This window comes from Mixophyes fleayi, chromosome 2, assembly GCF_038048845.1.
Source record: "Mixophyes fleayi isolate aMixFle1 chromosome 2, aMixFle1.hap1, whole genome shotgun sequence".
NCBI lineage: Eukaryota > Metazoa > Chordata > Amphibia > Anura > Limnodynastidae > Mixophyes > Mixophyes fleayi.
Genome location: NC_134403.1, coordinates 100,300,108 through 100,444,286, shown reverse-complemented (window position 1 = coordinate 100,444,286; position 144,179 = coordinate 100,300,108). Strand labels below are relative to the sequence as shown.

The 144,179-nt window shown below is 39.7% G+C and overlaps 1 pseudogene; it reads right to left on the bottom strand.

The window, feature by feature from the left end:
• Positions 1–29,282: 29,282 nt before the first annotated feature.
• LOC142139839 (calcium-activated chloride channel regulator 1-like) lies at positions 29,283–114,505 on the bottom strand (annotated as a pseudogene).
• Between the last annotated feature and the right edge of the window lie 29,674 nt (positions 114,506–144,179).

The following is a 144,179-nucleotide window of genomic DNA, read 5'->3' as shown; positions in this document are numbered from 1 at the left end:
CAAGAGTTACATGTCAGTGACCCCCACAACCCCACACATTTTGAGCAATTTACAACTGTCAAAGCCCTGAAATATAGAGTGCACTATATGGAGAACATAATGCAGCCATGACCTGCATCTGTTAGATATGTTAAAGGTCAAGTCAGGCTGAGAATCATGGCTCAAGGTCCACTCTAAGGGTTTCTCCATAAAAGCCTACTTAAAATCAGGTTAGTTAGCCCCATTCAACAGTCCAGTTTAGTATTGATTTTGATTCTCTGATGAATTGAGCACACTCAGTGCAATCCGTGTTGACCAAGAAGCCTAGGAGGATAGGTGCTCAAAGCTTCTGACTTTTGGCTTACTGTTATGTCAAAAAAAAGTTGCAAATGATTTTACTTTCAAAATACTGAACATGGCTATCAAATCTTAGGATAGTTAGAGTATCTTGATGACCATATCTAGATTTCTGAACAGTTCAGCAGCTTAGCCTAATTTGCATTTTTTTATTATTTTTGTTATTTTTATATTTTTATTGGTTCTGTAACACTGCTTACTATTGTTACATCAGCAGTTGTAATGTCATTAGCACCATTTGATGGACAAACAAATACTCAGATATTACATTGCAATCTCTCATATTGCCATACTTTTCATTAGTGTCCCTAAATACACAGATGTAGAAATACACAGGCAATCCATTGTGATATGTTTTTAGCACTGACTGCTGCAAAATACATTTTTGCTCTGTCAATCAGTAGTTAGTCTGTCTTCCCTCTCCTATTAAAGTCTTTTTTCATTGTGAAGTCACTGGTGACAGACTGGAAAAGCGCTAATGTTAATAGAATTCAATTATTCCCTTGCTGTCACACTAAAGTGCAGGTAAAAATGCTCCTCTACTATAACTAGTGACTGATTACGCTATGAAGACGCTGAGACCCCCCCTTCACTGCAATAAATGATTGTGCTCTGTAAACTCTGGTACTTTATCTGCTGGAAAAGTGCTATCATTTTAAACGTCCATCTGACACCACCCATACGCACAAATTCTGAGTCACTTGATTTGCCCGCTGTTCCTCATAACTGTGAAACCTTTAAGAGAAACTCATGAGCCCGGACAGTATGAAACAAGCTGCTAATTTGTACCTTTGAACCTGTGTGACCGTTAATGCTTTTGTAGCATTTTTCAGCAATTTTTGCACTTGAGCCAAAAATCCACCATATGGCAGCAGACAGAATTTATTCATGCATCATTAGCTGTGAAGTGCACTTCATAATTGCCCACTTTCCCGGAATGTCCGGGAGACTCCTGAATCCTGAGTAGATCTCCCGGACTCCCGGGAGAGCAGACAAATGTTCCTACATGCTGCCTGTCAGCTGTCGAAATGACGCGATTCGCTGTGAATTTGGCCCCGCCCCATGACAAAATGTCACGTTGGACTCGGGGGCTTGGCCAAAATTACATGATTTGCTGTGACCCACCCCCTCCCGGAGGACAAGTATGGCATGTTAGCAAGTATGATGCACTTAGATAATGAAACAACTATCTCACTGAAAGCAGAAACCTAGAAATCTGTGTGACTGAAGAGCAAACTTGCACCCTCTCCTAGAATGACTCAGAGGCTCTCAAATTCTAAGTAGCTGTCCTCATCTCTTCGGGGAGAGCAGGACACCCTCCTGCATCCTATTCACTTCCTAGTGAAGTAGGCAGAGAAGGACCTGTGTGACTTGGTTTGCAAAATTTTGGGCCTGCAATGCGCAAATAGCATTGCATTGCAGCACGGTGGCTTAGTGGTTAGCACCTCGACCTCTCGGCACTGGGGTCATGAGCTTGATTCCCGATCATGGCCTTATCTGTGTGGAGTTTGCATGTTCTCCCAGCATGTGTGTGGGTTCTGGGGTTTCCGCCGGGCACTTCGGTTTCCTCCCACAATCCAAAAACATACTAGTAGGTTAATTGGCTGTTATCAAATTGACCCTAGTGCGTGTGTGTGTGTTAAAGAATTTAGACTGTAAGCTCTATTGGGGCAGGGACTGATGTGAGTTCTTTGTACAGTTCTGCGGAATTAGTGGTACTATGTAAATAGCTGATGATGATAGGAACACAGCATTGAGCCTCGACCTGAAATGACATGATTCACAGCATCACCCCACCCCATTTTTGCCAATTGTGAAAATTAAAACATTCCAAAAATGTGCATTCCTTGAGGTTTATTGGAATATTTTATTTCTCAAAGCAAAATCTAATTTTTGCACGTGTGTGCAGAAGCAGGTGCATTACTGCGGGTCAAATATGTCTGCCCAGCTCCATCCATCACAAAGTGCATAATAAGGTAACAGCTTAAATATTTTGATCAAAATGTAAACTAATACCTCATACTTTAATTTTGCTAGGGACAAAGTAAGTGTGAGACTGGGTTTCAGTATGTTTTAATGGATAAACAAATATAGTGGTAAATTATAGGTACAGCAGACAGCTAAATTTTAAGTTAGAAAAAATCATTGGAAAACATCTAACAAGAGTTATTTACAGTGAACTATTAGAAGAGGCTCAGACAAAAATGGCTTTATTACTTATGTTCCTTTTGTCTGCCTAATGGCAGGGGAAGTCCTTGTTCCAGACATGCTCTTTGTGCAGCCACATAGGCAATTTAGTAATTGGCTGGCAAATGGTACCTGGCAGTCTACTACTCCACACTAAATAGCGTGTAATCTCTGTTTCCAAGCAAGGGACTTCATTGGTTTAGGGGCTTCCATTTGTTATAAAGATTGCAGTCAGTACACGTCACAGCAAAAGCAAATGACTGAACATTTTTTTTTTAATACTTAGTAAAAAGACTATTGCTGTGTGTGATCAAATGTCTTCTCTTTTACAGCATGTTACAATATTTTGACCACACTGGGCACTTTGCTAGTATTCAAAAGCTTTGTTTTTAGTACAGTAGACACTTTTAGAACTGTGAAAATTGTAGGAATCAATGAAATATGGAATGTTTCTAGATAAAACATAATATTTGTTGACACAGTGGAAGTTTTATTTATTGACTGATTTTCAAGTTGTCTAAACTTTGGGAGACTATATTGAAGCTGCATACAACGAAAAAGTTTATCTGGATTAAAATGACATCTATGTCCTATCAGTAAGCAGTTTAATTTCACTTTACATTTCTATAAAAGTTCAATAAGGTTTATGGGCATAGATTATTTTGCACAAATGTCAGAATACTGATGCTGCACTTCAGCTATTTACCCTTGCTCAGTAGCGGAGAATGTATCTGGAGACCACCGGAAACTAGAGCCAGAAGGAAACCCCATGGTGCCATTAGGATGATACTGATTTGAGACCCCCATCTTCCTATTGGTCCATACCAACATTTACTTTTCTATACACATTGTTCACTATACACATATCACACCAATATCACACACTTAACCCACATTGATCATTATGCTCAGATCACACAGATATCACACACCTACTTTTTGTTTTTAAAAAATAAATGCATTTATGCAGTGGGTGGCAGGTGGGCCCCCTAAGACCCAATGGACCATAGGTGGCAGCCTGCACCACATAATGGATAATATGGCCCCGACCAACTCCAGACCACTGGGCTGTTCTCTAGCCTATTGTGTGGTCCCAATACTGATTATGTGGATAAATATTTTGACAGGCAAATATCTGAATAAAGGCTATTTTTTTTTTTTTTTAAATAACCAATAGCAAGTTTTATGAAAATTTGTAAGTAATTAATTATATAATAAACTGTAATAAAATATAAAAGGTGCTTAATTTTTATTAGTAGTGTCTTGTAAAGCACTCTCATCAGAACAAAAATATAATTAATCTGAATATGTGGATTATTAAAATGTGCCAAAATTGCCATATTAAATGCTCTGATAATTAAGTTATATATAATCTATATAAAGTAATAAAACTTTGTCCAAAGTGTTTATTTTATCATAAGATAAGTAGGCTTTAGGGAGAATTTCAAGTTACGCTCCTTAAGGTCGACACAAATAAGATAATAAGATAATAAACGTCTGGGTAATACAATTTCTATGGTAGCCTTTTGATATTCTTAGTCCTGGAATGCTGTTCACCTGCTACAGCAAGAAGATTCCTCTGTCAAATTCCTGCATGCAGCATTTTGATAATGATTTTTTTCTGGTGCGACAGTTAATACAGTCTACATGCACATTAGAGTTATGCTCTCTAATCACAGCATCACTTCAAAATGTTATAGTTGCCAAGTCAAAAAATCACCTGTGTGACTTGTTTTTTTTTGAGTATGATACTGGGTAACTTAGAACAACCAAATATGTTTCAGCCTTGTTAGGCCTTTGTAGTGCAGAAGAGGTTGTTCCACTTGACATTTGAAGCACTATACAGACATCTACATTCAACATGGCATTACCCAGAAGTCTCTTCTTATTTGCATGAAAATTGTGGACTGTTGCTATGCTGGTTGTGAAATAACGCAGTGCGATTATTGGATTCATGCAAATATCATAGAGGATCACGCGCGATCCATCGTTCCATCTGCATAAATATAATTGTCAAGGTAATCTTAAATGACACCAAGTAGAATGTAAATCAGGGATAACTGAAGACGACATTGTCTGGGTTAAACAATTGGTGTACGCATGGCTAATGTTATCAAAACTCTCCGGTATAGTCAACCAGGTTACTGTAATACTAGTATCTCTAGTTTAAACTCATAGGCTTCTTCTCCACAAGGAGCCAACATTCCCTATTCACCATTAGGGAGGACCCTTAGGGTTATGTCTTATCATTGACCCACCTGTCATGAACTGGCTACCGCCCATAGTTTGCCCACCATTAGCTCCACCACCATAGGAATATTGAAGGGGTTATAACCTGTGTTTTCACTGTTTTGAGGGTGTTCGTGGATTGATGACTAGTAACTGCAACTTGTGTATGCTGTGCCTGCAAAGAATTACGTCTGTCTATTATAAATCACCAATATGAATGACAGGTCACATACATGTTCAACATCATTTACTATTTACTTAGTGCATTTGACTAGTTTTGGAGAACCATTTTGCTATTGTTCTTAAACTCCTGTTTGAATCTGTATTCCCAGTTCTGAAGTGGTTTGGCATAGAACAATCTATAGACAATCAGATCATCATAAAGTTTACAACAACACAGAGTATTTGAGGAGATGAGTTTGCTAATCATGTAGGAAAAAATTACATGTTCACTCATGTCATCATATTAGTGAGCACATACAGGGCTTCATCTGACTGGGGTAGTGTCATTATGCGAGGAGGGAATAGAGGTAAGCAGGAAACCACAAACCAAGTATTACATGGTGGAAGGTGACGGGTCCTCTAACAGGAAATAGCTCCTATCAACTGCAGCAAGACTGTGGTGTCAAACTCACTTCTACAGTGCATCCGGAAAGTATTCACAGCGCTTAATTTTTTCCACATTTTGTTATGTTACAGCCTTATTCCAAAAAATAAATAAATTCCCTTTTTCCCTCAAAATTCTACACACAATACCCCATAATGACAACGTGAAAAAAGTTTTTTTGATATTTATGCAAATTTATTAAAAAAAAATAAATAGGAAATTACATGTACATAACTATTCACAGCCTTTGCTCAATACTTCGTTGATACACCTTTGGCAGCAATTGCAGAGTCAAGTCTTTTTGAATATGATGCCAAAAGCTTGACACACCTATATTTAGGCAGTTTCACCCATTCCTCTTCGCAGCACCTTTCAATCTCCATCAGCTTGGATGGGAAGCATTGGTCAACAGCCATTTTCAGATCTCTCCAGAGATGTTCAATCGGATTCAAGTCTGGGCTCTGGCTAGGCCATTCAAGGACATTCACAGAGTTGTCCTGAAGCCACTCCTTCCGGGATTGAAAAAGTGAAGATGTTGCCTACGGCAACCAATCAGATTCTGGCTGTCATTTTGTAGAATATACTAAATAATTGACAGCTAGAATCTGATTGGTTGCTATAGGCAACATCTCCACTTTTTCAAACCCGCAGTTTAGTAAATCTAGCCTCTGTACTTGTTTCAAACTCTGTAATGGATGGATACATACATAAACAAACCCATGTTTAAACATGTAATGCTATTTGAACCTCTACTGCTTGGAAAATCGAGTTTGAGCTATATGATGGCATGGTCAGATATACCTATCGGTTCAATACTGGTTTCAATTATTTTTTGTGAGAGACTATCTGTTTTCAATAAATAATCAATGTGAGATAAAGATCAGTGGGCAGCTAATAGGCAAGTAAAATCCATTCCAAGAGTGTCTAGCTCTCCATATGTCTACATGGTGCAGCTTTTTAGCAAACATTGTTTATACCTAATTTAATTTTGAAGCATGTAAAGGTTTTCTTTTCATATAGTGGGAAGCCACTAAGTTAAAATCCACTCCTATTATCAAAGAAGTGTCTGTGTATGAATATAATTTGGCCAATAAGCTTTGGAAGAAAGATTTAGTGTACTTGTTAGGGGCATAAAGGTTTCATAAAGTATATTTGTTGTCTTCTATGGTGTTGTCAAGGATGTTATATCTTTTATCCAGATCTGCAATATTAGAATGAACAACTGTGTTAAACCCCTTTAGTATCAGGATTGCAAAACCCCTGCCTTTATAGTTCAATGATGCTGAAGCCAACATTAATAGCTTCTGCATATTCAACTTTCCTACAGTATTTCTGCATCAATATAATGAGTTTCTTGTAGAAATGTGAGATCAGCCCCCATCATATTTAAATGTTAAGTGTTTTACAATGTGCAGGGAAAACAATATGCTTCATTTTTAATTTTTTTGCTAATTTGGTTGTTTGTTTTGTTTTTGTTTTTAGTTTAATTTTTTAACTGTTTTTTGTTTATTTTTGGTTGTTTGTAATATTCTGTGTTGTCTTTTTTCTTTGTTTTTGTTTGTCTGTCTAGTTTTTAATGTGTGGAAGTAGCATCTAGTGGTAAGAGATATGGGTACTAGACAAGTGGAGGAGAAATAGCATATATAACAGAACACTCTTACCCTTCCAGTTTTCCCCTTTCAAAACCCACCGAGCTACCATTCTAACTCTAGTGATGGAGGGCATGGATGGCACCAGCTTCGTCTCTTCTGCACGTTGAACAGTGTTATAAAATCGATATCTAGAAGCAACAAAGAATGGGGAAAAAATCATGGTAACAAAACATCAAACAAAAGGAAAAGGGAAAGTGAGATCTGAGTGCATAGAAGCACATACTTTGACTCCCAGATATATATGTAGAATTAAAAATAAGAATAAAGAGGGCCACAGCAGGAAATTCTCATATAAATAAGATAGGGAAATGTGGACGTAGTGGGTAGTTGTGGTCTGGATTGATCCCTAATCGGTTTATACTCCATTGACAGCAATTCCAAATTCTGCAAGTGTTTTTTCAGAGACATTGTGTGTTTTTTTGTGGACTCTTAGAGCCAAGGATTTTTTGCTCTTTTTGGTTTTTTTTCTCTATTCAGACTATTTTACAGTTTATTCTATGGTATGCATTGATACACCACCTTTATTTTTGTCATATCCAGCCATTGTATGTGATGTGTTTTATTTACTCTGCAGTAATATTCACCCCTTTTCTTCATTAACACTTCGCGAGCGCAGTTGGAACATATTTATTTGTACTGTATCTACAAGGAGGGATTCCTTGGTTCCCCCGCTGCTGCGAGTGTGTCACCTAGTCTGATATTGAGCGCATATGTATATCTATTGTAGTGGGTAGTTGTACAATTTTATCAAAAGTCTATCAATGAAGCAAAATCAGAGATTTATCTATATGGTGACAAACCATCAAATCACCAGAGCAACAAGGCCGGTGCAGTTTTTTGGCTCCATAGTCAAAGTTTTAAACTATCGCCTTTCCCCCACCACACACACACACACACACACACACACACACACACACACACTCACACACCAAATACCCAGTTCCGAGATCCTCACAAACTTGACTTTAAAAACAAAAAAAAAAGATAAGCCTTACCTCCTCCAGCAGTCCAGATGCAGTGATGTTTGATGCAGAATGCTGTTCAGACTCCCATGGGGGATGGGGGAGGGGGAATCAATCGCCCCATCCATGCATCTGAAGCTGTGCGGCGGCTGTGGAAGGTAAGCTCAGCGGCCACCACATAGCATTATACAATGGGTCTGACATCAGTGGCGCCCCCCAAGAACCCAGCACCCTAGGCAGCTGTCTATAGCTGCGTAATGGTAGCACCAGGCCTGCAGAGCAACCAAACAATGTTCAATAGATGGATAGTGTCAAGAATAGGTGTAACAGGCAGAAGACTCTGAAGTGGTCAGCTAGTAACTAGGATACAAGAAAGATTACTCAAAAGCGTATAAGAAATCCATAGAGGTTTGTCTACAAAAGCAGAAATATTTGTCTCAGATCTGACAAGAAATAGTATAATCAACTGAGGAGAATGCTCATCAATGGATCAGACATGACATAGAGAAATGGCAGATATAGCCATAGGATTCATCGCAGAGGTCGTTTCCAGCTCTTCATGTAGAATTGCAGATGCATCTGCGGCCGAGTTGAACTCTTTTTAGTCATTGCGATCAAATACAGGGATATGGCTGGGTACAGTAAGGCAAACTTTTTGTCCATCTTTTAGTAACTTGTCACATATTTGCAAAAAAGTGTTTTCTCGCCCTTTTTACCTCTGCAGAATATCCTGAAATATACAGTTTCTTCCATTCCCTGGCTAAGTTATCATGCTTTTTCAAAGCTGACCAAATTGCTGTTTTGTGAATAAAATTTAAGCATTTTGTTATCACAACTCGTGGCCTATATTCCGGGTAGTCTCTCAGAGGGCCCAGTGGATGAGCATGTTCTATCACTAGATCGTTACAGTCATCCTATATATGTAGCATTTCTGGCAGCAAGGGATTCAGGCATCGCCACAATGCTCAAATTATTACACCAAGATCTAATATCAAGATTTATTTTGCATTTGTACCTTATGAATTGTAGAGGTATATGTTTTAAGGAATGCCACATCTTGCAACACCTCCCCAAGTCTATTTTATTCCCTTAACGGCGTCTTCAAGCTTGCCATCATAAGCTTCGTGAGAGGTCCCATGGTCTCTTGGATGGCCTTGACAAGTTCCTCATATGATACAGGGGGATTAGAGTGGATTTGCTCTACATACGGACCTGATGCTTGAGGTGGTCATGTTGTGGTCACCAGCCTTCTTATCTGTCGTGGCTCTTTGTTGTTTTGCCAGCATCGGGAGGCAAGAAATCTCTCCATCCGGCAAGGGGAGAGTTGTTGTGTCTGACTGAGGTGCTGTCCTCACTGCTATGTGACTATAATACATTAGTCCCGCTGTGGCCACAACTGAGCAGTCTTTTCGGCGGCTGCTCACATGTCAGCCCTTTTACTAATTTTAAGACTCTTGAGATTTTGTAAACACACACTTATTCTTGCTGATGAAACTTTGCATTATCTTAAATAAAGAGATTAAGAGATTATTAAAACAGGGATCTCCTCATTGTAATCTAATGGAAAGTTTTTTAAATTTGTAATCCATATGACATGTTCTTTATTTAGAATCTATGGAAATAATTCTTATAATCCATAGGAAACATTTGGTATTTGTAATCCAATGGGATATGTTATTTATTTGGAATTCTTCTCTCAAAATCCAATGATCTTGTTCTTCTTATAATTCACTTGTAGACGTCCGTATTTGAAATCCACAGGATTTCGCCTCTCATAAAACAAGGATACTGTTCTTCTTGTAATCCAATGGAAATGTTCTTTATTTATAATCCACAGAAAATATAAAAAAAGGACAATGGTCAACACAAACTGCGTTTTGCAGAATGACTGTGCGCTGAATTAACTGGAACTCCCATTAGCCACTAAGCCAATCACAAGTCATTTACCATGCTAACTGCTATGTGATGGTGAGATGAGTCCCAGGAACTCCCCTGCTTTGATCACCCATCAATAGAGTTTAACCACTAATGCATGTATACAAAATGTAGAGATGACTTAACTTTTGCAAGTGTGGTGACATGCTTTCAGTGTACTCTACCAAGTGAAGCAGGGTGCACAAAAATACACTGTAGCACAAATAAAGGCAGATGCATGGAGAATTTAATTGTGCACAAACTCCTGTTGGTGCTCCATCAAATGCTACAGTACTAAAACATCACTGATTTTTGCTTGCACCTCATAGAGATATGAGCAAAAATTGGTGATTATTTGCTTGACAATAATATCCAACGGTACGTGCAGATCCACATCATGCAAGGCTCTGAGGGGGGCTTCCTGCTCATTTAAATACCCCCCTTAGAATTAAATAAGTTTAATTTTACATACATTGCATGCTTTAAAAATGTAGCATTAAACGCCAGTGGCTAACAAGTCTTAGATACTATAGAGAATCTAACAATGAAAATGTTGCACCCAAACAACTGTAATGAGAGACTGCTGCATGAGAGTTAAGTAAATAATAAGCTAATCTTAGGAAATAGTTTTTTAGGCATAGAGACAGATGAAAACAGCGATTTGGTTTCACTGTAAAATACTGTAAGTGTTCTACTTTTTATCCTATTCATTGTAAAATATTGTATGGATATAATAATATATATATAATAATTTCCTGCTAACCTTTTCAAGGTACAAGATTCAAATCTCTACTGTGGCATTGACTAATAATTACAATGCTATTGGTGACATTAAATGACCCAACAAATTACTATTGTCATATAGTCAAAAGTTTTAAAAAGTGCTCTCCCACTCGATTGCTTCTTTCAAACAGATGAACAATGTCACTTTATTGGATTTTTCAATTAGTATCTCTTTCTGTCTTTCTTTATTTTTGCATTCTTTGTATTTCTTAAATACCATTGGTTGCATAAAATTGCACAAGAAAAACATGCAGCATGTGAACTCGGCTGGATATTTCTTTCTTTTCTACTAGTGATTTTTATTCCTATTCAAAATATAATGACAGTGTTCAGTGTCAGTAAAATACAATGATTGTGTCACTCATTCTACAGATCTCTAAATATTCTTCACTGTGTATGCTATTTGGTTGCTGTAATGCCTCCTCTGGAACACTATGTATAATTCTAAAACTTTTGCTGACAGTTGTCATAACTTTTAAAGAGTGAACATACATTTACCCTCTTTCTTCATCATTATTCATAAAAGACCGAAATATTACAGTGAACCTCCATCATAAACCTCGCCTGGTACAAAATGTTCTAATCCTGACTTTATTTTGGTATTGTTGCAACCAAAGCTGATTTTTTTTTAGTTTTGTGAGAGAGGTGATTTTATTTTCTTCTTTTTTTACATCAATAACTTCATTCACTCCATGTTGCTGCACTTGGATATTATGTGAGAATTTCAATATTTTAAGACAGGATTGGGTGAATTTGGTCATGTTAGAGGCTCAAATGGTGCTTTCAATAAAATATCTGAGCCACACACATCTTAAGATCCGTGCAGGTTTGCATTAGTAGCATATGCGCCTGGTTTACGCCAAACACGTCACACTTGCATCCCAATTGTGCCCAGTTTTTATTCATTTGTTTAATCTGCCATAAACACATTTGCATAAAATAAGCTTGATCAATTCCTTGAATACAGCAGAAAAGAATCCTTGTCAGAAAAAAATCAGCAGTTCACTAGTGTTGGAGAGCATCATCATCATCATCATCATCATCATCATCATGATCATCATCATCATCATCATCATGATCATCATTCACTATTTACACTTGCCCTATACCTCTCACAAATATTGTTTTTTTAAGGCGTACTTATGTCTTTTTCCCAGTCTATATGCATTCGCAATTGCTCATACACAACCTTACAATACTTGGTCTAGAAAGCCCTTGTCCCTCCTCTCCAAGTACAGGCTGGCATAAGTGGCAGAATAATGCAAATCTACCTGGGCACATATGCATGCGCCCACTTTCTGGGCATGCACAGAATAATTTCACTGCACAAACTGGACACTGGTGGGGTGTGCATCATCCCTATAGTGTGCAAGTAGGGTTAATTTAACTATGCTGAGTTGCTGACAATCTCCCCTGGCCATTTGCTCTTTAATAAGAGACTGATAGGCCTGTATCCTGCTACATAGCAGGGGGCTTCACATACAGCCAGACTTGATGTCTCTAGCAAGATAAACTCAGCTTATCAAAGAGCACAAGTGTTAGCTCTGGAATCAAATCTTGGTGGAGGCATTATTGGACAATTCATAGTAAGTGTGAGGTATAATAAAAGGAGTATTTGAATCATTCTTAGCAGACTATGTGCTTTTGTTCTGATTAACCCTTTGTCACACACGTCACATGCTCAGGTGAGTGCTGTAAGTGACAGGACCTATTTATTAAAGGATGAGAATAGCTTTTGCAAGCAAAAATGTGTGTGAAAGGGCTTGTTTTTAAATTCCCTATTTGTTAAGGGGGTTACTTCCATGCTTTAGTCTATATATCAAGTAAAATAACACTTATAGCTGCACATTTTAATAAATAGTCTTCTATGTTATAAACTGGCAAATAAAATGACGTATTAAAAGGTACAGGATACATGCGTGCCAGTGTTCAGTACAATTATTGATGGTCACAAAAAGATAAATAATATTGTGTTCGTCAATAAAAACATTTTATCTTTCAATAAAAAATAGATTTTTAAAAAGATGCAATTTTAGTCAGTTACACATTACGGGCCTGAGTAACTTTGCACCTTGGCAAACCATGTTGCATTGGAGGGGTTGGTAAGTTTAAAATGTGGGGAAACTTTTATAGTTGGGGTAAAGTATATCCTAGATGAACTTTAAATTTTAGTGTAAAAATAAAGCTATCACTTCCAGTCCTAAATAAACCATCTCTTGACCCATCCTCTCTCCAACTACCTCCCTACTTCACTTCTACCATATGTTTCCAAACTTCTTGAGCAAACGTTTTTCAATCACCTAACCTCACATTCTCTCTTCTCACTCTCTTTATGAATCTCCCTGATTGAGCTCCCCCCCAAATTTCCAATGCAACTTCAATAACAAAATTGGTCAATGATCAACTTGCAGCAAAGTTTATGGGTCATACTAGTGGGTTAATTGGCTGCTATCAAAAATTTACCCTAGTCTGTGTGTGTGTGTGTGTCTGTGTGTGTGTGTGTGTGTGTGTGTGTGTGTGTGTGTGTGTGTGTGTGTATGTGTGTGTGTGTGTGTGTGTGTGTGTGTGTGTGTGTGTATGTTAGGAAATTTAGACTGCAAGCTCCAATGGGGCAGAGACTGATGTGAGTGATTTCTCTGTACAGTGTTGCGGAATCAGTGGCGCTATATAAATAAATGTTGATGATGATGATGACGATACTCATCTTTCTGGACCTCTCTGCTGCTTTCGACTATACTCCTGCATACCCTTCACTCCATTAGCCTTTGTGACACAGTGGTTTCCTGGTTCATTTGTTATTTCAAACTGATCCTTTAGTGTCTCTACCTTGCACATTGTCCTCTCCACTGCCACTATCCGTTGGGGTCCCACAATGCTTTGCTACTGGCCCTCTGCTTTTCATACTGTACACCGCTTCTCATGGTAAAATAATTTCTTCATTCTTCATCTAGTATAACCAGTACAATCTAACTGATTTAAAGTAGGAATAGTCAATATAATAAGTACTATTTAATTACAACGAGAGGTGATTTGGGTCATTATGCGGCAATTTGGAGTTGCGCAATATATGCATTTACTCCTTATTTATTTATTTTGCGCATTTGTTTTTTATTTTTAAGAAGTTTTATTTTTATATTTGCTGTATCTCTTATAATTTAAAAATATATTTCTGTTAAATAAAAAATAAAATTGAAAGTTTGACTCAAAATTGTGTTGTATTTATTATTTGAAACATAATTTAGACAACATGACAGGAAACATTTTTTAATATATATAGGGTAAATATTTATGTTATGGAGTGTGAGATACACAAAACATAATCATGTATTTACAGTGAGTGCTTTTTATTGATAAATGTGTAACTTGCAATTCATTAGAACACTGTAAATATTCATGGTGTGAAATTATTATTGATAGCCCAGGAGGGTACTTTTTTCACCCAAGTTCCCAAAAAAGTGTAAAAGCACAGTCTTCAGACCCTCCTCTAAAGAAAAATGGGCTTCTTTCCCCAGACCCCCTCCACCCCTTTGGTTTTTCCAGAGCATCTTCCTTGGCTAGCATATCTTTTGCCTCCCTCCCTGAAACCTCCACTGTCATCCAGAAATGGATGACAGTGGATGACAGCTACTTGGACCACACCACCAACCCTAGATCTTGGGCCACAGGACCTATAAGGGCCGCCACACTCCATGAATCCATGAAAGCAAATTAAAATAAGTGCAAGTGACAAACAGGTGAGGAAAACAAATTGAATCAATTAAATAAACACTGACTGTAAAATGGTCCACGCCAGTCGGCTGGAATTATAAAAATGTTCCTGTCAGCCAAAAAGTCAGGGGATAGGGAGAGAATATAGCTAAAAAGTGTGATTTGTGCACAGGACTCTCCTTTCAAGTACCGCTCCTTAAGTGGCTTCAGGCACCCACGGGTACTACTCCAGGGGCACTACATCCCGGGCTTTCAAGCTACCAGCCTTAGGGACCTTAACCATCTAGAATCGTCATTCATGTTACGGTTACGCCATTTGAAGTGAGTTCATGGAAAGCTCTTCGGAAAATCAGAAACTTATGCTAAATAAATAACAGCAAGCAGTCCACCATCAGCTACCTCCCTTATCTCATCTAGATCCCAGCACCTGCAATCTACACCCCCAACACCTTTATCATCCTTACAAGTTATGGGAGTTAGTCCTGCATCCAAGTTGCTAAGGCTAGATGACTCCTTCACTAACCATGATTCCTTTGAAGAATTATTGAGTAATAGTCTGGCTGCTGCTGCTACTGCTGGGGGTGGATCTTCAATCCAGAAGAAGACTACTAGTATTTTACAACAATTGACTGTTAAACAATCCTTTGCAAGAGGAAGAAAGTAAGAAAGCTGTCACCCAGTCGCAAAGCGGATCACAGATGCAATGGCGACTAGACTAGTATCACACTGGAGATTAAATATCATGAGCGCTCCTAAAATCTGCTTCCCAATATGTACACACTTGAAGAGGGTTACATAGTTGATGAGGTTGAAAAAAGACACCAGTCCATCAAGTTCAACCTATTTTGGATCTCCTGCGATCCTGCACTTATATTTGAAATTAATCCAGAGTAGGCAACCGCCCATCTGTTTCAATTTTGAAAATCCCCCCAGACTCAATATTGCAATCCAATTTTTACCCTATATCCACTACTATCCTTTATTTTAAATTAACGGTCGTATCCCTGGATACACCTTTCCGCTAAAAATTTGTCTAACCCTTTCTTAAACATATCTATTGAGTCTGCCATCACAACCTTCCCTGGCAATGAATTCCATATCTTGACTGCTCTTACTGTAAAGAACCCCTTCCTTTGCTGGTTGTGAAATTTCCTCTCCTCTAACCTTAGGAGATGACCACGTGTCCTGTGTATGGTCCTTGGGGTAAAAAGTTCCCATGAAAGCTCTCTGTATTGACCCCTAATGTATTTGTACATAGTAATCATATCTCCCCTTAGACACCTCTTTTCTAAAGTAAACATGCCTAAACTGGCTAACCTTTCCTCATAACTTAATGACTCCATACCCTTTATCAATTTTGTCGCCCTTCTCTGAACCTTTTCTAGTTCCAAATTATCTTTTTTATAGAGTGGTGCCCAGAACTGTACTGCATATTCAAGATGAGGTCTTACCAACGATTTATACAGTGGCAAAATTACACTATCTTCCCTTGCATCTATGCCCCTTTTTATGCATGCCAATACTTTGTTTGCCCTTGCAGCTGCTGCTTGACATTGAGCACTATTGCTAAGTCTACTGTCTACGAGCACTCCCAAATCCTTTTCCATTATAGATTCTCCCAAATTAATTCCATTTAATTTATAGATTGCGTTCTTGTTTTTGATCCCTGAATGCATAACCTTACATTTATCTGTGTTAAACCTCATATTCCATTTAGCCGCCCAATCCTCCACTTTATTTAAGTCCCTCTGTAGAGAAGCTACATCTTGCTCTGATTTTATTACCTTACAGAGTTTAGTGTCATCTGCAAAAATAGAAACTTTACTCTCTAAACCATCACCAAGGTCATTAATAAATATATTAAAAAGGAGTGGTCCCAGCACGGAACCTTGAGGTACTCCACTTAAGACCTTTGACCAATTAGAAAATATTCCATTTATCACAACTCTCTGTTCCCTACTCTCTAACCAGTTTTCGATCCAAGTACAAATTTTGATTTCTAGACCCAGTTCCCTTATTTTGTAAACCAACCTCTTGTGTGGCACTGTATCAAAGGCCTTTGCAAAATCTAAGTAGACCACATCTACTGTCCTGCCCTGGTCTAAGTTCCCACTAACTTCCTCGTAGAAACTAATTACATTAGTTTGACATGACCTATCCCTCACAAATCCATGTTGATTCCCACTAATAATTTTATTGCGTAGCAAGTAATCCTGAATACTGTCCCTTAAAATACCTTCCAGTAGTTTCCCCACTATTGATGTCAGGCTTACAGGTCTATAATTCTCTGGTTGTGATCTCGTCCCCTTTTTAAACAACGGCACCACATCTATTCGCCAATCCCTTGGTACTGAGCCTGATGAGATTGAATCTCTGAAAATTAAGAATAGCGGTCTAGCTATTTCCGAGTTTAACTCCATAAGGACCCTTGGGTGTATGCCATCTGGACCTGGAGCTTTATTTATCTTAATATTCTTCAGTCGCCTTTGGACTTCTTCCTCTGACAACCAAGTATTAATTAATGGCATGGTTTCATTTCCATTTTTATGTATTACTCCTGCCATTTGTTCCTCTCTGGTAAATACTGAAGAAAAGAACGTGTTTAATATCTCTGCTTTTTCCTTAGTATCATTTATCAATTCACCCATCTCACTTCTTAGGGGTCCTATATTATCTTTTTTACTCCTTTTGCCATTTATATACTTAAAAAACTTTTTGGGGTTCACTCTCTTCTCATTCAACCAAAGTAAAAAACACATCAATGGCGTACATACATTAGGCGCCAATCTTTAAATACACCAGAGTTGAGGCATTTTTCTTCAATACACCGAATACCAGCAGTCTTATTCTTTCTTACTAGAACTCAGAAAAAATGTAATATAGTGTAGTATGTCCTATCCAATTTCAGACATTTTCTAAGTTCATAAGTTAGAAGGATTCCATATAGACACCATGTGATTTGCAATAAGAAAACACCAACAAAGCAGGATCTGTGTTTCTTCTGTCACACCTTGACCCCACAGGACATATGCTTACAGTGTTTCCAATCAATATGGGCCTTCAGATCAACATCAGATCATATCTCCTCCTTACTTCACTGAGAATCCGTCTTTACCTCCATTTGAGATACAAAAATAGCAGACAGGAGAGATCTAGGAGTATATTTACTAAACTGCGGGTTTGAAAAAGTGGAGATGTTGCCTATAGCAACCAATCAGATTCTAGCTGTCATTTTGTAGAATGCACTAAATAAATGAAAGCTAGAATCTGATTGGTTGCTATAGGCAACATCTCCACTTTTTTAAAAACATCTCCACTTTTTTTAAATAGTAAATCTAGCCCCTAGTGTATTACTTTTTTACTTTTTACTCAAATACTGAATAATTAAAAACAATGAATCACTCATAAAATTAAAATAAAATCAATCCACAATCAAATAAAACTAGGACTCGTACCAGATTTTCACAGAAAACAGGAATAGATATTTAAGTCCAGATCTGTTATAAATCAAGTAAGGTCCCCGCTGCTGCCAACGCGTTTCAACTCTTCCCGAGTCTTTATCAAGGCTAGTGTAATCATGCAGATAGCATCCTGCAGACTTTATATCCTGTTTCCAAATGAAAATGAGGCTTGGACGCCTCATATTTTCAGTGGTATGGCTCTCTCCATTTCCCATATCGCCGAACCGGAAGTGATGCAATGACCCACTTCCTGTATTCGTGTGCATCAAAGAGGACGGATAAAGTTTTAAAAATACAAATTCCCATACATATTCCATCTTACAAACATTATACAAAAAAATATATATGATTATGCTATACATTCATCTATCCTTTTATGCGTCCATTACAAATATTTAGTTTCCATTTCCTCCGTTAGTCGATTCTCCAACACACCCACATAAAACAAGTAGGATATACTAGTATACTAGTATTAGATCAGCGTCCAATATCCACTATTAAGGCAACTGATGTTAGACAATTACCGTATTTTTCACTCCATAAGACGCACTTTTTCCCCCCAAAAAAGGGGGGAAAAAAGTGTGTGCATCTTATGGAGCGAATGCTACATTGCACACCACCTGAGAATTCTCTGTTTTCCTGATCAGTGTGCGGCCGTGTGTCTTAGCCGCCTAAACCGGAAGTTCGGCTATTCGGCATGCCTGCGTTCCAAAATAGAGGAAGTGTGGAGTCCATCATTTCCACATATCCCTGATGAAGCCCGCCTGAACGCGGGGGAAACGCTTTGGAAAATCTGACCATATCCACGATCCATCTATTGTTGACCAGCTTGCCCGCACATCGTAGCTGGTTCATTTGTATTCCACATCCCCTGAAGAAATCTGGGAAACAAGTTGTGGCACGCCCACTTCCGTGACGTCATACAGGATATCCGGTCTATGCGTTCCACTGCGGAACGTACGCCAGGCTCTCTGTCTCCATGCTTATACCCGTTAGAATCTCAAGTCTACATCAGGCCTCACAAGCTCCACCGCTAGCCATCTGTCGCTACACCGTCTACAGCTGCGATCATTTCCAGATCACACCATTAGCCACCAGGTATCTTAGGTTTCCATCTGGCCATTTGTGGTTGTTGCATCAATATTGTCTTTTTTATCGCCTTGTTTATTAATTTTGTTCCAATTAAATCAATTGTTTATTTTTATATAATGTCTCTCAATATTCATGCCACACAATATTCTTATATTCAGCATTATGGCAATCATTTCAATGATTAGTTAGCTCTAGGCAATTGAGCGCAATACAGCTGTTATATATTGTATATTTGTACATGCAACTCCGATTCTGTGCCACTGCAGCGCTGTAGTGTATTGTCAACTCCCTAACTGTGAGTCTAAAGACTGTCTCCCCTTCTGAGGTGTTTTTTCCGGCAGTGCCCGCTGTTGTGGTATATTACCGATATCCATCTATAAGTGTGTATGAGATTTGGTTCAGAATATTTGTTCCCCTGTTTTCCTCCACTAAAAACTAGGTGCGTCTTATGGTCAGGTGCGTCTTATGGAGTGAAAAATACGGTACTTGAAGTCTTGTGTCCCCGTTACCAAATTTCATCACGACACCATTTTACTAGAAAAGCTATTTCTCACCTCTACCTGAAGGTTCGTAAAAATGTAATTATTGGGCTACAAAATGCCATTCTACCCGCTCTAAACTTAACCACAGATATGGGGACAAGTGGAACTGGGCAAACTAAAGATTTGTTTGGGTTTGTGATTTGCCTTCACCAGCAGGAACAGCAGTAGCATTTTTCAGAAGTAGGCTACTCTGTGTATCATCTGCATCACTAAGAGGCATATTATTATTATAATTATCATAAATTTGTAAGGCACCACAGTGCTCCACAGCGCCGTGCAGTAGGGAAGACAAGGACATACATAAAACAGTAGGGAAAACAAGACATACATAAAACAAGAACAGACAAGGCAGACAAAATGAATGGAGACATGAAAACAAAGGGAATGGAGGACCTGCTCATTAGAGAGCTTAAATTTAAAAGGGAAGAGGGCACAGATCAAACAAGAGGAGCAAGTATGGCTGAGAGTGGAGATAGTTATGAGGGTGCCTTAGTGTGAATAGTGTTATTGAGGATAAGGTCACCTCTAAAAAAGAGATGGGTTTTCAAAGAGCATCTAAAGATTTGAAGGCTGTGGTGAAGTCTGATTGAGCGTGATAGGGAATTCCATAAGTGTGGAGCAGCACGGGAGAAGTCTTGAAGGCTGAGTGAGAGGTGGTTATCAGACAAGAGACAAGGCGCAGATCAGAGGTAATACCGCTGACAACATTTTTTAAAAACTAAGGGATGTCATTGCAACATGGCTTATCCTGCTTGGACTTTCCTGAGAATATGTGATTTCTGATAAAGCCACTGAAGGAGGCATGAAGAGGTTAATACTAAAATGTAACTCCCTGTTATCTGAACACCATTTCCTTTGTTTCCTGTTGCAACTGTAGTTTCTAACTAAGCTTAGGCTAAATATGGTGTTTATTCAAGAAACAGGAACTTAGAACTATGCATTTACAAGAAATGACTGTATAGGCATGCATTTACTGGAAATAGTATCTGATATATTGATTCTATTGGCTTAGAAGAGGGCTGCTCACTCTCACTACCGTTTGTCCTAATGTATATATATTTTTCTGTAACCTATTAAAAGTAGAGCTTTTTACAACTTGATACATACATTTCCTGTTTGTGTCATGTGTAACTCTCTGGCCTGGCCTAATTACTTCTCCTTGGGTGATTTATTCCAGAATACGTGTGAACAAGAAGTTAATAGGACTTTAATAAAGTCCAGTGGTAGGACACCAGCAATATTGTTAGATCATTACAGCAGGGTAATTCTTTCACATTTCCTGTTTTGCTCACACAATCAAATTGGTGGTACAGAACTTTTAAAAAATTACAATGACATGCAAGTGATGTTGTCTGTGTCTCGAAATATTTAGGATCATTTTCGAAATTTTGCAACAGCATAAAGGAGAATGCAGCATCTGAAAGAAGAATAGAATTTGAGGGGGGATGTACTTTGGTCCAGCGAAGTAGTCACCTGTGAAGAGAGTGCAGGCACGGTTAGCTTGAGTCAAGTGATTGCCCTAATTAGACTTTTTGAGAAGCAGCTGGAGAAATTGAAGGAGGAAATTAAACAAAGCAAATCCGCTAACTATATTGTAATTTATAGATTAAGTACTTAATTCGGTTTCCAGAATCCAAGAGTTATCAACATCTTGTAATGACGTTTCCTCCTTCAGTTTCTCTGGCAACTGCTTCTAGGAAAGACTAAGCTTTCCCAAGACATCCAGTGGTGATGCAGATGAGTCAGCACGACATTTTGGCTGGTCTAAAAGAATTGCCCAAACATTGTGACAGCTCTGCCATAAAATGAGCTATAAATTCCATAAGGAAGGTCATTATCGGCAATTACATCAAAGTACACAGTCTTCTGTGATGGTGTATTCCAGCGGGGATGAATTAGTATTGTTTGAGGAAGATGTACATAATGATGAGGGTGAATATGAATGCAATGTAGATTGCAGGTGCTGAAATCTGGATAAGAGAAGGGAGCTACCTGATGCTTTCTAATATTTTGGGCAGAATGGCATCTTGGCAATTTTATGTTTTTCTACAATAAACTTTCACCTTTTCAGAGAGGTTTATTTTCTTTAAAAAGGTACACGCTTTTTATTTACATTTTTATTTCCCTGACTTAACCACTATGCACTTGAACATAGGCACATGAGGTAGAGGTATTAGTATCATCATGACTGAGACTGGAGAGTGACAACAACAATGCCACCCCTCCTGTTTCTGTATGAGCTATGGCACAGTAGAATGTCACTGGAGACTTTTAAGAACACTGACAGCCCTATTATTACAATTTCTGTTTCAGCACTGAACCCTGCCACCTCTCCTGTTTCTGAGTGAGCTATGGTACAATAAAATGTAACTGCACATTTATACCAAGCCAGCCAGCTCTATAATTTCTATTTCAGCAATGCCAATTAGCAATGGAGCAATGGAGCTCTTCTCTTTGTGTGTAAACTATATAACACCATTCAATTTGACTGCAAATTCAGAAGAAAAGCCTGCTAGACCTCGTATTTGTATTTCAGCAATGAGTCTTAGCAATGGAGCACTACTCTTTGTGTGTAACCTATATAACACCATTCAATTTGACTGCAAAAGTCAGAAGAAAAGCCTGCAAGGCCTAGTATTTGTATTTCAGCAATGACGTGAATGTCACTGTAGACTTTCTTGAAACTGCTACCCACTCTTCTTTCAATTCTACTTGGCTGACCAACTGCTCTGCACAGTGTGCTACCCCTTCTGTGTCTCTCTTTCAAATGGCTCTAGATCGCTGTGGAGGATGGCATTTATAGATTTCAAAACATCCGAGATCTGTGATCCGACGACGTAACAATGACATTTTGCCTCGTTTTCGATTCCGGAAAAAGCGCAAAAGTAACGAGTCGACTCGGTTTGGAACTCGGATCCCCTAAGTTCGAGTGTGTTTGGTTCTCGAGGAACTGAGCCTGTGCATCTCTACTTACAATCAAGAGGGGAGGAACTAAACAAACAAGGGTAACACAGAGGGTTGAGTCAGTGTGAAAGGGTGAATGAGCTTGCGTTAGGATTAAAACAAGTTGTCTTTAATAAATAAATGGGTTTTGAGCAGTGGCGATCAGTATAGGTGAAGTCTTGAAGGCAAAAGGCAAGTTCTAAAGACAGGTACAAATGTAGGGACACTGAGGATGCTAGTGCAGAGGCAAGGTCAAAACAGGTACAAGTAAAGGGGCACTGCTGATCCTGGTGCAGACTGCAGAGGCAAGGTCCCAATGCAGGGATAAATGTCGGGACATAGAGGATCTTGCTGTAAAGTGCAGAAGCAAGTTTCATTTGTTTTTACTATTTTGTCTTGGTGTCAGTGTTTTTTTAAATATTTTTTGCAGTTTTACAAACAATAGCATACCTAGGCAGGTTAGGACTGTCAGTGGTTGCTGGGATCAGTAATTGCACAGAAAAAATGCTGAAACCTATCTTTTAACTATTTACTAATCCAAATAGCCACTAGGTGTTGGGAAGAGCTTCCAAACTCCAGTCCCTTGCTGAACAGGCTAGGGCTGTGTGACATTATAACAGAGGAATTCCATGCTGCATTTTATGATGTAACCAGACATTCCTATTAAAGCCTAATGCTGGTTGTGGCTTTTGCAGAGGTCCCTGTGCTGCTCATCCCATTGCAATTTCCACAACTAGTCCTGTTCGTGAGTGTTTGTGCTGGTATCACATTGTTTTTTATTTTATTTAAAAACTTTTTTTAACTACAAGGGTCCTCGTTTTTTGAACATTTGTAAATGACCTCTAATGCTTTAATTTCTTGACTATGAAAACCTAATTTTCTTGCATGAAATCACATGGTGGTGATCCAAGGCTGAAACTGGAATTATCACCATGAAAATAAAAGTTAAGTTCTCTTCCACTGTCATAGCAGCAATAATGTTATCTTCATCCTCAATGTTATGTGACTGTTGGACAGACACATAAAACAGTGTTGTTATATGTAAATATTCAGTTTCCCTAATGATATATCCTTTTAGTGTAAGTGACTATTATAACAAGAACACATAAGAAGAGAAATGATTCTCTACCAAGTATTGTGAAAGGGTTCATTATCAGCAATAATCAGACTTACTTAACAGATATCTACACCGATCAGCTACAACATTAAAACCGCTGACAAGTAAAGTGAATAAAATTGATCAACTTGTTGCAATGACACCAATCAAGGGGTGGGATATATCATGCAGCAAGTGAACAGCCAGTTCTTGAAGTTTATGTGTTTAAATAGGAAAAATAGGCAAGAATAAGAATGTAAGTGACAAGTGCCAAATTGTGATGTCTAGACGACTGGGTCAGGACATTTACAAAATGGCAGATTTTGTGGGGTGTTCCTGTTATGCAGTGGTTAGTACCTACCAAAGCAGTATAAGGAAGGATAACTGGTGAACTGGCGACAGGGTCATGCTCCCCCACGGCTCATTGATGCGTGTGGGGAACGAAGGCTAGCCTGTCTGGTCCAATCCCACAGAAGAGCTACTTGAGGCACAAATTGCTGACATTTTTAAGGCTGACTATGATAGAAAGGTCAATATGGATCACACAACACAGAGCAAATCATTTAACCCTTATTAAGTATATATAAGTTTCTTATTTATGTAATATTTCAAATAGCAGATTAAGGGGATGCACTCACACATTGCAGTTAAATATATTTCTATGATAGAAAGGTGGGGGAACACACAATTCATCGCAGCTTGCTACGTATGGGGCTGCGTAGCCATAGACCAGTCAGAGTGCCTATGCTGACTCCTGTCCTCCACACAAAGCGCCAACAAAAGGCACGTGAGCAGCAGAACTGGGCAATGGAGCAATGGAAGAAAGTATACTTGTCTGATGAATCATGTTTAATTTTACATCATGTGGATGGCCGAGTGCATGTGTGTTGTTTACCTGGGGAACAGATGGCACCAAGATGCATTATGGGAAGAAGGCAAGCTGGTGGAGGCAGTGTGATGCTCTGGGCAAAGTTCTGCTAGGAAACCTTGGGTCCTGTCATTCATGTGGATGTTACTTTGACACGGACCACCTGCTTAACCAATGCTGCAGACCAGCACCCCTTCATGGTAGTGGTATTCCCTGATAGCAGTGGCTTCTTCTGTAGGATAGTGCACTATGCCACACTGCAAAAATTGTTCATGAATGGTTTGAGGAACATGACAAAGAGTTCAAGGTGTTGGCCTCCAAATTCCCCAGATCTCAATCTGATTATGCATCTGTAGGATGTGCTGGAAAAGAAAGTCAGAGCCATGGAAGCCCCACCTCACAGCTTAAAGGATCTGCTGCTAACGTCTTGGTGCTAGATACCACAGGACACCTTCAGAGGTTTTGTGGAGTCCATGCCTCAATGGGTCACAGCAGTTTTGGTGGCACGAGGGGAATCTACACAATATAAGGTAGGTGGTTTTAATGTTGTGGCTGATCAGTGTACATATATGAATTGTAAATGTTTATTACACTGATACTGATTAAATTATTTATTTAAAATTGGCCATTATATAGATTTATATTCTTTTTAAGACTGTAGCGTAAATTTTAATTTGTGCAAATACTTAACTGCAAGGATAAACAAATAAATGAAATATATACTATTTATGCAAAACATATGTGGACTGTTTGTTATGAAAATTATATTTATGTATAGGTATATTTCTTAACTATTCAAAGTGTGAGAAAAGTAAAATACATCACCCTTATTACATTTTGTTTTTCTTCAACTGTATCATGGACAGAAGTGACTTGACAGCATTGCACTGAGGGCAGATGGAGAAAAGATTGAAAATTGATTCATCCTTCACTGGTTGATGAGGTTGTAGCAATCCTGGCTCTCATGACACCAGTTCTCACTTGCACTCATTAAACTCTCGTGTTCTGATTGGACAAAATACAGTCAATTGGCAGTTGATCATCCAATTGCTGCTCTTGTGTATGAAGACAGCTGCACTGTTACAAAGATCACACAGGGTTGTCAGTGCTTAATAAGTTACACACATCTCAGTGCTTTCACCTAGCACAATCTTTCTTTGGTACCTGTTACTCACAAACTGTGCTTGTTACAAGGGCAAAAGACTAAGATACCATTATATAATACTATTAAAAGTACTAAGCATATAAATAAATAAATAACTAAATAAATAAATAGAGAGCGTGAAGTTCCTATATAGAATGGGGCCCTTTTCTCATTTATACAATCAAAACGTCTAACCTAGACAGAGGACAGAACAAAGAACATGCTCTTGCAGTATAAATAATAATGCTACACAAGTGCACATACTTACTTGTCTTACTTACTTTGAAAACACCCTCATAAAACGAATCTGTGTACCTACAATTGCGTTTTTTGAGGACACTCAGGAAAATGTGCAAGGCGGAAAATGTCATATAAAAGTTCAGCTACTAAAACTTCTACATTAATTTTAATTGTTATGATTTTCACCTAAAATAATGGCCAGGTCAGTTTAATAATTAATTTACGTGTTAATCATGAGAGTGAGATTACATTGGAACTGTTTTTATTACTGGTGTTACTTTTGTATGCTCAATATTCGCCTAGAAATGCACTTTCCTACAATGTAAGGTGGAAATACTTCTAAAAGTACAGGGAACAGGTTGGGTTTAAGTTGTTTTCAGGGAGAAAATGGTTAATGCTCATTTAAATTATCTCCTCAATCATCTTCCAGGAAATGTCCCGAGCAAACCCCTCCGATATAAAGTACAAATTTTGCAGATGCCATCATGTTGACTCATAAAGCCATAGCTTACTTGTAAAGATTGGAGGCTATGAGCATAAGTAGAAGCATGATGTCGCAAAACAACATTTTATTGTGCTTTTGCAGCTTTGCATGTTCATAAATTATCCTTAATGTCTGCCAGAGAGAGCCAAAATGTATACAGATTTAAATTGCTTTAAATGCAATTTTGTAGTAACCAAAATATGATCGCTACAGTAAATTTTCTTATCGAACCTAAACTATACAAACGGCATCCTGTTATTATATGCCTAGTACAACTGAATCAAAGTTTTACTAAATAATATTTAATAGACATTTTTCAGGTACATTTCAATGGGCTCTTACACCTTATTTTATTTAGTCCTCAAACTGTTCACAAGACAGCTTGTTGCATTTGAAAGAGAAACCTGTAGCCAATTATATCATTAAAATTTTCATAGCCGCAGATGGTTGTACTGGTCCTTTCCATTCATGAATTTTTATTAGTGAGAAGAAGGCTGCATATTCTAAGGGCAGTGTCATGATATGATGAAGGGAATAGAGGCAAGCAGGAAGATTCTAATCTGAACCTCTCCTCATCTCATTGTAACTTGTGCTTCCCATCTGTGCACTAGTATTTTTTAAAAGCATGTACATTAACTACTTTACCTTTCATCCTCTCCTAATCTAAACCTCATCTTATCTCATTGTAATGTGCCGCACAGGTGGCCGCGTCACATGACACGTGATGCGCCGTGTCATCAATGACGCGGCCGCATCACGTGTCATGTGATGCGGCCGACTGTGCGGCGTGCGCCCCCCCGGGCTGGCATCTGCCAGCCCGCGCCTGCTTCTGGGATACCAACCATCTGCAAACAAGTGTCCATTAACCTCTGCATGAGGCCCAATATGTACACATGCTACACATGTCCTGTTTGCACACTACATCATTTTATGAAAGTGATACATATGTTATATTTTGCTTTTTAAAACTCTGTGCATCTAGAACAGCTCCTCATTTACTTCAAAAGCTCAGATTTTATTCAGGGATTAATTGCTGGATATACCATCAACCGGTTACACAGTAAGTTGGATTGGAGAAGTAACTCCAGGGTATAAAATGACACAGACTTTTCATTTTAATATGATTAAAATGTTTTGTTCATGGATTGACAGTATTATTTTACAAGCATGTACCCACAGGCATTTTAGTTTGTTTTTAGTGCAGCCTTTGATATTGTTAGTAGATTTGTGGTCTGGATATGCAGAATGTCTCTAGGGCTTTATTTAAAGTATTGCGGCATGGGGATACATTTTTCATGGAGAAATATTTTTTATAACTCAAAAGTACATTGACTTTAGCTGTTCTTCACAAGTCTGTTTTGTGGGCTATTTTACACCACACAAGTATTTTTAGTTAATTTTAGTGTTACAAATATAGATTGCATGTGTCTGCATTTTCCCCCATCTCATAGAATAATGTGCGCTGACCCCCGTATTTTGGAATGGGTTTTTAGTTTTCATTCTAAAATATCTTCATGGCTAGGTTTTGCTACAGGTTTTGCCCCAAAATCATAAAAGGTTTTAGTTTTGGATCTGGATCTAATTTAAAACTGTGGAAAAATAAGTAAAATTAAGTGATTTTGAGTTGTTTTTGCTCCTATTTTACAATTTATAGTATTAATTCATTCGTTTCCAGTCTATTTTCGAATGATTTCTTTACAATTGTCCAGATATTCAACAATTTTGACCAATGTCTGCCGCGATGAGGCTGACTAGAATTAGGGCAGTGGCACAAATACATGGTAAAGACATCGCTTTTCAGCAAATATCACAGCTGAAGTGCTGTTGGAGGGTGCAAAATGAGTCCTATAAACATATGAAATTAGACTCAATCTCTGCCAACTCTGAGCTGGTGCAAAAAAACATTTATCTTATTTTATTAATCTTGCTATGCAAATTGAAATCTCATTTTGCACTGGTTCACAAAACTAGACATAGTTTTAGATAACGGTGGTCATCTTCCTCAATGGTGACAAATGACAATGTTATCATCACCCTTATCATCCTCATCAAAGATGTCTGCATCCATTAGAATTTCATTTTAAAACGGAAGATACACCAAGTAGGTAACTGGTAGGTATCATGTGTGACACAATGGAGAAGGTCAGCAGCAACACATTGGAGAAGCACAGCAGCAAATACATAGGGGAAGGACAGCAGCAATACATTGGGGAAGGACAGCAGCAATACATTGGTGAAGGACAGCAGCAATACATTGGGGAAGGACAGCAGCAAATACATAGTGGAAGGACAGCACCGATACATTGGAGAGGGACGAGGGACAGCAGAAATACATTGGAGAGGGACAGCAGCAATACATAGGGGAAGGACAGCAGCAATACATTGGAGAGGGACAGCAGAAATACATTGGAGAGGGACAGCAACAAATACATAGGGGAAGGACAGCAGCAAATACATTGGTGAAGGACAGCAGCAATACATTGGGGAAGGACAGCAGCAAATACATAGTGGAAGGACAGCACCGATACATTGGAGAGGGACGAGGGACAGCAGAAATACATTGGAGAGGGACAGCAGCAATACATAGGGGAAGGACAGCAGCAATACATTGGAGAGGGACAGCAGAAATACATTGGAGAGGGACAGCAACAAATACATAGGGGAAGGACAGCAGCAAATACATTGGAGAGGGCCAGCAGCAATACCTTGGAGAAGTACAGCAACGGCTGTATCAGAGCACATTAGACAGACCGCATCGGCATCAGTAGATCTTTTTTAACAGATAACTCAATGTTAAATGGTGGAAGATGACAGTGTCCTTGGGGCCACCCACCAGGGTATAAAACATACCTGTGTTTGACAGATATGTGTTTGACAGTTATTAAAATTACTGTTAGTACGGTAATTTTAACACAGATTTCTGCTCGTGGCTCAGGGAGATGCAAGCAAAAATCATTGTTGAAATTACCATACTAACGGTAATAATGTGCATCAATTACCGTATCAACGGTAATGATGTGCACCCCGCGTTATTCTAAAGAGCAGTGCTGGGAATTAAATCTTCCACTTTGTCTCCTGATTGAGTGCTACATAAGCTGCATTCCCAATTTCCTCTCTCTGCTTTGCCTGGAATCATTAAACTAAATAACTAATCAAACTGCCCCACATCCCAAAAAAGAAAGTGTCATCGCCCACAGTATTGTTGATGGTCATTATGCTAGTCAGGCATTGATTTTGTTTAATAGTAGTTGCAGTATCTTTAATCTGATTGGACTGTTGTATAACATCTATGCTGCTGGATTTTATCCTGCTGATGGAATTAATCAAATCATTTCAATCAACTTTATCTAAAGTTGTAACCCATTTGTTATGCTAGATAACTGTTGCAGTCCTTTATCTGTACTATTTCCTAGAGCGAGAGTGGGAATAATCAGTCCATAGGCCATTACTTCATTAAAACAACTTCTAATACTAGCATCCTCTCTATCTGTCAAAAATACAATTTCTGTGCCATATGTGCTTCCATCAACAACTTTGTGTACCTCAAATCCTTTGCGAACTCCAGCACATATGTTTGTACCACCAGAAGCTACCATTGGTGGACACTTTTTGAGCGTTTCACATTGTAAGCTGTCAACTATCTTAACTAGATTGGTCATAATTGTTACATATCTGCAGAAAGTGCCAATTCCAACATGGGATCCAGATTCAAAGATTTGCATGAATTAAGCTTCAGAGACCTGGTATATGCAGGACATAACGTCTTACCCACTCATGCCTCCTGAAAGGTGACTACTCTGTCTATACTTCAGCAGGATGCTATAAGGTGGAGTAATATTGGTGTCAGGTTGAGGACTTCTCATGTGCTTTGCTTATTGCATCATCTGTTTTATTGGTTCAGAGCTTCTTTGAGTGGCTCTGTTGCAGAATGCATACACAGGTTCCAGTGCCTGTCCACACTTAGTGGATTCATGCATATTGGATAAATGTGGATAACATTTACAGCTTTCCTCAAAGAGGCCAGTGTCAAAGTAATTTTCACAATCTGTTTTTTCACATTTTAATCGTATACAAACATCAATTTTATTGCCACCACTTTGCCTTGTTTACTGAGGTACAACAGAATATCATTATTATATTCTTCTCAGGAGAGCTCAATCATGGACACATGCTTATACTATGCGTCCAAGTAGTCACAACACTTTGCCATTTAATGTGAAATTAAGTGTAAATTATATAGATTTTCCCTGATCCCCACAGTCAAAGTATATGGGAAATTGCAAAGTATATGGGAAATATCTGACAATTAAAGGATCAGTTATGATAACATCAGCCTTGTCATATGACCCTGTTTTTGCACTTTCGAATGTGTTGTTGCTTGACCAGGTATCGGGAACTAGAATGTTTGCAGTTAATAAAAACTCTGTTTACTGTAGGCTGCAGCAGAAGACAGCAACGGAATAATAATGTGAAGTGGTCACATTTTCATAAAGTTGCATAACAGAATAATGTTTGGCCAAAAAAATAGAGATCAGCAAATAAATTCAACCTATCGTGAAATTTAGCCAAATATCAGAATTAATTTGCAATTCTTGATTCTGCAACAATCCATCAAAGAAATAACACTCACTGGAGAATCTGGCAACCTCATCCCCATTTACAAAACAGCGGTACCCTGCAATAGCCCTGCGGAATTAAACGGGACCAACACCTTCCTTTCCTCTCATAGACCTCAGTGCTTGACTACACAGGATCAGCACTGTACAGTAAATGAGCAAATCTCATAAGTAATAAATCATTTAAAAAAACAAGCAGCATGCCCCACCCAAATCCTCAACCAGTCCCAGTGCTAGACTATCTATGTTGGTTATAACAGTGAACCAAGGGTATGGTCAGCACACGGCAGGTGACTCTATGGAGGGACATGCAAAAAATAGTTTGCACCATCACAGAGGTTACCAGCCCCATGCTGAAAAGCACTGGATCACTTCTCGGCCCATCTGGGCTGCAGGCAGGGCCACACAGAGCAATGTTGTGCCCCAATACAGCAACTTTCTGCCCTCCTTTCTCCACTCATAGTAGGAAAAGTTATGTGTATTGCCGTACCACAGTGGTGTTGTCAAAGAGGGCGTGGTCACATAGGGATAGGGGTTTGCCCAACATGGGGTGTGGCTGTGCCTCTTTAGCCATCATCAACAACATTTATTTATATAGCGCCAGTAAATTTCGTAGCGCTTTAGACATGACATTTTATGTATTAAAATGGTGTTTCTCTCACTGACCTTTTATTGCAGTTTTCACAACCTCATACTGGATTCTTGTATGGATCCTGGCATGTTGGGACCTGTTTGGAAAATGTATAGGTGCATGAATAATGGAAAGCAGAGCAATAAGTGTCCACATAAAATATAGAGAATAAGGAAAGCACCCTTGTGGCCACCAAACAATACATAAAGCACCCTTGTGACTGCCACAAAATACAGAGGGTCCGCCATACAATCATACAATACAAAGGGTAACCTTGTGACCACCATCTCAAGTATTTAAAGCCAAATCCAGAAACAACTCCGTCAATAGATCAGGAAATCAGATTACAAAAGAATTTGACATGTTGCAGGTATATTACTTTTTGTAAAGAAAGTATCTGACTTTCAACAGGGATCTCAGTAGAATGAGGCATTGGATTTTTTTTTTCTAGCCTTTTTTATTTTTTTAACTGGATTTCTAGCCCTATCAAACCACATTTAAATGGGCAGATTAAGAAAACCTTTAAACTTACAAGCAAGTAAGACAATTTTATCACCATAGTGAAATACAGAAATACAGCTGATAGCACTGTATGCAGCTAATTACAACTAAAATAGATTCTATCCTTCACATCCCACAATGCCATATGTATACACACACAATGCAATATTCCTACATGCACAATACTGTATACATACATATATATATACACACACATACCGTGTCATGTACACACAAGCAAACTACTATATGTATATATATATATATATATATATATATATATATATATATATGCACTCACATACAATGTTATATATTGTCATTATATATATTGTCATTTATACATACATACATACACAATGCCTTATGAATGCACATATGCATAATGCCGTACACATACATACACACACACACACACACACAAGGCCATATACATACACAATGCCATATACACACAGTGCCATTTGCACAAACACACAGTGACATATGCACACACACAATGCCATATACACACACAGTGCCATATATACTTACCAGGGGCAGGCATGCATTTTTCCCAGAGGCCGGTCCCATAGTGGGCTACCTTGGGCTGGGTCGATGGGCCCTCTGCATTTTTTTTCTTTAAGATGTTCTTAATAGGCTGCTGAGATGAGTCTTGCCCAGGTTAAAATTTGCCAGTCCTCCCCTGATAATCACACACACACACAATTTCATATACAGGCCACAATACTAGGCATATAACTCCCCCACTCCGGTCCCTTGTACTTACCTGCTGACATCCGTTCTCTGCAGAGGCTAATAGCACTGCGGCCACAATCTACAATGACAGGCAGCCTGGCAGCAGTCTAAATTGTTGCTTGGCTGCCTGTCTCTATTAGATTAATGACCGGGTCGGTCCGATTACCCAGAACCCTCCGCCGATTAACTCTGTCCCCTCCCATCGAGTGAATGTAAAAAAAAAAAGTTAAAGAAGAAAAAACAATAGGGGTGGTGGTGTGCAGTGCGGGCCGGGGACCCCTGGCATGCCTGGGCTCCCATTAATAAGTACCCCCACCCTCACGGCATCCCTGCTGTAGTGGCTAGGCTTCTTATCAATATTGGGACCCCTGGAATGGCAACTTTGCCAGCCTACTAATCTCAGTATAATTGTCTGGAGTCGCTGCTTATTCTGCCAAAAAAGTACACAAAAAACTTGCACACAATTACAAGTTACTGGAAATGCTTTATTTATCCAGAATATTGACAGAATAATAACTATGCCAGCAGCACTTATGTTCAGGAACTGTCCATGTAGATCTGTCTGAGGATGCAACACAACATCTAGAACAGCCAGAGGCCAGGCTAATTTCTATGCCCTCTGGGAGCAAAAAGATCAGTGACCTGTCTTCCTACTGCCTCTGAAGAGCACAGCAGTGTCTTTGTCAGATAAAACAATGCACATTTGTTTCTTTTTCCCTGAAACTGAATTGACAAATGCCAAAATAATTCTCTGTTCATTTATATATCTGTATATTAATTGCAAACAGAAAGACTGAGCTAGTTTTTTCAAATATTAACTTATTAGGAATAATCTTAATGAACTCATTTTAATATTGGCAATAACTAAAAAAGGAGGAATATGATTATTGGTCAACCAAGCAGGTTAAATAACATGCCTCAGACAGTTCTAAAGTAATCAAATCCTGACAAGCAGTAAATTGTCAATTGCATACTAATTTACTTGCCTCTAACTGTGTCCATTTTATGTTATTAATTATGGCTAGAAAAATATAATCTTCCACTTCCAGTAATGTTAATAAAACCAATAAAATATCAGACATGGGGGTATATTTACTAAACTGCAGGTTTTGCATTTTGCAGAATGCACTAAATAAATGAAAAGCTAGAATCTGATTGGTTGCTATAGGCAACATCTCCACTTTTTCAATCCCGCAGTTTAGTAAATATGCCCCCTGAAATTTTGGCTCATAATACGTTTCACTGAACATTTTTTAAATGTAGTGCAAGCCTATGTGTTTCATATTATTATGATTGTTTATTTATATATATAGCACCAATCATATTATGTATCGCTGCTCAGATAATGTGTTATCAGTACTTGCCCTTTTGGGGCTAACAGTCTAAATTTCCTATCACAAACAAGTGTTCAGTTTGTCAGAAGCCAATTAACCTGGATACAACAGGATATTTATGGACAATTGGAGGAAACTAGAGCAGGCAAAGTAAAACCTATGTAAACAGAAGAGAATATGGAATTTCCACACAAATAGGGTCCTGGGGGTAAATGTATCAAGCTGAGTGTTTTCCAGCAGGTTTGAAAAACCAATCAGATTAGCTATCATTTATTTAGTACATTCTGCAAAATGACAGCTAGAATCTGATTGGTTGCTATAGGCAACATCTTCACTTTTCAAACCCACCGGAAAACACTCAACTTGATATATTTACCCCCTGGTCGGAATTGAACCCATGACCCAAGAATGTCAGCAAGCAATGCTAACTAATCCGCAAAGTGTTGGCCCATTGAATGGTATTAGTGTATTTCAGGTGAGGAGATTCATGTGTTTTGGGCATAGGACTTAAATAAGGAGTTCATCTCTGGATTAAACTGTGGTAGTCTATTAATATGGGTAGTCATAACAGCACACTAAGCAGTGTAGCAGATATCTATATGACCATTTCAGCTGACAGTACACACATGGGGCTAGATTTACTAAGCTGCGGGTTTGAAAAAGTGGGGATGTTGCCTATAGCAACCAATCAGATTCTAGCTGTCATTTTGTAGAAGGTACTAAATAAATGAAAGCAAGAATCTGATTGGTTGCTATAGGCAACGTCCCAAATTTTTCAAACCCACAGCTTAGTAAATCTAGCCCATGCTCTTTGTATACCTTAAAGGAATAATAACCTCAAATTATATTTAATTATCTGTACTTTGTTCAAGGGAATTCATGGATTCCTCATTTGGCTGTTTTGATAATCCTAGTATTCCAGGTTTTATTATAAATTCAATATGAATGGGCTGTCTCTCAGCCACCAGCAATGCCCAATGTACTGTGCAGGGGCACTGATACTGAGCATGCTGTTATACCCAATAGATGTTTCCTAGCAGCTGATTGATATTTGAAACTATCAATCAATAACAGAAAGCTGTCGCTGGGAATGAATGGCTCCCAACACAATTCAAGGAGCCTTATCCAACCTGATCAGACTATAAGGGACAACCCCTGCTATGGGGGTTTGGAGACAGTGACAGTCATATTACTTACATTAAATGTGCCGACACTTATCCTGACGACAGGATAAATACTGACATATTCCTTTTGTCGACAATCTTAAAATGTGAACACTGTGACTGTCGACAATTAGTAATGTCATCAGTAAGTAATGCCGACAGTTACTATGTCAACATTAAACAAGCAATGCCTTTAATGTTGTGATCCCATAGAATTAAAAAACTGCTCCCCCCTATCCCTCCTATCCCAAAACACATTAAAACCTGTGCTGGCAATTCAGATGCTGACCCTGCACAAAGGGTTATAAGATTCTTTTTTAAAAAAAAAAAAAAGTGTGCCCCCCTCTTCCTAAATCGGATTAATCCTAGTGCTGCCGGCCTAGTGCTGGTAGTAGCAAAATCGAGGGGACAAAAAACATGGAGTTACCCCAATTTTATGATAACCAGCTCTAGGTTTAGCCAGCCGGGGATGGTGGTACAGATGCCAGACTGGTCAGCGCGGGGCTGGATTAACTAGGGAGTTGGGGTCCACAAAAAAAGTATGGGCCTCTTCCCTAGGGACTAGGGTTCTTCACACATACCTGGGTAGTGGGTGTGGGGTAATAAAAGTGAGTTTAATAGAAAATACACCATTTTGTGTGGGTATAGCCTAATACTGCCCATTCTGGCATCTAAGGAAGTACATAGGTCAATGTCAAAGGCATACTAATGAACCAGAATAATTTAATGTATCAGCATTCCCATAAACAATTATAGAATGAAGCATCGGAGGCATGACATTAAGGGCATCTACTACAATCAGAAAGGCCTATGGTGCATCTGTGGTGTGGTATTAAAAATGTTACAAAACATTTGTTTATATATACTAGATGAAAGTGTAGTAGTAAAATATAAGAATGTCTATCTATAGAAATATAAGGGAAAATAGTTACCCAATAAGATAATCCCGATAGCATTTTAGCAAAGTCAAAAGAACCCCTTCAAAAGTCTATAATGAATCAAAACAACATTCCTTACAAAAAGGGGTTATTAACAAATCAAGGTCCTTGCTCCAATCTACAGGAGACAGAAATCCCAAAACCATGTTAACATAATGTCTGGCTTGAAAAATCGCAAACCTATGAGTATAGATGACATTTCTCCAATATCTGATCATTTGACAGAGATGTCTGTGAGGAAGCATTGACCAATGACTTGATCCAAGTAATCCACCTACAATGCCAATAAATAAAAGCATAAGAGGCATGTCCATCTTGAAAATTAAAGTTGTTTAAGAAAGGCAGATACAACGAGTGATGACTATTAAGCTCAAACTTATAGCGAATGAAGTGCCAAGACTTCCATACCAACATTAAGAGAAGGTTATCTAAAATTTCCTGTCTATGCATATGAAGGAAAGTGGTAAAGTGCATGTCCAACAGAAACAACTGTTTTAAAGCAAAATCAACGTATTAAGTATTACCTGCATGCATTCAATCTCTAAAATATGGGAGAGTACCTGTATGACTATACAATCTCAGATTAGGAAAATTGATACCCCTGTCTAATTTATTCTACTGAAGCTTAAACAATCCTATTCTGGACCGTTTACCCTTCCAAATATAATTCCTAAATTCTTTATCAAGAAATGTTTCACCTTTAACTGATATTAGGATAGGCAACATTTGTAACGGATATAAAATCTTAGGAAATACTATCATCTTGATTCAATTTCCAAGGTCTAGATAGGAGGGTAATATTTTTTTCAGCTAGCCATTTTGTTGACAACTTGCTTGACCGCTCTTCTCATATTTAAACTATACAGATCCTGTTTAAATTTTGCCAATTGGATACCAAATATGTAAGATGTATTGGCTCAAGACAAAGCATATTTTTTTACTACAGGGAGTAAATGTATCAAGCTGTGATTTTTTTCATTGTTTAAAAACCAGGGGGTGATAACCCGCAATTTTAGTCCCCAAGTCAGCAGATGTATTAAGCTGTGATTTTTACTCTGATCTTCAAAATCGCTTGTCATCTCTAGCGATTTGCGTTACTTTAGTGGGCCATGGTTGACAACGACATTTGCTCAGAGTATGAAGAGTCGCTGGAGCCACTTGATCATGGGCAGTTACTAGGTTTGGTGAAAATGAGGTATTGCCTTGTCAGGGTAGGAGATTGTAGAAATTGGAGAGAGAAGGTGTTGGAGAGAGGGGAGGGTAAAGAACTGGGGGACTGGAATAATCAACACTGGTCTTGTTATAAGCTAAAAAAAAATTCAAGAAGTTATTTAGTCAAAGCACATAGATCTAAATTGGTCACTGAAAGGTTAGAAATATAATCTTCAAATGCATGTTATACAGCATGGAGCAAAAAAACATATTAAGATTTTTTTTTTCTCTTCTTTTGTTTTGAGCTGGATAAGCAATTATGTGGCCTCTCATTATGGCCTTTCCCAGAAGAAATTCGAAGCCTCCCTATGCTCTATCATTAGCAAGTACCATCCATTTACTATTTATATATTTACTAAACTCTTCCGAATGGATAAAATATGCAGGAAATCGCCAAATTCAATGTGAAACATGTGGCTGAAGAAAATAAATTTGAACTGAAAAAGGAGCATGATCAGATATTACAGTACTATGGACTTGAGAAAGTGTTACCCATGAATAAATGTAGTTAGCAACTAAAACATAATCAAGCCATGACAAAGTATTGTTCACTTGAGAGTGCAATGAATAAGACTTATCTAAAAGGTTTTGCAACCACCAAGGATCACATAAAGTGTATTGTGTTCTCAGTGAATATAAGCTGTCCCATGAAGGACCCATCAGAGTGGGGGAGGGATCAGATTTATCCTCACTCTCATTTTCTTCCTTTGAAGTCCACACTATCCGTCTATTTTATTCTCTCCACATTCGTGTTGCTATGATTTATCGCCCCCAGATCGAGTTTCCCAATTCTTTGACTACTTTTGACCTGCCTACTCTCATGCTAGGTGATTTCAACATTCTCATTGAAAATCTCACTGTCACTTCTACGACTAAACTGCTTTCACTAACTTCCACCTTTGGACTCTTCCAGTGGACCTCAACTCCCACCCACTGTGATGGACATTCCCTTGACAATGTCTTCTTCCAGTACTGCTCCATCTCTAGTTTCACTAATTTAGCATTCACACTCTCACAACCACTATGTCCTTTCCTACAGCCTTACCAGACCTCATGGCCTTTCCCCTATACCCAAATCCACATTGACACAACAACACCTAAATACTCTTAACCCAATCTACTTCTCATCTTCACTAAAACAACTATGTCCTCCTACATCTGCATTGTCTTGCACTAATCAGTCCCCCTCTTTCTACAACAAAACTCTTTCTTCAGCCCTAGACAATGCAGCTACAGCTACCAGATAAGTCTCCGACAATCCAAATCCCAACCATGGCAAACCAAACAGACCTGCTAATTGCAAAAGTGCTCCCACACTGCAGAGCACCACTGGAAAAAATCTCGTTCCTATCCTGATTACTATAAATTCATCCTTTCATCTTATAGCACTGCCCTTTCAATTGTCAAACAAACATTCTTCAACTCTCTCATATTCACCCAGTCTTCTAATCCACGTTATCTCTTTGCCACCTTCAACTTACTTCTCTACCCACCTGCACCTCCTTCTCCTCCTTCTCTCACAGCTCATGATTTTGCCACCTACTTCAAAGACAAAATCGACACTATTCAACAGAATATTTCCTCCCTCATCAATATTCACAAACTCTACCCCACACTACCTACCTTCACCTACATTCCCCAATCCAAACTTAACTCATTCTCTCCAGTAATTGAAGACAAAGGGCCTGATCCATTAAGGAACTTAAATTAAGAAGTTTCTTATTTAAGTCTCCTGGACAAAACCATGTTACAATGCAAGGGGTGAAAATTAGTTTTTTGTTTTGCACATAAGTTAAATACTGACTGTTTTTTCATGTAGCACACAAATACTTGATAGCTTATTTGTACACTGAAATTTAAAGTTGATATTTGTGTGCTACATGAAAAAACAGTCAGTATTTAACTTATGTGCAAAACAGAAAACTAATTTTCACCCCTTGCATTGTAATATGGTTTTGTCCTGGAGACTTAAATAAGAAACTTCTTAATTTAAGTTCCTTAATGAATCAGGCCCCAAGTCTCTACACTCATCATCTCACCCTACAACGCCTCAACCCAACTTCTCCGCTTCCTCTCATCCACTGCATGCCCACCTCTAACTCACCTCTTCCACCTCTCTTTCTCCACTGGCACATTTCCATCCTCCTTTAAACATGCGCTTATCTCATCAATTCTTAAGGATCTATCTCTCAATTCAACTTGAGCAGCTGGACATTAGTATCATAGCATCTTATTAACAGGCTTGCTTTGCTAGGGTTTCAATAGCAGCCAACGTTTGTCAACATATATACCTGTTTGCTGCCAGGGTCTAACTCACAGCTCATCACTGCTTTTGGTGGTCATCAGAGTTGTGTCACTTGTTTTGCAAAATACCCCTGGGATATGTGGAAAATAGCAGTAATGATGCACTAGCTGGTTAATAGCTCCTTAAATCTGAAGTTTAGTAAGAAGGCAATGTATAGTTTACATAGGAGATTAATAGAATTAAATGTTGCACAGTCATTTTCTCAGGAGAAAAATCATGAAGCTGTAGTATTGCATATATTTTGCAAACAATTGTATCCAAATTGTGATGGCTTATTCATATAACTAACCATCTGTCTGGAACTAATAATCCAAGCCAGAGAATGCAAAATACAGCAAAAACAGAGCTGGCAAAAGCATAACCAGGACACAGCCAAGCAAACTGGGAAAAAGCAGAGCATTAACAAGCTGATAAACAAACTGATAATAAAATACTAAAACAAAACAAGAAATAAATGGCAGACACAATAATTTGCTGGCTGGGTTTCAGTATGCAAAATACGCCCGTAAATACTGTTTGCTGTATACAGAATGCACTGTTAAAATAATATACAGTCATGGGCAAAAGTTTTGAGAATGACACAAATACTATTTTTCACAACGTCTGCTGCCTCAGTTTTTATGATGGCAATTTGCATATACTCCAGAATGTCATGAAAAATGATCAAATGAATTGCAATTAATTTCAAAGTCCCTCTTTGCCATGACATTGAACTTTATCCCAAAAAGAACATTTCCACTGAATTTCAGCCCTGTCACAAAATGACCAACTGACATCAGGGGGTAAATGTATCAAGCTGAGAGTTTCCCGGTGGGTTTGAAAAACCAATCAGATTCTAACTATCATTTATTTAGTACATTCTACAAACTGATTGCTAGAATCTGATTGGTTGTTATAGGCAACATCTCCACTTTTCAAACCCGCCAGAAAACTCTCAGCTTGATACATTTACCCCCAGGTCAGTGATTCTCTTATTAACACATTTGAGAGTGTTGATGAGGACAAGGCTGGAGATCACTCTGTCATGCTGATTGAGTTAGCAGACAGGAAGCTTTAAAAGGAGGGTGGTGCTTAAAATCATTGCTCTTTCTATGGTAACTATGGTTTTCTGCATGGAAACATGTGCAGTCATCATTGCTTTGCACAAAAAGGGCTTCACAGTCGAGGATATTTCTGCTAGTAAAATTGCAGCTAAATCGACCATTTTTATCAGATCATCAAGAACTTCAAGGAGAGAGGTTCAATAGTTATGAAGAAGGCTTCAGGCGCCCAAGAATGTTCTGTATGCGCCAGGACCATATCCTAAAGTTGATTCAGCTGCGAGATCGAGCACCACCACTGTGAGCTTGCTCAGGAATGGCAGCAGACATGTGTGAGTGCATCTGCACGCACTGTGAGGCAAAGACATTTGGAGGATGGCTTAATGTCAAGAAGGCCAGCAAAGAAGTCACTTCTCTCCAGGAAAAACATCAGGGACATACTGATATTCTGCAAAAGGTACAGGGATTGGACTGCTGAGGACTGGGGTAAAGTCATTTTCTCTGATGAATCCCCTTGCAGATTGTTTGGGGCCTCTGGAAAAACGCTTGTCCGGAGAAGAAAAGGTGAACGCTACCATCATTCCTGTGTCATGTCAACAGTAAAGCATCCTGAGACCGTTCATGTGTGGGGTTGCTTCTCAGCCAAGGTAGTAGGCTCACTCAGAATTTTGCCAAAGAACACAGCCATAAAAAAAGAATGGTACCAAAACATCCTCCAAGAGCAACTTCTCCCAACTATCAGAAACAGTTTGTTGATGAACAATGCCTTTTCCAGCATGATGGAGCACCTTGCCATAAGGCAAAAGTGATAACTAAGTGTCTCGGGGATCAAAACATCAAAATTTTGGGTCCATGGCCAGGAAACTCCCCAGACCTTAATTCCATCGAGAACTTGTGGTCAATCCTCAAGAGGCGGGTGGTCAAACAAAAACCCACAAATTCTGACAAACTCCAAGCATTGGTTAGGCAAAAATGGACTGCCATTATTCAGTATGAGGCCCAGAAGTTGATTGACAGCATGCCAGGGCAAACTACAGAGGTCTTCAAAAAGAAGGGTCAACATTGACTCTTTGCATAAATTGAATATAATTGTCAATTAAAGCCTTTGACACTTATGAAATGCTTGTAATTTTACTTCAGTATACCATAGCATCATCTGACAAAAAGGTCTAAAAACACTGAAGCAGCAAACTTTGTGAAAACCAATACTTGTGTCATTCTCAATACCTTTGGCCAGGACTGTATTGTATTTCGCTAGACACATAAATTATAATCCACATATTTAAGTCACATATTGTTAGTAGGTTAGATACATTAAATAAATAAAACCACTTTTACTATGCTTTGTGTCAAATATTCAACTGTGTTAGGGTTCCCAAGTCCTTGAATATATCATGATTTATAATGGAATGCGAAGTTCCTATAATTCTGATGTATCTAGATTGAAATAATAAATTGACTTCAGTCCCCTGGAGTTGCTTTACTATATTTATTTTTCTTAAATTCAGGAAGAGGCATCCTTCTATGTAATTAACAGATTTTATCTGGTATTGTTTTATTACTGTTTGTTCCCAATTGTAAAGCGCTTCAGAATCTTCTGCGCTATATAAATAAATGTTGATGTTGTTGATGAAAGGTATTAAAACCCCAGCTACAATACAATAGCTATCACTATTAGCTGGTGAATTTGAAGGCATTGTGGTGTATATGGCCGAAGAGGACATAGCAGGATTGGATATGAGAATTATGTGAAGGACTTACATCCTTTGCTGGAACTATCTCTTTGGCCAGTTATGTTATGCTGCTGAGCGGTGCTTTATAAATAAACTATGATGATGATGAGTGCCCTCTCCATCATAGTAGTAGATTGTCAGAGGTTTCCATGGCAATAAATTTTTTGACATAGCCGAGTGTTTTAACCTGCTTTAAGTGTGAGAAATTAGACAATAGAAGTCATTTAAAAATGTGCATTGTGCCTTTAAGTTTGCTTCAAATATAATGTAGAAGGCTTAAGAAAAATAAAGAGTATATGATATGATCCTAGAGATGTAGGTGCTTAAGAGTAGAAGGTAAAAGGCTCCCAATGCCAATTATTTTGTCTTAGATAAGAGTATGGGCCTCTTAGAATTTATGCTACTATACAATGGCAGAATTATATCCCCAATTATTTTAGACATATGATGGCAGATGTATTTTTTTGCATGCTTCCAAAGTACTATGAGAATGTGTAACTTTGATTATAATAAACAGAACAGCTACTTGTAACACCAAGAGAGTGTTGTGTGTGTTCTCTGCAGCCGGCTGTGAAAGGGGTGAAGGATTCCACTGTTTGTGTAATGGACTTGGCTTCAATCCACTGGTAGCACTCTGGATTTGGTGTTCTGGTCCGCTGTTCCAAAAACATTACACTTGTAAAATGATTTATTAACAGCTTTACATATCATTTAATATTAGTCTTAACTAAGGTTGGTAGGTTCCATAAATTATATAAATATAAACCTAATTAGAAAATTTGTTAGTGAAAACCATTGTTGGCTAATGTACTGATATGCTTATGTATTTCCTCTAGAAGGTGATGGATGCAGTGCTTTCCCTGCTACTGGATGATACCCTCATGAAATTCTGGTTGTGCTTCAGGTTCTCTATATATTGCAAAAGTCCCTGTCTTCTGTCACTGAATGGCATGTCAGCCTTCTGACTTCACGGAAATCAAATACTGGATTAAGGCTCAAAGTGCTTTGTCCTTCCTCATATTCTTTACTACTTCTCTAAGGGCCACACTTATAGAATGTGGGTAAGTCATTTTTGTGAGTGAAACACACATTTATGCACTGCGCATATGCACCAAGGACCCCTACGCATATGTCTCTATGTAAATCCAGACGCATTTTACTCTAATGACTGCTTACACTTGCAGAGTTAGCACGGGATAGGGATGGAACGGGAAAGAATAGACCAAATACAGTAAAGGTATGTTCATGTAATTGCAACTAAATCAAAGGTGGACAGAGCAGCAGATATGCCTGTTAGCCCTGGTGTAAGCCATGTTTATGATTAGCAGTGACCTTTACCGTGTAGAAGAAAAATAAATATATTTTTTTAAAGCATAAAATGTCTTTAGTTGCCCTTTGCTCTGCTTTATTCCTCCCATCCAGTTACTCTTCCAGTTCTATCCCCTCCACCATTGAAATATTGCAAGAATACACCCTTTTCTTGCAACCAAAACTCATATGCATGCCCCATATGCATGTTCTTTTCTCACCAGATTGTAAGCTACTGCATGAGCAGGACCCTCTCTGTCCTTTGTGTTCAAAACTACAATTAATATATCTGCCTTTTTGTCATTGTCTTATATATGTTGTATTTTAACTACTGTCTGGTGTTGCTGGTGTTACTACTAATGCAATGTGGCCCACTCCTTGGCTCACACCAGAAGAAGATACACAGTAACTAATGCACACTAAAACAGGGGCGAATGCAGGTTTCCCCCCCCTCCTCCGAAAAAAATTAAATAGAGCTTCAGCTCCATTTCGGCGAGTCTGAATTCTACAGCAGCCGCGGCGCTTTCAAGAAGCATCTGTGGCAGTGCTGTATTATACTACAATACAGCACTGCCACAGACGCTTCTTTGACAGCTCTGCGGCTGCTGTACAGTACCGTTGGTTCGCGGAGAACCAGAAACCCCCCCTGCGTGCACCACTGTAAAGGAGTTACTGACAATGTGAGAGGAAAAGGGGCTGGAGAGGAAGTGTATTTACTCTCCTTCTCCTGTTCATCACATAACAATGATTGCATGAACTAGTGCAGGAGACTTGCGTCACCTAAGTAAAACTAAACTATATGGGAGGGCTGCCTATTCTAAACTATGAGGAGGACTGCCTATTCTAACCTATTGGGGGGTTGCCTATTCAAAGCTATGGGGGCTTCCTATTCTAAACTATAGGGGGGCTGCCTATTCTAAACTGTAGGGGGTGGGGGGGCTGCCTGTTCTAAACTATAGGGGGCTGTCTATACTAAAGTATAAAGGGGCTGCCTATACTAAACTCTAGTGGGAGAATGCCTATATTAAACTATAGTGGGGAATTCTGATATTAAACTATAGGGGGGCTTCCTATATTAAAATCTAGAAGGGGCCTGCCTATATTAAACTATAGGGAGGGCTGTATATACGAAGCTAAATTGAATGAGAGGGGGCTGCTATACAAAACTATAGGGAGGGTGAGGGGGGCTGCTATAAAAAACTATAGGAAGTGAGAGGAGGGCTGCTATACAAAATTATAGGGAGTGAGAGGGGGGCTGTCATACATAAATATAGGGAAGGGGCTGCCTATACCAAACTATAGGGAGGGGGGCCTGTTATAATGTGTGAGGGAAAAGAGGTGAATATTGCTGTAATATGTGAGGGAGTTGGGGGGTCATAATATATTGTGTGATATGAGGGAAGAAAGGGGGACTGTCTTAGTGGGAAGTAGACTATTAATATAATGGTGGAGTTTAGGGGGAGCTAATTATTTAATGGCTGCTATTTTATTTGTAGGATGATGGTTGGGCCTATTAAATTAAGATGGGGTGACATGACCTTTAATTTAATGCAGGGGTGGTTTGGGGCTATTAATTGAATGTGGGGTGAGTTTAGGGAGGAGTGCTATTTATTAAATGTGAATATTAATTATTTAATACCTGGGGTGGTTGTGGGAAATGGTAATATCAACGTAAATGGTATTAATGTATTGCTGGGGCTGTTTGGAGGGAGGGAAATAGGTTTATTTATTAAGTGGGAATACTATTACTTTTATGTGAGGGCTGGTTGGAGGGAAATAGATCTATTTATCAAATGTGAGTAATATTATTTTAATGTTGGGACTAGAGGGAGGTCTAATTATCAAATGTGGGTGCTACTGATTTAATGCCGGAGCTGGTTGGAGTTTTCTAAATTTCATTTACCTTTTTTTTTTTTTAAATAGGGCCTCCAACATTCCAGGATCCAGACAAGCAGCAAATGATTTAAGGAAATCAGTAGCCACAGGTGGTGAAAGTGACAAGAACAGGTAGGAGAGATCAGGACAGCTTGCCAACTGTCCAGAATCTGGTGGGTATACCTATTTTAAAAGATGCCTTTAGCAATATCTGGAGCTCTTGCAACATTTCATAAACTCATGGAGTATTTTGTGGTGGGATATACTTATTTGGGTAGTTACTATTGCCTACTAGTTCTGTAACAAGTTATGAAAGACAGTCTACTCCACAGGGAAAACACCAGGAAGACTTAATTTGAGATTACATGTTATTTATCAATTGAAAGATTGACTTATGTGCCCTCCACTATGATCATGGACATCTAGACTTGGACAAAACACTGGGCCTTATCTCTGAATGACTTATCTGTCCCAGAAGGGAGCATGAAATCAAACAATATTTTCACATCTGTGGGAGGTGCATTCTGATTAAGACTTAACCCTCAAGTCAATTCTTCTCATCAACAATACCAGCAGATAGTATGAATCATTTTAGTAATCATAAGTAATAAGTAATGTGCTCATAGTCACAAACCACTACCCATTATATGTACAAACCTTATCCTCCAAAGACAAAAGAGTTTCGATTGAAGCTAGGGTTCTATGGGAAATATTATTTGTGAACTATAGCCTTCTAACTTTAATCCACTTCAACCAAGGAATATAAATTGAAAGCCGATTGATTTGAGAACTGTGTAAAGTCTGTGGAATGTGGAAGCCTTACATCAATCTCTATAATCCAGAGGGAGACCAACAGCTTGAGATGCTCAATCACACTTACGCAAAATGCTGACCACAAAGAGGGTAGAAGAGTGAGCTCCACAAATAGAATCCTAAGAACTAGCTTACAGTACATGATATGAAGAAACAGCAGCAACTGTCTTGTGATCAATTGAGGGACTAAGTGAGACAACGTGTGAGATGCCAGCTAATACCAATACTTTCTGCAGTTCCACTTATAATATCAAAGGCCTACAGAGCTGTATGTTAGCTCAACTTGACGTGAACTAAACAAGGTCTAATATATACTATGTGTGTGTGTGTGTGTGTGTGTGTGTGTGTATATATGTGTATATATATATATATATATATATATATATATATATATATATATAGGAGAACTCCAGTCCATCTCACTCAATATGCAATGTGATATGTATGATATATATATATATATATATATATATTTGTATTTATATTAGAGCTAGCTATACATACTCTGTGTGAACTTCAGTTTTAAGTACATACCATTTGCTATTACTATGTCATTACATTTTCCTATGTCTCATCCACCCTTTCCATTCACTGTGTCCCCCATTAAACAAACCATCTTGGTTTATTCCTCATACAATCTGTGCTCTTACATTGCATTGTGAGTGAGATGGACAGGATTTCTAGGTGGATCACTGATAGGTTGATCCAAACCTGTTTCACTGATGAGAGATATTCTGAAGAGAAAATGCTTACTGTAAGTGGGTCTACACTCACCTGTGCAGTACCCTTCCAGGATTTAAATGTAACTTTTGAGTTTTTAAATATTTGTATTATTTTGGTCAAAGTGTACCCATAAATGTGCTTCCCCACAAAGGGGGAAAAGTGGGTTAGGTCCTGTCAGTTGACTGTCATTGTAAATGTTCAGCTGATTGCATAAAACTGCCAGTCATTATTCTGATGTAGTCCTCACTCTCAGTGGTTATAGCAGATATAGCAGATAAATAAAATGATCTTCTTTGTTACCAGTTTACATTCTTGACAGCATGAAGCAAGACATTGCATGAAACTGATGAAAAATATACTGGACACCAAGGGTTTATACTGTCTTATTTGCCAAGTATTTCCACTGTAAGTGTCATGTCATTGACTTTGTTGATAACAATGTTACCTGTATTTGCCTCTGTGGAATAAATGACCTACAAACCATTTTCATCTACAGCAAAATCAATATCCTGCCAAGATATAGCAGCATAGGAGAAATGTTTGTTAAACACAGAATTTGGGAGGTTGGTAATTCTATCATGTTTGCACAAAACTGATATAGCATTTTGAACAGGAATCTATTATATGCCATGTGATCATGCCAAAGCTGTTACTGCAGATTTATGTTTCTGAAACACTGCTACATGATTACTGTAAATAGCCATGCCCTCACCTACTGCTGTTCCTATTTTCATATTATTCACGCTAGTTGAAGCTTACACTCTGATGGAGAAATTCTATGTTGCTCTGGGATTATTAATTAAAGAGGGTTAATTCAATAGTAGCAATCCATAAGGCTCAAACCTAAGGCAATAGAAGTCTAGGTGGTGCAAGGGAATGGGAAGTCATTACTAATATCAAGACCATATGTGTTAGTAATAACTACCTCAATTGTGACAATTAATATTGCACTACCATATTGAATAATGTTTCCAGTAGGGTTTATTTCTATACAGGAGGAATGAGCCAATGTAAGAGTGCCAGTGCACTATAGCAATAATTGGGAGTGTGTGAACAACAGGCCTGAGGGTAATAATAAATATTCAGACCTTAATATCCATATTTTGGAGTAATGACCAGTGTTTGTCCATCTTGAAGTCTTTTCCTTCCCTTATATGTGTTGCATGCAGGGGCTAGTTATAATAAGATTGTTAATTGGATACCTGGTGCCCATATATCCGACGGAGCTCTTAGTTGTTCCAATAATATTCCATGATGTGATGTGGATAATGGCTTTCATTTTCAAAAGTGTCAGTGTCACAATTGTCAGCATGTGGAGAGCCATTGCAGCCAAAGAAGACATTGATAGCTTAGGCTTGAATGAAGAAGGGATAGAGTCATTACTGCACCATCATCTATTGCAAATCTGACAGTGCATGGAGGATTGTGCACAATTGAAAGAAAATGCCACCTGTAGCTGCCATCAGTGCAATTGATGCAAGCATAAAACTCACAAATAATAATATGCATATGATCATACAGATCATACAGGAGGTCATTTACAAACTGCATATTTGCCAAGGTGCCTTGATTTCTGACAAAACACATAGCTTTACTGAGTAAGTTGACGGCTTTTGTTAAAATGCAAAATTTTGAAGGCTGACAGGTGGAGTTGGGCAGAATCCAAAGTAGCATTGGAGCTCCTACGTTTCCAGAGTAGTGCAAAAAACAGATTCCATTTTGTGGAGCAAATATATTGAAACATAATAAAGAGGTGGATTGGGCACAATTTAAGGAGAGTTCCTTGCTGTGAAAATGGGCCATGTTCACTTCACAAAAGACCTTGGAATTTTACGACAGTTTAGGACTGGCAGCCTTTGCGTCTAGTCCTATTTTTTTAAAATACCAATGCCAATGAACACAACTGCATGCATCTCATGTAGCGGATAAATGTTGGCTATGTACAGGCCCGGCGCTCCCATTAGGCAAGGTTAGGCACTTGCCTAGGGCGCCGGGCTCTGGAGGGCGCCTGGAGGGCGCCACAGAATTCTAAAATACTTTAAAACTGTGCGGCGATCGCTGACCATACCTGTCACGGCCGCTGCACAGCATTCAGATGGACGGGGAGGGGGGGAAGAGGCTATTTTGTCACCACCGCCGCCTCCCTGCTCCGTCTCCTCCCCTCCACTTACTAGTGTCAGTGAGTGGAGGGGAGGAGACGGAGCAGAGAGGCGGCGGTGGTGAGACAAGGTAAAGAGAGGAGGGCAAAGGGAGGAGGGCGGCGATTTTTGCGGGGGGGGCGGCGATTTTTGCGGGGGGGGGCGCCACTTTTTTAAAAATGGATAGGGCGCCGTGGACCATAGCACCGGCCCTGGCACAATACAGTAGCACCGTTCCGAAGGCATGCCAACGCATTCCTGTGTTTATCTACAGTATTTGTATTTTAGCCAAATTATTTGCACCAGCTACAGGGCAGGTGTAAGTGCTGTCTGATTGTAATGACTGTCACTGCATAGACTTTGTTGTAAAAACTACACATGTGCGTGCCACTAGCTAGCACAGGACATGTGTATGTAAGGAAGATAGACTATAAGGGGGATATTCAATTAGGTTTTAATTAGGTTTCAATTAGGTTTCTGGTCCGGTAATACGGTACCGCAATTACGTGGATTTTCCTTCGCAACCCTATGGGGTGCACACGAAAATCCACGCTATTGCGGTACTGTGGATTGACTTTGCGGCCCGTTCCAATGCATTCCCGCGGACCGGATCCCTAATTGAATATGCCCCCAAACGTGCATTGTATGAATATTGCACATTAAGAACATACTGATTTATGTATTTACTATTAAAAAAAAAATAAACAAATGTTTTTATTAATGATTAAGCGTTGTTAATTTATTTAGTATTTTTTTATGCATGCTCTCTGATGTGCCTTTATATTGCACATATGCATGTGGGTGGCCTGCAGTCAGTTCTGTTTGTCTACATACTATGAGTACAGTTTAGCCAGAGTGTAAAAATTCTGCTTGGTTTAACCTCACTTATAGCTGAAATAAATCATGACAGAAATAATTTTTTTGCACTGTACAAGTTTATGCTTCATAAATGAGGCCCAGTGTGCTCCGCTGTTAGTCAATAATTGTACAAAAGTTTGACTTTAACATAGCTTAAATACCAGGTGGCAGTCCAACCAGTTCAAATGCATAGGCAAACCGAGAGGGGGGGTTTACTAGTGCCCAGAAACCCCCTCCAAGCCTGGGGCACTGTATAATTGAGGTGGCTGGACCATGCCCCCACTTCACACGGCTCTGCTTGAAAAGGGAGAGCTGCGTGCACCTAACAGTAGTGCACGCAGCATTGCCCATGTATATTATGGGGATAGGAAGAGTCCGAGAGCAGCCAAGCACTGTCTAAAATTATAGCTACGCCCCCATGCATGCTGGTCGCACACACTGGCGGCGTGGTGTGGAAACCCCCCTCTACAAATCCTGCGTTTGCCCCTGAAATGTATTCTTCTGCATGTTACTTCTTAGATGATATAAGCAATATATTAAATTTTTCATTAAACAATTTGCGAGCATGGGACCAAAGAAAGTATTGAATATCAGTTTATAAAACAAAATAAACAATCAGACAGCAGGCATTTGACACAAATGTGGGGGCAGGAAAAATGTGAGGCATGGGCTAACAAAGCAGAAGCATAAGGGAGGGAAATAAAGATGGCAATTATCTTATTTTATTGGGCCCCCTAGTAAGACCTAAGGATAAATTAACTAACCTTCTAAAAAGAAAAAGTGCAGGTGTTGCCCATGACAACCAATCCCATTCCAGCTAGAGTTTTCAAGAATGTACGATATAAATGATGACCTTTCCTTTTTAGGAGGTTTAGTACATCTAACCCCTAGTGAGGAATGCATCAAATTGAGTTTTTTGTAATTGTAATGCTTATTTTTTTGTGTGATTTTTTAAAATCCGCAGAATGCAACCAATAAGTTTTAGTACAACTACAATATTTCTCATTGAGGATTCAAAACTCTGAGCAAACTAAATCACAACACTTTTGCACACATCTTCTTTTGAGTGATCTGATAACTTGTGACTTAGCAAGAAAAACGTTACTTACTACAAGTGATTTATATAGGACCCCCACGGTACACAGGGCATTTCCAGTGTTTGACACTAGAAAATAATTTCTTAGTAATAATATTCCTGATGCAGTTTGATTATATGGAGTATAAACCGTTTTACAGTATTTAGCATGCATTAAGACGGATGGGGAGACTTGTATGATCTGAATATCTTTTAGTTATATTAGTGTCTCAGCTTTCTGTTTGATAACTATAGAAGCTCTAGACATATAACATATGATTAAAATACAGTTGATCCACGTTGTTTTCTTTATTTCTTCTATTCCCCTCTCCACTTTGTATTCCACTTCCTCCTCCCTTTTCTCTTCACTATCTACTAAAGCTGACGAAAGAGATGCTCACCAGCTGGGCTGTATGCATTTTCCTCACTGCTGTGCTCTTGACATTCCTTCAAACGAATCTTCAGAGCAACAATTTCTCAGCGGATTGCAAGGACATTGTTCTTATCTAGACTTTCTAGCTGATGTACCATCAGACTCATATTTCTAATCTGCACAAGAAAGAATAAGAATTTATGCAGGAGAAAATTACTTTCCAAATATATCTTTTTGAATACAGGGCCCTTTTTTAAGGACAGAAATGGAAATCTACTTCAGGATAAGCTAGAAATATAAATTTAAATATAAATGCATTTCTGAGAAGAATGGGTTAATATCTGGTATTAAAGCACAGATCCCTGCACTGAGAGTATCTGCTCTGTAAATAATGGGTCACAAGATGCACTTACAGCTGCTCCCATTGAAAATTGTTTCTCAGAGTTCTTTTCTCTGTGCACTGATCCACCCGACTGATATTTTACTTCTTATAATGCTGTTCAGGTGCTGAAATGACATTGAAATGAAATGCAGAGCAATGGCCAGTTTATTAGTAAAGTGAACAGTACTTTTTTTAAAAATAAGAAATTATCAAGATATAAAAATGTAAGTTTAGGAGGTCAATTAGCGGGATTTTTACAGAAATCTCTGCTAATTTGATGAGCGGAGATTTTACCGTAGCAACTGTAAAAATGCACAGTCGTGATGTTCTGAGGAACCCCCCCTAAATATATGTAATGGATCTTCAGGCCTATGACTTTATTTTGATTCTTTAGATATTGTTTTGTATATTTAAATAGATGAACGGATAAGTTGATATCACCATTTGAAATTATGGATCCAAGTTACTTGCACATTGCATTTGCATACTGTCATTTTGATGAATGGGATTTTAGTTTTGGGTGCATTAACATATGTTTTGTTTTGCACTGTTGCGTTTGTCTACAATAGGTATTAAATGTGCCTATAGTGAGCTACTGTAGTGACCCCTTTTTGACCCCATGGTGAATATAGTAAACTGTCGAAGTCGTATAATTGGATGAACAAAAGTATATTGGTTAATATTGTTTTATCGTGCGATTGCACTCAGTATTCCACGCTACACTGGGCATGGCGCTATCACGCGGTAAAATACGCACGCACCCACTCGCACTATAACATTTAGTTATTTATATATTTCATATTTATTAAGGTTCCAATCCACATTAATTTATTAGTAAAATGTATTTGATTGTATATTTATTCATATATAATACTGTAGTAAAGGTTTTTATGGTTCAGGTGTTTTAAAAGATAAAGAGTTTGGTCTCATGTTAAAGCTTATTTCACCAGCATTAACCCGGTGTGGACGGCATAGCGATTGCATCTAGCGATCGCAAGATACAAACAATATGAGATTAATGCTCTTAAATACTTTTGTGTGGGTCAGTTTGAACTGGTCATTCAGAGTCAAATCATGGGAACAATAGGGTGGGAGATGTTCCCCTCATCCTTTGTAAGGATCAAATGAACTGACCTATAACTTGCAAGGAACTGGAATGCCATTAACCCCCGGACCAATGAAGACCTTACTAAGTGTTAGCTGGACAAGTATATACAAGCACGCTGGTTTTTGTTATCTCTCTCTGAACGTAGCTACATGTGAGCATGGCTGTGTTCCATGGACCTCGGTGAAGCTATATAAGGAAAATGTAATGTATTCGGTGTTTTCATACTTTCCTGCTATAATGTAACATCTTTAATAGGTATCATGTATCAGCTATATTGTACTGTATTGTACTTATTTATTGAACTGCTAAACAAATTGTTTTTGCTAAATAAATTGCTTGTGCTTCGGAAACACAATACAATCGCTTGGGCAATGCTTATTTGAAAACGATAGAATTACTTTAATAAAACACTTTGTGACCCCAGCCTGTACACATATCATGAGGCAAACATGCCACTATTGTTCTGAATTAGAGTTGGACATAAGACAAGAAAAACCATATGCATAAGTAACTTGCTCCTAGTGGAATTAATTAATTCAAATGACCTAGATAGGTCAATACAGGTTCAGCCAATCAGAGTGGTTTTCCCATGTCACAGTCAATATGATGTTTGCTTTGATTGGATAAGCGCACATTGACCCCTTTATTCATACTCATAGCCGTTATGCTTGGTGTTGCTTACATCTTATATGGTTTTTATTTTCTTTCCCTAAAGGCTACTTCAGGAAGAATATGTCCTTTGCATTTAGGTTTGCAATAAAAATATAAGTAAGGGGTTAAGTGTATTTTTATTTTATTTAAATGTTAATAAGTGTTTGTTTGCTTTTTTCGACTAGTTGCTGTTTTGGAGCTACATGTTTCAGTGGTCTTTGGCTGTCAGGGTATACTGATGCTCGTAGTTTCTCAAGGGTCAGCATTCCAAAGCAGTCAACGGCTGCCAGGGTTTGCTGGGACATTTTTCATCATAATTTATTTATATAGCGTCACTAATTCCACAGCGTGTACAGAGAACTCATTCACATCCGTCTCTGCCCCATTGGAGCTTACATTCTAAATCCCCTAACATACACAGACTGAGAGAGACTAAGGGCAATTTTAATAGCAGTCAATTAACCTACCAGTATGTTTTTGGAGTGTAGGAGGAAACCGGAGCACCCAGGGGAAACCCACGCAAACACGGGGAGAACATACAAACTCCACACAGATAAGGCCATGGTCAGGAATCAAACTCATGACCCCAGTGTTGTGAGGCAGAAGTGCTAACCACTTAGCAACTGTGCTATAAACAACAGCATTTAATCTGTTTTTCAATTTTAACTATTACCCTGGCATCCTTTGAAAATCAATCAGATTATTATGCAGCTAGAATTAGGACTCCTAATCAGTGGTTGAAGTGGGCTGGCATATGGTGGCATACTGTCACTTATCTTTGCCCTTCATTGTAAAACTATCAAATGCCAATCACTTCCATTTTCCATATCACCAATTCTAAATTTCCATTTTAACCATTGCCCCTGAATATTCTGGAGTTCCAAGATGGAAAAAAATAATGGGAAAAGGTTCCTAACATTTGTTTTTAATATATTACTTAAAAATTAGTATATCTCAAAATGTAAAAAACAAAAGAGAAAGAGAACTGTCTTGTTTGCTCATGTCTTGCTTTCATACCCATTTTGCCATCCATGTTACTGAACCATACCCAGGAATGCTACTCTGGTCTGTTACTTTGAAGGGTGGTTTAGGTTGCCATGTGAGTGTTCTTTCCTCATCCAAGATCACACTGTGGCACGACTTTTCAGGGAAGCAGAGCTAGGTCCATGTTCTCTTCCTTTCCCATCTAGTGTTTCCCATTCCCCTGCATCAATCACTAACAGTTTCCTCATCATCATTGTTCTAGGTCTATACTAGAATATAATTGTATCTTTGAATCCTTCCTAACTTAGCCACCATCACAAGGCCCACCCAGGGCCATCTTAACAACATTATGGGCCCCTGGAAAAAGCAGTGCACTGGGCCCCTACCTACACAACTACTCACAGGAATAAATATGTAAATTATCGATAAAATTAAGTTTATATTGATTGTTACCTGTAATAAAAAAGTCAGTGTTTAAACATTAACAAAATATGCTATACTACAGAGATTAATCCATGTAAAAAAAATTTACAATATCTTGCCAAGTGAAAAAGAAAATATCCAACAATGCTAAAATGTTCACAATAATCACCAAATCAGTACAACTCTTACCTTGCTGCTGTATCCAGTTTCAAAGAGCTACATATAATCTCTTTGCAGCACTTCACAATCGCTGTGGCGGGAACTGTTGAAATCAGGATAAAAAAAAAAAGTCAAAATGGCCAACATACCCATAACACCACGCCACATGCCATCAAACCTAAATAAATGCCCATCAGATCTCTGCATATGCCCCTTACATCCACATCAGCTGCTTTTGTCCCCCTTCATGTCTCTCCTACTTCACACACTGTGCCCTCCATTATGCTCCTGTTTGTACCACTTCATCAAGCTTCTGGTCTGCCCCAGTATCAGACACTGTGCCCTCCATTATTTTTCTATTTGTCCCCTTCACTTACCTTTCTATTGCCTTCTACTCTTTTTTTTTTCTGTTTTCTTTCTTCCTCGCTTACTTGTCCGTGGCTCCTCCATGCTGCGCTCCTCACTGAAAATGCCGTCACGCCCGACATTTAGTGTGAGCACAGCATGGAGGAGGAAAACAGGGAGGGAGCCGGATCGCCACAGCGTGATCGCAAAAATGTAAGTTTTTTTTTTTTCGCAGAGGTTACCTGCCTATAGGGCCCCCTTGCCTGAGGCAGTTGCCCAGTGTGCCCAATGAGAAAAAAGGTCCTGGGCCCACCCTAACCACAGAATCTCTTCCCAGTGTACTTGTTCTGGATGTACTCAAACACTACCATCCAATTTTCATCTGTTCCTATTGTGTCATTACAGGTCATTACTGTCAAAGCACAAACCTTGAAAAATTATTTTCTCATTGTGATACATTAGCCTATCCTGGTACAAAAATAAAGGGTTAAATTAGCTATGACCACTCGATGGAGCAAAAAGGTTATACTGGCATATAAGGATATACTAAATCTGCATTCTAGAATGTGATATCAACATTCACTTGTCTTTCACTCCCTAATAACTTAGGGAGTTAAAGAAGCCTGCAATTTAAAAAAAAAACAGTCCAGCACAGCTTTCAAATCCACATATAGGGCTAGGCAACCAAGCAGTATAAACTTTTTTCTGTAATTTCCACAGGGTGTAGCTCCTCCATCTGGCTTAAATTGTTTGAAAACCTACCAAGTTTCATTTATTTACAATTCAGACTATCCTCAAGTATGCATTTTCATTAATATCTCCAAACAGGACATTTCTATTACTTTTGAAGCCTACATAGTTCCCCTGAACCTTACTCACCATTGGAACCATTGTGACTGATTCATTCTGCTTTGCAGGACCTATCACAAAGGTTTATAAGCTTTTGAATATGTCCTTCCTGAGAAATGTTTGTCTGAGGTGAGGAAGGAGCAGACATGTAGGTGTTACTTGACTCTGTCTAGTCAGAGGAAATTCGACAATATCTTTCAGGAAAATATGTGTAACTTATAATTTAGGTGGCACATACCTTGTCTCCAAGTCCCTCTAATTATACTATATTATCAGTGTGCACAGACATGCACTTTTGACATGTCTTGTGGTTATGTTCTAAGGTAAGTGGTGTAGGTAGATGTCTCAATGACCACTACCTCTGGAGCACACTTGGGTAATTCAGCTCTGCTTCAGTCTCTCTCACCTTAGACTGATAAAGGGAAATTAGCAGACAAGTATCCCCACACATAACAACAGTTCTTGTAGTACAGATGCAGCAAGAGTAACACTATACAGTTACAAGATCTATAAAAATCTCTCTTCATGAAAATAAAGGGCCTGATTTACATATTCCGACTTCACACTCCAGCACAGTTTACTTTGTTACATTGGGCAGCACAATTCTTGATACAAGAGCTGACATCCTTACTTAGTTAGACTATCACTTGTAAAGAACTACAGAATTTGTTGGTGCCATATAAATAAATGTTGATGATGATGATAATGATGATGTTACTTATTTTCTCACGTTTCTCTTCCCCAACCCAGCTTTCTCCCTTGGACTGTGTATTAGTTTGACTTTTCCATCCTCAGCTACACTCTGGACCCTGACACATACAGTCTTGGGCATCATTGATGTCTCTGAAATCAACACCCATGTTCACATAAGTGAACTCAGTCAGCACAGGGTAACAACCTACTACCCTAGCAGTAATCTCGAATTCACATTTACGAATCGTTGGCTTCATTTTTTACATTATGAAGTCTCCCTAACAAAACTCAGTTACACTCATGCATCGGCAGCATTTCAAAAGCCCAAACAGCAGCTAAATTCTCTCAGCATCAATCAAAAGATTAGAGGTGAAGATGTAAAATATTCAAACTGGCATGACTCAACACTTAATAAGCAATTTTGCATCTCAAACATGGGCTTAAAAGTTTTTCCTGGCACCCTGTTAAGAACTTACCTGATCCCCGTTCCGCTGCGCTGTCAGCGTGGTCTGACAGCGGTATCTGATCCGTGCAGCGCTTCTCCTGATGGCGCCGCCGCACTTCCGGGTTCTTCCTGCTGCCGATCATGTGACTCCTGGGCGGGGAATTCAAACTCCTATATCTTCTCTGCTCTGACACGCTGCCTGTGTCAGAGCAATGTGTTTCCTGTTTCTGGCTACAGTTCCTGTGTTCCTGACTCAAGTGAACCTGCTCCCTGTGTATCCCTCTATTCCTCCTACTCCTGTGTACCTACCTGGCTGTGACCTGACTATTCTTTGGCTTATCCCTGGCCCCACGAACTGGACTATCTCCTGTGTACCGACCCGGCTGTGTTACCATGGAACAGGGACCAGAGCTCATTGTAGCAACTAAGAGCTAGTGTAGCAAGTGATAATTAAGACCACTGTCTGGGGCTAATGTATGTGATACAATGCTATATGTTAAACATTATGGTAATTATGCAAATATATATCATATATGGCTGTAAAGGATATATTGCATTATGTGGGACATATGGGCATTATAATGGCATATGAGGCTATATGTTAAAATGATAATGTTATATGGTGGCATTATGGGGCTATGAGGTTAGGATGTACTGTAATTGATAGACCATTTGGCTTTATATAATTTACAGTCAGGTCTGGTACACAGCAAATACTTTCTTACTATACTGCATTGGCATTGCCTTAGTGTGCCTACAATTAATTCACTGTTGTGCTGTATTATTAGTATTACTATTTGATAGTTAATAGACACTTTCTCACCAAACTATGCATGTCATGTATATCTTTTTTCACCATATTGTATTTTTCCTATAACATTATGCAACTTTAATGGCTAAATAAATCATCAACAGATTTTTTGGAAAATAAAAAACATGCATTTTATGAATATTTAAATGAGGATCTGACTCAAGTTATAGAGAGGAGCATCCCCACTGAAACTGGAAGCAATTGACATTACTAGATCTAATTTATTTATTTATTTTAAATATTTAGTATTAAATATCCAAATGTAGATTTGCACAAAATTTGAAATAGGCCCTCAAAACATATGCATAAGAATTCTGTTGCAAAAAGTGATGTTTTCGTGTATATGGAGTTGTACCGGTCTCAGGATATATCTAACTGAAAGCACAGCAGTATTTCTACCTCAGGCATACATCAGTCATATAATTATATTGTTATGCAAATGATGAGAGTAGAAATGCTGCTCAACGGTGTTGGTAGTAAATGCAAAAGTCGCATTACTCTATTCATGCACAATACAATGTAAGGAAATGTCATATATACGAAAAGAGGAGACCAGGCAGATAGACCTCTTGCAAAAAAACTAAGAGATACACAAACTCACAATCACATCTCCTCTATTAAGACTCCCTCCAGCGACCCCTATGTATGACCCTAAATGTATAGCGCACACCTTTAGAGACTTTTACACTTCCCTCTATAATCTATCACCTTACTTCTCCGACCCCACTGTTTTACAATCTAAAATTAAGGATTTCTTGTCTCCCCTTGATCTGCAAATGCCTTACTCCGCGCAATATGACTACCTTAATAAATCTTTCACGACTGAAGAAATCGCCAAAACTATCAAAGAACTTAAAAAGGACAAGCCTTCGATTTGACCTATAATTCCAACAGACACAGCACTCCCACCATGCTCATATCTTTAGGTGAGGTAAATGTGTTTGACAGGGTGGGGTGGCCCTACATGTGCAGATTCTTGCAGCTATGCGCATGGGTGGCCCTTTCCTTAGAGGTGTTGTCTCCCTATATTTAAATCCCATTGCCTCCTTCCTGGCTAATGGTCTCCAATCTCCTCCCTTTACAATACATAACCGTACTCATCAGGGTTGTCCGCTCTTCCCTCTCATATTTGCATTATCGATCAACTCTGTAGCCTGTAAAATACAAATTAACCCCAATATCTCTGGATGCCGCGTTGGCGCCTCTGAACAAATATTATCCCTCAGTATGCGGTTGAAATTCTTCTGTCCATTACGAACCTCTCATATATCTTTACCAAACTCACTAAACAACATCACTCTCTTCGGTGCTCTCTCCATCTACAAGATCAACCGAGGTAAATCAGAAATTCTGAACCTCAATGTCCCACCCCCGCTCTTCTATCATGCCTCAAATCTTTAGACGGCAGTCACACAAACTAAAATATCTGGGGATTTATCTTACTCACTCCTATGATCAACTGTACACTCCAAACATCTCCCTTTACTGGCTGCCAAGTGAAGGCAGATCTTTTAAAATGGAACAAACTTACGATCTCCTGGAGGGGCAGGATAAACTCCCTGAAAATGAATGTTTCTTCCTCCCAGTGGTAGAGCTACCATTGGTGCGGCAGATGCAGTGCACTGGGGCCCATGGAGATAATGAGGCCCACTGCCTGGCAGATGCAGAGAGTCGGAGGCCCTAGTTCTCTCCTCCCCGCCTCCGTGCACCGGGGCCCACAACTCGCTAGTTCCGCCTCTACTTCTTCCCCTCCTATATCTTTTCCAGACTCTCCCCCTTAAAGTACCCTCCAACTCCTTTAAACTTTTGCAACAAATGACTACCAAGTTCATCTGGTCTGCAAAGAAACCTAGAATTTGCATGTGCATACTCCATAATTCAGGAAGGTGGGCTTGGAGTTCCCAACTTCCTCAAATATTATTGAGCACTGCATGGATTTATATTCAGTTACTTGGCCAATGGGATATTTTAAAGATGTCCTAATTTATCCACTTTTGGAAAGAAGGTAGAGATTTAATTTTATCCAACTTCCATGCTGGATTTTTATTTGCTTTCCTTCTGGATTCAAGGTGTCTCAAATTATAAATAATAATAAGTTGATAAAACAAGTCTGTTCCGCAGCCCCTTGCCTCAAGACTGAAAACGCCTGACTACGTGACATTTCTTCTTTGAACGACAGAATATGGTCTGTTCACGCAATGAAATATATGATGAATATGTTTCAAGTCACATTATCCACTCTGAATTGTTTGATAACCCTATTAGCTTTTTCAGTTCTTTCTACATCATCATAGACAAATGTTAGTTTGGCAAGCAAAGTTTAGTTTTGGAACCCTTTCCCTCTCCCCACATACCTTTCCTTCTTTTCTTTGCATATGTTTTATATTAGTTAGAAGTGTAAGCTCTCAGCGGGTTTTTTGGATTACAATTAATAACTGTTCATGTTATGTTTACCTGTTTTTGTATTATTGATATTAACATTTGTTTATTTTAGAAATTCTCATTTTGTTAAGTGTTAGAGTCATATCTGTATTAAGTCATCTGTTTTGTATTTGCCAGCTGTTTATGTTTTGAGGTCTGCCATGTACCTATGTTTGTCTCTGTTTTAGATTGTCCAAATAAAACAATTCTTACAAACCAAAATAAACTTTACATAATTCATGATTCATGTTGTTTAAACATTACAGATAAATAGCATATAATTCAGTTTTATGTTATGTTAAAATCTCTGATACAACAAAGCAAGAAAACATGCTTGCAGAATAGGGTGCAAATTAAGTGGGTCAGCATAGTAAGGAAATAGAGGGGAAACTGAATAAATCAGAAAAGGACACTGATTCATGCATGAAACACCGAGGACATTTCAGAAAAGTCAGAATAGGCAAGTAAATTTGCCGCGAGCTGTCTATGCCTAAATGAGCAGTGCTTACTGTAAATCGTAGATAAACCAACCTGACACAGAGTTTGGCAGCCTGACAGGGGTAATATCATCCTTGGACAGTTGCCTCTCAAAGTTCAATGGACACTATTTAGCAAAAAATTTCTTTTTTTGTTCTCCTTTCTTGCTGCTTGGTCTAAGCTCTCTCTGTCCCCAGACATTAGTTTCAATTATCTCCCGCTGTCTTGTTCTATTTAAATATTCATTAAAGTGCCTTGGTAGCCATGCTAATAGTGAGGCATCTAAAGACAGTGGTGTGTCCCCTATGAGTGCAAAGTTTAGAAATGTTACAGTTATGTTCCTTTTGTATGTACTGCATTTCTTTTTGTGGACTCATTAGGGTGATGGTCTCATCAATTTAAATTGTAGACATTGAAAGTAATTAATATAATACATGGGAAAATAGTTTGCATTTCAACAACCCACGTCACAGTGTAACCATCAAGTTTAGAAAAGTCATGTTCATTATTACAATTATAGCTATACAAGCATGATTAAACCTAAGAACACCAATATATATATATGTATGTATATATATATATATATATATATATATATATATACACATAATTATGTCTATCAAAATGAGCTTTAAATAACTCTTTTGTAGCCCTGTACGTAAAAGGTGGACAAGTACTTACAAAACATCCAGAGTTACTATATGGTGATATGAGAGTCTTATTTTTTAATTTATCTTAGTGGCATTTTACCTGACCCTCATGATGGAATGATGGGATGATGGGAATGATGGGAATTTGAGAGAAAATACTGTAGGCATAGGGACCAGTGTCAGGACTTCCTTTAGAGCTGTAAAGAAAACCTTGCTGAGAAATGTCTCAAATCCTGTTTTTATTTTTTTTTATTTTTTATGGTATTTGATTCCACTATCTAAGCACATATTCATATACAGATTTTGTTGCACACTTGTTATCAGAGATGAGCAAATAGATGGCTTGGATTGATACAATTGTGGCAGTTTTATGGGTCACAAACTATTTCATAAATCCTCAAAATTTCTGGTAAAGTTCATCTTAAAGCTATTAAAAATGCAGGAAAAATATCAAATGTCACCAATCTGTTCCTTTACCTGAATAATAATAATAATAATAATAATAATAATAATAAGCATCATCATCATCATCATAATAATAATAATAATAATAATAATAATAATAATAATATAAAGGTTAATAATAAATATTATACCTGGGCAAATATATACAAACAAGTTAACCCGTGCATAATACTCATGCATTCTAGTCAAATCAAGCTACTTAAGGTGTTAAAAAGGTTCTTGTCATGCATTTGGGCCATAGCCCAGGCCTCAACCACCAACCACTCCCCACTGTCACCCCCGGCAACCACCAACCACTCCCAACTGTCACTTCTCCCTCAAGTAATATATATATATATTTTTTAAATCTTTATAAACACTTTTAACAATTAACAAATTAAATTAACAAATTAAAAACATCTTAGTATACCAAATTTCAGCCCTTTCTGAATTTTTTTTTCCAGACACACTAAGAATTTAGTAGGTCAGTGTATAACTCCGCCCAGCAGGTGGCGCTGCAGCTTGGTTTTATTTTTTCCACACACACACACAGACAGACTAACACACGCCACTAGACATTTATATTATAGATTGGTATATTAGCTTTTTTCCTCACCGCACATGCAATGCAAGAAAATAATGTCTGTGTTGTGTGTTCTAAAAACCTTCCTGAATTTGTGCTCTAAGCATATTGTTTGGTGTAAATAGTATCATCTGCACCACTCCCTCCATTCTCACTCTCACAGCAATAGAGAATACAAGGATTTCATGTTACACCATTCCTTCTCATAATTGGTATCAATCCAGTGTATTATATGTATCCAATGTACTGACTCAATGATTCAAGCATGGGGAACCCCACTGCCAAGTGTGGGCTTAATCCCAAATTCAGTTCCTCAGATAAATTTTTTCGGCATTTGTACTCCAAATGGATCCTGAGAAGGTGTCTTCTAAATAACAATGGCCTTAATTCATGGGCCTAAAAGCAACAAAAAAAAAATGTTCTTGTTCTTTAACAAGCCTTTTCTAATGTCCTGCTAATTAACAATGCAAATGTTATCTAAGCATTTTCCGTGAAGCTTCTGTTTCTGTCATTGGAGTTAACAACTTTCTCCAGCACAGTACTACCCATGGACTTGGCTGTCAAACTTACATTGGAGGAGAGAAATCATCTGTTAGACAGAACTTCTCATCCAGTTATCATTATCCGGGATCACACAAATCTCTTAAAGCTTCAATTAATTCAGATGGTGAATTCTAGACAGGCACACTGAGCACTTCTCTTTTCCTGATTTGATTTTATTCTCAACTATCATCCTATAAAAAACAAGGTTTATGCTTTCTTGATCAATTGACCAACAGAACCAAGATGATTCTCAAGAACCTTCCCATGGCATTGATCCTTCTTGCACTGTAACAAATGCATGAACCTTTTTTCTAAATTCCTACAGTAAAAAACATGTAGCCAAAGATTGTAAGCTTGCAAGCCGGGCCCTCTTACCTCTCTGTCTGTCTGTATTACCCAGTATTGTTTTATATCTGTGTTTGTTCCCAGCTGTAGAGTTCTAAGGAATTTGCTGGCGCTATATAGATAAATGATGATGATGATGATATGTAGCCATTTATCTTTTTTCAGAGCTACTTTCTTGGGTTCATGATTCTAAGATTGTAGAGAGGCCATTGAGGACCAATTCAAAAATAGATTTTACAGATTTTGTTTTTGCTTGCCCTGATTTTTAATAAAGTTATTTAATTACCTGCTAAACCTCTTCTACCATTTCACATTGCAGAAAAATCATTCACTCATATTTCTCTATATCTGCATTATCAGGTTTTACTATGACATGAAGAGTTGATCTGTTCTCCAAGAAGTCCCACTACATCACTCTTAAATGTATATCCTCTGCATCATTTCTTATAACACTATTAAGATTTTTTTTCTCCACATAGGCTCACATAGGTCAGATAATTAAATATGGTTCAATATTTTGGATAGTCTTTTTCAAGAGGTGATAATTTAATAAAACTTTTCCTTTGTGTATTTCTTATTTGGGCAGAATTTGCTTGTAACAAGTATGCTCAAAATGCATACATTTTCAGTACCCATCGTAAACTTCTACAACCAACCTCTTTGCATTCTAGAGTTTCTGTTGTTGACACCATTATTACTCCAAAATATGTGAACTGATATTGTAATGCTCTTCATAAGTTATTTGTCAATGGAGATGGTAGACCAGTACCTCTTTTATGTCCAGGAGACCAGGTGTGGCTTTCTACCAAGCACATTGTATATAACGTTCCAGCATTCAAGTTTTTGACCCAACATAAATTACTTTAAACATTTTAGTCCTTTTTCTTTCAGGCTCGTATTCCTTGTCTTCATGTATTAAATGCCTTCAATGTCTCACTTCTGAAGCAGTTTGGAATAAATCATTTTCCTTTTAAGAATCGTCTTCCCACATACCAGGTAAAACAGGAACTTTATTTCCAAATCACTTGTGGAATATGATTCTATTTGGTAATTTGCAAAGGTTACAGTCCTGAAGATAGATCCAGAGTCAAAGATTCTAAGGTGCTTCTCCTCTTCTTATTAAGAATTCCCCCCTTATGTCTGACAGGGGGTGCCTGGAGGTCACTAGTAAAAGGGGATTTTCTTTAACATACAGCTCCTGCTCTCTCTAATCTGATGCCTAACATGTCGCCTTAGCCTCATGTACCTGTGTGTCCAAGCCCTCTACCCCAAGACACACTCTCTGATTCTTAGAGGAGCTGATCTAAGCACATATTGTAACATCAGGCATGTATATTTCTTGCTCTGTAAATTTAAGGCACTCCAGTCCTTAGTGTCTGTACCTACGCTACCCCTTATCAATTGGCTCTTTAACTGACTATGTTTGCTTGTTAGCTGACTATAATACCGTGCTGCCTACCTAGACCCCTGGCCTGTCCTGACCATGTTCTATATCAGTGTTGGCTAACCTGTGACACTCCAAGTGTTGTGAAACTACAAGTCCCAGCATACCCTTCCAGCAATAAGCTGCTATATATTGGCAAAGCATGCTGGGACTTGTAGTTTTACAACACCTGGAGTGTCACAGGTTAGCCAACACTGTTCTATATCCTGAACACAGTATTGCTTGTCCTTTCCCTAGTCAACTCCTGCCTAATCTGGCTAGCCTGATACAGTGTCTTTGATTAAGCTTAAAGACTAGATACATCCTATGCATAAAAAATGTTTTCTTCTTAAGCTTTTTTTAGATTTATTTAGCTCTAATCAGTCTCTTTTACATACATATTTACACACTCTCTGCAATGTAAATATTGAAACTATTTATTTTAGTGATCATTTAGTACAACAAGAGTAAGTAGTTATGGTTTTAATGAAATAAAATTACTAGGGGAAGTAAGCAAGTAAGTGTTTTCATCACAATTGTAAAGTGCTGCAGAGTATATTGGCACTATATAATAAATGTTAATAAATAAATTATTATGGTAGATAAGCTAGTAATCTAAAGCATGGCTCCCTCTTCTGTACTGAATGAGTTAATTAAATCATTTCCGTGTTGGTGAAAGGTATGAGGCCACTGATGCTTAGAATCTTAGAACGTCTGCTTTCTGAGAGGGACTCATCCCATTGACATGTGACAGGCCAGCATTTCACAGATGCAATCACCCCTGACTAGTTTGTTTGCAACTTGATCTAACTGGAGTGAAAGAAAAAAATGGATATAATGAAGGTTTCCAGTTGGTAAAGCTGAGACAGAATGAGAAGTAATGACTTACTTTAATTCTATAATTGAACATCAAGGATTTGCTTAAATAAACAGCTTTATGATACTATAATTACTTTTATGATCGGAATTCTCTGAGGTTAAATGAATACTAAACACTATCAATGTTTGTGGGTTATAAACTTGGTGGACTGTATACAACCATCAACATAATGCTTTCATGGGACACACAGTTTGCAAATTCTGATAAAATCTATTAGAGCTGATAGCAGCAATAACTGCTTGGATAATGGCTGATCGTGCACCACTACACATCAAATGTCTAAATAGATTTTATCTGAATTGTTTTCAATTTTTTTCCTAATTTGTAAAATTAGATTTTCAAAGCATTAAGAGCTGGGACATATCAACCATATTGACCCTAGCGTATTGATGTGATGGGAATAGCGGGACATGGTCACGTACAGTGCACAAATCCTCATTTAGGGTGCTTTTATTCACAATTACTTATTAACATTCAACATTTAATTGTATAATACACATTTAATAGTTAATATATTACATGCAATATTGTCTCTCAAACTAAAATCTCATATAAGATTAATCTAAGACAAAAAGGTTAATTTCTATTTGTATAAAAGTTCTGACCTGTAGTGCAAATGTAATGTGAGATCATTTGCCTACTTTTGCTCAAATACATCGATCTTTACAGGTAAGCATATGGTTTGTGAGCCTTGATAGCTCTTGCAGGAGTGCAAAAAGTTGTATTACTGATAGCAGGAGTTGGGTGGATCAAAGGCTTTCCTTGCTTAATGTGAAATAGCCTGGCAGACTAACATTGCGCTTGGAAAACTGATATATGTGGACATCCGAGAGATACACTGAACCTGCTGTGAACCAATAAAGGAACTGCTATTCTATATGTAAATAAAAAAATGCTATATGGCAGCCATGTGAATCTGTTTCCTTCTATTGTAAATAAATGTTATAAACATTCTAAAAAAAAAGTGTATACACCCCCCTCTCACTAAACCTACTACTAGCACTATGGCTCATAGCTTAGGTTGGTATGAGCAAAACAAAAAAGTGTGGGGTCCCTCAAAAATGCCGATGCCAGCACTAGCTTATGACAGGGAGAGCTGGTGCTGTTTTAACATCAGAGCATGGGAAAGCCGCACTGCAATAAATACAAGTGAAAGGCAGCTCATGGCCATTCTTGTCACAATCTTTACTGCGCTGTAAGAAAAGGTTATATTTTTGAAGCCTTGATTGCCAACCGGGACAGAAAAGGACCCTGTCCTGCACACCAGGAATTAGGTGAGCAATGAATTAGTGAAAGAGGGTTTGTTTAGAGAGTATTTCATTCTAATAAAATTGCTTTTTAGGTGATGTATGTGTCTTTTTTTAAGAACCGTTTTATATGGTACAATACATGTCCCAGCAATCAATGGATGCCAAAGTATGCTGGTGCTTATAGTTCCAGGATGCTCTGGAAGCCAAAGTATGCTGGTGCTTATAGTTCTAGCATGCTCTGGAAGCCAAAGGTATGCTGGAACTTGTATTACTGCAAGTGCCTGAATACCCTTGCACTTTAAGGCTGCAAAGTATTGCTGAGACCTGTAATTTACAATTGAAAAATGCCTAAAACTACTTTTTAGTAATTGCTGGTATCTGCATTTTCAGAGGATGCCACGCTTTTCACCATCCCGATTTTGCCTATCTAAGTGAAGATAGGCTTAAGTATACGTTTAAGTCTACATTCAGACTTGAATGAACGCTTTTTTTCACATACATGCACAGTGCACAAAAGAGCTTCAAAATAGCACTTGCGACCAAATCTACATCAGGCTTAAAATGCAGGAGTCTCAGTCACGCGTATTTGCAAATATATGATAAGCCACCCGCCATATCAAGGCACTCTTAATAGAGTGGCCCTAACGCTAAACAATAAAGGGGATTTCAATTAGCCGCAATGTTCTCAGGAACGTCGCAGCTTTGCAGTTTTACTGTTACTATGGTAAAATTATATGCTCAGACAAATGAGCGGATATTTTTAGTAAAAATATACGCGCGAATGTCCGTGAGTCACTTTGCACTGAATTTAATTCCCCCTAAGAGTCCCTATGTTTGGACACATATAATTATATGTATTTAAATTGAGAGGTAACTAGCAGCTACCAGAATGTCAATAGAAGGACCAACAGTCCCTGTCAGCTACTGATGGTATACAGACTTTAGAAATTGAAGAAACATCGGAAGCCTAACAAAGTTACATTTCACATGGCTCTGGCGCCAAACATGAAATCATGCATGGAATAACTTTTTACTCATTCTAATGGGAATGATATTCAGAAGCGTTATTACACACATCTTCTGATTTTGAAGCTCTCCCACAACTGGTAAAAAGTCCATGGTAGTGCTCATGTGGTTGCCAAGGGAAAAATATGCATGCAGCCCTGAGCCTTCATAGCATATTGGGGTCATAGCAGGGTCCCCGGGGCCCTAGTGAATTTGTAACTACTGCTACCCTCATTGCTACGCCACTGGAGCTTGAACTTAATGTTCTATCAAATTTACCATCTGAAAAAGAAAGTGTCATTTCTTATTTTTATATTAAAAGCAGGATTTGATAGAGGTTACAATTTTATATTTATAGGTATGTGTGTACATATGTGAACATACAGAAAATATTACTTAAAACAATAAATTGTGCAGGCTGGCAAAAGTGAAATATATTTTATTATCTTAATAAATAGAACCAATCAAACATGTTTTTTAAACTACAATAGCTTACTGTGAACTTGCCAGTTTCCTTTCACTGTGATTAATATTTTCTAGCAACCAATGAATCTATTTCCTTCACTCCATTCTCACTTGGTTTAATTGTTCTTTGTTCGTCAGGATTGAGCTGAATTAAATCACAAACCTTTTAGCTTTGTATCTACTTTGCCAAAAAGGCGGTAGCCGAAAAGTAGCCAAAGCGTTGTTGCTGCTCAAGCATTATATCTGCCAAAATAAATGAATATACACAAAACAACCAAGTCACATAATAGCTGTAACCATTTGAAATATTATATCATAGAATACCAAAAATCAAAATGATGTTTTTTCCCATGTTTGTTCAACAAATTGAGTAACTGTAATAATAAATACACAAGTACAAGTACTGCCACTGGCCTCCTATCGCTTTCGCCATCTCAGTCAGAGTGTTCCCACTGGGAAAAAAAAATGCATTATTATTATATAAATAAAACAACTTTTCTTTAGCAAAACAAATTTATTTTTTAATTTTTTTACTGTTTTTTGTTTGTTTTAACTTCACATCCAGCTTCCAGTTCCACTGCGTATGTGTGAATCAGCAATGCCAGGTCACACATTCACACAGGTACCCTGCACTGGCTGGAGAAGCAGTAAGGGTTCTCCTAACGCTGTCAGTCAGTATCTCCAGGAAGCTGAGCATCTCTCAGCCACACCAGCAAAATGTTATTCATTTGTGTGATAGAAGATTTCCTTTCACTGTGAGAAACAGCAATAGAAAATCTTTCATATCACCCAACCTTGTTAAATAGACCCTAAATCTAAATCAAAGTCTATGGTTTGCGATGTACTACCCTAACTGAGCATTAGGAAGTCTATCTAAGTATAGGGAGCTATCTGAGTATATTTAAAAAAAAATGAAAGCACAAAAGAAACACATAATAAAAGCAGCCATGATGTCAGCTCATTTTCATAATTAATTTAAAACATAAATAAAGCGAAGCCAAGCACTATTATAGGAGAAGATCAGTGGTCAATGTGTTGTGGTATAGGGTGGTTTGCCATACCGCCACTTCTTCTACTGCTTCGATGGTAAAACTATGAAATTCCATTCACTTACATTTTCCATACTGCCGCTTCTAGATTTCCACTTCGACCCTGGAAAACAGTGTAAAAGTTGAAAATTTTTAAAGGTGGTTGTCTAAAACTAGTAGTAGGTTGATCTACTCATAAAAGTAGGTGCAGATTCATGGACTGGGAAGTGACATGCATCTCAAAATGTGCTTGCAAATAGGTGCATTTGCAGAAGTAATAAAGCTAAGTGGATTTGAAATTTCTAAACGAGCCTCACTGACTCAAGTATCATTGGCAAACAAGATATTTTTTTTTTACTTTAGCTGCAAGGATGCTTTTAGCTGTCTATTTTCTCTACATATGAACAGATCTTAACATTTTAAAATGCCACAAAGACCCATGCGTATGGTAGTAGCTTTGCAGAGTTATCATGCTCTTGCTTCTTCTATTATTTAATTGTTTTTCTTATGTATACCTGTTATTTTAATTACTGGTAATCTGGATCAAGGAGCACTGTCTACGCCAGGTGGAATTTGTGCAGAAAGGGCATTGTAAAATTGGCCTGGGGTGCAATACAAATATACAGACCAGCATTTTAAGCTATTTTATTTATGTGACTATGTTGCATGGATTATTATGGTCTCAACATTCATGCTCAAAGTTGTTATATGCAAAATAAAAATTTTGAAAATAATAAATTATACAAGACATTTATCCTAATGGTTTCCCCAGAGATAACATTAACTAATACTCTTTGCAGTTATCACATTGCAGATAAACAAGGTAAGCTGAGCAGACACTTCAATGCAGGGGCCATTCTTCCAAGGATACTAGGAGTGGCAGCACGGCTGCAGAGTGGCACCTCGGGACCAGGTACAGCTACATCTTGGGGACCATCCTAAGCTCTGCATGAACAGCCAGTGCTGCACATACAGACTCCCCCTAGGCTGCCTGCACCAATATAAATCTACCACCATCATCACTATCGGTCGGCCTCCCACTTTTGGCACCTTGGGTGGCAGAGATAAGGGTTTTACTTAACCTCCCGACCCACAATTAATTCCAGCAAAGTACAGGGTGACAGGACTATTTCCAGAAATCAATTTCCCAGCAGCACGTTGATTGACAACATGGGTAGAGTTAGGACAAAAAAGAGAAATAAAGTCATTGTTTCATTTCTGCCCTTACTCCACTCACCATCAACTGATTCTGAAACTCAGCCAACTCCGATGTATGATGTCGACAAATTAATTTGCAAATCACTCCCAACTAATCCAAAATGTAGTCGAGAAGTGCAGAATGTTAACTCTCCAAAATGTGGAAATGCTATAAAAATGAATCAACAATGGATAACCCTTAAATTTATCCCTCTGCTTAAGATTGAAAAGAACTGTGCTATGTAAAAATGCTGTACCATGATTGGTATAAATTTATATTAATTTGGTGCAAAGTAGAAACTAAATTTCATCAAATATTAATAGCATACAATTTTTTAAGCACAGCCATCTCAACATATGTTAATTGGAGGGCAGCTATGACATACAAAACTGCCAAGTTGTGGTGCAAGATGCTCTTTGGTGAGGTCACACAACTTTCTTTGCTCTGGTGTGCCTTGTGATTTTAAGATGCTGAAGATTGAATCAACTGATCAGAAGAATTAGACAGAGTGAGTGTATTCTTTGCTGAATATGGATCTGTGTTAGGCTGCTGGCCTGATCACCAAACCACAGAACTAGATGACGGAGGTTTTCACCTATAGCAGCCGCCTTTCCCTTAGAGCTTGATGCGCTCACCGGTACTCAGATGCCCCCAGGACTTAGCTCCAGATGTAGTGTGGGTTGGTAATGCAGGACTACAGCGGCAGGCCAGGAGACTGTCAGAAAGCAGCGGATAGTCAAAACGGTAGCCAAGGTCAAGGGTCACAGGCAAGCAGGGTAGCCAACAAACACGCCAGAGGTCGGGGTCACAGGCAAGGTAGCAGAATCCAAGGTACAGGCCAAAAGGGTCAGGTCACGAGCAAACAGGCAAAGTCCAAAATCCAAGCAGGGGTCATACACAGCAAATAGAACAGAGTATCCACAGGACAGGGTACAGCAAACAGGAGCAGGTTAGCAAGACTGGGTCAGAAACAGTATAACCCGCAGGGAGGCTAAGCCCTCCCTGCCTTAAATACTGAATGTGGCCAATCAGAGCCTAGCTCTGAAAATCACCCCCAGCCTTTGCCTAATACATTTAGGAGGAATTAATTAGCCTACAGACTAGTAACAGAGTTGCGCACCCGCCCGGCTGCCCTCCTTTGCCGGAACGTGGCGCTACAGCAATTGGCGTCCGACCGTTGCCTTGGCAACGGCCGGGCTGGACCCGGAAGTGACGCCCCGGTCGTCAAGAAGACTCGTAACAATCTGTACGAAAATGATATTTCATTAAAGATTTAATTAAATAAATACAATGTTAAGGACATTCCATGATTTGCAGAAGGGAGCATTGCCAATCCACTGCAACAATGATTGAATTTTGAAAACAGGGTGAGGCAACTCGTGAAGTAACTCGCAAATCACTGATTCACCAGTTTAAATGGCAATTTGTGGGATTCAGCACAATTCACTAAGTTTGTGTTCAAATTCAGGGAAATCAGCACAAATGCAATTTACGGCAGTTGCATACATCTCATCTCATGATGACAGTCACCACGGTGTCAATGCAGTGAATGTAGTAATGGGTGAATGAGAGGCTTGTGCTTCTTTCTGACAATTATTACAGCGTATACCCAGTGACAGGCACCTCCTCATCAACAACATTTATTTATATAGCGCCAGCGAATTTTCGCAGTGCTTTACAACTGGGGGCAAACACAGTAATAAACAATACTGGGTAATACAGACAAAGAAGCGAGAAGGCCCTGCTCGCAAGCTTACAATCTATGGGATACAGAGGGAAGTACAGGAGACAATGCACAAGGACTAATGCACTATGCAAAATACTCTGAATAGACAATTTCATGGCCCATTACATGGATGTTAGTGTGCTTAGATTGCAAAAGCAGGTGCAACACAATAACATGCTCTAATTTGCAATGTGTCATATATTTATAAATCTGGTTATAAATTATCTCTAATGCGTCTGTGATTTATCAGTTAAAGGGTAGTGTAAGAAAAGAATTACCTGTTTCTGCCACATGGTGGTGCATATACTCCTTAATACAAGAAAGTCTTTCACATCAACTATATATTGTTAATATTGGAACATAAAGCTTAGGAGACTGGATAATTTCAAAACTGAATATCACAGCTCCCAATATCATTCAAACACATCTCACCATTAAAGAATGCATCACATTCCCTGGCCAGAATCACAATCCAATGCTGTCTATTTGCAATAACAATGAAATACTAATCCAAAAATGGATGTTTTGTTTTGTGATTGTCTTGTATATAAAGACACTTCCAGACATTCAGCCGGCAGGACTGGAGATACAAACAAAAATGTAGAGCTTATTAAATAGAGCACAAAATGTCCCCATTCTAGCATCATACAGCGGAAGCACTGAATGAAGGGATGCCCTAAATGTCAAATTTAAAATGGAACTAGCTAATAAAATGTACTTTTTCATTGCAGGCCACACCAAACTGCTTGCAGATATAGGTACAAGTACTTCTCATTTGTGTTTGTTGGTTGTATTATACCTGTATGAAATTTCAGAGAACAGTGACAAATCAGGACATTATTTACAAATATCTAGATTATTGCAGCTCTGGGTTTACTTCAATAAGCATGCAGCAAGCAGTGTACCAACTGTTGTAGGGCTGAGCTGTTTGATATTGCCTATATTTATTATTTTTAATCCTTCGTCAGTGCCTCCAGTGTCATTATCACAATTAAACATATGTTGTCCTCGGCATATATTTGAGTTTGCATATAGGTAAACCTGCACAGATCCATTATATGGTTCATCAGAGCATTTCGGACTTAAATAGACTTAAAATACATTTTCAAAAATGGAAAATTAAGCTTTAAATAGTACTAAGTTGATGTAACAGCAATAATGTTGTTGCCTCCTCCTGCAAATTAACATGTTCATACATCTGGATGAAAATAGATTAAATATAAATGTATCAGAGTACTGAATGTTCAATGCAAACATTTATGTGCCCTTCACATTTTTTGACGTAAACAGTAAAACCATACAGAGAAAATTGTTCAGACATATTCACCTGTCACTAAGGAAAAATAGAGGTCAGTAAAAATCAGACTCCCTCCTGACACCACAATAATACACAGAGAAGTATCACACCAATGACAGTAAGACTGGATACAGATGTGAATCCTTTAAATCCCTTTCCTGTAGATTTACCGGTAGTTACTATTTCCAGTTCTGGACACAATTTGACATATAATGATATGTCATTACAAATAATAGCAGTCAGCAAATGTATAATGTAAGTGTTACAATAAAATTACAATCAAGGGCTGACTAGCAACTTTTGGCCTGGGGGGTAAACACAAACAAGTGTCACAGTCTCTTCTACCAGCGAGCCGCAATGGAAAAATTGTATTGATGTGGTTTGCCTAATGTACGTGTGGTTTTAAATAGGCAATGGAATGAATGAAAAATTGTTATGTCAAAGAAATATAAACAATTACAATATTTACCAACCCCATCTAATTACTATTCAATGCAGAGACTATTCTAGTGACATTTATGCCATAGAGAGCACTTTGCAACCAAAATGCAACGTAGAGAGCATTCTAGTGGCGGATATACAATACAGAAAGCATTTTAGTTACCTACACTACATAGACATCTGCAGAAACAATATACATATAACATTCTAGTGATCTTAATACAATACATAAGGCATCATAATAAACAATATACAATACAGACAACATTCTAGTGACTTTTATACAATACCATACCTTCCAACAATCCTCCTGACTTTGGCAGCCTGCAAAGGGGGCCGGGCTTAACAAATAAATGAGTGGCGTTTTTATCAAATTTTCAAGTTTGTTGGTGGGGTTTGGGTGGACCGTGGGCATGGCTTACTTTGTCCCACTTTCTAAATGTTGAGAGGTATGCAATATAGAGAGCGTGTTCAAGACTGCCACTAAGTCAACATTTCAGCGACCTCTATACAATACAGAGTGCATTTCTGCCAAAAAAACATTGCATATTAGTGGTTACTGTTAACTAAAATACAAACCCTCAATTTTCTGGTGATTTACAATACAGGCCCCCAAGTCTCGGTTGGTTTTACAATGCAGGCTCCCTGAAGCTTTTGCGGTGATACTGTACAGACTATCCCAAATCTATGGGGGATTTAATATACAGACCCCAGACTGATTGTGTATATATTATACAAACCTAGGTGCTATGGGCTAGGAAGTGAGGGATGCCCGGAAATGCCCAGTCATTGACCACTCTTTTTCTATATATGTGCAGGAGCCATTGCACAGTGAAAGCCCTAAAGGATGGAAACACATCTCTGGGCCTACCATTTTTTCTAGGGAGCAATGCCCTACACAGACCTCAGATCTCTTAAGGCGTCCCACTTTTCCCCAATTTCTGTTTGTGACAAACTCAGGCTCCATATCTTTGGTGGTTATCCAAATTTATAAGTTACTCACCTGCAATTCAATGCTGTCTTCGGGGATGCTGCACAACAATTTTGGCTCTGCTTTGAAGCTATCATACCCAGTAGACAGCTTCCTGTGGTCTGATTGGTTGATAGTTCCAGCTATTTACCAAACAGCCTGGAAGAACCTCCTGATAGCCTATTGAAGAATGGCCAGTGCCATCTACCAATCAGCTTGCTAAACAACTGTCTACTGGTTATGACATCATGTCCAGTAACAGACGGCTGGAGCTGGCAGATTGGGTCTCTTCCCAGAGAACAGAAATGGTGGAGCATAAACAATTTTGGAATGCGGAGAGGAAATAACAGGAGATGGTTCAGTAAGCTGACGTGGTCTACGGACAGGACAGTCCTGCAAGAAATGTGCATTGCTGGCACAGTAGAGACACAACTTGTATGTTATCCTGCGCCGCCGTTCCTCTTCGGTCAGATGGGGGCGTGGACCACCTGTGCACTGGGAATTTGTTACCCCATAGTTCATAGAAAGCAGCAAATTTGTAGAAGTACTTTTAAGAGGTGCTGTTTGCACAGGTTCATCAGCAGAGAAGGTGGATTGAGGCAGCTCAGCAGCTTCTGAATTAAGAGAGGCAGAATCTGACAGTTTCCTGAGTGGGTCCACAAGTAAAGAGGAAAATCTAGCAAGCTGAGAACGTAGCAATATAATGTCCATCTGTAAAGTTTGTAGCAGTGGCAATTCCATGATTGGTGAAACAGACATGTTGCAAAAAACAAATGAAAACTTGATTGCAGAAAAAAGGTCCCAGAATAAAACAAAACTTTCACCTGACTCCAAAGCTGTTTTGTAGGCTGGTTATACTGTCACGGTTACAACAGGAGTACAGCTAGGAGTCACGGATATGGTGAAAACACTCTGTTTATTTGCAGAAAAGTATAAACAGCAGGTAATCAAGAGCAGTAGTAAATACCAGGTGCAAGCTGATGCAGGAAATAATAAGAATGTTCAGAAACCAGCAGGTAAACAGCTAATGCAGGGAAGCAGGATGTATGAACAGGTTCCAAGCAGGCATGAACCAGAGGAGCAAGGCAGGAGGAAGAATCCACAGGTTGCAACAAGGATATGACATCACAGGATGGGACAACAATAACCAGCCCTGTGTGCTGGGAGTAACAGGTATATAAAGGGAAAAAGAGACCACACCCAGGTGCATGGAATAATTGGAGAACAGAAAGGTTAACCCTTAAAGCACAATAAATGCACAATAGCAGCACCTCTGGACATCAGAGGTACTGCTGAAAACACATAAAAAGAACAAATACAAATAATAAAGTCCAAAAGGTAGGAGCTGCCAGGCTGATCGTGACTCTCTGTATTTTAAAATCTATGTTGGGACCCCCAGGGGCCAGGGTTTTCAACTCATAGATCCATCTGGTCTCAACTGTGTTGATAGTCTTCGTGAAATCTCCTCCCTTCCAATTCTTTTGTACTTTTTTAATTGCCATCAACTGTAAGGATGATGGGTCTTTGTTGTGTTTATACTTGTAGTGTTGGGATACACTATGGGTGTCTAGCCCTTTTTTTTTATATTATGTGTTCCCTATTCAAGTTTTTAGGGGTCTGGTCATTCGACCCATGTACTGGAGATTACACAGACATTGTAAGATGTAGATTATATTCCTAGTGTCGTAAGTGAGAGTGTCCCTGATTTTATATCTCTATCCTGTTTGGATGGAAGTAAACTCATTAATAGGTTTGGTGCTTTTATGTCTGGTGGATGAACAACCTGAACATCGGCCGCAGTGGCAGAAACCAGTAGGGTTCTTTGTCATTGTGAGGACTAACTGGACCTTAAGTCTAGGGGGCATATTTGCTAAACGACGGGTTTGAAAAAGTGGAGATGTTGCCTATAGCAACTAGATTCTAGCTGTCATTTTGTAGAATGTACTAAATTAATGATAGCTAGATTCTGATTGGTTGCTATAGGCAACATCTCCACTTTTTCAAACATGCAGTTTAGTAAATATACCCCTAGATTTCAGTTTCATCTGATTTTTTTTACCAACTTCTTTCTTAGAGCAGGTGGATTTCTAAAAATAATACTGGGTTGTGTGGGTAAAATTGTCTTGAGATCCTCATCCTGTAACAGGATCTCCCAAATTTTCTTGACAATTTTTATAATTTCTTTTGCTGACTGGTTGTATTTGGTTATGAAGTAGGTGTTAGTTCCTATCTCTACATCAGTCGGTTTATTCCTATAATTCAGAAGATCTTGCCTCTTCATATGTTCGACTTTTGTATAGACTAGCTCCAAGGCATGCTTGTTGTAATATTTTTGCTCAAATTGGGATTTAAGATATTTAGCTTGTACTTTGTAGTTGCTGATATCTGAGCAGTTCCTTCAGACTTTTTTAAACTTGCCTGTCGGAATACTGACAAGCCATTGACGGGAGTGATTACTTGTGTCCAAGATGTAGCTGTTAACATCTACCTGTTTGTAATATGTCTTAGTTTCCAGTCTATTGTCCTGTATATATATATATATATATATATAGAAAAATCCAGGAATTTAATTTCAGTTTTACTATATTTTGGAATGAATTTTAATTGATAGGGATTTTTATTTATGTGGGTTATGAAATTGAGGAGGGATTGTTCATCTCCTTTCCAGATGAGAAATAAATCATCTATATATCTGCGCCAGAGGACCAGGTTCGCTCCAAAGCCATGGTTGGACCATATCGCTTCATATTCCACTTGCTCATGATAAGATTGGTGTAGCTTGGAGTGAACCTAGTCCCCATGGCAGTACCACTAATCTGCAAGTAAAATTGTTCCTGAAACTAGAAAAAATTATGTTTCAGCATGAAATTTATACCTTCAAGAATTAATTCAATTTGTTCTAGATTGATGTTCCGATCATGAGTGAGATGATATTTGATGCTGGCTAGTCCTTGTGAAGTGTCGATCACCTTATACAGCGACGTAATGTCGTTTGTGACTAGCCTGTAATCAGAATGCCAGGTGACATTCTATAGAATTTGTAGTACTTGCTTTGCAACCTGAAAATGGGCTGTCTGCTATTTCACATATTTTTGAAGTTAATGGTCCAGATACTGTGATAGATTTGTTGTTAGTGAGTTAATCCCGGAAATTATGGGGCGGTCGTGAGGGTTCTGTAAATGTTTGTGTATCTTCGGTATATAGTAAAAAACCAGAATCACTGGATGTTTGACATGGAGGAATTCATACTCTTTCTTAGTGAAAATGCACTTTTGGCAACCATTTATATCATTCTAATCAGCAATTCCTGATATTTGCTTTAGGGATCTGATTTTAATGCTCGGTATGTATCTGAATCTCCTAATAGTTTTAGTGCTTCAGCATTATATTGACTTTGGTCAAGAATCACAACCCCCCTTCTCTGCAGGCTTAATCACAAGGTTGTCATTATTTTGCAGATCCTGAAGTGCATCACTTTCTTTTCATGTGAGATTTAATTTTGTTGGTTTTTGGAGAGTGGCAAAAAAAAAACCCAGAACAGGTAAATATTACTTTGTAACACTTCAGTTGTCGTATGCAGTTTCTGAGGAAAAGGGGAGGGGTAGATTAATCCCCCAAGCATTTGCTAAACTGGTCAATTGTAACATAACACCTGCGTGTTGTTTAATGTATACAGATGTTTTGGCAATTGTAAACCAAATACTTGTATATAGTCTCATTTGTTTATATTTACCAAATCCTATCTGTCCCACTCATTCAAACTGTTCTATAATACTGTATGGAGGAATCACTTTGACCAATAGGCAATCAGGACAGTGTTTTTACGGAATGTATCAATTGTCAATCAAATTGAGGACATATAATCTGATACGATTGGGAACTATACACTCCTCATTGAGAAAGTCACAACAGTGACAAAACGCGTTTCGGTAACTCCCCTCACAAATTACTAGAACAGGACCATCCTACAGGAAGTGATACATGCATTCCATGCGTCTCTTATCACAGCACGTCAAAGGATCAAAAGTCTGCTACTATCAAGAAGACGGACAACATTGCTCCGAATAGCAAGGAATAGGAAGGACTACAGAACAGCAAGTATTGTGGGACATACCATATACTTATGTGACAACATCTTTTCGGATTTGTCAGGCATTTGTACTTTGGACTCATTTGGATGTGTTCATCGATAATCTGCTTTGAACTCCATAGTTACAATTTCTTACTAGCACTGACTTATGTCAGGTTTTTTTATGCACGCTACACACCCCCTATACTGAAAACTTCATTTACATAGGTAGTCTCACATATTATTGCAGATACACAGTACGGATCTTTAGTGCTAGATCAACCTTATTCAAACGTGCCTATTTCTATGATAGGTCTGGACAGTGATCAGATGAATTGCAATTAATTTGAAAGTCTCTCTTTGCCATGACAATGAAGTTTATCCCAAAAACAACATTTCCACTGCATTTCAGCCTGCCACAAAAGGACCAGCTGACATCAGGTCATTGATTCTCTCGTTAACATAGGTGAGAGTGTTGATGAGTACAAGGCTGGAAATCACTCTGTCATACTGATTGAGTTAGAATAAAAAACTGGAAGCTTTCAAAGAATGGTGGTGCTTGAAATCATTGTTTTTTCCTCTGTTAACCATGGTTACCTGCAAAGAAACATGTGCAGTCATCATTGCTTTGCACAAAAAGGGTTTTACAGGCAAGGATATTGCTGCTAGTAAGATTGCACCTAAATCAATCATTTATTGGATCATCATGAACTTCAAGGAGAAAGGTTTAAAAGTTGTGAAGAAGACTTCAGGGCACCCAAGAACCTCCAGCAAAAGCACCAGGACGTCTGCTAAAGTTGATTCAGCTGCGGGATTGGGGCACCAATACTGCAGAGCTTGCTCAGGAATGGCAGCAGTCAACTGTTTGTGCATCTGCATGCACAGTGAGGTGAAGACTTTTGGAGGATGGCCTGGTGTCAAGAAGCCCAGCAAAGATGCCACTTCTCTCCAGGAAAAATATCAGGGACAGACTGATATTCTGCAAAAGGCACAGGGATTGGACTGCTGAGAACCTGGGTAAAATAATTTTCTCAAATGAATAACCTTTCAGATTGTTTTGGATGTCTGGAAAAACTCGTGACCAGAGAAGGAAAGGTGAGCACAACCATCAGTCCTGTGTCATGCCAAAAGTAAAGTATCCTGAGACCATTCATTTGTGAGGTTGCTTCTCAGCCAAGGGAGTGGGCTCACTCACAATTTTTTTCCTAAGAACACAGCCATGAATAAAGAATGGTACCAAAACATCCTCCAAGAGCAACTACTCCCAACCATCCAAGAGCAGTTTGCAAGGATCACAACATCGAAATTTTGGGTCCATGGCCAGGAAACTCCCCAGACCTTAATCCCATTGAGAACTTGTGGTCAATCCTCAAGAGACAGGTGGGCAAACAAAAACCTACAAATTCTGACAAACTCCAAGCATTGATAAGGCAAGAATGGGTGGCCATCAGTCACTATGTGGCTCAGAAGTTGATTGACAGCATGCCATGGAGTATTGCAGAGGTCTTCAAAAAGAACGGTCAACACTGCAAATATTGACTCATTGCATAAACTTAATGTAATTGTCAATAAAAGCCGCTGACACTTATGAAATGCTTGTAATTTTACTTGAGTATACCATAGCAACATCTGACAAAAAGTTTAAAGACACTGAAGCAGCAAACTTTGAGAAAACCAATACTTGTGCCATTCTCAAAACTTTTGGCCAGGACTGTATTATTACTAATAAAAACATCATCGCCAATTTGAATATAGTAGTCATCCATTTTTTTTATAATGAATTACTTATTATGCTTTTATTGTATTAATGTAGCATATATTTATGTACTCCAAAGAACCCCACCCCCTTCCATTGCCCCCTTAATCTTGCCATGTTCTCTTCAGACCCCCCATCCCCACCTTCTCTCCAGCAATAACTCCTGATCTCTCCACCCCCTCTCCCCCTGTTAATTCCAGCTCCCTCTCCCCCAGTGCTCTCCAGCTCCCTTCTCCACCTATAATCTCCAGTCCTTTCTCCCCCAATTTTCTCTCTAGCCCTTACAGTAATTTAATTACCTTAGGGCTCCTTAGCTTCTCTTCTTAGCTCTGCCTCTTCTTCCTGCTTTTCCTTGCTGTGTCTTCTTCCTGTTTCTTCTTGCTCTGCCATCTTCCTGTTCTGTCATCTTTTTGCTCTGTGTTCGTCCTGCTTCTTCTTGTTTCCAGTCTGGCTCCTCTATACAGCGTCTTGACATTTTCTTTGCATGAACCTAGCGCCTTCCTCATTTTGTCGGCTCCCTGTCACTGAGAAATTGCAGCCCTGAAGTGCATGCGATGGGGCTTAATGCTTATCTGGGGAGCTGCATATAGCTGGTAGGGATTGTGCCTCCTCAACCTTGCCTCTCGGGCCAATCTCACCACCCTTGTTGCAACCCTGCTGCCAACTACCCACATTCCTGTCAAATCTCTCTTATTTCCTATTTCCTGCATTTGAGCCTGATTTGTAGACTTTTATGAATAAATTTCTCTACTGGTTCTCAAAAGTGTTTCTTTAAGGGCAATTTATAAAGCTGCATAAATGCAGGCATACACCAAAAATGTTTTTGCATCATTAGTTGTGCTTGTTTACATAGTAAAAAAATGAGCTGTCAAGATGGCAGTGACTGTGGGGGATGACGAAGTTTGCTACAGACTCATGGGAGGATCTAGGCAGATCTAGATTTTACTAGCCTAATATGGTAAAATAAAGAACTCCTCATATTACACCCATATGCAAGAATTGGGTTTTGTAATGGAGGACTAGATATTTAAATGGGCTTCATGGGTTGACATTGTTCAATGTGGAAGTGGCTCCTGATTTTACATATGACCATATAGCTTCATTTCCTGGTAAAAAGATCTGCCTTTTATATATTCTTGGCTCTGACTTTTTGCAGGAAAATCCATTTAGAAGCGTAATTTAACTAGGGAAATAAAAATTCTGAAATGTATGAATGTGATATTTTAAATAAAGACAATCCCCATGTCACCTTAGTCCTATAATTTATTGAAAACATGAATGAGGCTCAATCAATCAGGAGTTTAAGAGAAAATGTACCTAAACATAACTGTGCATACCAAATATATTACATGTATTACCAGTTTTAAGTATGCGTAAGGTGACAGCCAGAAGTAGAGACCCTGCACTCCTATCACTGACACCTCAGTTCGGTCTGTGCCTGGTGATGGGACTACAGATATTCAGGACAGGGAAGTAGCCCACCCAAATATTCTACACACTGATGTACTGGTGATAGCCTACACCAAGAGAGAGAGGCGAAACAGAAAGATGATACTAACCAAATAATCACCGCCTCCTCTTGATGGTCGTCTGAATTCCAAGGATTAGTGCCTAGAAAATGGGGAGACACTAGACAACCCACCAACAAGGCTGTCTACGCTAAAATTTACCTCCCACACTAGTGCTAGCTGCAACAACAACAAACCAGCAGTGTCGTGGTCCTAACAAAAGTTCTATTTGACCAGATGCGCAACTTTAGTTGTAGTGTACTGCACTAACTCAAACCCCACAGTTCAAAAACACCAATCACAAAAGACAGTCGACAGGGAACAATAGATACAAATAGCCTGTCTTTATTGGGGGCATGATTTGACTGAATCCTATAGGGAAAAATATTTCAAAAGACTATAATACAGTAAAGTGACCACCACACAATACAATGGGGACAGACCGGATGCGGTCTCAAAATGACAGGGTACATTCTGTTACCAGGCCTAATTGCAATCTCATCTCCACAGTCCTAGTGCCTTAAATTCATGCCCACAAGCTATTCCTGTAATTTACTTGGCTACAGGGTAATTCTTTATTTAAATGGTGCCACAAGCTACACTTGAAATTATCTTGGACCACAGACTAAGCCTGACTTGAAACTAATGCACCCTAAAGAAAATACAATGAACCTAAACAATCCTAATTAGCCAGGGCCTTATGTCCACTGCTACTGCATGATCCTAGTGCCTGTGAGATGCCCACGGCCTTGTGTCCAAAGTGTAGGAAAGAGGAATGGCGTGGGTCTGGAAGAGGGCTACCCAAAAGACCTTACCTCACTCTAGCAGCTTACGTTGATAGAAGGGGAGAACCATGATAGCTCTTTTGCTTCCTCCTGCTGCTTCTTCTAGGCAGTATCTTCAGAAGTCTTCTGGCATGATCCCTCAGCTCTCTGGTTCTACGTTGTCTGTCGCCGTCTTCTGTCTTATCTTTTTTTCTCTACTGACTTCTTTCTTCTATCCAGCATCTTCTGTGTTGATCCTGGCGTCTTCTGCCTTGATTGCATTATCTTGTTTCTGAAGATCTCCGCTTGACTCTAGCCATAAAACTCAAACTACTCCTTACGGGATGACAATATAATTGTCTTTGCATGGGTGGGGACTGGTGATGCACAGACACTTGTTCGCTCGATACGGTGCCAAAAATTCAAATGGCCGGAGGTGAACCTTGATTGGCTCACCATTCATGCCACTGGCAGTGAATTGCTTCCGATTCTCTGTCACCAGCGCCGGGAACCCTGGAAGAAGGAACAGCTTACTTTCATCGGATCCCTGGACAGTTGAGTGTTCTCTTCTTTTCTTCGTCCTCTTCACAGGCTCCACATCCGCAGAGCAGCCTCTCACATAACAGTGCATGTTAAGTTGTTCTTTTCCTGTATTAATACAAAACAGGTGACATTTGAGAAAATGCATGCTTTGAAAAGTACTTTTTTTTTAATGATATTGAAGGTAGAGGTTATAGTTCTCTCTCTCCTCTTCAATTGCTGGATTGCCTTTTTAAATTTCAAGGCCTCTTTCTTCAATTTCCTATGTTTCTATTTGAGTCTGATGGTTGGTTCAAAGATTTATGCTGAAGACAATCATCAACACAGACCTTTGCAAAATGTTAAAAAAAAGAAAACTTTATTTTAAAAAAATGGTGGTGGGTGCGGGGTAATAAACTTTCATTTGATAAATAGTATTTTATGATGGTGCTCTAGAGGTACCATCAAGCCCCTAAACTGTTTAGGTATGCTGACACTTGTAGAGATAGCAGTGCCAGCATATTCATTGCTGTCAGTGCATGCTGATACATGAAGATATTCTACACCTGTAGTGCACCTGTATACAAATACTGTAAACAAAGCACATATAATGTTAAAAAATAATTAAAATTAAAAACTACCACATCTGCTTTTTCCAATTTATTGCTCATCCCCCTCTTTCTTCTTCCATGTACACCATTCGCAATAGAACAAAAAACCCTATTAAAGACAAGTACTTGCTCTTAGTGGAATCACAATGCAACTGACAGGCCGGGTGGACAGTCAGCTTTTAATCAATAAACAAATTGCTCAGATCATGGAAACTCACTCTGTATTAGTTAGTAGTGGTGAGAACCCACGTGGAGTCTCACCATTATCCGCAATGAACACCCTGGTAGGGGAGTACATTTTTTTGAGGGTTCGGTTCCCCTAAGAAATTTAACTCCATATTGAACAAGCAAGGGCTAAGTGACATTACCAGGGAGACCTCATGCTGACGATTTACTGTCAAGCTGAGGATTCCCTATTATAGCTTTACCAGCCCGTAGTAACCTACTGCTGTAGCACCTTTATCGGAGGCCTAGGCTATGAGCGTTAGTTCTGGGAACACTCATTTGGGTGGGGCATACTGTTTGGTTGTTTTTTTACTACATTACTTCAAGATGATGATGACTTTCCTGTCATCAGCATGATTATATGCTTAATAGTGAATCATCCTGCTTTTTGTTTTGCATAAACATGGATTTATGCATATAGTATATGGTGATTCACACAGAGCTTAAGATCCATGAAAATCAGCATATATAAGCAATTGTGTGCTTTTTTGTGAACACTATTTGCACCTGCTTTTTTTAGACAAAAATGTGCCCAACTCCACAACATGCTCAGGATCTTTATAAAACAGATACTAATGCTAATTGCTAGTTAGTGTCTTGGTGGGGAACTCTCTTTCATTTTTGGCTCTTAGTATAGTATACTAGAATACTATCTGTTGTATGAGCATGGACATGTACATGGAGTAGGCCTTGCTTCCCAGTATTCTAATATATGCGTCAGTTTAACTTAATATGGAGATTTCTCTGTAGCCTTACTGGGCAAATAATATTGTACATAACATTCTATCATGAGTGTTTCACCCAATAATGCATAGCACATACAACCCTGAAGTGAACTGTCTAGAGCAACAAAAGACCCCACTGGCTCAGGGCCGTCTTTCCCATTGGGCACGCTTGGCAACTGGGAAGTAATCCTGAAAACAAACAAAAAAACCTTACCATTTTGCATTCACGCTGCAGCGATCCGGCTCCCTCCCTGTTCCCCTCGTGTTGCGGTTGCATTGAATGTCGGTTGTGACGCCATCATGCCCGACATTTTGATTGAGGAGCGCACCAACAGGAGACGCGACGGAGAAGCAAGCGAGGTTTCGAAGAACAAGAAAAACAGAAAAGAAGGAAAAAGAAGAGAAGACAATAGAAAGGTAAGTGAAGGGGGATTCAGTTTCTGAGTTGCTGTACTTGCGCTCCTCCAACGAGGGGGTAGGGGATTAGGATGTTGCCACCGAGGGTTGCTTTCAGGGTTGCCTTAATACCCCATAAATATGCAAAATAATTTGATTGGTTATGAGGAAGGGGCGCATAAAGTGGGTAAGAGGCAGGGTAAGGGAAAATATTCCTATTCTAAGCTAGCTAGTTACTTTGAAAATATTCTTGTTTTGTAAGTACACTAGAGTTGAGTAACAGATGTTATAACCTATTCAAGGTGATTATTGCTTTGCAGTTTTAAATACCGATCAGACAGAAAAATTTCTAAAGTTTTACTAAGACTACATTTGAGTGCACATATATGCTGAAGGGGGGAGCAATTGGAGAAAAATAAAGGGAATATCATATCATAAGGACATATGATAAGGGCATATCTCGTCATAAAGGCATATCTCATATATCAGGGCATATCATAAAGGCATATCTCATATCATAAAGGCATATTTCATAACATAAGGGCATATAAAGGTGGAACAATATCTGTAGTACAGCATGTTTTTTTAATGTTCAAACACTGGTTTTATTGCAGGTAACAATAAATATAAGATTAATATTATTGATGATTTAATTTTTTATTCCTGTGAGTGGTTGTGTAGGTGGGGGCCCCACTGCTTTGCCCGGGGGCCCATAATGTTGTTAAGATGGCCCTGCCCTGGGTTCCACTACTGTCAGCTAAGAACAAGAAACTGAGGCTACAGTGGGCATAGGCTCACCAAAACTGGCCAGTTGATCATTGGAATGACATTGCCTGGTCTGCAAATCTCAATTTCTGCGGTGACATGCAGAAGATAGGGTCAGAATTGGCATAAACAACATGAAACCAACGGTCCATTATGGCTTGTATCAACAGTGCAGGTTGGCGGTGGTTTAATGGTGTGGGGAATGTGTTTTGGCACACATTAGGCCCCTTAACTCCAATGGAACATCATTTAAATGCAACAGCCTATCTAAGTATTGTTACAGCATTCTTACTGACTATGTGCATCTCTCTATGACCACAGTCTACCCATTTTCTGTTAGATACTTCCAACAGCATAGCGTGGCATGTCCCAAAGCACATGTGATCTCAAGCTTGTTCCATGAACATGACAATGAGTTCTATGTACTTCAATAGCCTCCACAGTCACCAGCTCTCAATGCAACAAAAAACTTCTGGGATGTGGCGGGACTAGGTGATAAAATATAACTGCACAGCTTTTAAGAGTTCATTTGCAATGGGAGCTCTAAACAGAGTTGGTCTTGCGATGTCTATGAGGGTTTTTACATTTTCCCATGCCATCATTTTTACAGCAAGATGCCAGCCCAGACCTAGTTGAAGAAATAAAGAGGATCAACGAGGTTGGTGTGGGGAGTGTTTATTTCCAATAAATGTTTGTTTTTTTTCTTATGTGTGTGTCTCTTTATTTTATTTACATGTTTCCCTGGTGCACTGCAGGTCTCAGTGTGCCTAGTTCTAGCATTGGAAACTTTGGAGGGACCCTGCACTTTTAATCTCTAACCAATTTTGCCAGTATCTGCCTAGATTGGCAGCAGTAGGGCTGGTTTTTCCTTTTGGGGGGACCCACTTATTTTTCTTTTTTCATTTATTTATTTGGTGGGCTTACAGCAAAATAAGCATATGATTCTTTTAAAGCATATCCTAGTAAAATGTACACATTTTGCATACTATGCTATCTATCCTAAGATACGTTGGCCTATGAATACAGAGTAAAGTACATATTTAAAAAGGATGCAATTTACACTTACATTTCAGTGTAAATTGCATCCAACTCTGCATAAGGTCCTCAGTGTGTATTTCACTTTTAATAATTATATAGAAGTAGCCTACTCCGCAAAACTAGAGAACCAGGGAATGTGTTTGGAGTGAAACATGCTATTTTGCCTTGTTTATGATCAGTTTTAAAGTTATATAGTCAATGTATGCAGAGGAGTCTTTTTTCATCTTTTGGCACCATTTTTTACCATTACTTCATCATCATCATCATCATCATCATCATCATCATCAACATTTATTTATATAGCGCCAGCAAATTCCGTAGCGCCATTTTTTACCATTAGTTATTTTATTGCAATGTTTGTGATCCAATTTTCTAGTGATAATCAATGGTCGAAGAGGAAATTTAGAAGTGGTGGTATGGAAAATGTAAGGGAATGGAATTTGATAGTTTTACAATGAAGGCAGTAGGAGGTGGCCTGTATGGCAATCCATTATATACCAGCCCTCTTCAACTACTGGCGCTAATTGTACTGAATATGAGCTAGAGGGTACATAAAATGGTTATTTAAATATGTAACTGGTCATTTTAAATTGTGTTCAACTTATCCAGCTGTGAGACATAATATATATAAAAATATTTTAAAAGCTTCTACTTAGCAAATAAAAGTATGCCAAACAGCATGTTGTGACTTTAAATACACAAAACTGCATTAACAAAAAATATTAAATGTCTCACTTGAACATGTTAGTAGGTAGGAGCATGTCAGTGTTTAGACCTACCGCACATAGTAACTGCATACTATGATAATGTGTTTTAGTCAGACCTGAAAGAGTTGACCAATCATCCATTGTACATAAAAAGTTGAGACAAGGGATGAACTGAAACGATTCAGGCAATATTAAAAGGCCTAGAGGTGATAGCATTTCCTTTCAAAGTTCAAGGTTTAAAAGTTCAAGTTTTGACAGCGAGCATCACCCATGGGGAAATTATATTTACGTATATAGTTTATGACATCTAGTAAATAAAATCTAATCTTTGGGGTGTTTGCAAGAAAGTTATGGTACAGAAACACAAACAATAAAAGTACAAAAGGACTTCAAAAAATTATTCTTATGTTTATGTATACTGTATATATGTAATTCAAAAGTGTATATTATTTAATTGATGGCCTTGTAAAATGTACTAACAAATTCTATTATTTTTGATACTATAATTAAATTATTCATTATTGAGCATTAGGAACACAAGTTAAAAAAGGAACAGCATATCACTACAGGGCCAGATAGGATATTCAGCTAACTTGCCCAGACATGTTCAATGGAGATAAAAATATGAGACATGTTATATTGGCATCAATTGTAATAAAAAATCTGGTGAACGGTATTTGTTTTATTATTCAAATAATAGCTGTCATGCAGTTGTCACAATGTAAAATAAGAAATGTAAATAAGGCCTTGTTACACTTAGTAGAGGAACATCTACGAAAGAGTACAAAAGCAGCTGCAACACCCACAAAAACTGCATATCTGCTTTTCAGCTAAAAAGACACCAGTATAACTAAATTTCCACTCCTATGTCTAAAAGTATGACAGTTTGGCAATCACAGTGGAGGTGATCATTTTGACCAAGGGAGGGCTGACAAATTTTAGCCCGGGGGGGCAAGACTTGACTCAGCAGCCTACTAGGAACATTTTAAAGGGAAAAAAATGCAGCTGGCCCAGTGACCCAGCGTAAGGAAGTCCACTACCCACTATGGGGCTAGCTCGGGAGGTAGATGCCCCCCAGCCTCCCAGCCCAGCCTGCCCCTGATTTTGATGTCTCTGACTTACTGTATCTGATGCCCAAAACAATACAACCATCCTGAAAAAATCACAAATATTGCCAAACAAAATGAAAGTCATCAACCTGTCACTTTTAAGCTATATTCCTATTCCACTATCCTCTGTATGTAATAAATAAATATAAATAAATTAAATGACTGGACTAACTATTATTTTCTAGGACAAACCTAAAAGGCTTTCAGTCTTACTGAAAAGATATGATTAGTAGAGATGTGCACAGACCCCTTTGGTTTTGGTTTCGGTTCTAAAACCATCTTCGTGTTATGGTTTTGGACCAAATTTTTCATGTGTTTTGGTTTTGGATCTGGATTTAATTAAAAATTGTGAATAATAGGTAAAATCATATGAGTGTGAGCTGTTTTTGTTCCTACATTACTATTTATAGCAATAACATTCATTTACAGTTATTTATAGTCTATTTTCTATTGATCTGTTCACAACTGCCACTCACAGCTGAAATGGTTTGAGAAAATCGTTGAAGCATATAAAGTATGGAATTCCACCTTATTACTACTCCTTGCTGGATGTGATACATATGTTCGACAGTTGCATGATCAACATTTATATGGTCGACACCATAATATAGACAGGGTTGGAAAGTTGAGAATAGTAACATAGGCAGTATTATTAAGTTGACAATTGAAACGTAGACAGTATTATTTGGTTCATAATTGAAATGTAGACATTATTATTTGGTCGACCTAAGGTTGTTGACTTTCTGAATATTTAGCTATCGAACTCATAGCATTTTACGCAAGATGATAGACCAAGGCCTTAATGTGAAATAGTGCGAGATGGAAATATCCTTGGGCCCACCCACTCATCCATATGTTGAAAAGGACATACACATGGTTTAACAAACCAAGCACCTCAGCGGCAGAAACTGCCACTTTTGTGCCTGAAGTGTTTGATTTGTTTGGGCCTCTACAAAAGAGAACATTTTGGCTGTTGGTTGATGACCTGGAGAATACATAAAGATTTTAACAAAATACTTATGGGCATATGGCTAACAGTGGTCAACTTCCTGTATGTTGGCAATGGCATCATCATCCTCATAACTAATGTCAAGATCATTAACACGCAATATTAGTTCCTCCCCACTGGAATCTAGCATTAGTGATTCCGTTTGTAATTGGCAGCAAGAACAGTATTCCTCATACAATTTGTTGTTCATTTTAATGAACACCAATTTTTCAACATTCTCCGACAATCACTCACAATGTTTCCAGCTGTGCTAACTACACTTTCTGAGTACACCTTGAATGTGGGCAGCTGAATTACACCATAGCTAATTTATTCAAGGGGCTCCAAATTTCCTTTTGCCTCCCAGAATTCAAAAGGACTGTTTTAGATGCTAATTTTTACATTATCATTAAAGTCATCCTCCACCATTCTACGAATACAAGTTGTATTAGATTGCGACATGTAGAGTTGTCAATATATTTGGGAATTTCTTTTAAGTTTGACCAGGTGTCATAATGTCCTTTCAAATTGGTGTGCTGTGTTGAGTCACCATCACTAGGTCACTTAGAAAAGCTTTTCTGGCAGTAGTATTTGTAGGAGAAGCTGAAGCAGGAGACGTGACGTGCGACTGGAGCCAACAGCTTGTTCACAAGAAGCTATTTGCATTTGTGAAGATTTGTGTCATTTTGAATGAAAGACATTACTGTATATATGACTTAAACCTAGGATCAAGCAAAATGTAGTGATCAAATTTAAATGTACCCCGTTGTCCAGAAACAGAAACGATGGTCAGTCTTTTCGATGCCCATTATCTTGTGCACATTCTCATGAAACCCAATCCCTATAAACCATAAGCTCCTCCGCCAGCTCTAGCCTGATAGATAGCTGGCAAACCCATATCTTCCTCTCCCTGAGTCACATTGCCTATATATATTGTGATGAGGTTGTATTTGCACAACACTTATCTCCAGAATAGTTAAATCAAGTGTCCAATGTTATTGTCAGAATGGTAAGTGCAGCATTTTGTTCAGCATATAATGATACCTGCAGCCATTCAAAATCCCTGCAACTGTGTCTCTGTCTAGACATACATCTAATATCTAGTCACCGGCCAAATAACTGACTTCAGTGTTCTCACCAAACAACAAACAAACAGTCTTTTATTTTCCTCTGAAGCACTAATTAATCTGTAAGGAAAATAACATACTAATTGCATCCATGTGGTACACACGTGTGTCTGTGTGCTGCATGAAAGCAGGAGTGGGAATTTAACCCTGTCTGCAGCCTATACCTGCAGACTCACCAGGAATTTCACCATCCCCTATGCAGGAGAGTTGTGGAATATAACCCTCTTTGCCACAAACTATATATATATATATATATATTAGAGATGGGCGGGTCCGGTTCTCCGAGAACCGAACCCACCCGAACTTTGGGTATCCGAGTACCGAGCTGAGCAGCTCGGTACTCTCCCGCCCATTCCGAATCCAAATCGAGGCCGAACGTCATTGTGACGTCGTCGGATCTCGGGACTCGGTTCTCGCGATACTTCAACTTTATAAATACACGCCTCCACAGCAATCCATCGCCATTTGACAGAGGGAGAGAGCAGGGTGTAGTCATAGGCTAATTAGAGCAGGGACAGAGAATACCATATTGTTCTTGCAATTGCTCTAACCAAAATCGCTAGTGCAGAGAGGAGGATAGAGGTTTATTATTTTTTCTTCATATTTGGCACTCCCCAGCGCTTTTGGGGTGTCCCCCATAATTGTGCATTAATATTTCTGGCTGTCAAAAGTCATATCTGTCAGCAGTATCTACTCAATAATTTGTAGCACACCTCAGTGTTTTTGGGGTGTCCCCCATAATTGTGCATTAATATTTCTGGCTGTCAAAAGTCATATCTGTCAGCAGTATCTACTCAATAATTTTTAGCACTCCTCAGTGTTTTTGGGGTGTCCTCCCTAATTGTGCATTAATATTTCTGGCTGTCAAAAGTCATATCTGTCAGCAGTATCTACTCAATAATTTTTAGCACTCCTCAGTGTTTTTGGGGTGTCCTCCCTAATTGTGCATTAATATTTCTGGCTGTCAAAAGTCATATCTGTCAGCAGTATCTACTCAATAATTTTTAGCACTCCTCAGTGTTTTTGGGGTGTCCTCCCTAATTGTGCATTAATATTTCTGGCTGTCAAAAGTCATATCTGTCAGCAGTATCTACTCAATAATTTTTAGCACTCCTCAGTGTTTTTGGGGTGTCCTCCCTAATTGTGCATTAATATTTCTGGCTGTCAAAAGTCATATCTGTCAGCAGTATCTACTCAATAATTTTTAGCACTCCTCAGTGTTTTTGGGGTGTCCTCCCTAATTGTGCATTAATATTTCTGGCTGTCAAAAGTCATATCTGTCAGCAGTATCTACTCAATAATTTTTAGCACTCCTCAGTGTTTTTGGGGTGTCCTCCCTAATTGTGCATTAATATTTCTGGCTGTCAAAAGTCATATCTGTCAGCAGTATCTACTCAATAATTTTTAGCACTCCTCAGTGTTTTTGGGGTGTCCTCCCTAATTGTGCATTAATATTTCTGGCTGTCAAAAGTCATATCTGTCAGCAGTATCTACTCAATAATTTTTAGCACTCCTCAGTGTTTTTGGGGTGTCCTCCCTAATTGTGCATTAATATTTCTGGCTGTCAAAAGTCATATCTGTCAGCAGTATCTACTCAATAATTTTTAGCACTCCTCAGTGTTTTTGGGGTGTCCTCCCTAATTGTGCATTAATATTTCTGGCTGTCAAAAGTCATATCTGTCAGCAGTATCTACTCAATAATTTTTAGCACTCCTCAGTGTTTTTGGGGTGTCCTCCCTAATTGTGCATTAATATTTCTGGCTGTCAAAAGTCATATCTGTCAGCAGTATCTACTCAATAATTTTTAGCACTCCTCAGTGTTTTTGGGGTGTCCTCCCTAATTGTGCATTAATATTTCTGGCTGTCAAAAGTCATATCTGTCAGCAGTATCTACTCAATAATTTTTAGCACTCCTCAGTGTTTTTGGGGTGTCCTCCCTAATTGTGCATTAATATTTCTGGCTGTCAAAAGTCATATCTGTCAGCAGTATCTACTCAATAATTTTTAGCACTCCTCAGTGGTTTGCGCTCAGAATGGATTCAAAGCAGTCCACATATGATCTAAATGAGCAACCAGGTTCTGTCACCAGTCCTGATGTTAGTGTTCCCAGTACGTCATCTGGCCAAGGCGATGTCAAACAACAGAGTGTTTTCAAATTAGTGCAAAAAACAAAAACCAAAAAAAAATTTACTGTATTGAAGCGAAAAAGAAGTGTAACTGAGCAAAAGTTAAGTGACGATAAAAAAAAAATTGCAAGCATGCCATTCTACACACGCAGTGGCAAAGAGAGAATGAGGCCTTCACCTTTGGCTATTAGTGGCAGATCCCAAAAAGTTACCCAGGCTACAATTGGTGCACAACTACTGTTACGCGTCAAAGCTGAGCTGCAAGATACCAGTGAGGCATTACAGGAGAATATTTGCTCTGATTCACAAATGACAACAATCCCTGTGGAGAGTCCATCCAACAGTGGGATGTCTAATCGTGAGCATTCTGCTGATGTGTGCCTTAATAGCCCGAGTGTAGCCGGTGATACCCAAATTGAGGATGCCACTTTGGAATTAGAAGAGGATGAGGGGGAGATTTGTGTAGGCGACGAGGGCGCTAATGAGGATGTTGATGAGGATGAGGTTGTTTGTGTAAGTCCTGCACCAGTGGCAGCAGTTCTGGCACGTGACAAGAAAAAGGCCATTGTCATGCCTGGGCATAAAACAAAAAAATCCACTTCTTATGTGTGGAATTATTTCTACCCAAATCCAGACAACAATTGTATAGCCATTTGTAGTGTATGTGAAGCCACAGTCAGTCGAGGGAGGGACCTTAACCATCTTGGAACCTCGTCTATGTTACGCCATTTAACGAGAGTTCATGGCAAAGTGTTGGGAAAAGCTGAAAGTTCTTCCCAAAAGAATACAAGCACTCCCTCATCAGCTAAGACCCTCCGCTCACCGACATACCGACGGCTACAAAATACACCCACCACACCATCCTCATCAATATCCTCAGTAGCGCTCGGAGTTAGCCCGGCATCCCACTTAAGGCTGGATGACTCCGGCACTATTATTGATTCCTCTGAAGAAAGCGTTAGTCCTGCTGCTGCTGTTGCTGCTGCTGGGGGTGAATCGTCATCCCAGAGGCAGGTGAATAAAATGAGCAGTCCTACATTTCAGCAATTAACTGTGAAACAATCATTTGCGAGGGGAAGCAAATATGACAGCAGTCACCCAGTCGCCAAGCGAATCACAGACGCCATGGCTGCAATGTTAGTGTTAGATCTGCGTCCAATCTCCACAATAAACGCAGCTGGTTTTTCACAGTTAATTGAGGTTTTGTGTCCGCGTTACAGAATTCCATCGCGACACCATTTCTCCCGTAAAGCTATTCCACAACTATACCAAAAAGTGTGTAAAAATGTAGAGATTGCGCTGAAAAATGCCATTCTGCCCACTGTTCACTTAACCACAGATATGTGGACAAGTGGAAGTGGCCAAACCAAAGACTATATGACTGTGACAGCCCACTGGGTTGGTCATTCACCTTCACCAGCAGGAACAGCAGCAGCATGTACACCACTACGTAACATTTGTCACAGGCAGGCCACTCTTTGTATCACCGGCTTCACTAACAGGCATACGGCTGACAATTTGTTACGCAAACTGAGAGATGTGATTGATGCATGGCTTATACCACTCGGACTCTCCCCAGGGTATGTCATTTCAGATAACGCCAACAATATAGTGCGAGCATTACAGCTGGGTGATTTCCAACATATTCCCTGTTTTGCTCACACCATCAACTTGGTGGTGCAGAGCTTCCTACGAAATAACCGTGAGGTGCAGGAGATGCTTTCGGTGGCCCGTAAAATTTCAGGCCATTTCAGGCATTCAGCCACAGCATGTAGGAGATTACAGCAGCTCCAAGAGCAGTTTAACTTGCCCTGCCACCAACTTAAGCAAGAGGTGGTAACTCGGTGGAATTCCACCCTGTACATGCTTCAGAGGATGGAGGAACAGCGCAAAGCCATCCAAGCATATTGCACAAGTCATGACATTGGGAAAGGAGGGGGGATGTATTTCACTCTTGCACAGTGGGGAATCCTTTCAGTGCTGTGCAAGGTGCTGAAACCATTTGAAGTTGTGACATGTGAGGTCAGTGCAGACTCTGCTAGTTTGAGCCAAGTCATTCCTTTAATTAGACTATTGGAAAAGCAGCTTGAGAAAATGAAGGAGGAGCTGAAAGCAAGCAATTCAGCAAAGTATGTTGGCCTTGTCGATCAAGTACTTAATTCGCTTCACAATGATCCTCGAGTTATTAAGATCTTGAACTCGGATCAGTACGTTTTGGCCACTGTGCTTGATCCAAGGTTTAAAACCTACATTGAGTCTTTACTTGTAAATGAGCGAGATGTGAACTTTTGCAAGGAGCTATTGCTCAGCAAGTTGGCCGCTGAACTGGGCCTCGGCTTGACGACGTGTCCTCCTTCACTTTCTCAAGCTGTTGCTCGTAAAAAATTAAATTTCCAAAAAAGAAGCAGGGAAGACACAGGGGGCAGACGAGAACAATTTAACATCTGGGCTGGTTTGAAGGATTTTTCAAAAAAAAGTGTCACTTTGCCCATAAGTCCATCCAATATGAGTATAAACATGCAAAGGATGGTGGAGGATTACTTTCAAGAGGTAGTTGATATGGAAATGTCAGACAGTCCCTTTCCTTACTGGGAAGAAAAGCAGGCCATTTGGAAACCCATGTACAAACTTGCTTTGCAATACCTAAGCTGCCCACCCTCCAGTGTGTACTCTGAACGAGTGTTCAGCACAGCAGGGAACTTAGTCAGTGATCGCCGTAGAAGGTTACTTCCCAAAAATGTGGAGAAAATGATGTTTATCAAAATGAACTACATCTTCCACGAGGAAGGCCTTCACCATCCAAGACATCCAAGCACTGACTATTCTCTAATGGCGGATTCAAGCGGCGATGAATTGATAGTCTGTGATGATGACGTACACACTGATGAGGGTGAGGATGAAGCTGAAGATGATGCCGATAACATCTTTTTAAAACTTTCTATGTAAGTGTAGGGTGCAATCTACCCCCAAAGAGGAAAGGGACTTGTGGCATTTCCATATCACATACCATCTTGAAAGGCTGCTGTTAGGGCAATTTATCCTTAAGGGTAGGGTGTCATAGACAGAGTGACCCTAAACTGGCTTTGTCCATTTTTCATAATATTGTACAGTCTATAATGGCTGAATTTTTTAGTATTTTATACAAGTGGAGGGGGGCCTAGAGAGACAGAAACCAAACTGGCTTTCTCCATGTCAATTAATATTGTACAGTCTATAATGGCTGAATTTTTTGGTATTTTATACAAGTGGAGGGGGGCCTAGAGAGACAGAGTGACCCCAAACTGTCTTTCTCCATGTCAATTAATATTGTACAGTCTATAATGGCTGAATTTTTTAGTATTTTATACAAGTGGAGGGGGGCCTAGAGAGACAGAAACCAAACTGGCTTTCTCCATGTCAATTAATATTGTACAGTCTATAATGGCTGAATTTTTTGGTATTTTATACAAGTGGAGGGGGGCCTAGAGAGACAGAGTGACCCCAAACTGTCTTTCTCCATGTCAATTAATATTGTACAGTCTATAATGGCTGAATTTTTTAGTATTTTATACAAGTGGAGGGGGGCCTAGAGAGACAGAAACCAAACTGGCTTTCTCCATGTCAATTAATATTGTACAGTCTATAATGGCTGAATTTTTTGGTATTTTATACAAGTGGAGGGGGGCCTAGAGAGACAGAGTGACCCCAAACTGTCTTTCTCCATGTCAATTAATATTGTACAGTCTATAATGGCTGAATTTTTTAGTATTTTATACAAGTGGAGGGGGGCCTAGAGAGACAGAAACCAAACTGGCTTTCTCCATGTCAATTAATATTGTACAGTCTATAATGGCTGAATTTTTTGGTATTTTATACAAGTGGAGGGGGGCCTAGAGAGACAGAGTGACCCCAAACTGTCTTTCTCCATGTCAATTAATATTGTACAGTCTATAATGGCTGAATTTTTTAGTATTTTATACAAGTGGAGGGGGGCCTAGAGAGACAGAAACCAAACTGGCTTTCTCCATGTCAATTAATATTGTACAGTCTATAATGGCTGAATTTTTTGGTATTTTATACAAGTGGAGGGGGGCCTTGAGAGACAGAAACCAAACTGGCTTTTTCCATTTCTTTACATATTTAACTATAAGTGTAGGGTGTAATATACATTCAAAGACGATGGCTGCATTGCCAATATGCATAGATGGAGAGGAAGACAATCTGTTTTGTGTGTAGAATAGGCCTACCAACGAAGAATTAAACTGTTTTTTTGGATGATTTATTACCTCAACAATTAGATTACTTGTCTCTAAAACAGTTGGAGCACTAAATTGGGTTAATTTAGGCCCAAAAACATGGATTTTCCCAAAAAATAGCAAAACAAAACCAAACAAAACCAAAACCAAAACCAAAACACGCAATGGCGGTTTTGCAAAACCAAAACCAAAACCAAAACACGACGGTAATCCAGATCCAAAACCGAATCCAAAACCAAAACACGGGGGTCAGTGACCATCTCTAATATATATATATATATATATATATATATATATATATATATATGACAGGATGGACCGCCTATGCCATCCTGTCTGTTGCTGCTGGGAACCGGCTGGGCTTACTTTGCCACCATTCCCTTTTGTTAACCCAAACGCACCCTCTTGCCACAGTAGGAGGGGCTTACAAATGCTGCCACCATTGGACTCCTTACTCTTCTGTGTAACTGATGCTACGAGTGTACCCCGTTACTGGTGTACCTGGGCTGGTACTCTTGACCTCTTGCTATGGATCAGGGTTGCTGTGGATGGATCCCCCCTGGCCTATCACACTGACCAGAGCTGCATGGGTAGCAGGCAGAGCGGTGGTACCTGTAAAGATGGGTCCAATCCTCAGAAACAGCCGGGAATGGATTCGATTTTGGGTCTAATCTGTAGGTCACAGGATTCTCAGCATGGAAGATATTTTCAAGCAAGTCTTTGAAGCAAGAGATGTTTATTTGCAGTAACAGTGATTAGAGGTACCAGTGCTAAGGTCAGATGAAATCAGAAGAACAACTTTTAATACAAAACTGTTCTGTTTTTATACACATTTGAGCGCAGCCTCACTGGATAACCCTTGAGGTCTGAGTTTAGCTAAGTCCCTAAACTTCTGCGGGGGGGCTCCATGGTAATAGCATAGTGCTTAAGGAGGGCCCGTTTTACCAAGTCGTAGTTCGCACAGTCCGCTGGGGGCCACTCCGCGATAAGCTTCCACTGCACAACCTTGTAGCGTGGGTACCAGATACCTTACCCACTCCTCTTTGGGCAAATCATGGAGGCTACAAGACATTAGCATGACATTGTAAAATAGACTGGTAACCTTTCTGGTTCATTATTTCTTGTACTCTGTATAAATATTCTACAATGCCAGCACTAAAACAATCCTATACCATTACATTTCATTCACCATTCTTGACAGAAGGCATCAAGCACCCTCCAGCATCTTTATATTTGCTCTATGTCTAACATATGTTCTCCTCATTAAGCAAAACACATGAAACTCATTCGTCCATAATACGCTTTTAAAATCATCCACCATCCAATGTATGTGTTCTATTGTCCATTTTAATATTTTTTGTTCCTTCTTGCCAGTTTCCAGTTTGACTTTATTTTGCAACGCTGCGTATAAGGCCAGGAACCCAAAGTCATCTTTTACCGTAGCAGATGACAGTGTTATGTACTACTTAAGGAAGCCACCATCTCAGGCCCTGTAAGGCATCTCAAACTGCAGACTCTGATGTGTTTATCCTGTTGTGCAGTTGTGCATCTGGGCCTTCCACTACTTTTTCTATTCTGGTTGGTTTGTCCTGTTATCTCAAAACAGTAGTGAACATCTTTGTATGCAAACTTCAGTTTATTGTCAAGCTGAGGCATGGAATAGCCATCCATTCTCAAAACAACAATAGGCAGATGTGTTTCTTGAGAAACCTGTTTTGGTGTGGACATTATTGAACCCAGAACTGAACTTTAGACATGCACACTGAAGTATGACTGATGAAAATGAGGCTCTGCAGTCAGGAGCGGGCTGGTCCGGGGTGCAGGGGGGCCTTGGCCCCCCGGGCCGCTCAGTCTAACCGCTTTTTGACCCGGCCGACCCCCTTCCCCTGGATGCCATATTACTTGAATATTTACCGGCGGCCACATCACATCGCGTGTCATGTGATGCGGCCACCTGTGCGCCCCCGGGCTGAAATCTGCCAGCCCGCGCCTGTCTGCAGTCATATGTGAACAGTACATGATAAATAAATAATTTCAAGCAATAACAGTCATTTGCAACAGTAGTAATGTTGTAACTATATTTTTTAAATCAATATAGTGGTATTTTGATTACAAATAATATTAGTTCTTTAGACAAACAAAACATTTGTTAGTGATATTAAAATTTGAACTATATATAATTACACACTTGCAGCTCAGTTTAATATAATTTAATATTTTTTTCTTTACAAACCCTTTTTCTTTCTATTGAGTCCTTCAGCAGATTTATAACTGATGAAAAGGTTTAAAAAAAACTTTACCAATTTGTGAGCAATGTCACTGCTGTAACAGTAAAATGAGAAATGCCAGGAACACTGGAAGTCCTGTTGTTGAACCATTTGACCTTTTTAGCTTAGACATTTTAAAAGCAACAAAGTAATTTCTGTCCATTTACTACCTATTTAAAGTATATATTATATATGCTTTGGTAGAAAACAAATATTTATTCTCATTAATAACCACTTTAATCCATTTAGAATTTTTTGCGAACTTGTCCTTTGGTGGGGTAAAATGAAATACAGAGATCTGCACATGGTTCATGTAGCCTGAATCCATTAGAAAACGAAAAATTAACATTCTTTACTTAGCTATCATAAAAGAAAGGGATGAGAGGAAAACAAAAATAATTTAAGACGAAGTGAAAATTCTTCAGAAAGTTTATAGTCTTCCAGAAAATTGAATAATGTAAGTAACAAAACAGTGAATAGGAACTCAGTGGTTTCAGTCACTAATTGCTAAATGCATTGCATCCCCTTTGATCTCTGATCTGTGACATGCGGACAGCAGATAGAGATGGCTGCACTTTAGATCTGCTAAGTGCCTACATTCCGCATAATCATTTTCTCAAAAAAATAAAAGTAAGGAATACATGAAGGCATGATGAATAGTGCCTTAGAGAGTTATCACTCCAAGGACGAGAATGTTTCAAAGATTTACTGGCATACTATCTCAATTCAGCTGCTGGACCCAGTGAGTTCAACTGTCATTTCTGTTGTTATCTCTATTTTTCTTTTGGTGATTTCTGTGGTCTCGTTGGCAGCATTGGTTACCACAACTCATGCTAATTGAAAGAAAAAGTGTTAAGGAGGAGCATGATATGGGGCACAGGGGCAGCACGGTGGCTTAGTATATAGCACGTCTGCCTCACAGCAGAAGTGCTACACAGATAAGGTCATGAGTTCGATTCCCTATCATGGCCTTATCTGTGTGGAGTTTGTATGTTCTCCCTGTGTTTGCGTGGGTTTCCTCTGGGTGCTCCGGTTTCCTCACACACTCCAAAAACATACCTTTAGTTTAATTGTCTGCTGTCAAATTGATCCTAGTCTTTGTGTGTGTGGGTTAGGGAATTTATACTGTAAGCTCCCCTGGGGCAGGGAATGATGTGAGTGAGTCCTCTGTACAGTGCTGCAGAATTAGTGGCGCTATACAAATAGCTGCTGCTGCTGCTGATGATGATGATGATGCCAAACAAATATACTGGGCATACAGCTACTCCAAGCTGGTGGATAACCAAATGAGTGCCTATGCAGCACAAAAGATAAAGCTTCAATCAGAACAAGAGGAAGGTTTGGTTACTGTAAACGGTGAAGGACAGTCAGGGTTGCCAGAGGTTGACTGTATTAAGATGTCTACAACGATTAGTTCATATTTCATGTCTCCACATTTGTTTTTCCTCATTCTAGCCATACAACACCACCTGTAGCCACACACAAATATAATTTGCCAATGGCTGCTTTACTATATCTGGCTGATAATGCTTCAGCCTTACACTACCCACACTCACTTCCCCACAAAATCTTTGTTTGCAAAGGTAGATTGTTGCAAAAGGCAGCAACTTTTTGACTGCCTCCTCATGTGCAATTTTAAATGCCTTTGCAGCTGTTGACATCCAAAAATATGACAGATCTGCTTTGTTTTCAAATGCAATACGTGCCTCATTATTGCATCGAAGCTCAAGAAGTGCCTCTGCCAACCCTTGAGGCTCTTCTGGTACAACAGCCATTTCACATTTAAAGGGGTCTACAATCCAACTGACAGCATGTGAATCAGCAGCATTACCCTCAAGAATTTCATTTTACCCCATTTGGGGTAATTTACCCCTGTTCCCTGACCATTGTGCTACATTATGTATCAGTTGTTCCATGCACATTTTAGATTGTAAGCTCTTTCGGGCAGGGCCATCTTTACCTTCTGTTTCATGCCATTGTACATCATTTGTTTAGTTCCTCTCAATTTACCGTACTGCGTTGTAAAAGTGTGCACTTTATAAATAATGGCTAATAATAATCAACAATTTAAAAAGACCAACTGATCTATGTTTCTGAATGTAAGATTAGTGAAGTAATTTACTTAACAATGTAAAAGTCAGGTCTGGATTTATGAAAAGGAAAAAAATCCACAGCCTATGATGACACTATTTTACCATTAGATCTTCAAGGCTTCAGGGTAATACTTTAAAAAATTATTTGCAATCATTACCAGAGCTTCCATTTAATTATGTAAATGATTTCAAAGTGTATTTCTTACAATCATACCCTTAAGTAATATGGCAGAGTAACAATAAAAACACAAACACGTTATGCATGAATACTGTGCATCATCTTTAGAGAGTGTACATTTGGGCCCATGTAATTCCATTTCCGCTTCCTTCATTTGTCAAACATAGAATCTAGGAGGAAATAATTCCCTAATGCCCATGTGCATAATTACTTATTCAGAATTACTGCTACCTTATCGGAATTTGGTTGTTTGGTCAATGATAACACTAAGCGCTACGGAATATGTTGGCACTATATAAATAATTGATGATGATGATGATGATGATAAGAGAGAAGGACAATGCCAGTGTTAGCCATTCCACCAGGATTACCACCTTTGGTCCTTCACAACATTTCTCTTTGTTCTGATGTAATATGACAATTCCTATCTCTAGTCAGCCAATCAGAATTTAGAAGCAGGTCCACTAACTGCATCAAGTGCCCTGGATGCAGTTAAGGGAAATATTAAAATAAGAACAATTTTAAAAGCCCCCCAATAACACCATCAAGACAGTTTGACATGGAAAAGTATGTGTATTTTTACAAAAATATTACAAATTCTTTGACTACAGTATGTTATTAAATCGATGAGATTAAATATTGAACATTATTTACCATCTTGAACCAGGCAAAATTCTGTGCATCACAGACAGATGTTGCCATGTTCCGTGTGTTCACATGTAACATGTGCTTCTGTTGTGATGAGTACATTTTAATGCTAAAATTAAAGCTAAATAACATCAGGGTAAGTGGTCCTAGCCTTTAAGTTTCAGAAGCATTTGAGTATTCAATTGCTCTGTACTAAAACAGAAAGCAGGAACATTTTAAAATCAATAAGTTATTTACCTGAAATGAACTTTATGTACTTATGTACACACACATCATCTTAATTAATGTTTTTCTATCTAGGGGGACTTTCAAGGAAATGTATCTACTTACATCTGCATACCGAACTTCAATAAATCAGATCCCACTATCTCATTATTGAATAAATTGTCATCTTTGCTGTTTTTGCTTAAATGTTAATTCACTTCAGATAAATAATGAATATTAATTTTTTGCTTTATAGTTTCACTTTTAATCTGCGAGTTTGCCTTTTGAATTTTCTTCCAGTCCAGTTTTATCTTGATCAAAAGTCTTGAGATGATACCACCTTGATTTCTTTTTTCTTTTGATTAGTTCATTGGGGCTTTGCAAGTCATTGAAAAGGCTTTTCACCCAGAACTGCTAGCATGGCGTTTACATAAAAGAAGCGTCATGATTAGAAGAACTCTCTCTTCAATAACATGTTGCGCGCATCTCCAGAGCACAACAGTTTATTCTTAATTTAACCTTTTTAATAATATCCTTCGTTTATTCATGTCTATAAGTATAGTGTTATATGCCAAGTATTTATAGGGGAAAAATATTAAGTATACACAAGAATGGGTTTGAAAATCTCTAATGAACCCATTTAAAACTAGACTATTTTCTTGTTTCATATATTTGAAATGTGAATTAACTCTTGTAGTAAAAAGTAACCAAAGTATATTCTATTATCATGTTATGGAAAACAGATGACATACTTATTTACAGAGAAGATATTTGGGGCACAGAATACCTGGCCACATTCCTGCATACTCTTATTTTATTTGCTGACACTGTTCCCTTTAAAGTTTAACTACAATGTACAATGACTTATGAAGTTATAATACAAACATATGAGTGCTAGAAAAATAAATATTTTAATCAAATTTCACTTAAAAGTTCCTCCACACCTTCTTGGCTAAACTTATTTGTTTAGTAGAATTTATATACCGCCAATCATATTACATCACTGTACAGAGAATATCTATCATTCACATCATTCCAGTGTCCCAATGGATCTTACAAAACAAATTCCCTACTATATACACACACATATAATTGTCCGTTTTTATTAGAAACCAATTAACCAACCAGTATGTTTTGGGAATAAGGGATTAAACTGATGCAACTGGTGGGAACCCACATGAACACAGGAAGGACATAACAACTTCACACAGATAGGGCCCTGCTCGGAATCAAACCCATTACCCCAGCGCTGTGAGGCAGCAATGTTAACCACTGTGCCACTGCCACTGTAATTTAGATTTAACAGCTCATTTTTAATTGGTATCCCTGTTGGAGTATTGAAAAGCATGTTGGCCTTAGCACCTGTGAGGTTCTACAGTGAATAATCTCATTCAGGATAACTCTCTCCTGCTTAGGTGTGATAATGATTTCAGGAAGTCTCTCTTGCTTCAACATTTCCCCCAAGCACTCTATTTGAGGCAGCTTGGAAATATATTTTGGGTGCATTTTATTATTTTTATGTCTGCTTACTCAGAACTGAACTGGGGATTCATATATTTTGAAGCACTTGTCGAAGTCAAATAATTGGATGAACTCTTTCTAAATTAATAAATACCGATTGTAATGTTTTCCTGTACGATTGCAATTAGTATGCAAAGGCTTACTGTCGCTAATTATGCAATCGCATTGGAAAACATAGTAAATACACTTACATTCACACCTACATTTGTAAATAGTTCACTTTTAATAAAGTTTCCAACTCACATTCTTTTATTAATATAAAGGACTTAGATATTTTATTACACAAAGGTTACACATTGCGATTGCTAGTTATGATTAGTATAAGACTAATACTCTGTTAATGGGTTAGTTTAAACCAGATTTGTGGCGGTTCCCTGAGGCAAGACACTTACACAGCTGTTGGAGTGAGTTGCCCCCACCTTTGGAGAAGCATTGAACTAACCTATAACCTGCATTGTACTGGACTAACTTAAACCCTGAACCAATAAAGAACTATGTTAGTGTTTTCTTTGTGTACATTGTGACATCATCACTGTTTTTTTCAAACCAAACTGTATATAAACAGACCACTGGTACAGTCACACTCTTTTTGACAACACAGACTTCAGGAGTGATGAGCTGTTACTGGATCCAGTGTGCAAGCGTATGTATCGGTTATACTTATTTATATTTTGCTATTAAATCTCTTTGTGAGTTGGATCCACATTAATTGCATTGGACAATCTTTATTTGTAATGATAGGACATAACACTGTACAAAATGTCTTGCCTCTGTGTGACGGGGAACGTTATGTATTATAACTCCCTTATAAAGTACTCAGTATAGGTAATGTAATCAAAAAATGATTTTAAGAACTATATTATTTATAGTTTAACACTGTAAAAGTAACATATTTGGGGGTAAATGTATCAATCTGCTGGTTCTTCAACACCCGCGTGTTCAGTTTCTTCCGCGATTAAATTTCAAGCGGCACTGCATTGTAAAGGGTTAACTTCCCTTTACAATGCAGCGCCGCTTGAAATTTTTTCGCGGAAGAGGCTGAACACGCGGGTGTTGAAGAACCCGCAGATTGATACATTTACCCCTTGGTCTCAAACAAGACATAGGGCTAGATTTACTAAGCTGTGGGTTTGAAAAAGTGGGGATGTTGCCTATAGCAACCAATCAGATTCTAGCTGTCATTTTGTAGAGTGAACTAAATAAATGACAGCTAGAATCTGATTGGTTGCTATAGGCAACATCCCCACTTTTTCAAACCCGCAGCTTAGTAAATCTAGCCAATAGAGTTATTAAACTAACAATATGTCATGTCCAGCAATCTTTTAATTTCAGTTATACTAAGTGGCTCAATTTTCAAAGTCACTGCTGTTTAATATAGATTCATATAATGACAAAGGAAAAGATACAATAACACTGGTTGCATTTTTTAAAAACAAAATCCAAACTACATGTACGTTTTTCAATGAGATACAATAGCTCAGTGCAAAGGCTTAATTATTCGTTGCACGAAAACCTGTTCTTATTATTTAGTGAGCATATGCTGAGCTGCAAACTGAGATCTGTTGAGACTGTGATAGCAACACGTAGCTTGGATACAATTGAGAATCAATTATCACAAAATAATTATTTCTGCTGTTAACAGTATGCTCAGATACAAGCTTTAGTTACCAGTAGAGTTTTCTTGACATAGATTGTCTGTAAAATGTATTCACCCCCTTTATTCACATTTTAATTTCAAGGGATCAACATGGATTTACCGTATATACTCGTGTATAAGCCGAGTTTTTCAGCACATTTTTTGTGCTGAAAAAAGCCCTCCTCGGTTTATGCACGAGTGAACTCCTGTTCTCCCGTCCCTCAGCTTTAAACTTCCACAGTGGAACGTATGTGCGTTCCATTGACAGGAAGTTCGGCATTTGGAACGCAAACTTGCGTTCCAAATGCCAAACTTCCTGTCTGTGGAACGCACATGCGTTCCACTGCGGAGGTAAGTAAAAGGCTGAACTCCTCCTCCTGATCACTTATTGCACTGCTTCAAGGTGATGACCTTTCAGCAACAATAGCATCAAATGTAAGTGGCATTAACTGGTGCAATGAGGAGACATGGAACTGGGGCATTGACTTGCAGCCTATTTGCACATTGGACCCTTAATTGTGGACACTCATTATAAAAATCTAGCGGTCCCAACAGCGCAGTGGAGGAGATCCCGGGGGAGGAAAACTCCATGATTCTGGTAAGGTGCAGCAACTTTAGTAGCCCGCCACAACCAATCAGCATTCAATGACAGAGAGGTTTTAATCACTACAGCATCAATTTGCTTATTTTTTTATATTTCAGGCGCTGGTAGCAATGGTTGCTAAAAACAGGAACTAAAATGTTAGTTTAGTTAACATATTCAGGGAGATCTTAGACTCCAATTTTCCCAACCTATCTGCCATGTCCTGCTGGATCCACCAGAACCTGTAAGATATTAGTTCCCCTCCATCACTTACATATGTCTCCTGTTTACCAGTATCTGCTGCATTTCCCACCCTAGGCTTATACTCGAGTCAATAAGTTTTCCCAGTTTTTTTAGGTAAAATTAGGTGCCTCGGCTTATACTCGGGTCGACTTATACTCGAGTATATACGGTATTTGGGAATTTGTACCACTGATCAATGTTGAATATTGTCAAATGGAAAACAGCTTTGAAACTTCTTCTTAATTATTTAATTACAATTAAAAAAAGACAATCGTTATGTAATAACATAAGAATTCATCCATTTTTCTAAGATACACTTAAATAAACCCTGGTGCAATTACTTTTCTTTAAAGGTCAATTGTGTACAATTAAAGTGTTTCAATTGATTTTAAAATAAATATACTTTCTACATTATTAGTTCATTTTCAAAGAATAACTTAATCGTGAAAACCAGAGGACATTCAAGGCAAAGCCAAAGAATGCTTACTAAAAAGAACCAATAAGGGGAAGGATATAAAAAGATTTCAAACACTTTTAATACCCCTCACAACACCATCAAGTCCATTATAAAGAAATGAACAGAATATGGCATTATGCTTTGTTTAGAACAAGCCCTCAGTCAAAATTGAGCATCTCTACAAGAAGAACACTTGTTAGGGAGACCAGCAAGAGGTCAATAGAAGAGAGAGTTATTGTCTTAATGGGATCTTGTCAAAACACACACAAAACCTTACATAGAGTTTGGCAAAAATGCTAAATGGAGGAGGAATTTACAATGTGATGAAACCAAGATTGAACTTTGTGGCCTTATTGGTGCTATGTTTATATAACACTTCATATCATCCCAAGAACTCTATCCTTACCATGAAGCATGGTGGGAGCATGCGTATATACCGTCTTCAGGTGCTGGAAAAATTGCCAAAATAAAGATCAAAATGGATGGAGCAAGACATAGACAAATCTTGGAGAAGAACCTGCAGCAGTTTGTAAGAGATTAGCAGGACAATGACCAAAGCAAACAGCAAAGGCCACATAGAAATGGCTTAAATACAAAACAATCAATATCCTGAAATGGCCCAGTCAAAGGCTAAACCTTAATCCCATTGAGAATACGTGGAATGATTTGAAAATCACTGTTCACCAAAAGTCCCAATCCAACCGGAATTAAAGCAATATTGAGGAATGAGCAAAAATTGCAGTATCCAGATGTACAAAAATGAGCGATATGTACTGAAATAGACTTCAACAAAATATTAAAATAGAGGGGGGATAATACTTGTGTAACCAAATATTATCTGTTCTATTTATAAATAATTAAAATTTAGTAGTAGTTTTATTATTTGACATTACATAGCATTTTGTGTACATAAGTAGTAAGAATTCCAAAATAAAAACATTTTTATTCCATGATGTAAGAAAATAAAATATGAAAATGATAAAGGGGGTGAATACTTTCTATAGCCACTAGGGGGGGTATTCAATTGTTGCCGTTAACGCTCTCAAACAAGCGCTCTAAAAATATTAGCGTTAATACGGTAATTACTCGCTAAATTTCATCTCGCAGCTCCCTGAGCTGCGAGATGAAATTCAGCGAGTAAACTACCGTATTAACGGTATTTACGCGCATATTACCGTATAAACTGTAATATTTTTCGAGCGCTCGTTTTTTTTTTGTTTTAGCGCGTTAAAAGCAACAATTGAATACCCCCCTTTATGTGATATAATGTGCCTGTTATATTGCAATGTATTTGTAAATTCTTTTTGTTGTTTTTTTCAGCTTTCTCTTTTTCAGGAGATTAGGAAAAAGATAGTAGCATTACTAGTTGTACTGTACAATGCAAATCAATAAAACAATACCATTTGTAAAGGCATAAATTCAATGTACAGTAGTATGTTTTATTGTGTTAAGGTGCTAGGTAGCCTTACACAACAATGGGCCTGATCTGTCATGGCAAGTATCTGTCAATTTTGAGCGTATAGTATGGAAAATCATTCTTTGCATGCCCAGAACCGGGAAATAAGGCTCTGAATGCAGACTTGTCTATTGCGTCCTCATACGCAAGGGACACTTGCATGCTATAACATGTGTTTGCAATCATGAGCAACTGTAAAAATTTATTTTTTGCTCGACATTAACAACTTTCTAATAAATGTATTTGATTGAAAATAAATTTGTAAACAAAAACCTTCCATTAACTGTTTTATCTTTGATGCCTATATTAATAACAGGTGACTTAAATTCAGTTTTTTTTTCCTGTGCGTTCTTTGGCAAATTTATAATCCACATAAGTATTAGATGTATCCTGCAGTGTCTTGTGTAGTAGGGCACAGCAGACCTGCCCCCAATTTCAACAGCACACGTATCTTGAGATCTGTGTCTTCATGAATTCGGGATTACCAAAGCCTAAATACGTGTGTAAAATACTATGCTAAGTATGTGCTCAGAATACATACCTTGAATCAAGTCCAATGTCATTTGCTTAACATAATGCATCTCACTTTTCACTCTTTCATAAAACAGCAATCTGTTGAGGTCTTTTTAGTTAGTGAAGAATTCCCATATCAAGTAGCGTAAGCCATAGGTTCCTTTTTTTTCTAAATTATTTTGCACTACCAACTAAGTACAAGGAAGGTTTGTCCACACCAGTAGATTTGTTCGCTGAAATAAGTTACTGTTCTAGTGTAAGACGCAGACCAGTCTATAGACACAAGTCCTTTGCATAGGGAATAAAAGCTGAATAGCCCCCAGTTACCCTAAAAAAACAGGAAATGCACAATTTCCACCCTTTGAAGCTCATTTAAATATCATGACTATAATAGAAAACTCCAAGGGGCAAAGAACGACCAAGTTGACCAAGTCCACCCAGCTCCTCCTGGCTTAACAGAAGATGCAAGCTTTTCCACTCCCCGTAGTTGCTGCTACCTTGATGTGTTAATCCATGTGCATCTCTGAATAACATGCAAACTAGTGAAAAATAAATTCACAAAATACTGCTGTGAAGCGATGCCACACTATCACTCCCCACAAAATAAAAGTCTTCCGTCTGCTCATACCATAATTTATACCTTTGAGCATTAATGAGGGTGACCATCCTCAAATGAAGAAAGTCCTGTTACTCATTTTACAAGGTAATTTGCTAAACTAAGTGGTCATTTGTAAATGCAGAGAGGGTTACATGTGACTGGAATCCTCCTCTTGGCCACAAATACTATTAATACATTGAGAAATAAATGTAGCAATGCCGCCAATTACAACTCCTTTTAGAGAACAGTGTGATTTGTAGACTTCTCAGGGGTAAGAAACATATATACAGTAGTTCTTACCATGTATACTGTTTGAATAATTTATAGGGTTCCTGAATATTGTGATGAAAGGCAAATTGCAAGCCAACCCTGTGTTATGAGCTGCGGCGGTGCCCAGCCGCCGCGACTCTCCTACCTGCGTCCCGGCCGTCGCTATGGCGACCGGGACATCACTTCCACCTATGACCAGGCTGTTGCCGGGGCAACGGAGGGACGCTTCAGCGCTGCGTCCCGGCAATGAGAAGCCGGGCGCATGCGCCCATCAATATTACTAGCCTACGGGCTAATGAATTTAGGTGCAGGGGGCTGGGTATTATCAGAGCCAGGCTCTGATTGGCTGTCCTCACTATTTAAGGCAATGAGGTCTGCTACCTCATTGCCGGTTATAGCTTCTGTGCTCCAGTCTGCTGACCTGCTAGTTCCTGTTCCTGTATTCTGATACCACTACTGACTCCCCGTGTATGACCCTTGGCTTTGAATTGGACTTCGCTCGTGTTTCCTGTTACCCTGATCTCTGGCCTGTTTACCGGTTCTGCTATTCGCCTGTGACCCCTGACCTCAGCTTGTTTACCGATACTGTTGTCTGCTGCCGGCCCTTGACCTCTGCGTGGACCTGACTCTTCTTGCCTGGGTTCTCCCCAGCCGGTACACACTTCACGACCCTCTGTCAGTTTGCGGCCCAGTCTGTCCCCACCATCAGGGGCTCCAGTGAACACCTGATTGGCAGAGTAGATTCCGGGTTGTGTTGTGCCGGCTGGAGGGGTTCCTAACACCCTGAAAATAATCTGTGCTTGCCCCTGCAGTTACCCAGTGGTTATTATATACTTTACAATGAATTACATATAATAAAAACATACTTTTAAGACAAATTAGTTGACACAGTCCCCAGTGATAATTATAGAGGGGGATAAAGGCTTAGCAAATTTACTCTTTTATACAGGACTCTTATTGGATAATTTACACCTTATCATCGATTTCTAATGTGACTTGCTGTCAACATATATATTCTCATTTCTGTAGGACAATGTGTACTGAATTTATCTATGAATTTCTGAGCTCTGATGTTCCTCTTCTGCCTCAGATTGAAGTAATAAAACAAAACATTTGTGAAATAGCATCCTCAAACTCAGAAACATTAATTGTATATAAATGAATAAGTAATCATATATATAGGAATAATAAATTTACACTGCTCAATAGTTATACTTTCATTTATTTTCTAGGAGACTAAGCACAGAATTAATATTTGTTGGCTTGGTGATAAAATGCAAGCTATGACCCCTCAAAGGCTTAATAGGATTGGGCCATAGCTTCACTGTAATTGCCTAATAATAGTTTAGTCCTTGTGCTGCAATGTTGGTATAGTCAGCAGTCACCTCTATTTTATTTATTATAAGACATAAATGTGGATAAGCAGTGACTCAGTAACTACTAATGAATTAATCAACCATGATATATGAAGTGTCTTGTCCCTGAAGCTGTAATTCAACATCACGCTCATATACAATTAACAGTGAAATCTTTCTACTAGACATTGTTCCAGAGACTGCAATCTGGTACTGAAATAGATTACTGGAATTTAGAACAAGACTTTGGTTTTAATTGGGCCTTTTCTGCCCGCAACCCATATATGTTCATTTGTATTGTTGAATGATTTACACCCTACTTTTTGACTTCAAAAAATGAGACAGCTGCCTAAAGTTGGGGGAAAACTCCCTTACTCGCTCAGACTGCAGAAAGCAGTTTTAGGGGTATATTTACTAAACTGTGGGTTTGAAAAAGTAGAGACGTTGCCTATAGTTCTCATTTATTTAGCACATTCTACAAAATGACAGATAGAATCTGAATGCTTGCTATAGGCAGTATCCCCACTTTTTCAAACCCGCAATTTAGTAAATATACACCGTGAACTTCCTGAATAGCCTGTTTGTGGACCTTAAGTCATGTTGAAACACAACGATCAATACAGCTAACTGTGTAATTTGCAAACTATTCAGATTCAGAGTCCAGCTCATAACACCAATGGTTCTGATGAATGTTTCGCTCCAAAAAAACATACTGGTAGGTTAATTGGCTGCTAACAAATTGAGTATAAGTGTTTTGAATTATCTCCCACACAAGAAATTGTAATTATTATATTACATATTATAGGGTACACATGGGCAATGTCAAGACAAATGTTTTAATAGATAAAGTAAAATGGATTCTACTAGGTGCTACTTCCAGTAGTAATGTATTACAGTAGAGAAAAAGGGAAAAATTACTACTTAGACGGAAGGCACACTACCGTAGAGAAAAAGGGACAAAAGTACTACTTAGACGGAAGGCTCACTAGTGTGCCTTCCGTCTAAGAAGTACTTTTTTCCCTTTTTTTCTGCTAACAAATTGACCCTAGTCTGTGTGTGTGTCTGTCTGTGTGTGTGTTAGGGAATTTGGACTGTAAGCCCCAATGGGGTAGGGACTGATATGAGTGAGTTCTCTATACAGCGCTGCGGAATCAGTGGCGCTATATAAATAAATGGTGATGATGATGAATGAACATGTTTTTCTTGTTAGTTTAACAAAGTATTTCAATGAACCTAATCATGTCAGAATTGCTCATCTCTTCTTGCTATCAGTAAAGAGAATTCAGTAACATGAAAAATGGCTTTATAGATAACAGTAACAATAACTACTCCTTTAGATCACATTTATATTATAACAAAAATATAAAAATGTATAAAACTATTATAAATGTTTCTGTGTAGGGCTAACACTTTTTTCAAAATTACATGACAATTAAGTAAGTTGGAAAAAAACTACTTAGGAGGATAGTGCATATCAGGTATGTATGTACATTACAAATAAGCAAATGTCATTAAATGGAACATCCAGAGAAACTTAACTGCTTACTTCCATAAGTTATGGACCTCATAGGCTTTCTATCACAACCAATATCTATTTAGTATTCACACTCTGCCATTTGTTTGTATTTAGCTTGCAGTACATCTTTACCATCAGAGGTGCTGCTGTTTTAACTTTGAACATTCCACCTCATCTGCAGGAGTTAACCTCCTTCCCTGATTAGTGGCTGCAACGGTTCCACTGCTTTATATACTTGCCCCAGACATTGCTCTTTTCAGTTCATCACTTGTCCTTGCTGCTGTTAGCTGAATACCCTGTTAATATTCTGCTCATCTGCCAGTGACCTGACTATCCCTGATTGGTGCCTAGATTGACCTATTTCTTGTAACCCTGACTATTTTTATAGCTGCCTGGGCCTACCCTTTGCCTGGTATTTGACTCTTGACAGAGATGCCACCTCCCAGCCACAGGTTTGTGGTGTCCATTGTCTGCTCCATTGGACTCATCTGTGTTTTACGTGTTGTCCATGAGACCATTGCCCAGCCTCAGGTTTGTGGTTCCTGCTGTGTGCTCCATTGGACTTCCTGTGTTCTGCCTGCTTGTCCATGAAACCATTTCCCAGCCTGTTTCACCATCCAGATTTACAGCTCGATCTGGCTTCTGCACCATCCCTTGTACAGTATTGCTCTCCAGCGCCATCTCCACACAGGCCACAACTGGCATTACACCAAACCTTGAATGTTTATTGCTATAGACCAAACTATTAATCATTCCCTGCATCCGTGGCTCAAACCTGGCTGACCTGCTACCTTTTACTGCGGTTAACCCTTGCTATTTCATATGTTTGAAACACATCATTGCTTGTACTAAGTTGCTGTTCACATGTTCTCTGCACCAATTGGCTTTCCATGTGTATCTGCTTTAATAAACATACTTCATTTTATTCAAATACTTCTGCCTCACTGAGAGTTCATACTAGGAATCATAACATTTAGATGTAAATTTATCAAGCTGCGGGTTTAAAAAAGTGGAGATGTTGCATATAGCAATAAATCAGATTCTATCTGTCATTTTGCAGAATGTATTAAATAAATGATAGCTGGAATCTAAATGGTTGTTATAGGCAACATCTCCACTTTTTCAAACCCGCAGCTTGATAAATTTATCCCTTAGTCTCTAAGTTTAAGTTTGGTCTTTTTCTTTATGAGTTTCTGGTCTATTCTCCTTTAAACCAGTGCTCTTCCTCTAGGCCCTTATCCACATGGCCTACCATGTCCGCCTTTCTCCATCCTGATCCCAAGCCCCATTGGCCCTCACCCAACCACCTTCCCAATATAGGTGGTAACATTTGTATTGCCAGCTCTTGCTTGTATTCATGTTTTTTAAATCTAAGTTATAGAACTATATTTCTTGTTGAATGCCTGCTTCTGTTGTGATACTGTAACCCTGACCTAATCTTTGCAATGCTTTCAATAAATAGTTTTAGGGAAACAAAAAGAATCGAGTGAAAGGGAAACCATGACCTTCAAACCAGCTTCAGAAAAAAAGGTATAACAACAACACATATCAAATAGACACAGTAAACAATGCATATTTTGCCCATCGGTATTTGCCTCTCTCTGTTTTTCTTGTTTAAGCTGTGTCAAATTTAACATTGTTAATTTGAGCATGTTTAATTGCTTAACTAAGTGTAAGCTTAAAAAAATCTCCTGAATCATCTTCATTATTCATTTTTGTACACTGTACAAAAATACACTGTATATTATTTATGATAACTGACTACAAAAACTATTTTATTTATATATTCTTTATTACCAGTAATATGTCAATTTGTGGAATTGTTGAAGCTATTACTTAACTAGGGTGTGTCTGTCGCCCCATATAGGTGCACATTTAGGAGGGGTTGTCAGTTCCCCAGAAGCCCTTTCCCCCCTGCAGTCCAGGAATGTTGTGATGAATTGATGAACGGGCTGGTCCCTCATCATCATTATCATCATCATTTATTTATTAATCACCAGCATATTCTGCAGCTTTTTACATTTGGGAATCAAACAAAGTAATAAGACAATACTGGAAAATACAAACAGAGAGGTAAGGGGGCCCTGCTTGCAATCTGTGGGAAAACAGGTGTTTGGTACATGAGGTTAAGTGCTACATATTGCATATTGGCCCAGCCAGATTGTAAAGGAAAGAATACTTTGTGGGCTATATGATCCAGTCAACAGAAATGTTGGTAAATGGTTATTGCCTTGTGTGAACTGTGTAAAGGATGGTAATAGAGTACTCAAGCGAGGTTAAGAAGGTGAATGAGTAATTTTATAAGCTTGCCTGAAGAGGTGGGTAGCCATAATATGCTTGAAGGTTTGAAGACTAGAGGTAAGTCTTATTGTGCAATGGATGGAATTCCACAATTTGGGTGCAGACTGAAAAAAGTCCTGTAACCGGGAATGAGAGCAAGTAATGAGTGTGGATGAGAGACGCAGATCTTGTACAGTATGGAGGTGCCAAGTTGGGAGATATTTTCAGAAAAGTGAGGATATGATGGCCTTGTATGTTAGTAAAAGTTTTTATATTGGATTCAGTGAAAAACAGACAACCAATGTAGAGACTGACAGAGTGGCTCAGCAGAGGAAGAATGATTTGCAAGGGAAATCAATCTAGCTGCTGAATGTAAATGTAAATCTAGCCGCTGCATGTAAAATAGATTGTAGTGGTGAGATTCTGTTTAGGAGAAGTCTAGTAAGGATGGAAATGCAATTGTCAATGATCAGATGATGAGTGCATGAATTAAAGTTTTTGCAGTGCGAGATATGTGCGTATTTTGGAAATGGTTTTTAGATGTATAAAACATGATTTAGATATAGATTCAATTTGAGTAACAAAGGATTGCTCTGAGTTAAGGATCACACCTAGACAGCAAGCTTGTGTGGTAGACTTATTGTCATGTTGTCAAAAGTCGAAATATCAGGTAGATAACTTATGTTGACTGGTGGGATTATTATTAACTCTTTTTGAAAGATTGAGGACAACCAAGCGGAAATGCTAGAAGGTCAGTAAAGCGGGCCAACAAAGATGGTGAGAGATCATGATAGAATAGATAAATCTGGATGTAATCTGCATAAAGATGATACTTAAATCTAAAGGAGCTTATTATTTTTCCAAGAGAAGTGGTATAGATAGAGTAGAGAAACTAGGACTGATACTTGTGGTACTCCAACTGATAAAGAAAGTGGAGAAGATGTGGACACAGATAAACTAACAATGAAAGAGCATTTAAATAGATAGGATGAGATCCAGGATAGGACAGTGTGACCTATTGATTTTATCGTTTATATGAGAAGAGAGTGTCAACAGTGTCAAATGAAGCAGAGAGATCAAGGAGAAGTAAAGTTGAGTAATGGCTTTAGCTTTATCTGTGATCAAATCATTGAAAACCTTGGTCAGTGCAGTCTCTGTAGAATGTTGGGGACAAGGATGGTAATTTGAGAGATAGTGTTTGGGTCAGAATTTTGTTCTTTTTAGAAGTAGAGTAATCACTAAGTGCTTTAATAATGTTGTAAAGATACCAGGAGAGAGATAGCGATCACATATTTTATTTATGGTTGTGATGAGCCCAGGAGACAGAGATCTACCATTTTGTGAGGATACAGGATCAAGAGGATAGGTGGCAGAGTAGGAAGATAAAAAGAGATTAGATTTTCATCTTCGTTTGTGGGATCAAATGAAGAGAGGTGTTAGAGGGCGGTAGAACGGAATTGAACTTGTTGAGTAAGTACAATTTCAAGTCAAATCTTGTCAATCTTGTTCTTGAAGTAGGAAGCAAGACATTGGGCACTAATTGTAGTTGAAAGGTTTGGGGTGGGAGCAGTGCTTGAAGTTGGGAGGTATATGACATATCAGCACACCTTCTCCCCACTTCTTTATGGGACGGTGAGTTAGTGAGCCAAACTCCAGGCCTACCTGCGGTCCTTAGCATTTCTTCCTGTCTGCTGCTGCTCTAGCAATCGCCAGGTCCCTTCAACATCAGCTCACTATCACCTGTCACAACTATTCACGCTGCACTCCTAGCTCAGTAATGAAGTCTGTGGCCTAACCTTGCCAGATGAGTCAATCCTTAACTTTCCACCCTAGCCCAAGACTGTCATACACCTGTAACCTAATGAATCCTCCTCCCTGCATTCCACGCCGACGTGCCCCATCTCTCCCCTGGTGGACTTATTGGTCTTTTGCTGTCAATGACAGAAGCAGACAGGCATCCTCTCCGCGATCCACCTCCACAACAATGAATTTTCCAGTCCATGCAGTGTGAGAATGTTTCCTGGCGATGTTGCACTGCGTCCTGGGCTCCAGTGCGATCATGATCACCTGAGGGTTCCCTCTGCATCATGGTCCCACCTGACATTGGACTTGGTATATCTTCCAACTAGGGCTGCTTTGCCCATCCTGCTGCAAATTGAAACCTCTGTTGTCCAGCTGTCTGTATCCTGATGTCTGATGGTGCATGTTGCTCTGGTAGTTCCCACAGGTGGCTGACCTGGTGTCAGCCACTATTTAATTGGGCCTCTGTAGTGTCTAGTGCCTCAGCTACATTTAGACCTATATACCATTTTGGCCTCAGCACTGTATGGACAACTGACCATTCGGGCCTCAGTCCCATATCAGAGCCTATTTCACCATCTAAGCCTCCACAGCACCCTAGACTCTGCAACACCCAGGACTCTGCATCATCTATTACCCCTGCCATCTGGGCAAGGCTGTTGCATCTGGGCTTCTGGTCCTTTTTGAATCAGGAACCATCTCCTGGTGCATTATTACTGACTGGTATCAAAACCACAGCCATACCCTTCCTCTCTGCATTTAATTAGCAATCATTCAACACCATTGTTGCCCCTAAACTAACTGATTGTTTGAACTGCTACTTCAATATTGACACTGTTTCAACTGCCACTGTGTTGTTTCATTTGCCTCTTTGCTCTTCTTACTGCCAATACCTTTCCTCTTTCCCTTATTACATTACCACTGTCTTACCTTGTCTCTCTCTCATTAGCATTTCCATTGCTTGAATTGCTTTATAAAGCTGGGTACACACTACTGGGTTTTTGTCCAATAATCGGCTCAACCAGCCGACATACGACCGCTCGTTGGTCGTACCGTTCAATATTTTCATTCCAATCTCCGTTCCATTGTGTAGTGTGTATAAATTTGTGACCAGTCCGACCGATGTTGCTTCAGTGTACGAAATTAAAATCATTTCTCACGACAACATGGCTGTAAAAAGTCACTAACGGGACAGCCGCTCTTCCCTTTATCATCTAAAACAAGACTAGTGTGTATGCAGCCCATGGACCGAGCGATCGGACCATGGATCGGATGTAAATTCGATCGTCAAAAAAAGTTGGTGTAAAATTCTGTAGTGTGTACCCAGCTTAACTGTTCATACCTGATCTGCCTCTTGATTGCTTTCACTGTAGTCTTAGTTATTTTTCTTTTTCAAAGGCCTGACATTTGACTTTGTTTCAGCTGTTATGATTTATGTATCTTTTTATAAAAATTAAAATAAAACAACCCCTTCCCCAAACACAGAAACACACACACATATATTAGTTCCAGCACTGTTTACTGATATAAAAATATGGCAAAACCTGAAACAAGTATCATATATTGCAGATTCAGAATTCACTAGTGAGAGGAAATAATAGGAGGAAGGAAAGTGATAGATAGAACAGAGTAATTGACAAGAAATGAGGGCGAGAGAAGCACGGGTGAGGCACAGAGGAGAGAATGTGGGTGGGAAGATAGGGGATACCTGCAATAAAGATAAGGGAAAATGGGGAGAGTGGACAGAGTAAGGAAACAGAAAAGGTAAAGATGAAGGGTGGATCACATGGAGAAGTCAAGGAACACAGGGAAAATATTATGGAAATATGAGGGGAAATGTAAGTACACAAAGGAGATATGAGAATGGTGGAGGGACAAATAGTGGATAGCCTTACATCATTTAATATGTTTCAATAGGAGTGGTAGATAGCAGTATAGCTAAGGAAATTATTAGAAGTACAAGATTTAAGCCAACGATGTTCTGCTTTGTGAGAACATTTTAGAAGATGTTGTGTTCCTTTAGTGTACTTCGACTGACATTGAAGTCGACACAGAGCATGAAGATTAGCTGGAGCTACTTGATCAAGGACTGTTTGTAGGGTTTGGTAAAAATGAGGTACTGCCATATCATGAGATGAGAATGTAGAAATTGTTGGAGAGAGGTGGAAAACTATGATAGTAAAGATTTCTGTGAGTATGAGGAAGCTTGGTAGAGATTGACAGCAGAGAGGTTAAAGTACTGGGAGAGAGCTTGAGGTGATGATCCAAGAGGGAGAAAGGAGTGTTATGGAAATCTGAAACGGAGCACAGTCTAGAGAAAACAAGATCAAAGCAGTGGCCATACCTATGAGTAGTGCAGTCAGTCCACTGGTAAGGGCTGGAATAGTTTGAAAGCACAAACAGAATGTGGATTTTCAATAGGGTTTGTGAAATCATCCATGCTGATGGTGGGCATGGGCAGGCTGGGTTAGGGGTCAGGGGTCATCTTTCCCCCTGAACAGGTCCCATAAGGGGCTACCTTGAGCTGGCTCACTGGGCCACCTGCATTTTCTGCCTTGTAAATTTTCCTAATAGACTTCCCCCAGGCTAAAATTTGTTAACCCTTCCCTCGTGGTGGGGATGTTGGAAGATAAGAAATAAGGGAGCCATGCAGAGAAATATTCAAGAAATTGTTGGTGTGATCCAGAGGGTGTTAGATTACAGCAACAATCATAAGGAATGGATTAAAAATCTGAAGTGGCATGTACCTCAAGAGATGTGAATGTGAGTGATGGGGTATTTGTTGAACTCTGAATTTGCAATGTGAGGAGAGAAGTAGCCAAACCTCATCTCCGCCTGCATTCAGTTCTGGAGGCAGGGGCAGACTGGCCATCTGGCACTTCTGGCAAATGCCAGAAGGGCCGATGGCAGTGTGTGCCGGTCCGGCTCCCTGCGATCCCCCACTTAATTATATTAAATTATGTATTTTTGCCCCGGTGGAGCGGTCATGACATCACACATCATGACGGCTCAGTGGGCTTGCCCGGCTCCCGCGCTGTCATAAAAAAATACAAATACCATAAGCAGCCTCCGGGAATCCACTGTGCGCCCTCTACAGCCAGTCCTATGCGGCAGCGCGATGTGACCTCATCACGTAGGACTGGCTATTTTTTATTTTCTCAGGGAAAATGGTGCTGGAGGGGAGAGAACGAGTACCCGACAATGTGTGCAGGATGGGGGGGAGAAGAGGACCCTACAATGTGTGCAGTGGGGGAAAGGTGGGGGGAGAAGAGGACCCAAAAATGTGCGCAAGGGGGTGGGGGGAAGAACCCAAAAATGTGTGCAAGGGGGGGAAAAGGACCCAAAAATGTGTGCAGTGGGGGGGGAAGGAAAAGGACCCCAAAATGTGTGCAGGGGGGGAGGAAATGGACCCAAAAATGTGTGCAGGGGGGGGAAGGAAAAAGACCCAAAAATGTGTGCATGGGGGAGGGGGGGAAGGAAAAGGACCCAAAAATGTGTGCAGAGGGGGGGGGGGGGGGGGAGGAAAAGGACCCAAAAATGGGTGCAGGGGGCAGGGGGAAGGAAAAGGACTTAAAAACGTATGCAGGGGACAGTGGGAAAAGGACCCAAAAATGTGTGCAGGGGGGGGGAAAGGACCCAAAAATGTGTGCAAGTGTGGGAAAAAGGACCCAAAAATGTGTGCAGGGGGGAGGAAGAGGGGCTGAAAATGTCTGCAGGGGGAGGGGAGAGGGGCTGAAAATGTCTGCAGGGGTGGGAGGCCAGGGGCTGAAAATATCTGCAGGGGTGGGAGGACAGGGGCTGAAAATGTCTGCAGGGGGGGGGGGGGGAAGAGGGTTTGAAAATGTCTGCAGGGGGGTAAGAGGGGCTGAAAATGTCTGCAGGGGGAGGGGAGAGGGGCTGAAAATGTCTGCAGGGGGAGGGAAGAGGGGCTGAAAATGTGTGCAAGGGGAGGGGAGAGGGACTGAAAATGTCTGCAGGGGGGCAGGAGAAGAGGTCCTGAAAATGTTTGCAGGGGGGGAAAGAGGGGCTGAAAATGTCTGCAGGGGGGAAAGAGGGGCTGAAAATGTCTGCAGGGGGGGAAAGAGGGGCTGAAAATGCCTTCAGGTTAATGAAATGTCTTACGTGGTATTTAAAAAATAGAGTAGCTTTGGGGGACATGATATCTTTTTTGCATGGCTGCTCTCTAGTCTCAGCTGTCAGTTGAATATTAAATACCAGTGAGATGGGGCTGGTAGAGGTAAATATTTTATTGACCATAAATGTTCAGATATTACTTATATATGCCTGTACAATGGGGTAGTGTTATCTGTCCATGATGGAGTGTTGTTTTTTTTTAATTAAAGAGCCTATTCATTCAGGGTTTGTTAACATTATGCAAGATAGTAAAATTTTTGCATTTTCAATACAGGGCTCCAAATTTCCAGAAGCCAGCGGGAAGACAACAAAGCAGCAAGAGAGAAGAGCAAGAACAGGTAAGAGAGGACAGCGCAATCAATATAAATTTGAATGCTGGAGAATGTTTTGGAATATTTATATTTAGGAGTATTACTATACATTGGGGGGGGGGGGGCAGTGGTAGGGAGGCGCTGTTGGTGTATTTGTCTACGGTGACCGAAACCCTTAATCAATCCCTGGGTTTTTTTTGTTGTCGTTTTATGTTTTCGCACACAGTCGGAACAGTATGCTTTTGTAATTCAAGCAAACTGATTTACACAACAAGGGAATTGATCAGGGTGGGCACAAGACAAAGTGTGATACACAAGTTTGTGCTGCTGCTTAACATGTTAGACTGCACCAGCAACGCCATTTCACGGTGCAACAATATCGCGCATGGAGCCCACAGCAGGTGGGCCTGTGTGTTTCAAATGTCAGGGCTGATTTTTAGTCCCAGTCCGGCCCTGTCTGGAGGTGTGGTAAAATGGACACGGCCATGTGAAAGGACTGCAGGTAAGGCCTTGTCTGATTATATAATCCTTGTTTCTGTTATTGGCAGAAGGTAGTGGTTGTTTGAAATGAAGAGATCACGGATAAAAAAAACTGCTGCTCAAAATGGAGATATTGCAGTCTCCCAAACACATGCATATACAAATAAAGGAAAAATAATGAAAAATAATGAAAAGAAAACGGCCATGTTAAATGTATCCCAATTATCAATGTAACAAAATTAATATTATATTAAGCAGAAAACAATATGTAAACGCACATTATACTGTATTTATTAATATTCCCATAAAATAGAATAGAATAAAATAAATGAAGAACTCTCACACAATCATTACGTTTGGCTTAATATACAGCTGTAAACACACTGACACATACAGATTGAGAAAAACAAAACAATTGTAGTATTAAAGGTAAATAAGTGATAGTCAGACTCAATCGCTGTAGTGGAGTGCAGAATGTATATATGTTCTGGTAGGCAGTGGTGGGGTGCAGCATGAATATATGTTCTGACAGGCAGTGCTAGGGTGTAGCGTATATGTAATTTCTGCCAGACAGTGGTGGTGTGCAGCATATATATATGTAAGTTCTGGAAGGCAGTGGTGTGGTGCAGCATGTATGTATGTTCTGGCAGGCAGTGGGGGGTGATGCATGTATATATGTTCTACCAGGCAGTGGTGGGGTGCAGCATGTATATATGTAAGTTGTGGAAGGCAGTGGTTAGGTGCAGCATGTATGTTGAGGGCGGTATCTATATATGTTTTGTCAGTCAGTGGTGTGGTGCAGCATGTATGTATGTTCTGGCAGGCAGTGGGGGGTGATGCATGTATATATGTTCTACCAGGCAGTGGTGGGGTGCAGCATGTATGTATGTATGTATGGGAATGGGAAGGATGTTCGCCGCTCTCAGAGTCACCCAGGCCTCCGCCTGTGGCACCTGCAGATGAGCATAGTGTTGCTGGAAACACTGTTAAAACATGGTGGTCCGGTATCTAGTAGGCACTGTTGAGTCATACCCCCAAATTTCCCTACCACAATGGGACATTCTCTAATCAACTCAGCCGAGTTGACGATTCACGCCACTCCCTCTCTCCCCCGTGGGTTGTCCCGTGACCGCGAGGGATTCTAGGCGAAATAGCCGAGTTTCCCACACCTCCAACAGCTTCGACGAGGAGGGCCACCATCATTGCTCCTTAGTTCCCGATGGGACACCAGCTCTTTCTGCATTTCTTCCATTTGCCCCTGCATGACTGCAATCACATCCCAAAGATCCTGGAAGCAGCTCTCCAGAGGGTGGGCCTCTTATCTGGTGTCCCTAGCTGGAGCACGATACCAATGCTGGGCCATAGTGTAGTGATCCACATGGTCTTCTCTGTCCTTTGTGATGGTTTCTGTCATAATCTTCCTGAACGTCTGCGTCTCGTCTGTGTTCACCTTGTTCAGCATCACCTGCCTGAAGGTCCCTTCGTCGCAGCTCCGCCTGCAGCTCTTGTAGTGTGTTGGCAAACTGTGGGATGGTCTCGTCCTCCCGCTGTACATGGGCGAAGAACCTCGTCCGAACTGTCAACACTGTCACGGCCATTCCATAAGTGTCTTCCAGAATCTTGAAGACACCCTCAAGGGTTGCTCGCTCCAGTTCCGAGTGCGAGGTCTGCCTGCAGCCCTGAAATTATCCGCTGACTCTCTCTCGCCAATCGAACAACATCATATTATGCCCTTCAAATTTCGGCAACTGAGCCAAGAACATCTCTGCTGGGAAGTAGGCAGAAGATCGATCAGGCGCGTGGACCTGCGATGGGTTGGTCCTGTTGCTCTGGTCATTTGCTTCTTGGGCGTTCTCCGTTACGGGGTCCATCCTGCCGACTTTCGCCAAAATGTAAGGTGGGGTTATAGATGGGGGCCTGAAATGGAAAAGGAACTTACACTTGCACTACACATCACGCCGGTCTCTGGTCGTCATCTGGAGAGTCTCCCTCCTCCTCAACGGCATCTGCACGGAAGGGAGGGGGGATGTCCGAGTACCCGAATGCAACAGGGGAGAGAGCCCCTTGTCTTAACCTGCGGAGTCCCGACATTGCCACTTTAAATTAAAAATCTTGCAGGTTGCACTGACGTCATACACCACTGTCGGAGAGCTGGCCATTCGGAAGGAGGTCCTGTCAGATTTCTGCTGTCATTGGATATCTGCAAAATCGGTTTTCAGGTAAGTCTGTGTAGACTACAGTCGTTTTTTCATGAAATTGTTTTTTTTGTGTAGGTGTTGTCTATGTTGGAGTTATCGTTATCGTGGAAGCGTACCCAACCCTGTACAGTATGCAGCTACAATACAGCATATAAACACTAGGTAATAAAATAAAACACACTCACTACGGCATTAGGCTAGGGGTGGCCTACTAATGTGTTCCTAAGGGTACAGACCAAGGGACCTAGGGAGGCCAAGGGGCTGAGGTTGAGGCCTAGGGGTAGTGGCTATGGCCTGTGGCTGTGAATCAGACCTGTGACTGTGAATCGGGCCTTTGGGCAGTGCCTGCGAATCATTTTTCTCCATCACCTCATCCTTCATCTTCATCGCCACATCCTTCATCAAGCTACTTAAGGTGTTAAAAACTCCCCACTGTCACCCCCTGCAACCACCAACAACTCCCAACTGTCACTTCTCCTTCAAGAAATATATAGGTCTGTGTATAACTCTGCCCAGCAGGTGGCGCTGCAGTTTGGTGTTTTTTTTTCACACACGCCACTAGGCATTTATATAGTAGATATATATATATATATAAACACCCCTCCGAGCACAGTGGTAGGTGGGGAGTTTGACTGGGGAGGTACACCTGTCAAACCGTAATGCAGGTGTTCTTAGGCGAGACAGAAACCTCCCGTGGACCAGAATTGAGTAATTTATCATGTATGTTTAGCAGTGGCAGGCTCTGGCGTGAAAAGGCCTAACATTCAGGCAAAGCAGTTCTAATCAGGGGAGGTGGGTGGTGTGCAAAGAAGTAGTGACTAAGACATGGGGTTTTACACCTGTCAATCATGATATAGCAGGGGTGGAGATTAAGATTTAAAAGGCTTGTGGTTCACATTGGCGGCGTAATCAATGCTGACCAAGATGGCTGATGAAATAGAGATTTGATTCTTTCCTTGTTTTCCTTTATATCCATTAGGTGATTCTGAATTCTGGAAGGAGCAGCATTTTTACAAAGAAACTCATATTGAAAAAAGGTTACATATATATTCCTATTGACGTTGATCATCATATTTGGCTGCTCTGTGTGTGTTTGTGCTGGGCATTTAGACTGCTCCAAACTAATGTGAATTATTAAAATATGCAGTCCTTGTGTATATTATATACATTGAACAGCTCCAACATTAATAACACTGAAAAGTGAAAATAATAACATTGATTATCTCATTACAATGGCACCTGTCAAGGGGTGGGATAAATTAGGTAGAAAGTGAACAGTCAGTACTTGAAGTTGATGTGTTGGAAGCAGGAAAATTGGCAAGCGTAAGAATCTGAGCAACTTTAACATGAGCCAAGTTGTGACGACTAGCCAAATGGGTCAGAGCATCTCCAAAACTGCAGGTCTTGCGGAATGTCTACCGCTAAAAGAGCCTACAATGAACACATGAGAGCCTAAACTGGCCCATGGAGAAATGGAAGTAGGTGGCCTGTTCTGGTGAATCATGTTTTATTTTACTACATATGGACAGCTGGGTGCCTGTATGTTTAATTGTGTGTTCAATTTTATTTCTCAATGTTCATGCTTTGAAGCAAATATGAACACTTTTTATTAACCATGCAGGAGAAATGTTTGTCAAATTAATTCCATGTAGGTTTCTCTGGACAAGAAAGAGTTACAGCTTCCCAGCAGGGAAAAAATACTAAATTTGTCCACAGATGATAGGTGCCAATATAATTGATTACAATAGTGAGTCTGGTCTAGCATTCTGCTGTAGTGCAAGTGATTACATATGTTTATAAGCCATATCTATTGATTTTCTCCTGCTGACTGCTCCCTGATCTGCATCATTGTTTATTTAGAAAGTTGTGCTTTAATGAGCAGCTCTGGGAATGCAGTTCTTGAACATAAAACAACTTGAACACTGTGATCCAATTCTAAAGTATTCTAATACAATGGAATTAGGGCAATAGCTAAATTTGATAGGAATTGATTTTTCTACTACCAGAAATTAGATTTTTTTGGAAAGATAATAACTTCAATTTATTTCATGAAATTCAGTATAATAGGGAAACCACCAGTCAGATACTTATCTGATTAAATTAATGCTACATGCTTAGAGAGCCATGCTTTTTTCTTTAATGTAGCTAAAATAACAAAATTTGTTTCAGAACCCATTTTTTTACATCAAGTACTGCTCTATACATGCAAACGGGGATGGCACTTACAGGATTCTTCCATAAATTTCAGTAGACCTAAAAGTTTATTGTATATTTCAAAACTATATCTTTGTTTTGGTCCCTAGTGTGATGCTTATCCAGACAACTATACAAAACATCTTACTGATATAAATAACCAACAAATACAAAAACTTTTCAAGGAGGCAGGACTGTAGTCAAATTTGGTTTATCGACCCCCAATAACAAGCGTTTATATGAACTAACTTGCCCAATAGTGTACAATGTCAAAATGTAAACAAGCTTACATGCAGATTATAAATTGTAAGAAATTACTTAAACACAATTTAACTACAGTGTTCACAGCGCTTCACTTTTTCCACATTTTGTTATGTTACAGCCTTATTCCAAAATGGAATAAATTCCTTTTTTTCCCCTCAAAATTCTACACACAATACCCCATAATGACAATGTGGAAAAAAGTTTTTTTGAGATATTTGCAAATTTATTAAAAATAAAAAACTAAGAAATGACATGTACATAAGTATTCACAGCCTTTGCTCAATACTTTGTTGATGCACCTTTGGCAGCAATTACAGCCTCAAGTCTTTTTGAATATGAGCACTGTGGAATTAGTGGGTGCTTTATAAATAAATAAATGATGATGATGATTGTGAAGATACCGGGTTTTCTGGCCCAATGCTACCCACTTCACGCTGGCTGGCCACCCACGGGTGCCTTCGTATGCCAGGGAAGGCTACCCAGTAGCTTCTAGGATTCGTATAGTCACTCAGGCAAATGCAAAAGTACAACAGTACATTTAGTGAAATAAAACAACACTAGATTATGTACACACAGTAAATAAATGCCAGGCAGGTTTACCACATCATCTGTCCCTTACCCCACTAGCTAAAGGAGTAACAGTCACCTGGCTGTCCAGACGTGACGACCCATGGAAATCTCTCTTAGCTGCAAATGTAGAGAACGACAACTCAAAACCAGATCTTGCACCTTCTATGAATGAAATCCTAGAATGAACACACCTCCCCCCAGAGAGGCTCCTTATATCTAGGTTCAAATTTCCACAGTGCTTTCCCCTCCCTCGGCAAACCCCCTTGGTCTCTCTCTCTTTAAACATTGGTAGGTCCTGGATCAGGGGGTTGGAGGGGGGGGGGTGGAGATGAGCTGTGCTTCCACAGAAGCCCCCTGCTGGGACGCAGACAAAATGTCTGGACTAGTCCTATGGAGAGCAATGGATACTAATTGGCTTTCCCCAACTCTAAAGATAGGGTAGCAGGCAGCCCCTTTTAAAATTAACCCTTTACACTACTTTGTGATTTCATAGGGTCCCCAGCTGTTCCATGCTTCCTGTAGAGAAAGGAGGGGGCAGAATGAATGCAGCTCCAGCCCCCTCATCTGTATCCTGGACACCAACTAAACTTTACCCATAAACCCCCCCGGCTTCACTTTAAGGACAATGAATAACAACCTCACTGACACATCATCAATACACAATACATAATATACATATTTACAATGAGCTACAATGTCCCCTTATCCACATGTAATTAGACACTGCAGTGGTATTCTGTTGAGCTGGGGAACAAAAGCAAAGACTATAAAAAGTACATGCTATAATTCACACTTTCTGAGAGACAAGAAACAGGTTAGTTACGGTGTTATCAAACTCGTTTCGTCACATATACCTCCCCCACTTTTTTTAGCCCTTGTTCCCCAGTATCTCACTTGCACAAAGCAAAGTTTTCTCCCCAAGTTCAAAGTCTCCGGCCTGCTGTGGTTTCACCTGGGTCTGATGGTACGATGGACAGCAGAACACCATTCCTCAATCTCTCACCAGGATCCCATGGTGGCGGGTATATCATCCCACCCAGCTGGAGTGGGGCTTTATGCTGCCCTGTGTCATAAGATGAGACAACAATAAAACTGGGCCACTCTGGTGCACACATCCGTGGTAGAAGAGTTGTAGTCCAACATCTCTTGGGTGCCTTGTCCACCCTTAAATGCCCAACTGCAAATAGTCCCTTGGCATGTCCTCTATTTCTGGAGACCATGCTACCCTCCCCCACATATTGGAGTGAAAACTGCCCAGGGGCCGGAAAACTTTGGGACTCCTTGTCCAGTTGTTTCTGGCAAAGATCCAATCCCTCCTCCCCCAAACAATGAAGGGACAACTGCCAAGTGGCAGGAAAACTTTGGTGGTTCTTGTCCTGTTCTTGATTTGGGAGTGCTAGCAACAGTGCTCAATGTCAAGCAGCAGCTGCAAGGGCAAATAAAGTATTGACATGCATAATAAGGGTCATAGGTGCAAGGGAAGACAGTGTCATTTTGCCACTGTATAAATCGTTGGTAAGACCTCATCTTGAATATGCAGTACAGTTCTGGGCATCACTCTATAAAAAAGATAATTTGGAACTAGAAAGGGTCACAAAATTTATAAAGGGTATGGAGGCATTAGTTATGAGAAAAGGTTAGCCAGTTTAGGCATGTTTACTTTAGAAAAGAGGCGTCTAAGAGAAGATCTGATTACTATGTACAAATACATTAAGGGTCAATATAGAGAACTTTCATGGGAACTTTTTACCCCAAGGACTATACACAGGACACGCGGTCACACCCTAAGGTTAGAGGAGAGGAAATTTCACAACCAGCAAAGGAAGGGATTCTTTACAGTAAAGGCAGTCAAAATATGGAATTCATTACCAGGGAAGGTTGTGATGGCAGATTCAATACATATATTTACGAAAGGGTTAGACAAATTTTTAGCGGAAAAGTATATCCAGGGATACGACCATTAATTAAAATGAAGGATAGTACTGTATATGGGGTAAAAATAGGACTGCAATATTGGGTCTGGGGGGATTTTCACAATTGAAACAGATTGGCGGTTGCTTACTCTGGATCAATTTCAAATATAAGTGCAGGATCGCAGGAGATCCAAAATAGGTTGAACTTGATGGACTGGTGTCTTTTTTCAACCTCATCAACTATGTTACATGTAATAAATAACCCTCCTTCTCCCCAAACTCAGCCCCACATTCAATTAATAGCCCCCAAATCACTCCAGCATTAAATTAAAGATTCCATCACGCCATATTAACTGAATAGGTCACACTATTAAATTAAATACCACACCATCACTGAACAAATAAATGAATAGCACCCATCAATAAATAATTAGCTCCCACCCACACTCCACCATTAAATTTATTTAATGGTCTAGTCGTTAAATTATGAGAACCTATCCTTCCCTCATTACATTAAGAAAACCTCCCACCTCTCTCATTACATTAAGACAACCTCCCACTTCTCTCATTACATTAAGACAACTTCCACTACCCTCATTACATTAAGACAACTTCCACTTCTCTCTTTACATTAAGAGAAATCCCAACATCCTCCTTTTCCCTCTCACTTACCTTCTTCCTGCCATGTTGTGTTGGAGAGGCATTTTCTGTTTGCCTCTCTTGCAGCATGCACACATTGGACAGCACCTGTCATGTGGTGTGAATCACATGTGATGTCTCAGTGACAGACACAAAAAGCTGGGAAGAGGCAGACACACATAGGGGAAGGGATGGAGGAATTTATTGTCACGCGCCGTCCCTGTGTCTCATCCTCCGCACAGGGACGGGCGCCTTCTTCCAATATTAGACGGCCGGTTGCTAGGCAACCGGTCATCACTTCCGGGTCCTGGCAGCCTAGTTTAGCAACGGGACGCGATCCACAGTATCCGGCGGTGCTGTTCAGCGTCACCACCGCCGTAGGCAGTCCTGCCCTCTGTCTCCCCCTATAAAAGGCTGACTCTGGCACATAATGAGTGCCAGAGTATTAGGTCTCATCCTTGCTCCAGCGTTCCTGTTGCATCCTATCTGTGACTCCAGTGTATTACCCGGCTTGTTCCTGACCATTCCTTTTCTGTGCTCCCTGTGAATTGACCTCGGCTAGTTATTGACCATTCTCCTGCGCTTCTGATACCTGACCCGGCTAGATCCTGACTTCGGACATTGGATTCTCCCTGTGGCATCTACTGATCTCTCGGTTCTGACCCGGCCTGCCTGACACCGCTTCCATCCTTGCTTCACTGGTTGCTCCCTCTGAGGACCGCGACCTGCGTGTTCCCGCAGCTAAGACCATACTTCCTTGCGGGGGTTCCTGGTGAAGACCTGGAACACGTTAGACTCCGCGCCTCTTTGGTGAGTAGTGCCAAAACCATTAAGAAATACTCCTGAATCGTGACAGTATACTCTGGCCATGACGTCAGATGGAACAGGTGAGCCCTCAGCTCGGGATCTCCTTATCCATCTGGGACGCCGAGTGGAACAGCAGGAGGCAGACCAAGCGCGTTTACTCCAGTGTGTCCAAGGATTAATGTCACAGCTGGACACCTTACAGGCGGTCCAATCCCCCCCCCCGGCTGAACCCTCCGTTGCTCCCTCTCTCCCTGCTGTAGCCGCAGTAGCTCCATCTCCCTCCTTGACTTTGTCTACCGAGCTTAGAATTCCTGCTCCGGAAAAGTACGACGGAGATCCGAAGAGGTGCAGAGGGTTCCTCAACCAGTGCGCCATCCACTTTGAGTGTAACTCTTCAGCCTTCTCCTCTGAGCGTACCAAGGTGGCCTTTATAATATCTCTTCTCAGTGGGCAAGCCTTGGCCTGGGCTTCACCGCTATGGGAGCGCAATGACCCTTTGCTGGAGAGTTCGGCTACTTTTATTGACATGTTCCGAAGAGTTTTCGATGAACCGGGTCGGGTTTCCTCTGCTGCTTTCAGTCTCCTAAATCTCCGGCAAGGTTCCATGTCTGTCGGCCAGTATGCGGTACAATTCCGCACTCTCTCTTCGGAGCTTCGGTGGAATAATGAGGCCCTTATTGCCACCTTCTGGCAGGGTCTTACTGACCGAATCAAAGATGAACTTGTCACTAGAGAACTCCACTCGGAACTGGACTCTCTTATTTCTCTATGTATCAGAGTCGATCTTCGCTTCAGGGAGAGAACTTCAGAGAGATCCTCTACAAGACGTACCCCTCGACTGGCCCCCCAATTTCAAAATCCTCTATCTTCCACGGAAGAGCCTATGCAGCTTGGCCGTTCAAGATTGACGCCTGAAGAACGCGATAGACGTTTCAAGCAGAAATTATGTTTATACTGCGGAGAGGCTGGTCATGTACTAAGTCTTTGCCCTAAGAGACCGGGAAACGCCTCCTCCTAGACGGTAAGAGGGAGGCCGCCCTAGGAGTTGCCGTTTCCACTCCCTAATCTACCTCTAATCCCGAGTTCCTGATGCCCGTCCAGCTTATGACCACTAAAGGACCCCAGCGAACCTTTGCCTTCGTGGATTCCGGTGCCGCAGGGAATTTCATCTCAGCCTCTCTTGCCTCACAGCTCCAATTGTCCATTCAAGATCTGCCTCATCCGCTTACACTCACAGCCGTGGATGGTAACCGCGTCAGCAACGGTATCATCTCCAGCATCACGAGTGCGGTTTAGCTATTGGTAGGAGCCTTACATCAAGAGTGGATCCAATTCCTTGTGTTACCACAATCTGTGAATCCTTTAATTCCGGGCCTTCCGTTCTTCGAGCCCATTCTCCTCAGTTCAACTGGGTCCGAGCCGAAGTTATCTCCTGGGGTCCGCATTGTCATAACAAGTGCTTCTCCTCTCCTCATCCACGAGTCTGTATTACTCGCACCGTTCCAGAAGAGACTACTCTTCCGTCGGCCTAACAGGCCTTTAAAGATGTCTTTTCCAAGAAGAGATCGGAGATCCTGCCGCCTCATCGCCCTTGGGATTGCCCGATTGAACTGATTCCGGGCAAACAGATTCCCTGTGGCAGGACTTATCTCTTATCTTTACCTGAAAGTCAAGCTATGTCACAATACATTTCCGAGAATTTATCCTCTGGATTCATCTGAAAATCCTCATCTCCAACTGGTGCAGGATTCTTCTTCGTTAAAAAGAAGGATGGGGGCCTTCGCCCCTGTATCGATTACTGACAACTGAACAAAATCACCATCAAGAATCGCTATCCATTACCCCTCATTACCGATCTGTTTGATAAAATCAGCGGAGCACAAGTCTTTTCCAAACTGGACTTACGAGGGGCCTACAATCTTGTACGTATTCCTCAAGGAGACGAATGGAAGACTGCGTTCAATACGTGAGATGGACACTTCGAATACCTTGTGATGCCCTTTGGGCTTTGTAACGCCCACACAGTCTTACAGTCCTTTGTCAACGAGGTCTTCCAAGACGTCTTATATCGTTTTGTTGTTGTCTATTTGGACGATATCCTAATATTGTCACAAGATATAATTTCCCATCGGTGTCATGTGAAGGAGGTCTTATCCCGTTTACGCACCCACCAACTGCACTGCAAACTAGAAAAATGTATCTTCGAGGTCAAACAGATTCCTTTTCTTGGATACATCGTTTCAGGCTCTGGATTGCGCATGGATCCACAGAAGGTATCAGCCATTACTAGTTGGCCTCGTCCCCAGGGTACCAAAGCCATCCAAAGATTTATTGGGTTTAGTACAGGTAGTTCATCAAGAACTTTTCCTCTGTAATCGCTCCAATAACTGCCCTGACTCGAAAATCGGCCGATCCTAAAAATTGGCCTCCTGATGCCTTAGAGGCCTTCGACCGGCTGAAACAAGCCTTTACGTCTGCCCCCGTTCTCTCACAACCGGACCAACTAAAACCCTTTTTTCTTGAAGTTGATGAATCCGCTGTTGGTATAGGGGCAGTCCTGTTCCAGAAATCCGGACTTAGCCCACATCTCCCCTGTGGGTTCTTTTCTAAAAAAATTCTTAGTCATGAAAAGAATTACGGCATCGGCGAAAAGGAGCTCCTCGTGATCAAATCTGCCCTGGAGGAGTGGCGCCATCTCCTGGAAGGCTCCCGCCATCCTGTGACAGTCTTAATGGACCACAAGAATCTGCTCTACATTAGTGAAGCACGGTGTCTTAACCCACGTCAGGCACGATGGGCATCCTTCTTTTCTCGTTTAAATCTAGTCCTGACATACTATCCTGGGTCCAAAAATGTGCGGGCAGATGCTCTCTCTCGCTCATTCGACAATTCTGACCTATGTTCTCGCTCGGAGCCTCTACCCATCATCTCTCCCACCAGTATCATTGCCTTTACCGGAGCCTCTGCTAGAACACCCCCCAGAGGTTGTTCCTACTTAGAAACGAATCTACGACCCAAAGCGCTACCGTGGGCACACTCCTCCAAACTATCTGGACATGCTGGTGTCAAGAAGACATATGAATTCCTACGGCAACGATTCTGGTGGCCAACCTTACATTCCGATGTTCGAGAATTCGTGGCTTCCTGTGCAACTTGTGCCCGTTGTAAGAATCTGAGGTCAGCACCTTCTGGTCTTTTGCAACCACTTCCTATTCCTGATCTTCCATGGCAAAGCATATTGATGGATTTCATCACTGATCTCCCTATTAGTGACGGGTTCACTACTATCTGGGTTGTGGTGGACAGATTCTCTAAGATGGCCCACTTCGTGCCCTTGGTTGCCCTTCCATCTGCATCTCAATTGGCTACTATCTTCATCAAAGAGATCTTTAGGCTCCATGGCTGTCCTCGTGAAATCATCTCGGATCGTGGATTCCAATTTGTGTCACAGTTCTGGAAGGCCTTTTGCAAGACACTCGGTTCTGAACTCAAATACTCTTCTGGCTATCATCCTCAAACCAATGGCCAGACAGAGCGCGTTAACCAAGACCTGGAGGTCTTTTTACGATGTTTTTCATCAGAGAACCAATCCAAATGGTCTAGTCTCCTACCCTGGGCAGAATTCGCACATAACTTTCACCATCACGAATCCTCAGGTTCCTCTACCTTCTATGTCGTTTATGGAACCCAGCCCACCCTCCCTAACTTCTCCAGTCATATTCCATCTCCAGTTCCTGCTGCTGATACTCTAACTCGGGACTTCTCTCGCATTTGGGCAAAGACAAGCTCCGGGAGACTTCCCAACGTCATAAGCAAGCTGCTGATCGTCATAGAAGGAATATTCCCTTGCTTCAGATCCATGACAAGGTTTGGTTGTCTACTCGCAACCTGAAACTCCGAGTACCCTCTAAAAAATTGGCTCCACGTTATATTGGCCCTTTCCCTATTACACATGTTATCAACCCGGTAACTTATAGACTCCGGCTGCCTCCCTCTCTAAGGATTCACAATGTGTTTCATGTTTCCCTCCTCAAACCATTAATCCTTAATAAGTTTTATCGCTTACCCCATCATCCTGCTCCTATTCGGACTGCTGTGGGCGAAGAATTTGAAGTCAGCCGCATCATAGATTTCCGTATCCTCCACGGACGGCATCAATTCCTGGTTCACTGGAAAGGTATCGGGCCAGAGGAGAGATCCTGGGTGAATAAAGAAGATCTCCACGCCCCACGTCTATTGAAACAATTTCTCAAAGGGAGATCTATCCGACAAATAGAGAGAGGAGTTACTGTCACACGCCGTCCCTGTGTCTCATCCTTCGCATAAGGAGGGGCTCCTTCTTCCGATATTAGATGGCCGGTTGCTAGGCAACCGGTCGTCACTTCCGGTCCCGGCAGCTGCGCTTCCCGTTGCTTAGCAACGGGATGCGATCCTCAGTATCCGGCGGTGGTGTCCAGCGTCACCACCGCCGTAGGCAGTCCTGCCCTCTGTCTCCTCCTATAAAAGGCTGACTCTGGCACATAAAGAGTGCCAGAGTATTAGGTCTCATCCTTGCTCCAGCGTTCCTGTTGCATCTTATCTGTGACTCCAGAGTATTACCCGGCTTGTTCCTGACCATTACTTTTCTGTGCTCCCTGTGAATTGACCTCGGCTAGTTATTGACCATTCTCCTGCGCTTCTGATACCTGACCCGGCTAGCTCCTGACTTCGGACATTGGATTCTCCCTGTGGCATCTACTTATCTCTGGGTTCTGACCCGGCCTGCCTGACACCGCTTCCATCCTTGCTTCACTGGTTGCTCCCTCTGAGGACCGCTACCTGCGTGTTCCCGCAGCTAAGATCATACTTCCTTGCGGGGGTTTCTGGTGAAGACCCGGAACACGTTAGACTCCGCGCCTCTTTGGTGAGTAGTGCCAAAACCAGTAAGAAATACTCCTGAATCATGACATTTATCTTATATATATGAAGGTGGCTGGACCAGGAGGAGGGGCCCGCCACCAAGAACCATACATGCCCCAATTTCCCCTCTAAAGCCCAGGTAGCTGCCTAGTGATAGCGTTTAACCTGATTATAGCAAGAGTTTCCTCCTCTATGACAGGCTGGGTTGTTCACACTATAACATGGATGAAAATCCAGAGGAAAGAAAAAAAAACATGCTAACAATGGTGAGTGACTGGCATTATAAGAAAGGAGTTCTAATTTCAGCACTCACAAGCTCTATATGGAAATTAATTGTTGAAGGTGTCATAAAAACATATAATACAATAGGATAAATCATTATTAATTTTATAAAAAATTAGACATATGCCAATATAGTCCTTGCAAAATATTAAACATTCACCAATATCTATTTCTAGACAAATCATTTTTCAAGACTTTATTGAACAAAATGAATAGATACGAAACTAATACCACTTTAACATTGCCGCCCCTGTAATATTGATTTTTGAAGCCATGAATTTGTATTGGTACAGAGCATCCCAGGTCATCAGACCCCGTTGACACTGCACCTTGGACCCGGGAAATACCCAGATCGACCCCGTTCATACTGAACACTGGTCTGCACTGACAATAAGTGGCAGTCATCACAAGAGGAGTTATGATTGGCTGAAAAAGATGAGGTCATTTAAAGGGGATGAGGCAAACGTAGGTCGTGACCAAAATTTTTGTATTTAATGTATAAAATGTTTTTTTTAAAAGGAAACCTATTTAGACATATGTACCAATATAAATACAAAAAGTGTGTTTTCACAAAGGTCTGTAGATTTATAAATGTAAAATTTTTTACAGATATACAGCTTTGACAAACATGTGCCAATAACAGTAGATAACAATATAAATATTTTGGCCTAAAACAGAGGCAATCATTAGCACTTTATAATTAGAGATGCTCAGGTTCGGTTCCCCGAGAACCGAACACACCCGAACTTAGCATATCCGAGTACTGAGCCAAGTCGGCTCGATACTTTCGCGCTTTTTCAGAATCGAAAATGAGGCAAAACATCATCGTTACATTGTGGGATCTTGGATCTTAGATCTTGCGAGTTTTGAAATCTATAAATACCGCCCTCCACGACGATCAAGCGCCATTTGAAAGAGGGACACGGAAGGGGTAGCACAGTCTGTAGAGCAGTTGGGCAGCAACATAGAAAGAATTGAAAGAGGAGGGGTTAGCAGTGTTCAACAAAGTCTACAGTGACATTCAGGAGAGCTCCATTGCTCCATTGCTATTTGTCATTGCTGAAATACAAATACTAGTGCTGGCAGACTTGGTGTATTTCTGCAGTCACATTCTACTGTGTTATACAGGTAACATACAAAGAGGAGAGCTACATTGCTAATTCTCATTGCTGAAAAATACAAATACTAGTGCTGGCAAGCTTAGTGTAATTCTGCAGTCACATTCTACAGTGATATATAGGTAACACACAAAGAGAAGAGCTCCATTGCTCCATTGCTAAGTGTCATTGCTGAAATACAAATACTCGGCCTGACAGGCTTTTCTTCTGAATTAGCAGTCAAATTGTACGGTGTTATCAAAATGTATTCACAGCAGTACACAGGAGAGCAGAAGCACCAAGCAGCTGCTGGCACTAGTCATGATAATTGTAATCCTTCTACGTCATCTGGTAACGCCTATGTAAAAGTGCATAGTGTTATTAAGTCAGGAAAACAAAAATGTAAAAAAACATCTTTTACCTTCGTCAATAAAAAAAGACCTGTAATCCAGGCAAAGTTATCTGCATAAAAAATTAAATTGCCAACATGTCATTCTACACATGCAGTGGCAAAGAAAGAATGAGGCCTTCACATTTCTCTACGAGTGCGAGTTCTGCAACTGTCACTGAGGCATCTTCTTGTAAGGTCAGTCTTTACCATGCAAGACCTTGTCATTCGGACTCCAAAAGTGGTGCCCAAATACTTTTACGTGTAAAAGCCGAGCTGGAAGAAAATAGTAAGGCATTAGAGTAAAATGTATGTTCAGATTCAGAAATGACACAAATCCCTGAGGAGAGTCTATCCATGAGTGCTATGTGTAATCCTAACCATTCTGATCGTGTACCCATAAAGAAGGCCCCTTTCAGCATTTCTGCAGATGTGTGCCTGGACATCTCGAGTGTAGCCGGTGATACACCAATTGAGGATGCCACTTTTGAATTAGAAGAGGATGAGGTGGAGATTTGTGTAGGCGACGAGGGCACTAATGAGGATGTTGATGAGGATGATGTTGTTTGTGTAAGGTCTGCACTGGTGGAAGCAGTTCTGGCACATGATAAGAAGAAGGCCTTTGTCATGCCTGGACATAAGTCCAAAAATCCACTTCTTATGTGTGGAATTATTTTTACCCAAATCCTGACAACATTTGTCTAGCTATTTGTAGCGAATGTTAAGCCACAGTCAGTGGAGGTAGGGACCTTAACCATCTAGGAACCTCATCCATGTTATGGTATTTGACGCAAGTTCATGGCAAGGTGTTTGGAAAAATAGAAACTTATGCTAAAAAAATATCAACAAGCAGACCATTATCAGATAGGATCCTTCTTTCAACTACATCCCGATGCCTGCAATCTACACCCACAACACCGTCCCCATCAATATCCTCAGTAGCGATCGGAGTTAGTCCTGCATCCATGCTTCTAAGGCTAGATGACTCCTCCACTATCCTGGATTCCTCAGCAGAATTCTTGAGCGTTTGTCCCACTGCAGCTGCTGCTGCTGGGGATGAATCTTTATCCCAGAAGCAGACCAAGAAGAAGACTACTAGTAGTTTACAACAATTGATTGTTAAACAATCCTTAGCAAGAGGTAGCAAGTATGCAAGCTGTCACCCAGTCGCAAAGCGGATGACAGACGCCATGGCGACTATTCTGGAGCTGGTTTTAGACAATTACTTCAGGTCTTGTGTCCCCGTTACCAAATTCCATCACGACACCATTTCAGTAGAACCACTGTACACTTAACCACAGATATGTAGACAAGCGGAACTGGACAAACTAAAGATTATATGACTGTGACAGCCCACTGAGCTGGTGATTCGCCTTAACCAGCAGGAACAGCAACAGCATGTACCCAAGTGCGTCACATTTGTCAGAGGCAGGCTACTCTGTGTATTACTGGCTTAACTAAGAGGCATACAGCTGACAATCTGTTACAAAAACTAAGGGATGTCATTGCAACATGGCTTATCCTGCTTGGACTCTCCTCAGGATATGTCCTTTCTGAAAACGCTACCAATATTGTGAGAGCATTACAGCTGGGTGAATTCCATCACAATTCCATCAAAAAATGACAGGGACGTGCAGAAGATGCTGTCTATGGCCCATAAAATATCTTGACATTTCCGGCATTCGGCAACAGCGTGTAGGAGATTGCAAAAGCTGCAAGAGCAATTTAATTTGCCCTGCCAACAACTGAAGCAAGAGGTGGTGACAAGTTGGAATTCCACCCTGTATATTCTTCTGCGGATGGAGGAACAGCGAAAAGCTATCCACGCTTACTAAACAAGCCATGACATTTGGAAAGGAGGGGGGATGTATTTTAGTCAAGCCCAGTGTAGAATGCTTTCCGTGTTGTGCAAGGTGCTGAAATCGAAGTAGTCACCTGTGAAGTGAGTTCAGACACTTCTGGCTTGAGTTAAGTGATTCCCTTAATTAGACTTTTGGAAATGCAGCTTCAGAAACTGAAGGATGAGATTAAACAAAGCAATTATGCTAAGTACTTGTAGATCAAGTACTTTATTTGCTTCGCCTGGATCCAAGAGTTATCAAAATCTTGAAATCGGATAACTACATTTTGGCAACTGTGCTTGATCCTCTGTTTAAGAGCTATGTCTTCTCTTTGTTTCCAACTGACCCAGATCTGAAGAGATGCAAGGAGCTCCTGGTGAGCAAGATGACAGCTCAGCTCAAGTGTTACGTCACAGGATGGCGTCTCTTCCTTCAGTTTCACACTCAACTGCGGCTAGGAAAAAACTTAGCTTTCCCAAGAGACCCAGGGATGATGCAGATAATTCAGCACCAAATTTTGACATCTGGTCTGATCTGATCTGGTCAAAAAACGTAACACCTCTGCCGTAACTCCACCTGATCCTACTATCAGCATCCAAAGGATGGGGGAGGATTATTTTCATGACAGCATAGAAATAGACACATCAGGCAGTCCCTTTACATACTGGGAGGAAAAAATGGAATTTGGAGATCCATGTACCAACTCGCTTTGCACTGCCTAAACTGCCCACCCTCCAGTGTGTACTCGGAAAGAGTTTTTAGCACAGACGGGAACCTTGTCAGCGATCGGCGTAGGAGGCTATTTCATCAAAATGTGGAAAAGATGATGTTCATAAAAATGAACTTCAAGTTCCATGAGGAAGGCCTTTCCCGCCAATTACATCAAAAGACTTCTGTAACGATGGATTCCAGCGATGTTGAATTAAAAAATGTGTGAGGATGATGAACACACTGATGAGTGTGAGGATGAGGCTGACTGTTATGACAACATCTTGCCACAGTAGAGTTCACAAACTAGGGCGGTTTTGCCAAAACCAAAAACAAAATCAAAACCACTTCACGGGGGTCAGTGAGCATTTCTTTTTATAACATATACTCCCATTAACTATAACTGACGGAATTTGTGGAGGAGGATGTCTGGTGTTTATTGATTTGCCTGAGTTTGGTGGAAAAAGCTGTTGCCCTCTGTTATATAAGGGGTAAGAGATGTCAAGGTGATATGGAGAATGTGGTTGAGATTGTGCAGGCCCTTGCACTCTTAACACCAGGCTATTGAGGAAATCCATCATAAATCATCTGTTTTCCCTGAGAATCTGCTCCTGCATACCCATTACTTGTGTAATGAAAGATTCCTGCAACTCGCGCTCATTATCCATGTAGCATTGTAGACGTGCGTCTACTTGCGCCTGCATAGCCATATACATTTCCTTGAGCTGTTGAACTGTAATGTTGGCTTTTGTTGCTTGTTTCATCTTATTTAGCCTCTTCTTCCTTTGAGGAACACTGTAAACTAGAAATGAACAAACAAAACCCATTAGGGCCACCGAGGAAGAATGAATATTGGTGCAAAATAAAATAGCAGTGTTAAAATCTGATATGTGCTCGAGGCCTCCTCTCTCCTGCACACTTGCGTCACGCTGCAACATATACATGTTCATGTTTTCATATATTTTTAAGTTTAGCTTTTTAATGTTAATCATTCATATATTTATTTAATTTACTTATTAAAAATTAAAGTTAATAAATTACTGTTTGAATGTAACGGCTGGGTCTGCGCCGCTGGCGGTTGTGTCTCTGGCAACGGTTGTGTCTCTAGCAAAGCTTGTGTAGCTGGTGACAGTTGTTTCGTTGGGAAAGGTTGTGAGTTTGCCAATTCTTCTGTAGACATATTCATGCTGTTTGCGTGCACATTTGAATCTGTGAATCATCACTATTCACAAGTGACGGCATGCTAGATTGAGTGCTTTGAGGTTTTGGACTGTACACATCATGGCAGCTTGAGGAGGACAGTGCTATTGGATTTGCCAGGGCAGAATAGCCAAAGACTAAGTTACACTGTTCATAAAAGGGCTATTCCATACGGCCAGCACCACTCTTTCTGCGGTTGTGGTCATGCACATTTGAGTATTGTTTTCTAAGTGAATTTAGCTTGTTTACAACCTCCTGTTGGCTGTGTTTGATTCCCTGGGCTGTTAAAACTTTTGCTATATTGTAGTACACTGTGTTATCTTTTACAGTGCCTGTGATTTGCCTTTTTATTTCCTCCTCTCCTCTAAGGGCCAGCAGCTCATGCACCTCTTCCTCTTGCCAATGTGACATGCTTTCGCCACACTCTTCTCTGCAGCATTGAATTGACGTTATCCTCCAGCGTCCGTAATCCCCCTAACCAGTTCCTTTATATGAGACCTGAGTTGAAATACCCGGGTCCCACCATTCAGACTGAAGGCTTCCCGGCACCGACCCGGAAATAACTCTGCAAAAGTCCCGGGTCTAATTCCCGGACCATCAAACCCATGTGGAAGCGGGGAGACCCTTTCATACTGAGCCTACACCTGGGTTGCTTGGCCTTGCCCCAGCAAAAATCTGAGTTTTTGTGGCAGCATGAATGGGGTATTATATTGGTGTCCGGATCTTGTGTTCCTTTCTGCAGCATTCATCTTGGTGTACATTCCAGCACCTAGAGTTAATGCTCTTTCAACACCTTTTTACCTGGTTTTGTAATCAGAGACTGTAAAGTCTTGCTAAGCCTTAAACTCACTGCCACATGATTCTGTTCAGCCTTCTTGGAGAGAGGTTTCTTCTGGTTCTACCATGGTCACATGTCTAGACTGTCTATATATTCATTATGGATTCTCTTGTCTTTTTCCTGGCTTCTCAAACTCCTATATTACCTTGCAGCCTGAAACTTCTAGCCTAACCTGAATATTGTATTATTGGACATCTCTTACTGTTGTGCTTGATATTGCATACCTTTTTGCATTATTCCTTGATTTGTACTATCTTGCCTAATGACTAATTTTGTACTAATCAGCGTAATGATGTCTTTATTATGATGTCATGTCAAGATGTATAAATCCCACTACACAAATAGTTTCGATTAGCCAAATTAAGAGACCCCCCCACCTGTCTTTCTTTAAAAAAAAAAACATTAAATGCATTTAAAATGTATTTAAAATTGATTTTAATGCTTAACTTTATTAAAATTTGCAAATAAAATACTGTATACATATACTGATGTACTGGATAATTGGAGAGTGCCTTTTTAGCTTTTTTCTGCAAATTCCACAATCCAACTTGCACAATTAATATTGAGCATGGCCAGCCCATTTGATTGCCCCATAGATAAGTGATGATAGATTTTTACATTCTTCAGCACACTTACGTTCACCAAAAGCAATAGATACTGGCAAACTGAGGAAAATGCGCAAAGCAATTGTGATGTTGGAAAACACCCCAGAAAGTCCTAGCTTTAGGATTTCTGTAATAAGTTCCTTTGGCTTGTTTTCTATAAATTCGCTTCAGGAAAATTAGTTTGTCACTCAAATCTTCAGCAATATCTTTCTTGTATTGTTGCTGAAAGTTTTCAGCTATGGAGCACAGGCCTTCATTAGTCATTTTGTTGAACTCCCAAAGAAGCTTAAACAAGTTACACATTACTTACAATGAAATAAATCGATGATGAAGATCAGAGAGCATGGATCTATGACTACATAGAAAATGTTGACCCTATAGTGCTTTTTAGCATCTGATTGAGTAGGTGAATGTAGTCTGGTGGAAAACTCTGTTGGAATCTCTATGTTTTTTGCTACAATTTTGCACTCTATGATGATCTCATACAATTTATTGCGCATCTGTTTAATGTCTTTGATAAGACATTTGATGTTGTCCAGCTCAACGTCTAATGTAGCATTGCATGCTTCAATATGGAGGGTAGTTTGGTCGATAAATTGTAAGTAGCTTTATCCACAAAGATAATGAATTCAAATTTCAACAAATACTTTTTACTGGACTGAATTTCTGATCAAGTTTGTACAGTGAGATTGAGAATTTCAATAGTTGATAAAGCTGTTTCCAAAGAATGCAAATGATATGCAAATGGTTTAACAGAATCAATGCATGCCGACCATCTAGTTGTGGATATATTATGAAGTGAAGCAGAGAGATGCTCTTTCAGAATTTCCCACCCATGTGGAGAGGAACTGAAGATATTGTACATTTGTTGCACAGTTCCAAAGTAAGTAATTGCCTCCTTACAGGAT